Here is a 120,424-nt window from a genome sequence, read left to right as displayed (position 1 = left end):
GGTCAATTAGAGTTCAACACAAAGACAATATAACCAAAACAATAGCAATGATATAAATTACAATAAAAGTACAATGGAATAATTATTAAAATAATGGCAGTTAAATGAGATGATAATTTCAAATGAAAGAATCGAATCATATAAATAGTATTACAAAGATATACAAGATGCCGAGAATATTATAATACATACCTAAAGAAAAGGCATAAATTAATAATAACTGATATAAAACTCAAAAAGTATATACTACACATTAAATGGATCCAGACCGGAGAGAGAGATTTAGAATTTATATTATAAAAAAATTTATGAAATTATAAACCCTTAGCAGAAATACGAAGATGGATATTGCTTATGAATTATTCACAATCAATATCACCCTTAATGACTTTACAAAAAAATAAATAATCAAGATCTTGACGTCTGGCAAATAAACTACAGCAATTAAAATATTTGCAGTTAATCTCATATTTATAATCGTAATTTTGTAAAAATCTATAAGAACATAAGAACATATTTTTTTTTAATATTCTCCAATTTAGCCGAGTCAGTGGAAGTAATGGAGTTCCATACAACAGATGCATATTCAAGCTTGGATCTAATCAATGTATAGTATAAAATTAATAGACACATAGGAGTAGAAAAAGAATAAGTTCTAGATCTAATTACACCAAGCATTCTTAATGAATGTGTATAAATATATTGCACATGATCATGGAAATATAGTTTAGAATCAAGTAAGACACCAAGATCACTAATACAATCTTTCTTAGTAATTATGACATTACTAAGAGAATAATTAAATTTTAGAGAAGTAGTTCTCCGTAAGAAGGAAATGACAAAAGTTTTGGATTGATTAATTTTCATTCAATTTCCAACAAACCATCGTGAAATTGAATTAATGTCATTTTGTAGAATTAGATATTCAGCCAAACTATTAATTTTACGAAAGATTTTGAGGTCATCCGCAAATAAAAGGCAGCTAGAACTTATTCTTTTACTTACATAATTTATAAATAATAAAAATAAGAGAGGTCCCAATGTAGACCCCTGAGGAACTCCACATAAATTATTAAATGGAAGCGAGAGAGAATTACCTATTGAACACAAGATTTTCTATCTGTTAAATAATTTTCAAACTAATTAACGTAGTTAGTGAAGAGACCAAAATTACTTAATTTATTTAATAAAATTTTGTGAGGAACATCAAATGCTTTGCAAAAAATAAATAAATAATAATAATAATAATAATAATAATAATAATAATAATAATAATAACAGTAACAAATATAAATGACACTCGGGAGGAAATTAAGCGCAGAATAAATATGGGAAATGCGTGTTATTATTCAGTTGAGAAGCTCTTATCATCCAGTCTGCTGTCCAAAAATCTGAAAGTTAGAATTTATAAAATAGTTATATTACCGGTTCTTCTATATGGTTGTGAAACTTGGACTCTCACTCTGAGAGAGGAACATAGGTTAAGGGTGTTTGAGAATAAGGTGCTTAGGAAAATATTTGGGGCTAAGCGGGATGAAGTTACAGGAGAATGGAGAAAGTTACACAACACAGAACTGCACGCATTGTATTCTTCACCTGACATAATTAGGAACTTAAAATCCAGACGTTTGAGATGGGCAGGGCATGTAGCACGTATGGGCGAATCCAGAAATGCATATAGAGTGTTAGTTGGGAGACCGGAGGGAAAAAGACCTTTAGGGAGGCCGAGACGTAGATGGGAGGATAATATTAAAATGGATTTGAGGGAGGTGGGGTATGATGATAGAGACTGGATTAATCTTGCACAGGATAGGGACCGCTGGCGGGCTTATGTGAGGGCGGCAATGAACCTTCGGGTTCCTTAAAAGCCATTTGTAAGTAAGTAAGTAGTAATAATAATAATAATAATAATAATAATAATAATAATAATAATAATCATCATCATCATCATCATAATAATTTATTTATTTATTTATTTATCAAATTCCTGGATATCAACCAAAAAAGGCCTTTCCACCTCTCAATGGACTAACGCTATAAAAATGAATTGCAATGCCATCGCAGTACGTAGTGTCCCTGGTAGGAGCCAAGAATCCCGTTGCCGCCATTGCAACGAGTACGAAACCCTTCCTCATGTTCTTGGTGTCTGCAGAAAAGGGGAAGTGTTGCGGAACAATCGTCATCACCGGGTTAGAAGCCGAATTGCTGAATGTCTCAAGAAGTCTGGAAAGTTTGACATTTATGAAGTACATTGTATTTCATCCGCTGGCTCCACCGAACTTGCCGACATCATAGCAATTGATAACAATCAAAAGATTGGCTTCATCATCGATCCCACTATAAGATTTGAGGGTGCTGAATTACAACCACAAGAAGTAGATCTGGAAAAGAAAAGACATTATGAACCCTGCTTTCCTTATCTGGAAGAGAAATACCGCATACCCGTTTGTCGCTGGAAAGTAATTGGCTTGCTCTTTGGTGCAAGGGGCACTATATCAAGATTCTGTATCAATTTCTTTCATCGTTTCCATATCGATCTTTTGGAACTTCAAGATATAGCCATTAATGTTTTAAGACATTCCTTGTTAATTGTAAATAACCATAAATAAAATTTCAATTTAAAATAGAATATTGTTGATCTACAATTAATTTAGGTGCTGTTACCGCTCGGTACACCTTTTTTAAGGGCAGCTATTCTTTTTGGATTCTTCTCTCTTAATGTGCTGTACAACAGCCAGAGGCCAATTACAGTATAATAATAATAATAATAATAATAATAATAATAATAATAATAATAATAATAATAATGGGTCAGAATCACAAGTCTCTAAATATAATTTGTAACTGTTAACAGTGTCCTTCTTTGTAAGTTAAAATCAATAACGGCAGTCGTGACTATACAGTAAGCTTCTGTTATAGCCATTAATAAAATTAGTTGCACAAAGTTGCGATGATTATCGAAACAACGATAATCGAATCATTTAAACCCATGTTACAGAGATAATTAATCCTGAAAAATAAGATCAGTAATATATTAACATACGTTATTTATAAATTATTGTAACTTTGAACAGAATTGTACACTAATTATAAGAAATGTATTTCCTTAACACGATAACAATGATTTAATTTAAGGGAAGAGGATGGTATTTTTTGGTGAAAAATGAGTAAATTTTCAAAAAACAATTTTTTTCCTTAAAATACTCTGTGATATGTGTAGAATACATTGTATAATATTTTGTGGGTATTTGTTCCCTTATCAGTTGTTGAGACGCCATTTTTAAACTTCCTGCGCTCTGGATTTTTAAATCACACCGCCCTTTTGTTTGTTGTTTCCGGAACTTCATTTTTTTTTCAAAACCAAATTTTTCTTTAAAATACTCTGTGATGTGTGTGGAATACATTGTATAACATTGTATGGGTATCTGTGCCCTTATTGGATGTTGAGACGCCATTTTTTAAGTTCCTGCGCTCTGGATTATTAAATCACACCCCCTTTTGATTGCTGTTTCTGGAACTTGACTTTTTTCGCTACATAGCCAGACAAAAATCGATATAATTTTTGAACTATTAAAGATATATGAATGAAATTTAGAATACACATTCTCTAGACTACTAGGAAACTTTTCTCTGTAACGGAATTTCCCTAATTGATTTCATTTTAAAAATAAGTCTCTCTGTTTGCAAGAAAGAAAATAAAAAAAAAAATGTTATTAAATTTTAATTGTTTATTTTACAAATGTAGGAACTAATATCAAATTTCTGTTACAGACAGTTTGTAAAGCGTGCTTTTACAAATAAATTGTAACATAGTGTTTGAATTTATCTTTAAAAATGGCTTAGATATATCGAGTTTAGTAAAATCCTGCATTGGGTACATTTTTTTTTCAAATCTGCCTCCCAAATAATTTATTCAAAATATTTATATTTTGTTGAGTTGCTATAGCCATGAGCTCTCTACATACAAAAAATTAATATTTTACACCAAATAAGAAAAAAGTTTTAAAAATTACTATCCTCTCCCCTTAATGGAAAATGAATAAATCCATTTCATTTGTCATAGGGTTGTAACGTAAAAGCAAAATGAATGCGACGAAACTCAATTAGCACTTAATTCCGTGTTTGAATATAACGTCGTGTTTGTTTACCAATTACGACATTGAAAGCTGGAACGTCACAAGGACAGCGACCACGTGCTATGCAGTGCAGTGATCAAGTGCAGATACAAAATACATTCAACCAAACAAAACATTTACATTACGGTGGCTGCAGAATTAATGTGGAATGAACATGATTGAAATCCGCCCCTGTTAAATGAATGGCCAAATTTCTGCAATAGCTGGATCAACTTTTTTAATACCTATCAAGATTTGGTTGTTTTATGACCTTTATTTGATCGTACTGGATGTTCGAGATTCTGCGAATGTTATTCACCTAGGAAAAATGTACACCACATGATCTGGCAAAAGTGACGATTAGTAAAATTTAGACGACAGTAGAATTAATTGGTATTTGTTACCAGTCGACTGTTGGGCCTAGTAGAAAAGACGATAATCAGAACTCCACTGTATAACAAAGTGTTTTTTAGTGAGTTATTTTACGACGCTGTATCAGCATCTAGGTTATTTAGCGTCTAAATGAGATGAAGGTGATAATGCCGGTGAAATGAGTCAGGAGTCCAGCACCGAAAATTACCCAGAATTTGCTCATATTGAGTTGAGGGAAAACCCCAAAAAAACTCAACGAGGTAATTTGCCCCGACCGGGAATCGAACCCGGGCCACCTGGTTTCACGGCCAGACGCGCTAACCGTTACTCCACTCCTGATAACTTTATTAGTTTTGTATTTATAAAACATTGAAAGTGTCCATTTTTTATACTAATCCGGTACGCTTCAGTAATAGGTGTATAAGATCAATAAAAGAATAGCAATTTTAGTAAAGATAACTCACAAAAGAATATCAAGTCACAGACTACTGTGTTTCGGGTGTTATGTTCCAGACAATATTCTTCCACTTTCACTTTCTCATCAGAGAAAAAGGTACAGAAATATAGCGTCCTGGGTTCTGAAGTATAGTATACTATACTTCATACTTGCATTTAATTTCAAATTTGCTACTAGTGGAATCGTTATGGATCACTTCTTTCCTGTGCTTGTCAAACTCCTGACATCTCTTGAGGCTTGCAGAATTTTTTCATTATTTTTCCTCATTTCAGTGACTTCTTTGAAGTGTAGAATAATATTGAACTTTAAAAGTGATACAAAGTTGTCTCATGACTCAAGAGGATAGAGGTGTTTATGGGGCGGAATATGGAGTATCCTTAAGCACTTCACCCAAAATAGACTTTTTGTACACCCGTGATGGAATGAGATACGTGTCGATTGTGTTACCGGCCAACAAATTCGTATACCATACCTCTGGTGGTAGTTTATCATATATTATAGGTCTATATTAGTAGTCATATCTCCATCAAGCAAGTGGGAACCTGGAACTAAAGGTGTCTTTCAAATCTATGGGCCATCTATAATCCACAACCACTGCAATCTACAAATTTCTGGACAAATCACGAGGAATTATGTAGAGTTGATAAACTAAGGCGAGAAAACCGGAGAAATTCGAGAAAATTCTTCACAATCTTGGTTTTTCCACCGGAAGTACAATTTCACATTCGCTGAAATTTTAACTTGGGTCCTCGTAAAACATACCTCTGCGGAATGGACTACCAAAGCTGCTATTATCTTGTTGCAAAACTTATATTTAGAATTTTCCTAGTAATGAACGTTTACAGCGTCCCTGATACTATAAAAAGTGATTTTAGATCTACCATCTGTTGTAGCTTAATTTGTACATTATAATGTTGATGTGTTGCAGTCTACTCTTCAATTTTCAAAATTGAGTTCAGTTTAATAAAAATATTGCGCTTGCAGATTGAAAGTCTATGAGACTTCTTCAAACCGTATAGACATTGCATGCTACTTTACACATCTCTATTACGACCTCTACTGCTTTATGCCTGTCCTGTCTGGGGAGGAGCTGCAATAAGTGAAATTAAACACATCCAGTCATTTTAAAATAAAGTCCTACGAATTTCACTCAATTATCCTTGGTTTGTCCGTAACATCCAACTACACAGAGAAACTGGTATTGACACAATCAAACAGTTTATTCATTCACAAGCTAAGAAGTTCTATAACAACCTAGAAAATGTTCCAGGCGCCATCCACTGCTCTCTCGGAAGGAAGTCCACATTTCCTACCAGAATTAAGAGCCGACTTCCAATGGACCTCATATTATAATCAAAATTTATCATCACACCAACCTATGTCAATAATTATTTATTAACAATTATTTTTGTTCATTGAGGAACCCAATCTAGGCTGCCCTCAATTCAGTGTCATATATTGTATTTATATTTTTTAGAAATGATCTATATAGCGCTAAATGCGCTGATCGATCAATAAATTGTTAAAAAAAAAACCGTATAGACATCCCAGTGTCGATAGTACCTACCTTTTGTCAACAATCGATCAGTAATGCAATATAAATGATAAGAGAAATTCATGTACTCGATAGAGATCTCTTCCGCATCATTTATTCAATTAAACATATCAAAGTGTCTGTTTGGGATTGAATTCTATCATTCTTGGTGGGGCACCGTTATCGGGTTGATGAACTTACACAGGTTTGTGGATAGAGAATAACATGATATGATACTGCTTATTGATTAGTAGTATTTCTATGACTATGAGGGCAACGGTAGGTAAATATTATCAGTACGCTTAAAATACACCTTATTAGAAGATTTCGCTTATAATAAATAATTGATGGAGTATACTTTACATTTATACAGGGAGTTCCAATGCTGACCGATTTTTTTTTAATTTTAGTAGGTTATTTTACGACGCTTTATCAACATCTTAGGTTATTTAGCGTCTGAATGAGATGAAGGTGATAATGCCGGAGAAATGAGTCCGGTGTCAAGCACCGAAAGTTACCCAGGATTTCCTTTTACTGGGTTGAGGGAAAACCCGGGAAAAATCTCAACTAGGTAACTTGCCCCGGCTGGGAATAGAGTTGGGCAACACGATTCTTTTTCAGAAGTCGATTCCAACGATTCAGTCATACATTACGAATCGATTCTAACGATTCGTTCACGATTCTTCTCAATCTGCGATTCCAACTATTCTTTTGAATCGTCAACGAGTTCACGATTCTTCCCAGTCTGCGATTCCAACTATTCTTTTGAATCGTCAACGAGTTCATGATTCTTCCCAGTCTGCGATTCCAACTATTCTTTTGAATCGTCAACGAGTTCACGATTCTTCTCAATCTGCGATTCCAACTATTCTTTTGAATCGTCAACGAGTTCACGATTCTTCTCAATCTGAGATTCCAACTATTCTTTTGAATCGTCAACGAGTTCACGATTCTTCCCAGTCTGCGATTCCAACTATTCTTTTGAATCGTCAACGAACGACTCGCAGGACACTTTCCTTTGCAAACTACGCGTAGAACAAAAACATTCTACATCTCTCGCATAGAGTCATTGGGTTATTTTACGGCACTGTATCAACATCTAAGTTATTTAGCGGTGAAATGAGTCCGGGGTCCAGCACCGAAAGTTACCCAGTATTTGCTCGTATTGGGTTGAGGGGAAACCCGGAAAAAACCTCAACCAGATAACTTGCCCCGACCGGGATTCGAACCCGGGCCACCTGGTTTCGCTGCCAGACGCGCTGACCGTTATTCCATAGGTGTGGACTCTCGCATAGATGGCATGAGAGGCGAGACATTGGATTGTCTCTTTCTCATTGGCTGGAACCATTCAGTATGACCTCCATTAGTCTACAAAATTACCCAAGATAATATCTCTAAATTATAATTTATCAACTGAGCTTTATTATGAAGTACATTTTTTGCATTACATCTCTATTTAACTATGCAAATTTCAGGTTTGCGTTCATTATTTTCCATACTTAACAAATGCAGTATTTTGATTTCATTCTCGCTCGGGAGCATTCGGCACGGTTCGGAAATGTCCGCTGACAGGTTACATCAAACAAGTAAATAGAATCGTGGGTTACGATACCATGTCAATTCGTTACTATTCTTTTGAACGACGATTCGTTACGATTCTTTTGAACGATGATTCGTTGATACCACGAATCGATTCTTACGATTCTTTATTATTAGTCGGTCGAATGAACGATTCATTCACGAATCGACCCAACTCTAGCCAGGAATCGAACCCGGGCCACGTGGTTTCGCGGCCAGACGCACTAACCGTTACTCCACAGGTGTGGACATGCTGACCGATCCCAGCTAGTAATGTTCCGTCAGCTTCATAACCGTAGTGAGGAGCGCCCGTCCAGAGGAAACTAAGCGGTAAAGAGCGGAATGGGACCGGTCTGCGTAGGCAGCGTGTATGGCCTTGTTCGTATGCCGTCGTACGGCCACTCGCTGCCCGCCAACTGATTTTTTTAGGTAGAGACTAAAGTGGGACCGGTCTGCATAAGAACTCTGTATTTCCTGAACGACAGCTCTCACCACTAAGGTTAGGTTAGTTTAGGTAACGGTGGATTAGGTACGACCCTTTGCACGTCGGCCATTCTGAGGCCTATTGTGCACCCCGAATTTATGGGATGAATGAGATGAGGTTTACGAGCCCACCGGACGCGTATGACCCCTCACCCGCTCACCCAATGCGGGCTCCCTACCCCCCGCCCTAAGTTCTGAATTCGCCCATACGTGCTACATGCCCTGCCTATCTCAAACGTTTGACTTAAATTGATGACTGTACATAAAAAAGCTGTAATTGCCAATATCTTTGAAATTAGTTTAATAATAATAATAATAATAATAATAATAATAATAATAATAATACTTACTTACTTACTGGCTTTTAAGGAACCCGGAGGTTCATTGCCGCCCTCACATAAGCCCGCCATTGGTCTCTATCCTGAGCAAGATAATTCCATTCTCTATCATCATATCCCACCTCTCTCAAATCCATTTTAATATTATCTTTCCATCTACGTTCTCGGCCTCCCTAAAGGTCTTTTTCCCTCCGGCCTCCCAACTAACACTCTATATGCATTTCTGGATTCGCCCATACGTGCTACATGCCCTGCCCATCTCAAAGTCTGGATTTAATTATGTCAGGTGAAGAATACAGTGCGTGCAGTTCTGTGTTGTGTAACTTTTTCCATTCTCCTGTAACTTCATCCCTCTTAGCCCCAAATATTTTCCTAAGCACTTTATTCTGAAATACCTTTAACCTATATTCCTCTCTCAAAGTGAGAGTCCAAGTTTCACAATCATATAGAACAACCGGTAATGTGACTGTTTTGTAAATTCTAACTTTCACATCTTTTGACAACAGACTGGATGATAAAAGCTTCTCAAGCGAATAATAACAGGCATTTCCCATATTTATTCTGTTTTTAATTTCCTCCCGAGTATAATTTATATTTGTTACTGTTGCTCCAAGATATTTGAACTTCTCCAAAAGATAAATTTCCAATTTTTATATTTCCATTTCGTACAATATTCTGGTCACGAGACATAATCATATACTTTGTCTTTTCGGGATTTACTTCCAAACCTATCTCTTTACTTGCTTCCAGTAAGATTTCCGTGTTTTCCCTAATCGTTTGTGGATTTTCTCCTAACATATTCACATCATCCGCATAGACAAGCAGCTGATGTAACCCATTCAATTCCAAACCCTCTCTGTTATCCTGGACTTTCCTAATGGCATGCTCTAGAGCAAAGTTAAAAAGTAAAGGTGATAGTGCATCTCCTTGCTTTAGCCAACAGTGAATTGGAAACGCATCTGACAGAAACTGACCTATACGAACTCTGCTGTACGTTTCACTGAGACACATAATAATAATAATAATAATAATAATAATAATAATAATAATAATAATAAAAATAATAAATAAAGAGTCAAGGTAAATGTTCAAGTACTTAGACTATTTATTATTATTATTAATATTATTATTATTTTATCATTATTATTATTATTATTATTATTATTAACTAATTTCAAAGATATTGGCATTTACAGACTTTTTTATGTCCAGTCTTCAGCTTAAGCGAAAGCTTCGAGAGCTGTAGGCACTACAAAAATAGTTTAGTGAAAACTTTGTTATTCTGTAACTTTGTCCCAATTGTAACTCTATCCACGAGCAGATGCTGCGTTAGCCTTCACCTCCCGTACAAAAATAATGCGATAAGGTCAGCTTGTTAGCTTGTAGCAGAATGGAGCCAAAGATTTATAGTCCTGACAGGCGTAATGAGGAGTGTCAGTTTGCGGGCGCCGCACGGATCAGTAGTAAATGCGGAGGTTTTATGGCACACTGTTATCATAAATTAAGCAGAATTGCCCATTCTCCTGCATATTTTTCGTAACTTGTAATGTGTACATTCGTAAATTGTCAAATATAAAGCTGTTCGATTGTCGCTGAAATAATGTTTACACTAAGAAAATATTCTTTCGACATCACACGATGTTAGTGGTGCAAATTTGAAATATTTTGTATTTATTATAATGTTGTTGTGTATTGTTTTTATATCTGTTCATTATTTAATTCATATTCCACTTCACACACAGTGTTTCGAATTTGCAGGATTTTTTTTTCAATAACCCCCTCCACTTTTGTTTAATCTTTTTATTGTTATCAACAGCCGATCTAGAATTTAAAATTCTTCCATAAGACGAGAATAAGTACTGTATACCCATGCCTGTTGAAGTTTGAAATTTTCCAGAAATATACTTTTCAGGCGTCAGTTTCTGTCAGATGCGTTTTCAATTCACTGTGGGCTAAAGCAAGGAGATGCACTATCACTTTTACTTTTTAACTTTGCTTTAGAGCAGACGTGGGCATTTAAAGAGATGCTCCGTACTACTCTGATTGCTGCAAGACGCATCACCTGTTAACGTAATACTCAGCGGTGGATCGCGTGAAGTATTCAAACACGGAACGTTAAGTAATTACGCAGGACAAAAACATACACAGTTTTCTACAAATGTTATTTTTATGAATAATGACAATGAAAGAAAACAAATTTTGCAAAATAAATACAAACTATTTTACAAAAATCTGAAACATAACTTATTTCTAATTTAAACAATTATTGTAAAATCCTTATAAAATGATATAAAACGTACAATTCCACTACAGTTAAAAAGTAATGCCATAATGTGAACCTATTTATTTTGAAAGGGCATCAGAACTAATTTGCATCCTTTGAAAATAAAATTAAGAAACTAAGGAAAAATAGAGTCTTAACAAAATATCAAGCACATTACTAAGAAACAGAAAAACAACAATTAGGCTATTTTTTAAACTTCTTACTGTAGTTCTTTGTTGTTTTTGTCAATTTACGTCAATTGACTCATGCCCTTAAAAGAAAGGATTCGTTTATTCTTCTTCGTCACGTAAATCAGCAAGTGTTTCAAAATTGGGAGTTATGTCAGACATTGCAATTGTGAGCTGATAGAATAAATTTTCGTCTGAAATGCGTGATCTTGATTTGGATTTTACAATGACCAACTGAGAAAAAAAAAAACTGTTCACAAATAAAGGTTGAGCCAAACATAGAAGCAATTTTCATAACAAAACTCCGAAGATGTGAATATTTTACTTTGCAAAGTTGTTTAAACTTGTATACATCTAAACCAGCCATATTTGTGCACTTGCACTTGGGGTTTCGCGGCCAGACGCGCTAACCGTTACTCCACAGGTGTGGACTACTATTATTATAAAAAATAAAATAAAAAAATTTGTTCCATTAAAACGAGTCTTTTCATAATGTAGCTCAACGTGGTAATAAAATTTTGTAGCATAATAAGCACCTAACACTTTCCCCTTCTTCGCAACAAAAGAATTCATTTTCCCATTCTTTGTGGAAATAATATTTTTGGACTTTTTTACTTCAGGAGCTTCCTTAGAGAGCGACATTTTTTTTTAGTGAAATCCACCTCTGACTGCCAATAGGCCTACTTCAACCGGTCGGACAGGTACCCCAGCTAGGGGTGTGGAGGGAGTGAGATCACGTCCTTGCGTTCGACTCCGTTCGACATGTACTACTGATGCCCACGTCTGCTCTAGAGTATGCCATTAGGAAAGTCCAAGATAACAGAGAAGGTTTGGAATTGAACGGGTTACATCAGCTGCTTGCCTATGCGGATGACGTGAATATGTTAGGAGAAAATTCACAAACGATTAGAGAAAATATGGGAATTTCATTTGAAGCAAGTAAAGAAATAGGTTTGGAAATGAATCCCGAAAAGACAAAGTATATGATTATGTCTCGTGACCAGAATATTGTACGAAATGGAAATATAAAAATTGGAAATCTATCATTTGAAGAGGTGGAAAAATTCAAAACCTTGGGAGCAACAGTAACAAATATAAATTATACTCGGGAGGAAATTAAAAACAGAATAAATATGGGAAATGCCTGTTATTATTCGCTTGAGAAGTTTTTATCATCCAGTCTGTTGTCAAAAGATGTGAAAGTTAGACTTTACAAAACAGTTATATTACCGGTTGTTCTATATGATTGTGAAACTTGGACTCTCACTTTGAGAGAGGAACATAGGTTAAGGGTGTTTGAGAATAAGGTGCTTAGGAAAATATTTGCGGCTAAGAGGGATGAAGTTACAGGAGAATGGAGAAAGTTACACAACACAGAACTGCACGCATTGCATTCTACACTTGACATAGTTAGGAACATTAAATCCAGACGTTTGATATGGGCAGGGCATGTATCACATATGGGCGACTCCAGAAATGCATATAGAGCGTTAGTTGGGAGGCTGGAGGGAAAAAGACCTTTGGGGAGGCCGAGACATAGATGGGAAGATAATATTAAAATGGAGTTGAGGGAGGTGGGATATGATGATAGAGACTGGATTAATCTTACTCAGGATAGGGATCAATGGCGGGCTTATGTGAGGGCGGCAATGAACCTCCGGGTTCCTTAAAAGCCAGTAAGTAAGTAGGTAGGTAAGTAAGTAAGTATTCTCTATTCCCCACGAGGTCAAAACATGCAAGCGAACCCCTATACTGACTTAGCATCGAGGGTGGTAGATATTTTCTCCGGATATGTTCCGTTTCGACACATTGTAATAAAATGTGTCTCAAGGAGTCCTTTTCCCCACACAAAGGAGAGAAGCGCTCTCCTTCGGTGACAATTTTATTACTTTTCCATGCCACCAATCTTAGCCACGCTAAACCTGGTCTACTGTCTTTGTTACAAGAATTTATGTAGTCACACCTCTCCCAGTTAAGTATGATTCTGATTGTAAATGTGGTGAGGACTTTTCCGAACATCGGAGCTCAATGTCAATTAAACGCATCTTCACATTACGCCATACACACATATTACATAATGTACTTTGTAACTGTTAAATATCAGCTTTACGCTACGGTCATGAACTCATGGGTTCCATGTCCTTCGTCCCTTGAAGGACATGGATGCCAGCCCGCTGTTAACGTGCATACAAGAGAGAGGAGATGAGCTGCCATTCTCCATGAATCCTATCACATTACGTGTACGATATAGGGTTAGCAGTATCTATCTATTCTAGCTTCAATGTTCTTATATGCAACCATTACTTTCGCAACCGTACAGTTGGCTTGGCTGTTTGAAGGATGGACCAAGAACCCATGTAATACATAGGCTCTCTTTGGTCTGTTGTGAGCCCTATACGGGGTGTCTCAGGGGGAAAGTGAAATACTTCAGAATAATGTAGTTTGGGTTAATCTAAATCGATTTAACTTGATATAACTCTGTTCAAAGTGTAAAGTTTGGGTAGTTATTGATGAGCGAATTTTTAAATGGAGAGAAACATTATATAGACGTATTTAAAATGTTAAATGTTATGTTTTATCCTAGATCATATATGTAACAGATATGTCGGGGTTATAGGCTTTGAGGTTAACAACTTTTGTCAGGTTTACTACGCTGCCATGTAGTTGTTACATAAGGAGTCACGTCATAATACCCATTTGAATTGCATTAGCGAGTGTGCTGCCATCTCGTATTCGTTTACGGCGGACGGGTGGCGGTCCTGGCGGTTGTTATCTTCAAAGTGCTGCCGATTTTAATGTAGCGATGAGTTATCTGTTACATATATGATCTAGGGTTTTATTTAACGACGCTCGCAACTGCAGAGGTTATATCAGTGTTGCCGGATGTGCAGGAATTTTGTCCCGCAGGAGTTCTTTTACATGCCAGTAAATCTACTGACATGAGCCTGTCGCATTTAAGCACACTTAAATGGCATCGACCTGGCCTGGGATCGAACCCGCAACCTCGGGCATAGAATGCCAGCGCTATACCAACTCGCCAACCAGGTCGACAGCATTGTTGAAGAAATGAAAGAAACAAGGAAAGTAAAAATAATAGAATCGCCTAGAATCAAACTGCACTTTATCCAAAAATCTGATTGTCAGCAAAGACAATAACCTAGTAGGCTACAGTTACACTCCAAATGGTGATTTTACTAGTAAAGTTATTGGAGGTAAATTCCATTTTAACCCCAAAGGAGCAGTTTATCACATTCCCTGAATGCACAGAAACATACCTTATGTCTATATTTAATATTTTGGAGAAATCACAGAAACCTGCAGAAAAGTATATTCTATTATTCATGTGCTAAAAAGGATAAATGTTCATCTTCCTTCTTGCTTAAAAAAGTCCCTTGTGCAGACGCTTGTATTTCCCTATTGTGACTATGCTGACATTTTACTGACTGACCTCTCCAGCGACAACAAAACGAAACTTCAACGTGCTCATAATTTGTGTGTACGTTTTGTAAGCAATGTTCGTAAATATGATCATATTATTCCATTCCTGGAAATAATAGGTTGCTTAAACTAGATCAGAAAAGAAATTTACATTCACTTCTCCTTCTCTTCGAAATCTTGAACTCTTCTATTCCTTCGTACCTGTCGTCTCGCTTCACTTACCTTTCTTCCCACCACAATCTGAACACACGCTCTCGCCATGAAACAATACTAACAATACCATCCCATCGCACCTCCTCTTACTCATACTCTTTCACAATAGCCCTGCCAAGACTCTGGAATTCGCTACCTGCTAGCATCAGGGACTGTCGAAATAAAATTGAATTCAAACGCAAACTTACTAGGCAGTTGGTCAGTAATTGAGACTCGTTCAGACATGGTTTCTTGTGAATAGTTCTCTTAATCTGTCACAAAATATCTTAATATCCGGTAATTTCATCACTATAGAATTTTGTTATTCTAGGTTTAATTTGTAATTCAGTAAATACAAAAATATTCTTTGTTCTTAACTCCCATGATAAAATGTCTAGCTTTTATTAATCAGGTAATCTTGTCGTACTTTAATTTTTATTGTAATTGTGATTGTAAATTTAATATTAATTGTAATTTTATTCTTCATACTAGCCGTACCCGTGCGCTCCGCTGCACCCGTTAGAAATAAATACAAAGTAATTACATAATTAAAATAGGACGTTTGATCCAGGGAACATTCGTGTTTGATAGAAGGATAAATCGTTTAATATGTTACTTAATTTAAATTGTATTTAAAATATTAAAATGCGATCATTTTGATCCAGAGACCACTCATATGGTGCAATGACAGTTCCTTTAACATGTTATTAATTGTTATTACCAATTATTTTTGGAAAAGCGAAAATTAACAGAAAAATTTTGGCTACAGATTTATTATTATATTATATTATATTATATTATATTATATTATATTATATTATATTATATTATATTATATTATATTAACTTATATTATGTAAAAAGTGTGTTGATAACGGATGTACTCGAATTAGAAAGTTTTTAATTTGTTGTGGGAGCTCTTGAATCTCAGGAGGAACAACTTTTACAACAGCGCAACATAATCTGCTTGGCTCATTACCCAATTTTTTCCCATTGCATTTATTGCATATATATTTTATGTATTTTAACAAGATTCAATTGAGCATAGTTAAAATTTGAATTACACAATAATGGATTGCTAAGCTAACGTACTATTACTGCATACTAAATCAATACACTCTCGTTGTTCGTTAATTCTCTGAGAAAAAAAATGAATATGTTCATAAACATTATTTTAAGAAATACAGGAAATGAATATACAGAATAACCTATCAAGTTTTCTGTGCATAAGAAGCTATTTTAATCTTACCTGTCCTCAATTCACTCACAAGTTACTGTAATAACATTATAGCATTATGTCTATCCAGAGAAACTACACTTTCCAATGATGAAATAATAATTAATTATACACATCGGTTAATTTAGCTTCCGATATTACTTCATACAAACACAGAAACATTGTCTGTAGGCTTTGTTTCATAGCTTTCGATTGTTGTGTCCAAGGCCCCTTATAGACGAAGTCATTTGTTTTTTATTTCAATACACCGCCTTAGATGGCAGTTATTTTAATTTTAAAACTCATTTATCTCGTTAAATATCAGTCCTATCAAAATTTTTAAAGGAATAAAAACTTATCAGAAATCATTTTTAAAGAAACTTTAGTTATGTAACATATTTCACAAAAATCAATAATAAGCGAGATATTTCGATTTATTTAATTCAGGCCCTCTTATAACCCCCCTTTTAAATAACGTATTTTGAATGCCATATAGCCTATAATCTAAGTTACAACGAACTTAATTTATATTCCAATTTTCATCGAAATCCGTTCAGCCATTATCGCGTGAAAAGGTAACAAACATACAGACAAACAGATGGACAGACAGACAGACATACAAACAAAAATTAAAAAAAAAGAAGCGAGTTTCGGTTTCAGGATGGTTAATTATACATGTTAACACCAATTATTTTTTGGAAAATCGAAAATTACCAGAAAAATTTTGGCTATAGATTTATTATTAGTATAGATTATAGTTGTAATCCCCTAGTAGAGGGGCAGAGAAGGCCTGATGGCCTTACCTCTACCAGGTTAAATAAATAAATACTACTACTAAAGTGCAGTTTATTTCTAGGCGACTCAGTCTATTGAAACAACAAAACAAGACACATAACATTTTACGTTTCATACTCGGAAATGGACTTGGATTTATTGAAGTATCGAACAACACATTAAAACAAATACGATATCTATAGAGAAGGAAAGCTGCTATAACATATTGCATATGAAAAATTTGTCATTGCGTACTCCTGCCCAAAAGCTTATATTTATCAGTCGGTAACCTTGTTCTGTATGATGAGGAACATATGCGTAATGAAGTTTTGGCAGATGTCGCAGTTTGATTGACAGTACTGCGTCGTACTTCACATCGTAATTAAAAACTTACAGTTCATCAGTTATACAATTCGTCTGTTATCGGACATTTGCGAAGCTAAACACAATGCTTCGAACGCCATTCTTTCGGGGTCATAGTCGCACCGAAGACTTTCAAATAATATAACGAAAAACAACTGAACTGAGTATGAATATACAGTTAGCGCAATCAGTTATTTAACGATACTGTATCAACTGCATGATTATCAAGCACCAATGGGATTGGTGATAGATGAGTCCAAGGTTTCGTCATGCGATTAACCTTACAATTGGGAGAAAACCTAGGAAAACTCAACTAGACAATCAGTCCACGAGGGAAGCACAGCTCTGGACCAGCAGGCTCTCCTAACGCCTGAGCTAGACCGCTGTCCTGGCCAGGGGCGGTCCAAAGATATACCTCCCCTATGCCACATTGTATTGTAATACCTATTAAAAGGACGAGTTAAACAGACTAAGAAGTAAATATAATACCAACATTATACAGATTGTCCTGCAGCGGAATGTCCATATCTTACCTACGTGTTCTTGAGATTATTTTGAGTAAAAAAGTTCTAATCAACATGGGTCCGAATTGTATGTATGTATGTATGTATGTATGTATGTATGTATGTATGTATGTATGTATGTATGTATGTATGTATGTATGTATGTATGTATGTATGTATGTATGTATGTAAGTAAGTAAGTAAGTATGTATGTATGTATGTACCGTATGTATGTATGTATAAATGTATGTACAGTAGATAGATAGATAGATAGATAGATAGATAGATAGATAGATAGATAGATAGATAGATAGATAGATAGATAGATAGATAGATAGATAGATAGATAGATAGATGGATGGATGGATGGATGGATGGATGGATGGATGGATGGATGGATGGATGGATGGATGGATGGATGGATGGATGGATGGATGGATGGATGGATGGATGGATGGATGGATGGATGGATGGATGGATGGATGGATGGATGGATGGATGGATGGATAGATAGATAGATAGATAGATAGATAGATAGATAGATAGATAGATAGATAGATAGATAGATAGATAGATAGATAGATAGATAGATAGATAGATAGATAGATAGATAGATAGATAGATAGATAGATAGATAGATAGATAGATAGATAGATAGATAGATAGATAGATTTATTAAGTAATATTATATATACAAATTTTAAATTATCACAATTTTGTCTAAAATCCAATGCACGGGTCTTCTGACCGTACGTGCTTTGTACACGAACAAGTCCTCCTTTGTAGGTTCCCCCCCCCCATCTAAGATTACATCCAACTACTCTCTAAAAGAACACACATATTAAAAATGGAAATGGCACAATAAAACACATTATATAATATATCCTAACCTAAAAGACCTAAAAGTGTGTGTGTGTATGTATGTATGTATGTATGTATGTATGTACCCGTATGTATTAACACTACAATTTGGTATACAGTGATATATAATACACAATAATAACATTGCAATAAATATTAATAAAATTTGCAATAATTACAGCAATAAAAATAAAATAAATGTACATTTAATTCTAATTATAATTAAATAGATACAATAAATCTAGGACTATAAATAAAAACTATTCTATAATAAAGCCTACAATAAGCAATAGTAAACCTAACTTATAAATATTTCTATTAAGCTCAACTACGACCAACTTAAGTAATTACATATCACCTTAATTAATTACATATCATCTTAATTAATTACATATCAACTTAATTAATTACATGACACAACTTCATGGTGCCATCTAATATTTTCCTCCAACAATTATGTACATATTACACATCTCCTGAATTTCTTTGAGCCGTTCTTTCTAATGGCACCGGTATGAATTTCGTAATACTTATAGTTATAAAATTATAGCAGCTTATAATCACGGAATGTTTCTGTGTACGCAGTAAAGTTTAGGACAGTCGATTTTATTTATGCATTTCTCTTGACTGGTACTTGAAGGCAATAATGTACCACGAGAACGTTGGGCAGATCTCATCGAAACCGGAACAGGCCATGAGGCCTAATCCGTGAAGTGATTGATGACGAGGAAATAATTTACAATCGACAATGTCATACGCATGTGACAAAATATCTAAACTGTTGACAAACCCATAAACTGTCCGTGCCATTTTCAGGACACTGTTAGTTGTGAAAGTTCTCTTCTGATTAGTGTATTTCGAAAAGACATATGTCAGATAATTCTGAAGTATGTTACACATGTCTAGTCAGTAATCAGTGGTGTGACTTTTGTGTGGCGTTGCGAATGCATTGCATGCATTTTGTAAGCTCTTCTATTTATGGAACTGCAATATCTATTACAGGGCACACATCATATCTTTTCCTTGTTGCTAAGTCAGTTTATAGTTTATTGGATAACACGGCACTATCTGTACTTATTACTTCATTCCAAAGTGCCATGATTTGCTTGTTGATAATACGCTTGTCTTAAAGCTAATACCAGTTATTGCTTCCAGTTTTATTTCCACATATTCTTCTTGAAATATAGCCTGACATTATTATTATTATTATTATTATTATTATTATTATTATTATTATTATTATTATTATTATTATTATTATTTACAAATGGCTTTTAGAGAACCCGGAGGTTCAATGCCGCCCTCACATAAGTCCGCTATCGGTCCCTATCCTGAACTAGAGTAATCCAGCCCCTACCATCACATCCCACCTCCCCCAAATCCATTTTAATATTATCATTAAGGAGCGGATTCCTATGTAATTAATAGTAATATGCGATACAAGAGCGATATGTTAAAGTTTTCATGTTCGAGGAAAAGATTGAGAAATTGAAACGTAGTTGAGCTTTTTAATTTCCAAGAACATGAAAACAAACATACCGCTCGTGTATCGTACATTATTTTGTGCGAAGATCGTTTATTACATACCTGAAAGAGGAATTTCTATTAGTTGCAATGAAATCTCCATCTTGGTTTCTGTTCAATGACGGCAACTTTGGAAAACAAATATATCTATCTTCAACATTGTTCCTATAAAATGTTTTCTGTGTTTACTATACTCCAGCAGGCCGTGATATACGTCTGTCTTTTTTTCCCCCAGTCTATAAATGCGAACTTAAAACAAACGGTAAGATTATGTAATGATTTATTTTTTCATTTTAATACTTTAAGAAAATTATTTATATAACATATTGCAGTAATAACATCGGCATCTGGACTCTTGTTGATTTTTTCACGGCTTCCTTCATGTTACTTGCATCACGAATGCAATAACTTTAGTGGAGTAGTAGAGTATACTTAATTTTTTCAAATATTTAAAAACAATAATTAACAGTGCAATTTAGGTGAAATTGCAGTGGTAAGTTTCCAATTTATAATTATTACTATGTTAAACGTCTCTAAAAATAATATGTTAAAAGCCTAAAGCAGTAAAATGAATGTCGCGCTTAAGCGGTAAGAAGAGGGAAATTATGTTGTTACGTTGGGAATACTGAATGTGGTAGGCCTATTTCACACTTACCGCGTATTGGTTTTGTGCGGAAAGCAAGCAAATACGCACGATCTCGCACAAATATTCTTCTTGCGTGTGATAAAACACAATTAACAAAGTTAAAAATTCCGAACATGAAGTTTCAAGTTTAAAACCCGAATTTTATTTCACATAAAAACACATAATTTCACAAAAAATTATGTAAATACATAGTTTCAGGAAACCTATTATAAACACATAAATCTTGGAGTTTTTTTACTTAATATTTTTTTTACAAGAACTTTTAAATATTTTAAAACTAAATCAATTATATCACTCAGAAGTACATTATCTTTTTAAGAATTCTTGGTTCCTTCGTGTTTCTAAGCGCTGTGTGGTGTATCCGTGATCCATTTTCATAATAGTATCGCCCCAAGTTCAGAGAACTGCTAGGCAGCATATCAGTGTTATTATTAGAGAATAAATTAACATGGACAAGGAGAGATCTTGTAACACAAAATTAGGAATGTTTATTGTTGCTAAAGATGATTTCATTCCACGCTTTGTTTGTGAAACACAACAGATAAGAGCTGGGTATGAACATTATTTAATTTAAACAAATCTCTCTCCTCTCGCTCATGTCTATTAAGTAAGGCAATATATCTTGTTGTGATTCCGTGTTATCGGGCTACGTCAATCGATATCCTTCAAGATACACTGAAAGGTGGTTATTTAAAAAACGATTTGGCTTTCCTATTAGCAAATTTAAGTTTTTTGTGTGACACCATAAAAAAACTCGAAACATCAAAAAACCTGTTTTCTGAAACACGTAGGTGCGTGCCGTGGAAATTAAACTAGACTCGCTACCAGGTTCAGAAGTACAAGTACTAAGGGACAAATTCCAGACTGTGTTTGGGAAAAACAGTAGTTATAAAAAAATGTGTAAAGTTGCTCAAGTATTGGAGAGTGTGCCTGTGGGTGAAATTGACGGTGTATGTGTTTCTGATATTCCTCTCTTTAAATATGCACGTCTGACGTCCTGTGATGTGGATAGATAGTTTTCACAGTATAAGTCGTTGTTCAGAGATAATCGGCATGCATTTGTGATGGAGAATTTGGAGATGTCCTTTGTTGTTCACAGCAATTCTCGGCCAACTACTAGCACTCAATTGTGATTGGTGAGTACCTAGTAACATTTTTTTTTTCAAGCTAAGTAAGATATTTCTGTCATATTTAAATATATATATATATATATATATATATATATATATATATATATTTTATTTTTAGAAAATATTTTCGTACTTTTCAGCACATAAAAAATAAATATATTTAAATTTTTTAGCACATAAAAATCCGCTCCTTAATTATCATCTCATCTACGTCTCGGCCTTCCCGAAGGTCTCTTCCCCCTCAGGTCTCCCAACTAACACTCTGTACGCATTTCTGGATTCACCCATACGTGCTACATGCCCTGTCCATTTCAAACGTCTGGATTTCATGTTTCTAATTATGTTAAGTGAAGAATACAATACGTGCAGTTCTGCGTTGTGTAACTTTCTCCATTTTCCTTTAACTTCATCCTTGTTAGTCCCAAATATTTTTCTAGACACCTTACTCTCGAACATCCTTAATCTCTGTATGACTTGAGGTCTAAGCTTAGACCACCAGCACACGGCAGACAGTCGGGACCACCAAGTAGCTGCTGATTGGCTACCGCTTCCACCAACCAGAATGCGCCTGGCGGTCGGGACTAGGAACTAGCTCCTGATTGGCCCGCAGCGGGAAGCCCTACTTTTGCATATATACCGGCTAGACATGGTCCCACATCACTTCAATTCCCTGAAGAAGATGACAGAGCTAGCCGTCGAAAGCTTGGAAGCAAATTCCAACTCACCTGGCTGAGAACCCGAGAAGAGTTATTCTACCCTTAATCTCTGTTATTATTATTATTATTATTATTATTATTATTATTATTATTATTATTATTATTATTATTATTATTATTATTATTATTATTACTTGCTTACTTATCTACATACAAATGGCTTTTAGAGAACCCGGAGGTTCATTGCCGCCCTCACATAAGTCCGCCATCAGTCCCTATCCTGAACTAGAGTAATCCAGCCCCTACCATCACATCCCACTTCCCCCAAATCCATTTTAATATTATCATCGCATCTACGTCTCGGCCTTCCCAAAGGTCTTTTCCTCCTCAGGTCTCCAAACTAACACTCTGTACGCATTTCTGGATTCACCCAAATGTGGTATATTCCCTGTCCATTTCAAACGTCTGGATTTCATGTTTCTAATTATTTATGAAGAATACAATACGTGCAGTTCTCCATTCTCCTTTAACTTCGTCCTTGTTAGTCCCAAATATTTCTCTAGACACCTTATTCTCGAACACCCTTAATGTCTGCACTTTTGTAATTTGTTGAGAGTAGAGTGGAAAGTCAGTAGAAGGATAGGGGAATAAATTTCATAAAATGTCAGTACTGAGAGAAAAAGTGAAAGGATATTTCCATGTGTCATTTCCAAACTCTGAGATTTTCAGCTGTAGAATAATACACAATTCGTTTGAATTTTATTTTTTCTTCTGCCTTTTTTTGAAGAACCACAAGGGCAGATTTCGAGGACCATAGGTGGTCCGCGGACCATAGTTTGAGAAACGCTGGTCAATACAAATACATTACATAACGTTATTCATGGTATATAACCTCGGAACCTAGGTCCCTCTGTTAATGTTTCATTCGTATTTACATGTACCTTATCATCGGTCACATATCGTGTATTGTGTTCATATTAGCCAACGATAAGGCGTCAATAACACTTGATATCTCCATAACTATTTGCACAACAAACATGAAAAAATACGTCTTTGTCATTATAATTTCATCCGCTTCAACTTTTCTTCTTTAAAAATAAATTTGTTTTTATAATTCTCACAAACCTTGCCTGCACTAAATTTCTTGAGCCTCTGCCTAGCCTTTAATTTCAGAAAACTGCACACAAGTGCAGTACTCTTTAGAATATATTTAGGCTGGTAGTGTTGGGCGTCTCACTCAGTATATTTACGGGGTGCTCTGTCAGGTGCTCATATAAATATGTAAAAAATGTTGTTCTAAGAGAGAAGTAAAATTTTCTAAGCAACTGACAGACATTCAAAACCACTGCTTTCTGAAGAGCTGAAAGTAAGCCTATTTGGAGTATTTCTAATCTGAATATATTATACTTTGCATACATTTTATCTTTCCACGCTCGCATATGGACAGCTGCTGTGTATTGCCGCTTCCGCTCTACCTGCGCGAGCGTGGAAAGATAAAATGTATGCATTATACTGTACTTGTTGAAGAGAGTGTAATCGTCGCTGTTGGCTCCTTGTAATGATAGGATCGGAAGATGAGGATTTTCCAAGGTTCTGCTTCTCTCAACATAAAAAAATTAATTCCATAATATTCTCCATTCTGAAGCCTGATTAGTGTAATATGTTACTGATTAACGATGTATATAATGGAGGGGGAAAGAAACTGGCCACCCCACCCCATTATCTCCTGGCTTAGTTGTCTAATGAGTGATGCCTTATTGGTTTCATTTATGAGGTTCAAACCCGTCCTCTGACAGTTGATTTAATATCAAACAATACTCTTCATTTTATTCCATTCTTCTTCATTTCACATCACCAGAAATTATGATTTCAGTGTAAGGTGTACGCATTTATTTCTTCTATGTACGAGTAAAACGTTTGCAGTGCCAGAGAGAGAAGCTCAATTGGCAATGCACAATGACATTTCGGACATATGTTCCCGCTGCTGGACGACGGACATTTTAAAACGGTTCTTACTAACACAGAGAGATATTCATGCCAGTCTGGGCCACCCAATTGACATCCTACTTGTGTTCGGTCACTGTCTTTTTGATATGGTGACCGTTATTGATCTACTTGCGTCATATTTACGATATATCTGGAGCAAAAAACCGCCTTCGATTTGTCATTCATCTTACCCCTACCATTGTTGGATCCATCGCTGTGGACCAACTGTTAGCACGCCTGACTATGGAAAGAGCGGGCTCGGGTTCAAATCTTGGTTGGGGCAAGTTACCTGGTTTTCGGGATTTTCCCTCAACCCATTAAGAGCGAATGCTGGATAGCTTTCGGCGATGAACCTTGGACTCATTTCGTTGACATCACCTTCATCTCATTCAGACGCTAGATAACCATAATAGTTGATAAAGCGTCGTAAAATAAGCAATTAGAAAACCAAAATATAACCAACAAATACATGTTTCACTTTCTATCACTTCTTTATTTTTAAGATAATTGTGTGTAGGGTTATTTGTTAATTTTTTTATGTGACGTTTATGTCAATGCTTATCGGTATTTGTACATCAAGTAATAGATTTATCTATGTACAGTAGTTCATCAATAGTAATCTCACTAGAGGTTTTGATTTATCTAGAGAAAATCAAAACACGAGTGGGATTTAATTGACTATTACACGATTAGAAGAAAGTATATAAAGATTAGAAGAAATAAAGTACTCTAATACAATAAAACATTAATTAACTTACTAAAATTCTATTTCACTAATGTTACTTCCACCAAAATGTTTGAACGGAGCCGCCATTTTCAGTCGACTATCTATGCGGGAAACAAATTACGATCGCAAAGCATGTTTTATAGTACCGTAAACAAATTGCAGTTTGAAATGTTGGCAAACAAAAAAACAAATGCTAGGGTAGTGATAAAAACAAACAAATGCTAAGGAAGCGATAAAATTGTGCGATAAGCAGCCATGATTGGTTGAAAGACGTCCTTTCGTACCGTTTTATTGGTCAAAAATAGTATGACGTAGTAAAAATTACATCAGTTCTGTTGACTAAATTGGTTTCTCCTGTAAAAACTGTTATATGTAAGTAAATCTTGTGTTGTTGTTGTATAGTCAACTGTCCGAAGACAGACCTGAACCTCAAAAGTGATACCATAAGGCACCACTTATGAGGTAACTAAGCCAGGAAATAATAGGATAGGGTGGCCAGTTCCTTTCCCCCTCCATTGTATACATTGGTGACTACAGTAGTTACATATTACACCAGTCACACTTCAGTTGTATAGGCCTACAAACAATATTGTTCTTCCTCTGACACATATCGTCAAGTGAGATACTCTGCCTGACAATAGATCCTCTGATAAAAGAACTAATGAAGATAATAGTGAAGTGCTTTGTGTGGAGTGTAGCATTGTATAAGGCAGAAACTTGGACATTACGACGAAATGGTCGACCTGGTTGGCGAGTTGGTATAGCGCTGGTCTTCTATGCCCAAGGTTACGGGTTCGATCCCGGGCCAGGTCGATGGCATTTAAGTGTGCTTAAATGCGACAGGCTCATGTCAGTAGATTTACTGGCATGTAAAAGAACTCCTGCGGGACAAAATTCCGGCACATCCGGCGACGCTGATATAACCTCTGCAGTTGCGAGCGTCGTTAAATAAACCATAACATTTTTAACGACGAAATGAAGAGAAACGAAATGAAATGTGAATATGGAGAAGTATGGAGCGTGTGAAGTAGACAGACAGAATAAGAAATAAAGTTGTGTTGGAAAGAGTGAGTGAAGCAAGAATGATGCTGAAACTGACCAGAAAGAAAAAAAGGAATTGGTTCGGCCACTAGCTGAAAAGAAACTGTCTACTGAAGGATGCACTGGAAGGATTGGTGAACGGGAGAAGAGTTCGGGGCAGAAGAAGACATGAGATGATAGACGACATTATGATACGTGGATCATATATGGAGACTAAAGGCTGGTTCACAATAAACCGGAAACGACAATGAGAACGGAAATAATTAAAAAATAAATGTATTTAAATGTGAGCATTCACAATAAGTTAGTTAATTGTGAATACTCACATTTATTTTAACAATATTTCCGTTCTCGTTCTCGTTGTCGTTTCCGTTCCCGGTTTATTGTGGACCAGCCGTAAGAGGAAGGCAGAAAATAGGAAAGATTGGAGAAAGCTGGGTTTTCAACGAAAGACCTGCCCGTGGACAGAACACTTATGTATGTATGTATGTATGTATGTATGTATGTATGTATGTATGTATGTATGTATTATGTATGTATGTATTTATTTATTTTATTTTAGTAGGTTATTTTACGACGCTTAGGTTATTTAGCGTCTGAATGAGATGAAGGTGATAATGCCGGTGAAATGAGTCCGGGGTCCAGCACCGAAAGTAACCCAGCATTTGCTCATATTGGGTCGAGGGAAAAGCCTGGAAAAAACCTCAACCAGGTAACTTGTCCCGACCGGGAATCGAACCCGGGCCACCTGATTTCGCGGCCAGAAGCGCTAACCGTTACTCCACAGGTGTGGACTGTATGTATGTATGTATGTATGTATGTATGTATGTATGTATGTATGTATGTATGTATGTATGTATGTATGTATGTAGATACATATCAGCAGAATCTCAATCAGAGGTAAATGTTGTGTTATTATTATTATTATTATTATTACTACTACTATTACTATTACTATTACTACTACTACTACTACTACTACTACTACTACTACTACTACTACTACTTTCATTGAGATATTTGTAGAGAAGTATCCTTTAGTTGCAACTTTGAACTTAGAAGTCACGGTATGAATTCGAATTTCAATGTTGTGTTAATGTGGGCATCCGGTGTCATGCCGACTCTACATCATGGGGGTTCAGAGTATATCAAGTTGAAAAATGTTCAAAGTTGAGCTGAGATTAGACCCCGACATCTGTGCGGAAACTCTCAACGTTGAGATTTATCACGTCTGACTCTCCAATTTATCAGATCACACAATGCCACCGTAACCTTTGAAATGAAAGACCGGGAAATAACGAGGCTTTCGCCGACAAAAATAGATCCTCTTTGTTTCCTAGGATTGCCACCAGATTCGCGTCTTCCCACCAGTTAGTAAAGTCCTTAACATATTCAGTTCTAAAATACAATCTTCGCAGCAGTTTCTTACTGTGTAATAATGGAAGTAAAAGATGGACTGAAAGCTAAAACAAGTTTTACACATGGTTAAGTTTTACAGAGTATCTTTGCGCAGCAAGGCGTTTATAAAAGGAGAAGAAACTAAGATGTGGTCTCGTTATAACACTCCTAAGAGTTGTCTGTGCCCTTGTGATTAATAAATTGTTCAAAATGATGTTGTTCAACAATTGCAATAAGGTTATTTTATGATTTTGGTATAAATACATATAGTTAAATATGTTTATGCTCGACCATGCCGAAACGTAGTAATTATACACCTGGTAGCAGACCTTTAATGCATGTCATTAAAGTACACCTACTCATTAAAGGTCAGGTCTTTCAGCCAATGACGACTCAGGTTACAACTGTTCAGCCAATGACAGGTCAGCTTTCTACCGTTATAAAACCGCAAGTATCGATTATTCTCGGATATGCAATCGAAAGAGAATTAGCGAAACGTCACGGAGGCTGGAAATCCAATACTGTCGCAGAAGGTTATGTTCTGTTACTATAATAATTAGCGTTAATTGTAAATAATATTCAAATAAATTCAATTTGTCATCTCGTTTTTCAATGTCTAATTTAATTTCAATGTTATCTCTGTAGGTTCTTATGGCCTAGCAAGGTCAATGTGGATATCTGTTCCTCGGAAAAAATCAATACTTTCGCGTCTGCGCACATCTCACAACATACGGAACATTGCTGAAGATCAGATACAATTAAAATTAATAATATCAAGTTAGAAATATGGTCGAGCATAAGAAGTCGTATGAAACTTGCCTATAATGGTAATTAAGAAGCTCGTATGAAAATTATGAAACTCGCTTGCGCTCGTTTCATAAATATCCATACTCGATTCTTAATTACTATCATTATAGGCTCGTTGCATAATGTACTATTATGTGTCAGTAATCTAATAATTATGATGCAGGATTGAAGTTAATTTGCAGAACAATTTAAGTCCTGGAGATAATTTAATTTTTTACTACCTGGAGAAGAGTACAAAAGTGTGAATTTTTATAATAAAACTATTTTTCTTACATATAAAAAATTATCTTGTAATAATATATGGTTCAGCGGGGCCAAAATCTGTTTTTTTTTTTTATTTTCTCAAAACCACTTCTAGAGACTTAAGTCGTTTTGCAAATTCACCATTTTATGTTCTAGGTACCATAAAACGTTTATAAAGTCAAAGGCTCTCTATTGTCTATAGTTGCTACATTAATCTCGAATAATTACAAGATTTGGCTTTATAGGCGATAGAAGCAACACAAAGTCAAGATAAGGCTCTTCATAGTCTATATGGTCCACAGAAGGTCTAAAAAATCAAAGTATGGCTCCTCTTAGGGTTCAGAGTTCACAGGAAATATCGAAAATGTTAATATATGGGTTACAGTCACATATCTGCAGTCCTTCTTAGACTAGAGAAAGATCATGGAATTCACTGAAGTGTATAATCACAGTCTACTATATACAGTCGCGAAGCTCAATATGTAGTAAAAATGCAAACATGGGTAGTTGCCCACCACTAGGATCGCTACTATCGCCTCATCATCACAGATCTCTCCTAGCAGATGACAAAATATGTTTCACTTTCGTTGTCGTGTTCTTTTCGAAAAATTAACACCTTCCTTCCATTATTGAAATATTAAATGGTTAAAGTTCATTTATTATTTTAATGAAATATGTTAAATTCCACCATAAACTCGAAGATGCCTGCAAGAAATAGGTTAATATTACTTTTGTTTGTGCAAAACGAACTGAAATTTACTATAATCGCTTCACTCATTCTAGATTATAGCGATAATGAACTATGAAACCAATAAATATTAATTTGTATTTCCCTTTACAACAATAATATAATAACAATAATAATGGAAATATGAATTAATGGGAGTAACTTACGTGTACCGGTACTTGTAGTGTAGGGTTACGTAGTTAACAAATTGGGATGAGGTTAAGCAATAATAATCACACCAGAATTGGAAATAAAACGTGATCAATAAATTTTATTGTAACAGACTTTTTCTACGTCTCTGGTAAAGTAAAAAATAAAAATAGCAACAAAATTAACAGCTAAAATTAAAAAACATCCTTTGAAAAAAAAAGTAGGCCTAAGTTGTCTGAAAATGTACAATTATTCAAGGAATCAGCTGATACAGACGTAGAATTAGTGCAAAGCTTTTGTTTCTCAGCTGCAGGTAATAACAGAACAGGTTTATTTGAAACATCAAATAAAGTTGGAACTCCATTCCAGATTAATTTATTTTTATTTTCATTCATAAATTGTGTGTTTTCGAAATGAAGAGAGCAAAACTTTTGTATTATTATAAAGATATGCTTCATTCTTTGTCATTAGATCTTCCCTCCTGCTGTTTATTAACCACTTTTTGCATCTACTGTAGAAGTAAAATAAGAAATAGATGTTAGGATTTTTCTTCACGAGCATCAATGCGAAATATGCAACGACCTAGCACTCGATGGAAATACGACTCAGTCCACTCTAAATCCAAAGTCGACCGTGGACAGTCTATTGTTTCTAGTTGCTAACCGCTTGGAGCGCTTTATCGCGAGATTTGCAAAAAAACACCTCAAGCTTCGCGACTGTATATAGTAGACTGTGGTATAATTAAGAACAGGAAGACGAATAATTGCTTCACGAATAGACTGACAAATCGATTTATCTGCCGAAGCAACCAAAAGCATCTAATATTGCAACTTCCTTGGTATTGACGAGTGACGAGAAATACTTCCACAGTGGAAGCTAAGAAACACGAGCTAATCGTTAGCACAATATTATTGAGCAACATCTTCCTGTCTAATATAGATGAGCAGTGTGGTTAATGTGGCGGTGTAATAAACGCGACGCAAAATGTTTACATTCACACTGTCACCACAAGCTGTTAAGTGTAAGTAATACCTTTGTTATTGCCAAACTGCTAATTCAAGGCTAACGCTGCCGCATTCCACAACCGCTAATGTGGGAGTGTGTGCGCATTTTCACTTCTGTTTTGTATGCACAACATGGCCATATTAGGAATTTGACAAAACTTGCAAATTGCACTCCGCTTCAATGATTATCTATCTATCTATCTATCTATCTATCTATCTATCTATCTATCTATCTATCTATCTATCTATCTATCTATCTATCTATCTAGATCCCTTCGTTCGTCCCTCTGTCCATCTCTCTGTTCCCCCGTCCTTGCGTCCGTCTGTCTCTGTGTCTGTCTAATGCAGACTTCTCAATAGGGCCTCCTCGGAGCACTTCCTCCTCTCTCTATTTTTTTAATGTAAAAGTGGAACAAAATGCGGGAGCAGTTCGTGTATCTCCGGATGACGTCATTGACCGCGACGTTTGAATAAACATCTGCAGCCGCTACGATGTTGTCTCCATCTCCGAGGAAAGGATGTCCTTATTACCGCAAATGTATGAAGAAATAAAAGCTTTCATAGGGAAAGTGAAATTGTGGGAGTCGCAAGTTTTAGTGGGTAACTGTTACCACTTTATTAATCGAATCTAATTTGAATCAAGACTAGTGTAACAAATATAATGAAGTACTGAAGGACTTGAGAAAAGAATTTGAGACCAGATTTAAGATTTTTTGTGAATTTCTAAGATGTTTTGGTTATTTTTAATTATTGAAAACATCACGAACTATATTATTTAACTATTATTGTAATTAATATATTAATACTGGAGGCGTCTAGAATCAAAACCCTCCAAGTCCATAAAACAAAATTTGTGGTTAAAATGGAAAAAACTGTTTCCATATAAATAAACATTCTTGGGATATAAACAATGCTTTTATCAAGTATTTTATTATCATTAGATACGTTCAAACAAATTACAGGATTGCCCCTTCATTGAAACTAACAAATTCGTGAGGTTAAATTAGCACCTAACTGATTTTGAAACTGAAAAGTGTATTTGGAGGCTTTTGAAAGTAAGAGAATTATTTCTAAGCATAAAAATGAGTCAAAAAGGAAAACATTTTAACTTAAACCTTACAAATTATGTAGGCAATGAAATCCAGACATGAAGTATGATTATGCACATGCTTTAAACATAACAGCAGTATAAATTTGAATATATGTTGCACTTTTTAAGTTCATACAAATTTTACACAATACTGTCACATTCCTCTTCCTCCAGATTAACAGTTTCTTCTTCGTCTTCTTATTCTTCACGTTCAATTCTATTGTTTTTTTCTTGTTACTACCTTTGCAACAACGGTGTCAGTTCTATAGTTAAACTCATTTTGCACTGTTATCTGTTCTTTCAATGCAGATCGTCTTAAAATAAATCTTTTACAGGGACTGAACTTAAAATAGCAGGAGATCTTAAAATTATGTCTGGAACGGAATGGAACTTCTTTATGTCCAACAAACTTAAACTGTTGGATTTCCATTTACTGCCAACAGCATTATTACAAGCTGGTATAGCAGGAGGGCACAAGAGGAGTACCGACAAAATTATGTAATTAATTATTAATTGGTAAGAACATTTTTGTAACTCACTACTCACTCTATCCACCATTTCACTGAATATTATTATAGTAGAAATTAAACTTAACAAGGTTTAACAAGAGCTTAACCACACAAATAATAAATCAACATCGCACAGCTGAGGAATGCTGGGTAAAGCAGTCCCACAACCTGATTGGCAGAAAGGGACTTGGAGGTTTTTGAAACTAACAATGGCCGAAATTCAGTTGGATCTAGCGGATATTGAAACTAACCCTAACTTTTGTCCACCATTTTCAGAGGAATCCAGCGGATATTGCAGAAAAATAATGCCAGCATCGGATTGCCCATGCGAAGATACACAGAAAAATAACTTTATCTCATTTTTTTTCTTCGAAGGACTTGGCGGGTTTTGATTCTAGACGCCTCATTGACGTATCATAAAAATACATACTTTAACAACCAAAAAGTTTAATTGTAATGTTATTATTATTTAATTGAATTTTATTTCATTAAATGTAGTGTAAACTTAAAAAAGAGAGATACCAAAAACCATTTACTACAAATGAAGTATTGTTGTTGTTTAGTCAACTGTCCGAAGACAGGTCTGAACGTCACAAGTGATACCAACAAGGCACCACTTATGAGGCAACTAGGCCAGGAGATAATGTGGTAGGGTGGCCAGTTCCTTGTGCTTAAATAATTACGTAACATGTATGGTTCTTCATGCTTCAGATGTCCTATTTTTACTCATTGATATATCATTAGAAAATAAATTTATTATTATTATTATTATTATTATTATTATTATTATTATTGTTATTGCAAACTACTTAAGAAATTTTATTCCTTCCGAAAATAACCGTCTATTGTGACAGCACAACTCAAAAGTGCAGCTTTGTGGCATTTCTCCCGCGACAGTTACAACTTAGCTCACTCATGCGTGTAACATTAATCAGCGATCGGCTATCTTAGGGTACTGCGCTTATCTCTTCTTCTGTCTATGCTATCTGCACTTGCTCTCTGTAACAACTTTCACGCATTGGCCTTGAGAAGCCTGGTCTAATGTACCTCTCGTCCGTCCTTCTTTCTGTTTGCCTGTCCTCCGTCCGTCCGTCCGTCCGTCCGTCTTCCATTCATTCCTCCGTTTGCTTGCCTGTCTCGCTGGCTCATCTCCTTTCGTATCGTCCCGTCACGATCTGTCGTTCGATCCGTCTCTCCACATATCTGTCTGTCTCAGTCTGCCTGACCATCCATCCATCCATCCATCCATTTATCGATCACTCCATCTTTATCTGCCTGTCTATCTGTCTCTGTATCTGCCTGTGGCTTATGTCTGTCTCTCTGTCTGTGTCTATCTGTCTTTGGCTGCCTGTGTCTGTTCGCCTGTCTGCTTGCCTGTCCTTTACTGTTCCTGTAGTCTAGAACATAAACAAATAAAATTCTACTTCCTTGTGGACAAAAAGATTCGAATTCAAGTAATAATTTGTAACTTGAGGTTTATCATTTAGTATTTGCGTGTCTTCTGTAATTGAGTTGTCTCTACTGCACCGGTGGCGAAAATGAAATCGTGCGCCGAGCCACTGTGTAACCTGCAACGTGCATAGCACCTCTGGAGGGAGGCGGACACCCGAAGGGGAAGTGAAGCAACTGTGTGACTTATTAACGGATTTTCATTTTCCTTACGTCAAGCACTTAAATATAATTTTATACAGTACAAAGCTACAAACTAATGTTTAGTACGTGTAACGAAGAAAGAAATGAACAATATCACAACCTAAAATTAACGTGTCTTCAGAATGTCTCTGCGACAAAGTTTCAAAATCAGGAATTATGTCACTTACTGCCAGTCGTAGTTGATCACAAAGTCGTCGTGATCGAAATATGGTTTTTACTATTTTAATTGTTGAAAATAATTTTTCACAAATGTAAGTTGTAGCGAACATGGCTTCAACAGAGCAAGCGAAATTCCGAAACTTCGGATATTTATTTTTTGGCAAAGATTTGAAAGTTCAGCATTTGTCAAGTCCTTACATCTAGCTTTCATTTGACATCACATAGTAAATCAGAGAGTTCAAATGGAAGAGCTAACCGCATTATTCGTACATCTGCTGAAAAAGGGTCGACATACAGAGATGATGGTGATGATGATAATAGTAGTAAAGATAAAGGTATCTCCGTAACATGCCATGAAGGCACTTGGAGGGAATGGAGGTAGAGCCCCATGCTTTCCATGACCTCGGCACTGATAATAATAATAATAATAATAATAATAATAATAATAATAATAATAATAATAATAATAACACTTAACCGTTTAATGTTTCATGAGTAACGTAGTATAATGCCGTTCTGTTATACAACCGTTTTCCTCGTAATACTTGTGAACAAATCATACATTTAATATTCTCATCATATTGGCAGCAAAAAAATGCGTCCTCCCATCCTACTTGGAACTTTCGTACATGGTTTCGAGAGAGACATATGCCACTCGCAGGTCAGAGACAAATACAAATGGAACGGAGTTTGACTCCAGTGAGTGAGAGGGTGGGGGTTAGGGGAGGTAGGAAGCAAGACAAATGCACAGCTATCATTGCGAGCCACAGTGTGCTCGTGAGTCACATTTTCGCCACGGCTGCAGTCTACTCCATCGGGCAACAAGTTTCGCTTGTTTTACCAACTGAGCTACCAAGGCCACAAGAGACGCTATGGATGAAAAATTCCAGGCCTGACTGGGACTCGAACCCGGACCGTCTGCGTAACTCTAGTCTAGAACACACAGGCACTCCAGGGGAGAGGAAATGAAAAACGCGGCCTTGACTGTAATTGGATTGTTCTGCGTTATTACAAATATTGTGAGTGTAAATTGAGTCAAGGTCGGGGGATTTGTATTAGCTTCAACTGTTTAATTCGTGACAGGATAATTGGGCTATTTAAAGGAAGATCAGTGCTATCATGGCAACCCACTCTGGTAAACAGTTGAAGTTCCAAGGCGAGGCCTCCGGGTTCAGCACGCAATGACTGAATTAGTCAAAACCTCTTGAGTCCATCAAATATAACTACAATTCTTTTTTTCAAGGACGGACACAAGGGCCAATCCAACTACGCATACGATAAGCACATTGTTCATAGCAAACAGGTCCTTCGGCATACAGTTTATTCATTCCTTCCACTCAATAATCTTTTATACGCGTGTTGTTGCCCGAAGAAATGAAGTTCTGTTCGAAAGAGTGGGTGAAGGAAGAATGATGTTGAACCTGATCAGAAAGAGAAAAAGGAATTGTCTGGGTCACTGGTGAGAAGAAACTACCTACTGAAGGATGCACTGGAAGGATGGTGAACGAGAGAAGAGTTCTGGGCAGAAGAAGATATCAAATGATAGAGTAGGTTATTTTACGACGCTTTATCAACATCTAGATTATTTAGCGTCTGAATGAGATGAAGGTGACAATGCTGGTGAAATGAATACGAGGTCCAACACTTAAAGTTACCCAGCATTTGCTCATATTAGGTTGAGGGAAAACCCCCCAAAAAAGCCTCAACCACTTACGATGAAAGAGTAATGGAACGGAGAAAAATTCTCTCCGGAGCCGGGATTTGAACCCGGGTTTTCAGCACGTAGAGCTGAAAACCGGGTTCAAATCCCGGCGCCGGAGAGAATTTTTCTCCGTTCCATTACTCTTTCATCGTATGATGACGCAGAATATCTGCATGGAAATATCATATTTACTTCGGTATATTAAAATAATATATACTCAACAACTTAACTTGCTCCGACCAGGAATCGAACCCGGGCCATCTGGTTTCACGGCCAGACGCGCTAGCCGTTTCTCCACAGGTGTGGACTCAAATGATCGATGATATTAAGATTAGTATATTGATCATAAGTGGAGGTGAAAGAGGAAGGCAGAAAATAGGAAAGACTGGAGAATGTTGGGTTTGCAGTGAAAGACCTATCCTTGGGCAGAAAACTATGAATGAATGAATGAATTGTTGTCGTGGTTGGATGAGAAGTTTCCGGGACGTTGGCTGGGGCGAAGCGAACCACATAAATGGCGTGCAAGAAGCCCTGACTTGACACCCTGTGACTTTTTTTATGGAGCTGGGCAAAAGATGAGATGTCCGAATGAAACCTTCGCACACTGAAAGAATTGGAAGCAATGTTTCACGCAACTTCAGAATACTGTGGATTCCATTCCCGACCGCTTGAGGATATCGGTCAACGCCACAGGTGGCTATGTTGAATTTTTAGATATGCATCCGTATTCCCATTTAGTAATGTACACACAAAATTAATTTCAATAACTTAGAGTTGTAAATGTAGATTTTATACTCCTTTTTAATACCTAGTTACTCAGGAGGCTATAAATGCCTAAAAAACTGTCTTTGGTCTTAAAAAGCGCCTGTTTAGTATTTTGAGTATATTTGAAATAAAAATATCGCTACTAAAAGCGCAGAAGTGTACACAAAAAGCTACAAACAAGCCGTTTAAAATGTAAAATATTCCCTTACAAAAGAACACTAGTGTCGCAAGTTCGTTGTATATATCTCTTAGAAGGAGGGGGAAGATGATTTTATTTAATTTCCTTTTGTCAACGAAGTTTTTTGAAACGAAGTTTGTTTAGAAAAGTCAATTCTATCATAAAAGGAGTTGTAGCACAGTCTACTATATACAGTCACGAAGCTTGACTTTTGAGGGTGCTAGAAACAATAGACTGTGCAGGCAATATTTTGCATTGTCTGTAATGAGGCGATATTAGCGATCCTAGTGATGAGCAACTATCTAATGTATGCATATTTACTACGTATTGAGCTTCGTGATTGTATATACTAGACTGTGGTGGTAGGCTGTTCAGTTTAGGCTAGAGCTTACAAATTAGTTTTCGCTTCAATCCACCCCCGTCATGCGAAATGTAACTGACAAATTCAATTCAATTTATTAAGCCATTAAACATACAGTGATAGGCTTCGTCACAATACAGAAGGGAGGAAACAAACGTACATTTGAAAATACACATATAATTGAAAACAGTCAAGTTTAATTAGAATGAATACAGAAAATATTTTGAAACTCTAAAATTAATGAAAACACTTCACTCTTAATGTAATAATTGAGGGGTTTGCCGGAAAAAGGGCGTATACGTCAATATGACGAATTGAGATACATGCAATCTAAGATTTTAAAACGCACCTGAATAAAATGTTATACACGCACGCAGCCCTGTCCTGCAGGTATGTACAGTACAATCAAAACAACATTTCGCTACTATAATTATTCACTACATTTTAAACCGTTTTCCCGTATAGGTCTATCCGCCTTTCTTCCGGCAAAGCCCTCAATTGTAACTAAATGTAAATAACTTTATTTATTAAAAAACAATTTCGTATGAATTTATGTTAAGAAACTCATCTACAGAGTACAAAGGATTAATTAAAAGCCAATTATAAAATCTAGCTTTCAAACTACTGGTTGGTAACTTATAATATTGACTGGGAAGCTTATTATATAATTTCATCCCGATGACAGCAATCAGTCTCTTTCTCTGACAGAATATGAGTCTTCAGTTCAGTAGCACTCATTGTCAGCGCCAGTTCTTTGTACATAAATTCCACCTAAAATGAAATATTTACTAAAATTAAAATTATTATTAATAGCTTATTTTATATAAACTCCTAAAAGTCCTAAATTGGATCTTATAAAGTCCTAAATCTTTCTTTTTCAGCACCTGGAAATTCGTTCCTTACTAATAAATTAAGAGACGAAATGAAAAGCTTAGTTGTAGCAGCACAAGATGGAACACTGAACACAGAACATTACAGTAAGCCTTTTATGAGCATTGTAAACACTACAAGAACGCAAGAGATACCGGCTAGAAACCCACCTTAGCATGTGCGATACAACTTTCTCACCACCAATTACAAAAGTTCTTCTGAAGCAATGTTGCATAAAGGAATTTCACATATTTATTACAGGTGTATTTAAGACCTTGTAGAAATAACAGTATTTAGTAACAGTTTCCTATTTATTCTTTTGCAGCCAAATTTGTAACTTTTAAAAGTATAGTTATCATGTTGAAGTGTATGTGTTGTAGAGGATGCTTGATTTGTTGTGTATGTGAGTCATAGTTGTGGGATGCTTGATTGTGTTTGTGTGACTATTGTGTATTAATTTATGATGTATGTTAGGGAAAGTTGCTTAATTGTGTTATAGAGTACTGCCATAAGAAATGTTTTGTTTATGTGTTGTAACTGTTTTCTGTATGTCTCAATTGATGACTGATGTTTGATTTGCAATCGCAATGTTTAAATTACGGATTGTTTAGGTTTCATTTCCATTGTGTAAGCTAATTTATTTTTCTTTTCAATTTGTTTTATGCTTAGGCCTATTTTTTGTGTAAAACTATAGCCCTAGCATACATATGTAAAATAGGGCTACCGCCCCCATTGGAGATACAATAATAATAATAAACATTTTCTTGAGTAAGATGTACACGATAATATAAAATGTCCCTCCGACTTTCCCTCAGTCATGTACAGGACTTTCTGCAGAGCCGTAAGTAAACGGCAAAGAACCTTCGGCTTCTGAAATAAATCATGATAAAGATTTTTATCTCTCCTAAAATAAATTGGCCTCGACCTAGTTTGAAACCGTAAACTTTGAAAGTCATGTGAGTATATGAATAACTGTAGTTATGCAAGAACAGATAAAATGCGAACTTCTTTCCTGGAATTGAAGAATATTACATTCTTAAACAGGAATTCTTGTCGTGTGATGTCCTTGCAATGTCAGAAAGTGTTATAAATATCATCTCTAAATTCGATTATCAGAACAATGCCTTGGAAGATAGACTAATAATTTGGGAGATACTTTTTTAAAGTTTTCCCTACAACTAGCGAATTTGGCCTATAGCGGTATTTTAGACCTCCGTTAAATCCATATGAAGAGGTGGATTCCAAGTGAAAACATATGAGAAAATGACAATAACTGATAGTTAAATTTGACTCTCTTAGATCAGTAGTTCAGGACTATCAGCCTGATATCACATTCGGCGAAGATTCTTCTGCGAATACTAAATCGACGTTTATATTCTAAGATAGAAGAACAGTTGGAAGAAGAGCAATTTGGCTTCAGGAAGGGAAAAGGTGCGAGAGATGCAATTGGACTGCTACGAACAATAAGCGAAAGATATCTAGAGGAGAATAAAGAAGTGTATGTAGTATTTGTGGATTTAGAAAAGGCGTTTGACAGAGTGGATTGGAATAAATTGATGAGGATCCTGAAGAAAATTGGCGTGGATTGGAAAGAGAGGAGACTGTTCAGTAACCTTTATATGAAACAATGAGTCAAAGTCAGGATAGGAGAAGAAATGCCAGAAGGAAGTGAATGTCCTTTATCACCTATCCTGTTCAACATCTACTTGGACTATTTAATGAAAAACTATTTTCAGAACATGGGAGGAGTGATAGTAGGAGGAAGAAGAATAAAGTGTGTAAGATTTGCTGATGATATGGCGTTGTTAGTAGAAGAGGAGATGATACTAAGGGCTATGCTACTAAAGCTAAATGACAGCTGTGAGCAGTATGGAATGAAGATAAATGCCAACAAGACGAAGACCATGGTCATATGAAGAAAAGTAAAGAAGGTAAACTTGCGAATTCTAAATGAGGCAGTAGAGTAAGTGGACAGCTTCAGATACTTGCTGTGTACTTTAAGCAGTAACATGAGCTGCAACCGGGAAGTAAAAAGGAGGATAGCAATGGCAAAGGAAGTTTTTAATAGAGAAAGGAACATCTTCTGCGGACCTCTGGAGAAAGAACTAAGGAAGAGACTAGTGATGTGCTTTGTGTGGAGCGTAGCATTGTAGGGATAGAAACATGGACATTACGACGAAATGAAGAGAAGCGACTAGAAGCATTTGAAATGAGGATATGGATAAGGATGGAGTATGTGAAATGGACGGACAGAATAAGAAACGAAGCTGTGTTGGAAAGAGTGGGTGAAGAAAAAGTGATGCTGAAACTGATCAGGAAGAGGAAAGGGGAGCAACTGGGTCAATGGTTGAGAAGAAACTGCCTTCTGAAGGATGCACTGGAAGGAAAGGTGAACGGGAGAAGAGAGCAAAATATATTAACGAAAAAATCAATTATTTAATTATACAGGCTAATTACAGTATACATTCATATGAAAATACAGAAAAAGCTCAGAAAATTTTGCAAGAAACAGAATATACTTGCTATCAATTTTTTTTATTTAATGCCATTTTTTATATAAAACCCGTAACAAAGACCCACTTCTATTATTTCTCTGCTTTGTAATAGGCTTGAAATTATTGTTGAGCTGGCAATTTTATTCCTTGTCTTTGTTTTCATATTGTTTACAGATGAGAAATCCCTGTTCACAGAAGCAGTAGCTAATATCAACATGTATGCTGTAGGCTACAGGATTAATAAGGAGTGAAAATGCCACCATAATGTCATTTTCATTATCTGCGCAATTTACTCTCAAAAACCTTCCACATACATATATTTATCTGCATTAGGAATAGTAGTATTGTGCAATAATCGCCATTTCTTATCAATGTCATTTATCTGATTTTGTTTTATACATACAAGAAAAAAATTCATTTGCTAATGAAGCAATTGGCATACCTGTTTTGCCAAGAACAGAATGTGGAGTAATTATGCCAAGTTTTTCAAATCAACTTCATTCAAATGAAAATTTTTAGAATATTTGGTATACACTTTCAGTTAGGATACGAGTGTTTTGAGCGAGAAAATCTGAAAACACGATCCAAAAAAATTTCCCTAGAATCAAGCCTAGTTTCCCTATATATTGCGTAGGTTTTCCCTAAATCTAGGGAAATTTCCATAGGGTTGGCAACTGGTTAGTTCCAGTATTTTGTGGCTCGGGAAAGTCGTTAGCCACGGGGAAAGTGCTATGACGTCATTCGTGGTTTTCACACGTGGACAAACTATTTGAAATAATTTCACTAATACCAATCGCATAATCATGGCATGAACTATCACAGCTATGGGGACTATAAGCAAAGTAGGGAGGGAACGTTCCTACTCACCCCACATTCGTTTGATTGACAAGCGAGGGGTAAAACAGTTGTTTTGCTAAGTCAAGTGCAGTGGTGGACTCGACACACCTTGCGCGTCAGTAATTTCTCCGCTCTTATTTCTTGTTTCAAAATCTTTACAATATTTTGTTTATAGGAAGTACACGTATCATACAATAATTATGACGGCCACCTACTGTCATTAGGCAAATTATATATTTTTCAATTGTATAACTACTCCTTTATCATGTGCACAAAAAATTCTTGAACTGTCTTGTAATCGACATAATAAAGTATTTCTTTTTTTAAAACAATAAAGAAGAAAGCAAAGCTCCATTGTCATTTAACTGCACAATATATTAAAAGATACAATGCTCAACATAATTAATTGTTTATTTTTAAAACCAATAAAGTAACTAAGCTCCATTGTCATTTAACTTGAAAACATATTAAACACAATATAATGATCAACAAAATCAATTGTTTCTTTTTATAAATACTAATCCCCCCTTATTATAAACGACGCATGCCCTAGTTCAGATACTATAAATTGTCTATTAAATATACGAGGTCACTCAATTAATCGCAAATTGAAAGGACAGGGACCTCTCAAATTGCAGATTTAGATTTCACTGCGCTTCTTCCGACGGCCTTCACATGCTTTGTCATCGAACAACAGATGACGGCGTCTTGCCATCCTAACGGCAAACACCAGCCAACTCCTCCTCGCCCCGTTCCGTGATCACTTGATCAAATCTCAGTCCCCCTCGCGTATGTGGTACCTAAGAGGTTACGTCCAATTTCGCCTTCCCCTTCAAGATTTTCTAGGCTCCTTCAGGGGAGCAGCGTAACCCGGAGTGAGACTAGTGGCTAACAGGCTTGGAGCTCACATATTTAATTTTGTACAGCCCCCAACCCCTTGCAAGGACGCGTTTTGCGTACCTTTTAAATTTGTCCTCCCAATTCTCTTTCGATTTTTCGATTTTTTCGATAAATACTAAAGAAAGTAAAACTAAGCTCCACTGTCATTTAACATTAAAACATATTAAACAACATATATGAGATACGAATGAAACGAAATACTACTGTAGGCCTATACTGCTGGTTTTCATTTTTTTTTGTTGTTGATTGCCCTCGAAATTTCTTGTTATTAACTAAAAAGGATATATTTGGCTCTAAAATAGAACAACTCAACCGTAATACTGAAACTAAATTCATGTCTGTGATCCTAGACCTGGAGATACTTTTGGTCATATTCATTTTGAAAAGAAAAAATGCTCACAACAGTAAGTTGAGCCAAACATAGATACCATACGCATTGCAAACGTGCGCAGATTAGGGAATTGCTCCTCTGGTAGGTATTTAAAGAGATCTAATCCATTTTTTTCCTAAACACTTTAGTGGCGTGCTCTTTTGCATCTCTATAGTGGCTCTGATGCTTGAGTAACATCAAATACAAATGGATTATTGAACAGATATCTCCATGTCCATTGCAGTTACTTCTGAAAATCTTTCTTGGAAAGAGAACGCATCATGTAGGCCCTTATATGCACTCAAAGTTTTAAATAAGTTCAGTTCCACATACTTAATAAAATAACAAATATCTAAATCCTGAAAATACCATAAACATATCTTGTTTTGTATCTTTTCACAAATATTACGAAAATAGCTTTTAAAATTGTAAATAAATACTTGTAAGATCACCGAAGTCCGCTTTATGCTTCCGACCAAAGTGGCGTTTAATATTGAAGCGTTTTATATGCGCAATTTTAAACCCACATATTAAGCAGCAGACTTTCTTCTTTTTGTAAGTAACAAAAAATTATTTCTGCCACTCTTCCTGAAACTGACGTCCCGAGATCGAAGCCATACCCGCCACTGAATGAAGCGTGTCTAGAGAAGCACTAGGCGGAGGAGAGGGTCGGCGGAGTGAGGTAAGGCGGCTTTGAGTGCAGTGGTCCTTCGGAGCCATTTTTCCCCATGGTTGCACTATCATCAAATGGAACCCCAGCATTCATTCTCGGACACCCTGTATAAGTTTAGGTTATGTTCCGACAGAATTGAGAGTAGGCTATTGAGTTGTTAAATTTTTGATTACATAATATCTGAAAACGATAGAATTATTTTATCTCTTCGATTTCCTCCCTCCAAATTTCAAATATTTGGTTAAGGTTGGTCCAGATAAACATAAGAAAGCCCTTTAATATACTGTATTATATTGACATACGAGTTCTCAATGTTTGTGTTATATAACGTCTGATAGTTACGTGTACAAATTTCTTATCTCATCTGGCCCACTACTGACTTTCTTCAGAATGTCATAAGGCTAACGCCCCGCGGTGCCCTAGTTGATAACCTATTCTTCATCCGGACTTCGATATTTTTGTAGTGACTGATCTCTTGTCAGACGACGTGAATTTGCCCTTGACCGGTGATTGATAGTCGCAACTTTGTATACAATGCTCCGCTATCACTCAGTTCTTTCAATTAATTATGCCCAACGAAGGAAACTCCTTAAAATTTGTGTGATAATTACATACATATTCTACAGCTCCTGTAATATCTGGCAGACTATTAAATGCCTAATTGATTACCTAATTACCCGAAACGTCATTCTACAAATTGTGGTTCATCCAAACATATCCTTACAGAACGTTATTCTCCTCTCTTTCTTCAGTCGTATGTCATTTTAATAGCCGGGTTAACCAGTCATAATCAGAGCATTTAAGAAATGGCCGACTACCACCAAATGTCAAATAACATTTTTGCGCGATAGTGTGTTTTCTCGTCGTTACAGCAAACTGCCGCCAACGACTGAAAGTTGATTTCATTGGATTCAGAGTTGCCGACCTAGAAATATTACATGTCGCGACGCTGTTATTCCCGGCGTGACTCCTCCTCTTTGCTTACGTCTTACGAAGTGAAGGCTCTATAAAGTCTAGGTAGGTAGTATCGTTCGCCATTTTTGTTCTTTCGTTGCCGAACTACCAGACGAGGGATCTATTTGCCGCACCGTTAAACATTATCATGTCGTTGCTCCTATGATAATAAATCAAATGCACTGTAATTGAGCAAATAATTGAGCGGCAAATAACGTCTTCGTGTGATTTCTGCGAACGCCAACGAAAGAGCTAAAATGGCGGGCGATTATATTAAGTATTTATCGAGCCTTAGGAAATGCATCAGCGAATCACAAGACGCACACGTTTGAATGTAGCCGACCGGCAACGTGATTGGCTGCCGGAAATTAGAGTGACAGGAATATAACTGCTCTAGAGTTGTAATGAAAACCACTGCCTTCTATGTATGCTACAATCCTACAATGCATGTAAAATTCATACTCAAAAGGCAGTGTTAATTAATATACTCGTACGTTATATGAAACAAATCATTGCATTTGAAATGTACTTAACTTTATTTAAACAATTCAAACTTCACTTAACAAAAAGGAATAAAAATTATTCCAATTGAACACGAAATATTACAAGTACCTCAATCATTTTTACTCCTTCGCATTGAAGTTGATGGTGAAGTTCGTACGTTGACCAGACTGTTAACATCAGTCAGCTGTTCATAGTGTAACGTACGTACTATATAGCAAGATTTTTAAAAATATTATTTAAAAACTTACACACACACATATATATACAATCGTGCAAAAGATACTGTACAATACAATTTTGTGAAGTGCATTACAAAAGCTCGTTTTTCAATCTTTTCCCCGGTGGTGGGTGTTACAGTGGTTCTGCGTCTGTAACTACCGTAATATGTTTTGTATGTAGCTAATATAAAAGTTATTCTTCACTTAACATAATTAGGAACATTAAATTCAGACGTTTCAGATAAGGAGGGCATATAGCACGTATGGGCGAATCCAAAAATTCGTGTAGGGTGTTATTGTTGGACCATCGGATCTGTGCCCCTTCAGCGCTGTCGTCGTTCTTGGAAAAGTTAACGCCTGTACTCACTCCATTCCACCCGTTTTCCTCCCACCACGTTAAACAGCAGGCCACGAACCTTGCCGAATAGGGATGTTGCCAAACTTCCGTCAAACGGTGTCATAAATAACTGGTCCTCCATGCTACAATATTATTTCTTTCAATCAAAATACATCTTGTATCTCTACATTTTTTAAACCTAAATCCCATGTCTCCAATCACTTTCCGTAGTTTTTCTCTCCAACCTTGGAAATTATTACTTTTCAGTAATTTATTCAATGTTGAAACTTCTTTCTGAACGGCATAAAATTCTTGTATCTTTCTTCTTAAAATACATCTGTTCATATCATCTACAATAATTAAAAGTTCCCTTGGTCTGTTCTTCTCTGGTGATTCTAGCTTTTCATCTCCTGTAAAGACTCCCTCTCTCCTGATTTTCTTTATTAGGAGTTCTGACCTGTCTATATAAATTACATAAAATGTTGTATTATTAGTATTAGTAAAGTAAATAATTTAAATACATAATCAATTGAAATAAAGTAAGCCTCACCTGTGATATCAGCTGCTCTTTTCGTTGCCTGATTTATAGGAAACAGATATTGACCTGTTTGTTTCTCTTCATCGCAAAATGCTATTATGTACTTAATAATATTTCTTTCGCCACTCCGTGCTACAATATTCATGTTAAGTTGACAACACTGGACTGCAAGTGCAAATATTGTAAACTGTCCCGCAAGAAGGCCAAAATTGTGAGTAGTGGGGACAGAAAGGGAGAGAGATAGAAAAGAGAGAGATAGGAATGCAGGGAGAGAAATGAATTACCGAGGCTGAGAAGGAATTAGAGTTCAGTTCGCATATCTTACGGGGGGCACAGATCCGATGGTCCGACTATAGTTAGGAGACCTGAAGGAAAAAGACCTTTCGGGAGGCCGAAACGTAGATGGGAGGATAATATCAAAATGGATTTGAGGAGTTGGGAGTCCTGTTAGGGACTGGATTATTCTTGCTCAGGATATGGACCAATGGCGGGCTTATGTAAGGACGGCAATGAACCTCCGGGTTCTCTAAAAGCCATTTGTAGCTAAGTAAGTAAATACAAAAGTTATTCAGATTCCTTCCCAGGTAAATCCGGTTGATGGAGTGTCTTCTTTTACATGTGTTGGTTTTAACCTCGTAATAATGATTTCACCTACTTTGTAGGTGTCACTGCAAACATTTTTATTTTTTAGATCTAATTTTATTCTCTGTAAGACACTTACAATGGCAGATGACAGTCTATTTCTTTGCTCCATTTGGGAAAGCTGTGACATTTTACTTTCAACCTCTGATTACAAACATTAGCGCTATCTCTTAGAAAACATTAGAGTTACGCTAAATCTTATAGCAAAACGAGTAAAATTTATTTGAGAAGTTTCAGAGAAAATATACAAATTTAATCTTCTAACATGATTTTTTAAAATTCCGCTACATTTCGGGAGGATTTCGATTATCGCGTAGCTGAATTCCGCTACAGTTGGGCACTTTGTAAAATAACTCAGCTCCAGTGAACTTATCGGTAAAATACTAATTTTTACTCCATATGTGCTGTATTTTTGGTCCAGTAAAAATACTCATCTTTACGACAAAACTCTTAAAAATACTGTTATGTTCTGTGGACAAAAAGAAACCAAATTCTATAACATTAGAGTATTTTATGTGGACAAAATAAAGTTTAATTACACTTTTAAATAGTGAAATAATTATCCAAATCGGTTAAACATTATCTGTATATTAATATTGATAAACATTTATACATTTATGTATTCCCATCATAGAATACAATCATATCCGTATAAAAATAGTGTTAAATGAATAATATTCATAGTCGAGATAAGTCATGCTTATATTTAAGTCGAACTTAAATCTCGTCTCAATTGCAGATTTCGGTCCAAATAAGTCGTACTTAATTATTATTTTATAAGATTTACTTTACAAGGTTTGATTTAATGAAGTTGAACTTAATGCAATTCATAGTGACTCAAGTACGACTTATGTTATGAAATAAGTTAAACTTTATCAAGTCAAGGAGATTCGTGACTTATGTCAGTTTTAACCTAAAAATTAATAACGTTTATGAAGAACTGGCTAAAGAAGATAGCTTATCGAAATACAGGGAATTTGCACCCAAAAGCGTTACTTGCGAAACGCCATGGGTCGCTTCGAATTTTATAATGATCTTGAATTATTTTCCCAAAAGGAAGATTTTGGAATCAATACTTCCGAAAGTGGAAAGACCTCTTGCAAAACCGGAACAGCGAAATTTGCCAGTCCTAGTATTACCACAGTCCAGTATATATAATCACGAATCTATCAGATCTCATGCTTAACTAGAGGGAGGGTGACTACATAAACTCTTGTAACAAAGACAGCAAAGCAGGTTTAGCGTGGGGCATGGAAGGGTAATAAGATTGTTAACAAAGAAGGGGAGCGTCTTTGTCCGCTTTGCAAAGAAAAGGACTCCTATAAGCATATTTTATTACAGTGTGTCGAATTGGAACATGTATGGAGAAAATATCTACCACCCTCGATGCTAAGTCAGAGTAGGAGTTCGCTTGCATGTCTTGACCTCATGGGGAATAGAGAATGGGAACAAAAGACTGGAATGTTCCTCTTGAAGGCGAGAAAGAGTAGAGCTTCAGCTGTTGAAGTTTGTGACGCGAACTGAGGGAGGGATAATAGTATCTACCCAACTGTACACTTTTATGTATTTTAAGTTAGGATATATTATATAATGTTTTTTATTGTGCCATTTCCATTTTAATATGTGTTCTTTTAGAGAATGGAGAAAGTTACACAACACAGAACTGCACGCATTGTATTGTTCACCTGACATAATTAGAAACATTAAATCCAGGCGTTTGAGATGGGCAGGGCATGTAGCACGTATGGACGAATCCAGAAATACATATAGAGTGTTAGTTGGGACACCGGAGGGAAAAAGACCTTTAGGGAGGCCGAGACGTAGATGGAAGATAATATTAAAATGGATTTGAGGGAGGTGGGTTATGATGATAGAGACTGGATTAATCTTGCACAGGATAGGGACCAATGGCGGGCTTATGTGAGGGCGGCAATGAACCTTTGGGTTCCTTAAAAGCCATTTGTAAGTAAGTAAGTAAGTTCTTTTAGAGAGTAGTTTGATGTAATAATAGGTGGGGGGGGGGAAACCTACAAAGGAGGACTTGGATTTTAGAGAAAATTATGATAATATAAAATCTGTATGTATAATATTACTCAATAAATCCATCTATCTATCTATCTATCTACTAGTCACGAAGCTTGAGTTGATGAGATTACTAGGAACAATAGACTGTGCCTGTACTATTTCGCATTGTCTGTGATGAGGCGATAGTAGCGATCCTAGTGGTTAGCAACTATCTATGGATGCATATTCCCTATGTATTGAGCTTCGCTTGAGATTTTATGCCACTGACTGATGGGATTGAAGCAGTAATTGTGTCTATAGTGTGAATATTATAACAACGAAAGCGAGAGGTTAAATATTAAGCCGTGTTTGTTTGAACTCTGACCTTGACATTTTACAATAACAGTCTATAAAACAAGTCGTTCACTAATCTCTTAAGCTATCTTTTCTGCTTTAATTTGTAAGTTCGTAACGCATTGCTCTAAAATTTAACTCTCATGAAGATTAGCAAGGTCATGTATAATCTTGAAATACTACCAACAGACAGACAACATGTTTTCTAGAATTCCTTTCCATGTCGTAATTGAACTCTTGTTCTATAATAAAAAATAATTTAGCGAGTCTTCATAGTAGGGCTATGTCTCCTCCTCCCGTTCTTGACCGTCCTTCTTTTCTTCTTCTTATTGCTTTCAAGTGAAACGTCAATTTAGGTAGATTTTGTTATTCTAGATAGATGCATATTTATTCAGCAACTAGCCACATCCGTGCGCTTCGTTATTCGTGTTAGAAATAAATATAAAGTAATTAAATAAATAAAACAGGACATTTGGTCTAGGGAACATGTTTGGTAGAAGGATAAATTCTTTAATATGTTACTTAATTCAAATTGTATTTAAATAATTAAGATGTGATAATTTTGGTTAAGAGAGCATATTCATTTGGTGCAAGGATAATTCCTTTAACATGATTCTGAATTGTTATTATATGCAAATAATTAAAATAGAATAGGCCGTTTTTGCTCTTGTTGAGTTCCTGTTTCTATTATGTGTTGTAGATGGCTTGTGTTCATGTAACTGATTATAGACTTTGATTTTTCGTATTGGTAATTGAGGCGTGATGAAGCAAGGCATGTAAATTTCCAATCTGGCATTTGTCTTTATGACTAATAGAAACCATGAAAAACCCCAGTCAGATTGGTCGGCCAGAGAGTTTGAACCGATGACCTCCCGAACGCGAGTCTCAAACTCTACCGTCTGAGCCAACTCGCTCGGTTGTGCGTCATTGTTTATGTAAATAAAACAATGAAAATGAATGTGGTGCATATATATTATTTTAAGAAACACAGGAAAGAATATGGGTAAATTATGAGCGCAGGAATGCCATTTCGTGACACTTTGTAAAATAACTCAACTTCAGTGAGATCAAAGGTAAAATACTAATTTTTAATCCATATGTGCTGTATTTTTGGTCCAGTAAAATACTCATCTTTACAACAAAACTCTAAAAATTCTGTTATGTTCTGTGGACTAAAAGAAACTGAATTGTATAAAATTAGAGTATTTTATGTGGACCAAATAAAGTTTAACTACACTTTTAAATAATGAATCCATTAAGTAGTTTCTGAGATTGCTTCATACAAACACACAAACATTCTCTGCATATTAATATTGATAAACATTTATACATTTATGTATTGCTATCATAGAATACAGTCACATTCGTATAAAAATAGTGTTAAATGAATAATATTCTCCGTTTGTTGTGTGCAAGGCCACCTTAAATAGAAGGAGTCATTTGTTTTTATTTCATAGGAAAAACATACCTTCCGAATACATCAACGGAACGCACCACGCTCAGCATTCAAAAGGAAGGCGTTAAAAGGAGATGAGTATGCTTCCCCTTACTACAGTATTTAATGTGCAGCGTCGGACTGTAAACTCAGAAGTACAACGTTGAACACCGCGGTTATTGTTAATATAATATATAATATTTTCATTTATTTTCTTGATCACTTCTCACACATTCCGTAAAACAATATGGCCTATAAGCTAAAATAACACAAAACAGGAACAGTAATTACAAGAAAAATGGTATTTGAGTAACTGATTAAAAGCAGGAGCAAAATTATATATGGCTAATTTTAACTGTAAAATGAAATGCTCATCTGTAATACGGGCTAATCTTTTTGATTTTCAATGTTCACTTGTATAGGGACATAATTTTATTTTTACTTGCATTTTTATTGTACCTGCATTTCTGAATGTACTTCACTCTCACCCCTTCACTAATGTCCTTGCTCCCGTCAGACACAAAAACTTACGGCCGCTGTTGCATTCGAAGTCTTCAAGCAGTGAAGTAAACACTGCAGTGTATAGTGTGTTTCATAAATATGGTTGAGTTTTCTATAGAAGAAAGAACCTATATTAATAATATCGTACTAAAAAATTATATTCAAGAAACGATAAATTCAATTTCATAGCATATGCTTCAAAATGTTTTTAATAATATGCGTAGACTACTGAATTGAAGCCTGCATTGTAATGAACGGCAACCATTTTCAGCAACTTGTTTAAAAATTCAGATTAGCTTATTTTGAAATGAGGTGGCTAGAAGCAAAGGAATGCTAGTGACATTTGTAATTACATGAGTTAAGTGCATCCAGTGTAAGCAAAAGTATCTAAAATTTTAGTGGCAAAGGGATATTTTAATCGCATCACACATTAAAATTTAAATAAAAATTTCACCGATCTTACGAAAGCTTAAATATTTAGACCCCATTTTCTCAAAAGTAACTTAAGTGCACTTACAGTCCTTTACTTATGACCCCCTCAATTTAAATGCACTCTCTATATTGTATTTTTTTATTATTTTATTGGGTTATTTTACGATGCTGTATCAACATCTAGGTTATTTAGCGTCTGAATGAAATGAAGGTGAAATGAGTCCAGCACCGAAAGTTACCCAGCATTTGCTCGTATTGGGTTGAGGGAAAACCCCGGAAAAAAACCTCAACCAGGTAACTTGCCCCGACCGGGAATCGAACCCGGGCCACCTGGTTTCGTGGCCAGACGCGCTGACCGTTACTCAACAGGTGTGGACTCTCTATATTGTATGTTAACACCAATAATTAATATGCTAAATAAAGTGGACATTACATAACGAACATAGCCGCCTGAAAAGTTGAATTTTTGAAAAAAAAAAAATGTTACTACTCTACTGTATTTTGATAAATTACGTAAAAGTGATGATCAAACTGAAAATCCTAATATCGTATTTCCCTACTACATAAATGGATACACTACTTTTCTCTCCTCCTATACCTAGTAGAATGATTTGTTTACATATTGCACTAGTAACATCAAACTCCTGTAATGGAAGGGGGCAACAGTGTTTCCGAGTATAGCCAGGTTAATGTTAAAAATGTAGGTAAAAATAAAGTGATGTCCCTGTATAAAAAAAACAATGTATCATATATAAAATAATATGGAGCTGCACATGGCTATGATTTTGGCTGCATAAGACCTTACATTATCGCATTTTAATTTGTTCAGCAATTTGAAAATATTAACACCTTCCAAAAGAATAAAGTGTCTAAAATTTACTGACAACATGGCGTTGTTAGCAGAAAAAGGACATGACTCTAAGGGATATACTACTGGAGCTAAATGACAGCTGTGAGAAGTATGGAATGAAGATAAATGCCAACAAGACGAAGACCATGGTCATAGGAAGAAAAGTAGAGAAGGTACACTTGCGAATTCTGAATGAGGCAATAGAGCAAGTGGACAGCTTCAAATACTTGGGGTGAACTATAAGCAGTAACATGAGCTGCTGTCAAGAAGTCAAAAGAAGAATAGCAATGGCAAAAGAAGTTTTTAATAGAAAAAGGAGCGTCTTCTGCGGACCTCTGGACAAAGAACTAAGGAAGAGACTAGTGAAGTGCTTTGTGTGGAGTGTGGCATTGTATAGGGCAGAAACATGGACATTACGAAGAAGTGAAGAGAAGCAAATAGAAGCATTTGAAATGTGGATATGGATGGAGCGTGTGAAATGGACAGACAGAGTAAGAAACGAAGCTGTGTTGGAAAGACTACATGAAGAAAGAATGACGCTGAAACTGATCAGAAAAAGGAAAATGAATTGGCTGGGTCACTGATTGAGAAGAAATTGCCTACTGAAGGATGCACTGGAAAGAATGGTGAACGGGAGATTTCGTGGAAGAAGAAGGTGTCAGATGATAGATGACATTAAAATAAATGGATCATATGCGGAGACAAAGAGGAAGGCAAAAAAATAGGAAAGACTTGAGAATGCTGGATTTGTAGCATTCTACAATCTTTCCTATTTTCTGTCTTTCTCTTAACACGTCTTACCAATCCCTACAAAATTTCAGGTCTAGCGGCATAGGCCTATATAAAAAAGCCTTCAAAGCAAATAAAAGAATGACTGAACTCTCTGTCTTGAAGCTCGACCATTGTCTGTCTCATCCACTCCACGATGTGTCGTCAGTTGACCTTTCAGTAGAAACACTGTGACAAGATTAATGCCCGGTGTCTCGAATGCGTGATGTCGATCCTGTAACGCATTTTATACCTTCAGCCGCTCTACAGTAATCACAGCAAACCTACCTAGTTCATTCATCTCGTATTCACCGACCCTGCAGGTACAGGTGAACTAGAGGTTGGAGGTTGAGAAGTCAGGTTCTACAAGTACAAAATGTACTACATTTTCTGCACAGAGTTACGATTAAAGTTCAGTGTTTGGTCACATTTAATGCAATTTAAGTAAATAGTGACTATGTGCTCAAAACTGAGGAAAGAGAGGGCGGTACGTCTAGGTACTTCGTATATCTTGACCGACACATACACAAATACAGGGACATCATTTTATTTTACCAACATTTTTAACATTAACCTGGCTATACTCCGAAACACTGTTGCCCCCTTCCATTATAGGAGTTTGATGTTACTAGTGCAATATGTAAACAAATCATTTTACTAGGTATAGGAGGAGAGAAAAGTAGTGTATCCATTTATGTTGTAGGGAAATACGATATTACGATTTTCAATTTGATGATCACTTTTACAGAATTTATCAGAATACAGTAGAGTAGTAACATTTTTTTTTTCAAAAACTCAACTTTTCAGGCGGCTATGTTCGTTATGTAATGTCTACTTTATTTAGCATATTAATTATTGATGTTAACATACAATATAGAGATGCATTTAAATTGAGGGGGTCATAAGTAAAGGGCTGTAAGTGCACTTAAGTTACTTTTGAGAAAATGGGGTCTAAATATTTAAGCTTTCGTAAAATCGGTGAAATTTTTATTTAAATTTTAATGTGTGATGCGATTAAAAATCCCTTTGCCACTAAAATTTTAGATACTTTTGCTTACACTGGATGCACTTAATTCATGTTATTACAAATGTCACTAGCATTCCTTTGCTTCTAGCCACCTCATTTCAAAATAAGCTAATCTGAATTTTTAAACAAGTTGCTGAAAATGGTTGCCGTTCATTACAATGCAGGCTTCAATTCTTTACGCATATTATTAAAAACATTTTGAATCATATCCTCTGAAATTGATTTTATCGTTTCTTCAATATAATTTTAGTACAATATTATTAATATAGGTTATAGAAAACGCAACCATATTTCTGAAACACACTATACACTGCAGTGTTTACTTCACTGCTTGAAGACTTCGAATGCAACAGCGGCCGTAAGTTTGTGTGTCTGACGGGAGCAAGGACATTAGTGAAGGGGCGGGAATGAAGTACATTCAGAAATGCAGGTACAATAAAAATGCAAGTAAAAATAAAATGATGTCCCTGTACAATCGGACAAATTATTATGGAATTAAAGGCGTTGCTCGGCCTAGCTACATATATTGCTAAATCTCCACTAATACGGGGTATATATGATGGAAGAGGACTGTCTTGCCAGCTGCTTTGTAAACACTACTTTACCCTATGTGCACTTAACTTCAGAGTTTATGTGCCCCAACTTCGTAGACAGGATATGACAAATGTTCCGTGAACTGAGGAATAGTTGTCAGTAGGCTACGCGGTCTGATTGCAAGTTGTTTTTTTATTGGGTTATTTTACGACGCTGTATCAACATTTAGGTTATTTAGCGTCTAAATGAAATGAAGGTGATAACGCCGGTGAAATGAGTCCGGGGTCCAGCACCGAAAGTTACCCAGCACTTGCCCGTATTAGGTTGAGGGAAAACCCCGGAAAAAACCTCAACCAGGTAACTTGCCCCGACCGGAATTCAAACCCGGGCCATCTGGTTTCGCGGCCAGACGCGCTGACCGTTACTCCACAGGTGTGGACTGCAAGTTGTTGCGAAGTTTAAAATTATGACAATGTTATTTAGACAAGTGTTCGAAGACAGGTTTGAACCTCATAAGTGACGCCAATATGGCATCAATAACTATTTAACTAAATTGTAGACATCTATTATTCTGACCAGCCCTTACCTGACCACGTCAAAATTTCACAGTCACTATGAATACAATTTAACATCAAATTACGCCATTTTGTTTTCCTATAGACAGCCACTAGCACTTAGAAAAAGAACGACTGATACAGGGGGTACGCAAGGTGGAGTTAAGGGATTAACCCCCCCCTCCCTTGAACTTTGAAAAAAAATGACATATTTAGATTTGAGTATTTTTTTATTCACAATCGTTTTCCCTTTTCTAATTTTTCACTATCAGAGTAACAAAATCTACATCGACATACGTCACAGTCCTATCTTTCCTTCAATATAATCCCTATGTTTGGTGCTGCGGAATGTTCGTATTATAATAATGCTTATAATAAAATGAAGCCAACACAATATTGACTTTAACTTGTTGTTTGTTAAAAATTGGGTGGCTGTAAAAAAATATTTTTCAAAGATTTCATAAGGATATTCATGAAAACAACATAGTATAATATTAATAAATATATCGTAACATAATAATAACAATACTTACTTACAAATGGCTTTTAGAGAACACAGAGTTTCATTGCCACCCTTACAATATAAGCTCGCCATCAATACCTATCCTGAGCAAGATTAATCCAGTCCCTACCATCATATCCCACCTCCCTCAGATCCATTTTAATATTATCCTCCCATCTAGGTCTCGACCTTCCAAAGGTCTTCTTCCCTTCAGCCTTCCAACTAACACTCTATGTACATTTCTGGATTCAATCATACGTGCTACATTCCCTGCCCATCTCAAACGTCTGGATTTAATGTTCCTAATTATTGTGAAGAAACGAAGAGGAAGGCAGAAAATAAGAAAGATTGGAGAAAGCTGGGTTTGCAGTGAAAGACCTGCCCTTGGGCAGAATATTAAATGAATAATAATAATAATAATAATAATAATAATAATAATAATAATAATCATCATCATCATCATCATCCTTGCATGTATTGGGCCTGGTGGCCCGTTACGGTCTCTTGCCAACGCCAAGGATCTCTTGCCCACAGGATGGTACAGTAATTTAAAATTTGGCGTGGAATTCTAGAACGAGGCATTCTGATCAGATGTGATCTCCAGTTTTGTCTGTATTTCTGTAGGTATTCCGTAATCGGTTCAATCTGCAGTTCTTTCATAATGTCAAAATTTTTAATGTGATCCATTCTCGTGTATCCCGCTGTACGACGCATGAATCTCATTTCTGCCGCCGTTAATCTTTGTGAATCAATATTACGAATCGTCCAAGCTTCACTACCAATACAGAGTATAGGTCTGGCCAATGTTTTATAAATTCTGGTGCGCGTGTGTTTTTGTACTAAGGTTGGTTTGAATATCTGATTAATTATCCCCATTGCTGTGTTGAATTTAATAATTTTCTCATTCAAATCTTTTTCTTCTTCATATGAAATTTGGTAACCGTGATAACTAAAATTTTGAACTTGTTCGATGATCTTATTATTGATGCAAATTTTGCTACGGACTGGTTCCTTTCCTAAAAAAGCCATCACTTTAGATTTGTCAGTTGAAATTTCCATATTGAAACTTTCTGCCATTTGATTAAAGTTGTAAACCAAACGTTGTAAATTATCTTCTGAAATTGCCATAAATACAATATCATCAGCAAATAATAAAGTATCTATTTGGGAGAAACGACTTATCGGTATACTTCCAATCTCCATTCCTTAATAATGTGATTCATGTATATTATAAATAATAGAGGAGATAAGCTACAACCCTGTCTCACTCCTTGATTTATTCGTTTCCATTCTAAATATTTGTTTTCAATCCTAACCTGTTTATAGTTATTATTATAAACTAGCCGTACCCGTGAGCTCCGCTGCACCTGTTAGAAATAAATATAAAGTAATTACATAATTAAAATAGGACGTTTGATCCAGGGAACAACTTTTACAACAGCGCAACATAATCTGCTTCGCTCATTACCCATTTTTTTTGCATTGCATTTATTGCATATATATATATTATGTATTTTAACACGATTCAATTGAGCATAGTTAAAATTTGAATTATAAAATAATGGATTGCTAAGCTAACGTACTATTACTGCATACTAAATCAATACACTCTCGTTGTTCGTTAATTCTCGGAGATTAAAATGAGTGTACATAAATATTATTTTAAGAAATACAGAAAACGAATGTACAAAATAGCCTATCAAATTTTCTGTGCATAAGAAGCTATTTTAATCTTACCTGTCCTCGATTTACTCAGACGTTACTGTAATAACATTATAGCATTATGTCCATCTAGAGAAACTACACTTTCCAATGGTGAAATAATAATTAATTATACAAATCGGTTAATTTAGCTTCTGATATTACTTCATACAAACACAGAAACATTCTCTGTACGCTATGTTTAATAGATTTCGATTGTTGATGTCCAAGGCCCCTGTTTCGGTTGTTGTTGTCCAAGGCCCCTTATAGACGAAGTCATTTCTTCTTAATTCATTGCACCGTCTTAGATGGCGTTATTTTAATTTTAAAACTCATTTATCTCATTAAATATCAATCCTATCAAAATTTTGTAAAAAATAAAACTTATCGGAAATCGTTTTTAAAGAAACTTTTGTTATGTAACATTTTTCACAAAAATCAATAATAAGCGAGATATTTCGATTTATTTAATTCAGGCCTCCTTATAACCCCCCTTTTAAGTAAAGTATTTTGAATTCCATATAGCCTAAAATCTAAGTTACAACGAACTTAATTCATATTCCAATTTTCATATAAATCGGTTCAGCCATTATCGCGTGAAAAGGTAACAAACATCCAGACAGACATACAAACAAAAATTAAAAAAATGCGACTTTCGGTTTCAGGGTGGTTAATTATATATGTTAGGACCAATTATTTTTGGAAAATCGAAAATTACCAGAAAAATTTCGGCTACAGATTTATTATTAGTATAGATATTGTAATAGCTGTTATTAATTGATTTGGAATACCATCATGTACTAAAATATTCAATAATTTGTTTCTACCTACTCTGTCGAAGGCTTAATAATAATAATAATAATAATAATAATAATAATAATAATAATAATAATAATAATAATAATAATAATAAAAATAATAATAATAATAATAATATTAATAATAATAACAATAATAATAATAATAATACACAAAATTTAAAGTACCGATAATGTAAATTTTAAACAATTATTATAGTAATGATCCCACTTTGACAAAATTCTGCGTACACCACTGGACTGATATGCATTTCCAATAATGTTAATATACGTGGGTCATTCGATTGGCAACATTTGAATTTAAGTATTCTGAGAGGCATTCTTGCTTCGTGCAATCTGAATTTTAATGAAGTATCTTTGTTCATATTTGCTAAACATTTTAGAGCGCTACAGATTACACTCACTACAAATATCTTATAGTAAATGATATTATTGGCTCCAAACTCACAGATAACACACCTCAGATGCTCCTCTTTCTCATTGTTATCAGCTTACATTATTTACCGCTGATAGCGCCACATACAGACGTTATTGCCACTAATTATCGAATGACCCATGTACACGAGTAGAAAAGTATGTATAAATGTTGATTTAATAGTTCTTGCTGAAATAAAACAAACATTATTACAGGAAGAGCTTGTTTATTCCATGTCGTTATGCTAACAGATCATGGTGTTCATCTAATTTGGCTCAACGGTTCCAATTAATACATTAACAGTGTTCTGTAAATTACGCCAATGCACATTGATGGATAGTGTGAGCACCACGCCCCTGCTACGCTTTATTTGGCTTGTTTGTCTTCACTAATTAATGTATCTGTAGGGTGGGGCTCTTATGAGGACGTCTTAAGACAGCTTCTCACATTCGAACGACTCCATAATTTTCTTATTGGGATGGCCGAAAACATCAGTGGCATAGCGTTTATACAACTTGTACCTGAAATAATGATAACAACAATTAATAGTATAATAATGACAATAATAATAATAATAATAATAATAATAATAATAATAATAATAATAATAATAATAATAATCATAATATAGTACATTATGCAACGAGCCTATAATGAAGGTAATTAAGAAGTGAATATGGATATTTATGAAACGAGCGCAAGCGAGTTTCATAATTTCGTACGAGCTTCTTAATTACCATTATAGGCGAGTTTCATACGACTTTTTATGCTCGACCATATTTCTAACTTGATATTATTAATTTTATTTGTATTTGACATTGAGCAATGTTCCGTATGTTGTGAGATGTGCGCAGACGCGGAAGTATTGATTTTTTCCGAGGAACAGATGTCTACATTCACCTTGCTAGGCCATACGAACCTACAGAGATAACATTGAAATTAAATTGGACATTGAAAAACGAGATGACAAATTGAATTTATTTGAATATTATTTACAATTAATGCTAATTATTATAGTAACAGAACATAAACTTCTGCGACAGTATTGGATTTCCAGCCTCCGTGACTTTTCGCTAATTCTCTTTCGATTGCATATCCGAGAATAATCGATACTTGCGGTTTTATAACGGTAGAAAGCTGACCTGTCATTGGCTGAACAGTTGTAACCTGAGTCGTCATTGGCTGAAAGACCTGATCTTTAATGAGTAGGTGTACTTTAATGACATGCATTAAAGGTCTGCTACCAGGTGTGTAATTACTACATTTCGGCAGGGTCGAGCATAAATAATAATAAAATACACAAATAAGGGTCCCAATATGTGTACAGGAATAATGAACTGTGAATACAAAGATGCACAAATACATACTCAAATATGGACTATATATATACTAGTGGCTTGTGCAGCAAATGCTGCAAACTAAGTTCATTAGGCTTTCAGATAAACATTTTTCAGATTTATTTTCATTGAAGAATGTCAGACATTCTGAAAGTTATTTGCTTCCATAATAATGAAAGATACTCTCTCTCTCGAGCCAATACTGAAGAGAACCACGCATTTAAATATCTACACCACACCGCCATTAAATATATGAAAAAGACCCAACCCTGCTAGATTAATAACTATAAAAATATTTGATTTTTAATAATATTATTATCTTACGTAAGTTTTATAGCTTTTAGTAACATATAAGTTACTATATATACTATATAGCCGCCACTCAGTAAAATATAGAAATCAGAATCTAATTTAAGTTATTCTCGACATCTACTTATATAACCCCAAAACGTTTCACTTTCATATCATGAATATAGCATTAATGTGTATAATTAATGACAAATAGTCACATCATGGCATTAACTACAATAATATTTCATTTCTAATGGTAATAATGTCATCAAACCACCTCAAGTTTTGTAGTTTTTAATATCCAATACACAGCTGTATCCAGAAAATTACACACTACAGAATCGAACCTGTAAATTATTTTTAGTAAGTTAAGTTTTTAATAACCAATTTAATTTTAGCTCTAAATATGTCAGCATTCTTGCAGATCATGGTCTTCGTGTAATATTGGTTACTGTAGTGTGTGTTTTGTTTTATTCTGAAATGCAATTAGCTAGTTCTCAAAACTGACGACAGATGGATTTTGGAAAATAGGAAAATTATGTTGAAAAATTAACATTTCACTGAAAACTACTGTTTTTCTGAAAAACTTTGAGATCCAAGCTTCAAAATGAGGCGTCATTTATTAAAATCCGTTCAGCCGTTTTCCCGTAATTTCAATTACCAGCTCAAATTATATGTATAAATATATAATAAATACAGTTATTGTACGATATAGCGACCTGTATAAATATGTATATACAGGGTGATTCACGAGGATTTACCGTCACTTACGCAGCTTATTTCCGAAGACATTCTGAGCAAAAAATGTCATACAAACATGTATCCTATTCTCAATATTTTCAGAGTTAAATTAATTTCAAGATATTTGTAAAATACCGTTATTCTTTAGTTTTTAGGGTAAAATAATGTTACAGGAAAAGAATGAATTATTCAGGGGTGTCATTTGTTTAATTAGCTAGTATTCTAAAGCTTAAAATGTGTTGTGAATTCCATAGTTGCTTCGTACATAATTTCTTTTTCATTTTTAACCACAAAATTGCATTTTTCTTACCCATTTATCACACAATTGTTACAAATCACGCCACTCTTGTAATTTCTTCAAGACTGTACATTAGGATACATAATTAAACTGTAAAGACTCAAGTTCCTAAAGTTATATGATTTGGAACAATTTTTGTGATAAGTGCATAAGAATAATGTAATATTTAGTTAAAAATTGAAACACAAAATCTGTACAAAGCAATTAATAACACATATTTACCTTCACAATATTAGCCAATTAAAGAAATGATACTTCTGAATAGTTCATTCTCTATTCTTTTACTCTTAAAACTAAAGAAAAAAGGTATTTTACTAACAACTTCAAATCAGTGTAACTCTCTGAAAATATTGAGATTAAGACACATATTTATATGACATGTTTTGCTCAGAATGTCTTCGGAAATAAGCTCCATAAGTGACGCTAAATCCTCGTGAATCACCCTGTATATATAATATATAGGAAAACAATAAAATTTCATACAATTTTGCTCTTTTTTGCTTCATTTTCGAGATAAAAATTGTTCTACATGAAACGTTTCATTGCATATTTTGGGAAAGCCATCGATTTAATTCCCAATGTGCTCAGTCAATTTAATAGAGTATTGTAATATGATATTCAATGAATGGAAGAATTTTAGTCTTGTTCTTTAAATGTGCAGAAATTTGATCCGAATAAATGTAACATTGCAAAATTCTTTTGCAGAACGAATAGTTTAACGGAAATTTAATACTGAATATAACGATTAAAAAATATATATATATTTCTTGAAGGAATAGGTAAAAGATCCTAAACTATGTTGTTGATGTAAATCTTTAAAACATTCCAGTAAAATAATCATGCAGATATGTGAGATTGAAACCCTACCACATGTGTTTGGCTTCTGTAGAAAGGGATAACTTTTTAGGATAAATCGCCACAAGAAGAAAGGTATTTTTTAATAACTTCAAATTAGTGTAACTCTACAAATATTGAGAATAGAACACATGTTTATGTGGCAGTTTTTGCTCAGAATGTCTTCAGAAATAAGCTCCGTAAGTGACGGTAACTCCTCGTGAATCACCCTGTATACATTTTACGGACCATTAGACCTACAGAGAAGACGAGGATAATGATAATGTTATTACAGTAATAAATATATACCAAAATAGGGGTGCAAAGTATTTGCACAGTACCAGCCGCCACTGTTAATAGTACAACAGCTCTGTTTACGTTCACCTTACGTTGAGTCAATGCAAGGGACATGAAGCCACCCCCTCCGTATTCGTTCGCGCCTTGAGAGCAAAAGTTTGACAGGCATATTCTAAGGCAGAGGTCTCCAAAAAGCGTATCGTCATTCGTGCTCTCGATGCTGCCCACCGAACACAGTGTGCTGTTGTAAGACTAGAGAAGTGGGAGAGACTCGTACCTCAACAGATGGGAGCGGTCAGTGGGGGATCGCGGCAACGGTCTGCTTATGTTTACAAATAATAACATCAAAAGAATAAGAAATATCATACGATTGTAGATTATTTTTAAATACTATGAAGCTGGAGCCCCGTCGTTGCTATTGGCACAAGCCATTGCAAATTCATCCTCTTCTGTTCTATGGTGCCTTTCAGTGCCTGGAAAAGATCTTCTCCAGTTGTATTTTGTAATTACATCTAGAAGACATTCAGACACAGTAAAATGTTCATTAACTCCTCGGATGAAAATGGCTAGGTGAGCTTTGTCATTTCTGTCTGTGCTTTTGTCCAATGCAAGTGAGTAAGCTACAAACTGGTTAATTGTGGTTTCGACTTCAGATTCAATTACATTTACAATCTTGAAATTCCTTCTCTGAACTCTAATTAGAAACAATTTAATTTTCTTAAACTTTGACTTTGTTCTGGACACAGTATTTTAGTAACGTTCTGTATGCACGATTTTACAAATGATGCTTCTGTAAAGGGCTTCATTGATTTTCCAATATTCCAAGCTAGAACATAGCTAGCAAGAAGCTTTTTTTTTGTTTAACACTGAGGACACGTGTGTGATTTGTGTTTGTATTTTCTTGTTTTATATTAATCAAAATATTTGTAGGCCTAAGCACTTCACCTAAAATTAAACAAAAGACTATAAGTATGTCATGCGGAACTGAGTGTAAACGTAGTGCAATATACTGATTATTATGTATAACCAACAGTTATACAGATAACCCCAAAATAAATTATTTTCACATGTCCAACATGCCTGTAATTATATGATATTCTTTGTGAAGAGTCGAGTATTGTCGTCGCATGTTGAATTTTAACACACCCTTAAGAATTTTCGAACAAATTAAGCATTTCACATTCTCCCCACTAATACAAAAATGTTCTCCTCTTATTCATCCTTGAATGTACTACGTCCATGATTAGAAGACATTGTGTTGTTATGTTTTATTTAACGACGCTTGCAACTGCAGTGGTTATATCAGCGTCGCCGGATGTGCCGGAATTTTGTCCCGCAGGAGTTCTTTTACATGCCAGTAAATCTACTGACATGAGCCTGTCACATTTAAGCACACTTAAATGCCATCGACCTGGCCCGGGATCGAACCCGCAACTTGGGCATAGAAGGCCAGCGCTATACCAACTTGCCAACCAGGTCGACAGAAGACATTGTGAAACGGTCGAACACTCCGACCAACACAATGATAATGGCAATCCGCCACTGCTTTTCGTTTGCTCATAAACATTGAGTAAAGTACAGGTGGGGATGGGTGAGGCGGAACGCGCTTATTACGTACTGGCTTCGGTTCCGTTCAGGGGCTTACTCGTGAGTACGGTTTTGGAGACGTCTGTTCTAAGGGCTTGGAACTTCAGACTCTGAGATGATGGGGACCTCACCTGCAGGCCGAGGATGGATGGCCCACCTGTCAGCGTCGGGTTCACGAATGTCGCCCCGGGCCATCCGTATGACTTAGAGAATCATCGCATATGGGTCGTACAATGAGCTTAAACGGCTTAGTGCGAGGTTCCATAACGGATCCAGTCATCGAGAAATCAATCAATATGTACCATGTACTTCGGCTGAGAATTACTTCTACGTCTATGAAATAATGTACGACGTTCCAGTTTTACACAGTGCAGGAATCTGCCTAGCACTGGTCTAATTACTGATAGTGGTAAACGTGAAGTAAATTTATTGTCTGTATGTCTTCATCCTTATCTAGAGTCCCTATAGCTTAGACTAATTTATATTATTTTCAATTTCTATTTGTATGTTCAGTTGTTTTTTTACGTTATATCAAGGCTAACGTTATATTGATTCTGTTACTCATTATTAGGCCCGGATTTTTATGTAATATGAAAGTGCGAAATATGTACATAAAAATGTAGTAAGTATCGGGGAAATATGTAATTAAATATGCAGTATTAATAAAATATGTAATTTAAAGTCACTATTTATTAATGCATTAAATTCACAAAAATGTCTTCACAATTTAACTGGTCAGTTGAAGTGGAAGGATATGGCCTGGAAAGTGACTTGCCATTTCCACCTCATTGTATAGTTTGCAAATGCAACTTGTCTCTGCCACAATTTATGCTTTTTTTTTTCTTGTGCCTTAAGATTTCCTGAAAAATATTTTTCTTTGACACACAAAAAGGTATTTTGATTTATCTGACACCCGACGCAAACTCCCCGCTAATAGCCTACTTTCAATTTGTAACAAAGTTAAATGACCGGCACACTTGACTATCCCAGATTCTGAGAAAGCTTTAGAGCAAATGTATAGAGTTGAGGCACTCCGAACTATTATGTTTTACATACAAAGAGTTGGAATCCCTAGTTTTATGTTTGTTCTTTTATTTATAAAAGAACTATTGTCTTAAGCCAGCTTTAGAAATTGAAGTATTTTCTATAGTTGTGAACAAAACATAATGACGTCAGTTTCCGAGCCCTCCCTCTTTACCAGCATCGTGTACTATAGTGAGAACAAAAAGCGGCCCTTCAATCGGAGTAATGGGACAGGGACGTTAAGACATATGTCCAAGTATATATGAAAAAAAAAATCAATAATTTACTCTGAAAAATAAAAAGAATTTAATAAAAAAGTTCTAAACTCAATAATTGCCTAGATATGTATAAAATGTTACATTCTTTGCATAATATGTAAAATATGTAATATTACTAAGAATATGTAAAAATATGTAAAATGAAACTCATCTATAACCATTTCAGAACCACAAATCGCCGACATTTCTCATTTTCAGTAGTCTACAAGTAAAGGCATACAATATGTAATTACATAAGAATCCGGTCTCTACTCATTACCTGGGTATTACTGTAGATTAATGACTAGTACTAAGAATTGTATGCCGTTACATTGCGCTTCATGCACCTCTCACTTCAGGTACCAGTACGTAATTGCGTTGGGGTGGGGGATTTCAGTGTGTTTCGTTCAGCAGTGAACTTCAGTTGATCGGTTACATTACGACCGAATACTGCTATTCGTAACAGGCGACATTCAACGTCTGTAAAGAAGAATAATAGCAAGATGCCGAGGACGAAATCTGTGACTTAATTTCAAATGAGAAAATTTGTATTTGAGAGAAATAATGCTTGTGTAAAATATTTAAAATATTCCCTCATTGCTTCTGCAGAGTGGAACGAAGTTTCTCTAGATATAAGGCTGTGTTTTCTAGCAACGGACAATCATTCTCCTTTGAAAATTTGAAAATGTGGTTATTCACTGCAACAATATACGAAATGAAAAATTATGTAAAACAAAAACGTAATACACTATCATATTTATTCTGAATTTTATCCAGCTTCCTCCAAGTGAAGGTTGCCTAGAAGACAAAGCTTACCAAAAAATTGTTGTTTTTTTTTTTTAGTAAATGGTAGGTACACAGTTATAATGAAAAAAAAAACATTAGAGAAGGAAAAGAAAAAGAAATAATACAATTATAAATAATTGAAGACGACTAAACAAAAGATCATTAATTCCAGAAGAAACGTAAAATTTGCTATCAGGTGATCACAGTCGTCTATTTAGCACTAGTTGCAAGACCCAACTTAAGTGAGCAGATCGCCATAGGAAAGAGATCAATCTATTTACGTGTAGAGATGGTTTCTTAGCATTTTGATAGATCCCTTTACTGCAGACAGAGATACTTCAGTGACAAGAGTTTGTCCCAGACCAAATTGCTTGCAAAAATGCGCGAATCTTTTTGTGATGGTCCCTCTAGCCCCAATCAGTAATCCAATAACTTCGATCGATGTTAGATGATATTTTTCCTTATAATATGGCACAGTGGGGTCGTATATGTCGCATTTTTCCTGATGTACCTCAGTAGGTTGATTTTCGCATGTTTCCATCCATAGTGGAATAATAAGGCTGATACTTGTCAATGTCATATTAGGTTATTTTCTACAGACATAAAATAAAAATGTCTTTAAAATAGTGCAATTTTTCTTTAACAAAGAACATGATGTCCTTAAATTTTTCTTTAGCAGATAGTTGTGTTTCGAAGTCAAAGGAGTGGCTTTCAACCGCCCAAATGCTGAGGACTATCTTACCGTGATGATAAAAATGAGTTCAAACGAACGAAAGACACTGCGTTAACTCACCTCAACTCTGAGACGCTCTCAAAGTTAGAGGCGCACGAAGCGCACTGGTAGCATAACGGCATATATTTCTCAGGTCTATTAATTACATTGATGTACAGGGACATCATTTTATTTTTACTTCAATTTTTATTGTACCTGAGTTTTTGAATGTACTTCACTCCCACCCCTTCTAGTAAGGAAGTTCCAACTCCACACAGAACCAAGACCGCAGATAGTAAGCAGTACTGAGTTACTGAGTATAGTACGTTCCAGAAATATGTTCGCGTTTTCCAGTGACGAAAGAGCTTTCAATATTGAATCATATTTTCGCAAAGGTACTGTCCGTTTGCCTACATCGCATCCCGATTTCCCCCACCTGCTTCTGCTCGCCCCTCTGTAAAAGCTGGGCTGTCTTAGCTCTTTTCTGAAAACATTAATTTCTCTTAGGAATTGGAAGTTTACGTAATATTATACAGCTGTTTAATTTAACTTAAATAAAAGGGCCTCGTTAAGTAATTAACTGTCACGTAATTTCCTCCCTTTCTACAATCCTGCGGCATAACCACGTGGACGGACAGTAGATAGCATGTCTGAGTAATTTTATATTTTCGGGTCGGGCAGAAGTGAAGATTGAATTTACAGTACTTAGAGTAGGTACAGAATTATTTCAACATGAGTTACTAGTACGAAGGACGAAACTGGCAATTGGAATTAGATGCAATAGTCTAGCCTGTATCGAAATGAACGGCCACCATTTTCAAAATTGTGTTTAAATATTCATATTATGATTATTTTTCAATTTAACTTCTTTCTCTATATTGTACGCTAATATGCTGTAGACAGTATAATATACACTGCATAATGAATACGTTAGCATGGATAACTCACTTCGTGAGTAAAAACACTTATTCTTAATACAGTACTGTACTTTGATTAAAGAAAAACCTAATGAAAATTATCAAACTCAAAATCGCGATATTTCCTAGTTTACGTAAATGGATTAACTACTTTTCTTCCTTCCTATACCTAGTAGAGTAATTTGTGTTTTACGCCAGTATCATCGAACACAAGTCTTGGAGGGGGGAGCAAGCGGTGTTTCCGGTTCTCTAAAGGTATAGACAGGTTAATATTAAAAATGTTAGTAACAATAAAATGATGTCCCTGTATAATTTTTATTGTAGTTGTATTGAATTTCTGATGATGTGGAAGAGAAGGCCTGATGGCCTTAACTCCACCAGAGTAAATAAATAAATAAATAAATAATACTAAATTTCAACCACTGACGTAGCTCAGTTGTCAGAGACGCTTGCCTATTAATCCGAAGCTGCGCTCGGACATGGGTTCGATTCTTGCTTGGAACAATTACCTGGTTGGGTTTTTTCCGGGGTTTTCCACAACCGTAAGGCGAATGTCAGGTAGTTTATGGCGAATCTCGCCAAATACCATCTCTCCATCGCCAATTCCATCGACGCTAAATAACGTGGCAGTTGATATAGCATCGTTGAATAACTAAAAATACTAAATTTCGTATCGTAATTAATTAAAAATAGTATTGTGTAGAAGTACACTAACTTTACTCTAATTTTTCTGCAGTGGCATGATAAGTTTGGAGTAGCAGTGTCGCGATGGTATTTCAGCGCAGTACAGTTTGCTGTCCTCCACAATCCATACCGAGCCTGACGGAGCGCACTTCGTAATGTACACAACTGCTTGTCCAAGGACGTCAGTACTGAAACACACAAGAAACATGTTTTTTGTTAGTGCGCCAGAGATAGTTATTTTCCCCACCGTAGCACAGTGTGTAAAAATGCAAATCTAGCTGGACAAAATTAATAACTTCCCCCCTTTCAAACAAATTTATATGAAATTTTGTACAGTTCCAGATAGCATAAATTTTTGTGTACAAACTCTGATTTTTGTGTAAGGGAAACTATACTTCTATATAGGGAGTGCATTTAGACGAAATTAATAACTTCTCTCCTACATAACAGATTTTTACGAAACTCTGTCCAGGAGTTTAAAGTAGCATATATTTTTTCTGTACAAACTCTGATTAGGCCTACGAGGAACTACTTCTTTATAGGGAGTGCATTTAGAAAAAATGATATATCTCTCTTCTTTATAGCAGATTTCTACGGAACTTTGGACAGGTAGTACAGGTAGAATACTGTATATTTTTGTGTATGAACTATGATTACGTTTGTATAATATGTACTACCCCTTTATAGGGGGCATATTTAGATAAAATTGATAACTTGTCTCCTATATAACAAATTTTTACCAGACTTTATAAACAAATATTATTATTATTATTATTATTATTATTATTATTATTATTATTATTATTATTACAATGCAAAGAAGACTGGAAAGAACATATTGAACATATGAATGAAGACAGGTTCCCAAAATTACTTTTGAACTATACCCCAGTTGGACGACGGAGTATAGGTAGACCAGCGTTGTCAGACACAGCCTAAACGGAGCGGAGCGCTCCACTATAACTCGTTGCGTGCTCCGGTGCTTCCACAGACATAAGCAAGTTCACGCTCCGACTGGACGTCTCTAGCACCACAACCGGTTTCGGAGCTTACAACTCTGACACTACTGAGGTAGACCTTATAATAGATGGGAAGATCAATTTCTCTGAGAAGGAACGGACCAAATGGCTCAAACCTTGATGATGATGATGATGATGATGATGATTATTGTTATTATTATTATTAGTATTATTATTATTATTATTATTATTATTATTATTATTATTGCTATTAAGAATATGTATGTAGTATTTGTGGACTTACAAAAGGCTTTGACAGAGTGGATTGGAATAAACTGATGGGAATCCTAAAGAAAATTGGCGTGGATTGGAACGAGAGAAGACTGTTCAATGAGTAAAAGTCAGAATAGGAGAAGAAATGCCAGAAAGAAGTGAAATTGGGGGAGGAGTACGTCGGGATGTCCTTTGTCACCTAGCCTGTTCAACATCTACTTGGAAGATTTAGTAAAGAACTGTTTTCAGAACATAGGAGGAGTGATAGTAGGAGAAAGAAGAATTCAAATTCAAATTTATTTACAATTTACATTTGAATTTACATTTGGATAGATACCCGAAATGAGCATATGCTCGTGCTCGGGTACAGTCCAGTAGTCTACATAAATTTTACAGGGTTCAAATAATAATGCTGATGATAGAAATAATAGTAACAATAATAATAATAACAATAATAATAATAATAATAATAATAATAATAGAATAGTCGTGACAGAGATGATACAAAGATTGTAATACAAAATAATTCATTAATAATAATAATAATAATAATAATAATAATAATAATAATAATAAAATAATAATAATAATATAATAATCGTGACAGAAATGATACAAAGATTGTAATACAAAATAATTCATTAATAATAATAATAATAATAATAGTGATAAAACAAAAATATTTACAATAATAAAATAAATACTAAGACGGATAAAATAAAATATAAAACCACTAGCGAGAGTTAACACAACTTAAATAAGCATATAATAACGGGAAAAAAATGAACTCGAAAATCAACAGAAAAGTTCATTGTATCGCAGACGACAGCAACCGCCGTATTGACATTGTGTTGTGCATTATTGGTAGTAGGGGGGAGCTGAATGTCTACGTTACTGCCGTTCTCTTCGAATCTTCTCGTACAATCATGGGAAGTTAATGCTGAAAAACAAAATGTCTACGAGTCAAACTGTTCATTATTACCAGGATAAATACAAATAATACTGAAATATATTAATCGAGTTTCAGTTATAGATCTCCTTTTTTTGCAAGAGGTATCATATCAAAATATTTTATGAATGGCGGGGAAAATATAAATTTCAATAACTTTCTAGTGACAGGATATAGTGACAAGTACAATCAAGTGTATCTGTGGCGATGCTAAGGAATCATTTATTGGAGATATACACTGTTATTAATTAAGAAAATGATCTATTTATATTTATTACAATGTTTTATCTTGTAGGTTACATGCATCAGATAAATACAATAAAAATTAGTACCATATAATGCTAGTAACACTTAAAAAAATTATAATAAAATTTATCAAATATCATACAAACATTTTCACTTTATTTTTAAACTTAAGAATGTGTAAATTGCTTAGGTCTGGATTATTTTTCAATACTGAATTGTATAGTCTTGGTCCATAATTCCTACTGTGTCTTAATCAAGCTGTAGTGTGGCATTTAGGTTCTGCCAAAAGAGTTGGGACATTTCTTCTGGTGTTGTGTATATGTTTTTCAGTTATAAAATTCATTCGATTTTTGTGAAAATAAGTTAGTAATGTATGTTTATATATTTGCTCAATTTTTTGTACTTGGAATTCAGAATAAATAAATTGTGTCGGATAATCAAGTGGTTTATGCAGACAAATTTTGATGATACGTTTTTGTAGTAATATTAATGGAGTTAAGATAGTCTTTGTCATTCCGCCCCATCCTATTATTCCGTATTGAATGACTGATTGAAACAAGGCTAGATAAACAAAACGGAGAACAATAAAGTGCATAAGATTTGCTGATAATATGGCATTGTTAGCAGAAGAGGAAATGATACAAAGGATACGCTACTGGAGCTAAATGACAGCTGTGAGCAGTATGGATGAAGATAAATGCAAGTAGGACGAAGACCATGGTCATAGAAAGAAAAATACAGAAGATAAACTTGCGAATTCTAAATGAAGCAGTAGAGCAAGTGGACAGCTTCAAATACTTGGGGTGTACTATAAGCAGTAACATGAGCTGCTGCCAAGAAGTCAAAAGGAGGATAGCAATGGCCAAGGAAGCTTTTAATAGAAAAAGGAGTATCTTCTGCGTACCACTGGAAAAATAACTAAGGAAGAGACTAGTGAAGTGCTTTGTGTGGAGTGTGGCATTGTATAGGGCAGAAACATGGACAGTACGACAAAGTGAAGAGAAGCGAATGGGAACATTTGAAATGTGGATATGGAGAAGAATGGAACGTGTGAAGTGGACAGACAGAATAAGAAATGAAGCTGTGTTGGAAAGAGTGGATGAAGAAAGAATGATGCTGAAACTGATCAGGAAGAAGAAAAGGAATTGGTTGGATCACTGGCTGAGAAGAAACTGCCTACTGAAGGATGCATTGGAAGGAATGGTGAATCGGAGAAGAGTTCGGGGTAGAAGAACATAGCAGATATATGGATCATATGAGGAAACCAAGAGGAAGTCAGAAAATAAGAAAGACTGGAGACAGCTGGGTTTGCAATGAAAGACCTGCTCTTGGGCAGAAAATAAATGAATGAATTATTATTATTATTATTATTATTATTATTATTATTATTATTATTATTATTATTATTATTACTTACTTACTGGCTTTTAAGGAACCCAGAATTTCATTGCCGCCCTCACATAAGCCCGCCATTCGTCCCTATCCTGAGCAAGATTAATCCAGTCTCTACCACTTCCCTCAAATCCATTTTAATATTATCTTCCCATCTACATCTCGGCTTCCCCAAAGGTCTTTTTCTCTCCGGCCTCCCAACTAACACTCTATATGCATTTCTGGATTCGCCCATACGTGCTACTTGTCCTGCCCATCTCATACGCCTGGATTATTATTATTATTATTATTATTATTATTATTATTATTATTATTATTATTATTATTATTACGTTTGATATGGGCAGGGCATGTAGCGCGTATGGACGAATCCAGAAATGCATATAGAGTGTTAGTTGGGAGGCTGGAGGGAAAAAGACCTTTAGGGAGGCCGAGACGTAGATGGGAAGATAATATCAAAATGGATTTGAGGGAGGTGGGATATGATGGTAGAGACTGGATTAATCTTGCTCAGGATAGGGACCAATGGCGGGCTTATGTGAGGGCGGCAATGAACTTCCGGGTTCCTTAAAAGCCAGTAAGTAAGTAAGTAAGTAAGTATTATTATTATTATTATTATTATTATTATTATTATTATTACTAGCCGTACCCGTGCGCTCCGCTGCACCCGTTAGAAATAAATATAAAGTAATTATATAATTAAAATAGGACATTTGATCCAGGGAACATTCGTGTTTGATAGAAGGATAAATCGTTTATTATGTTACTTAATTTAAATTTAATTAAAAAATTAAAATGCGATCATTTTGATGCAGAGACCACTCATTTGGTCATAAAAATTAGTTTAGGAAATACAGGAAACGAATATACAGAATAGCCTATCAAGTTTTCTGTGCATTAGAATCTATTTTAATCTTACCTGTCCTCGATTCACTCAGGAGTTACTGTGATAACATTATAGCATTATGTCCATCTAGAGAAACTACACTTTCCAATGGTGAATTAATAATTAATTATACAAATCGGTTAATTAAGCTTCTGATATTACTTCATAGAAACGCAGAAACATTATCTGTAGGCTATCTTTCATAGCGTTCGGATTGTTGCTGTCCAAGGCCCCTTATAGACGAAGTCATTTGTTTTTTAATTCATTACACGGCCTTAGATGGCAGTTATTTTAATTTTAAAACTCATTTATCTCATTAAATATCAGTCCTATCAAAATTTTGCAAAGAATAAAACTTATCGGAAATTATTTTTAAAGAAATTTTTATTATGTAACATTTTTCATAAAAATCGATAATAAGCGAGATATTTCGATTTATTTAATTCAGGTCCCCTTATAACCCCCCTTTTAAATAATGTATTTTGAATGCCATATAGCCTATAATCTAAGTTACGACGAACTTAATTTATATTCCAATTTTCATCGAAATCCGTTCATCCATTATCGCGTGAAAAGGTAACAAACATACAGACAGACAGACAGACATACAAACAAAATTTTCAAAAAAGCTATTTTCGGTTTCAGGGTGGTTAATTATATATGTTAGGACCAATTATTTTTGGAAAATCGAAAATTACCAGAAAAATTTCGGCTACAGATTTATTATTAGTATAGATTATTATTATTATTACAGTTAACTCATCATCATCATGATCATGATCATCATCATCATCATCATCATCATCGTAAACTTCATTGTCTAGTTTTGATTAAAGAGCTCAGCATTGTTATTATTATCACAATTACAGCGATGGTCGCTATTTCGTCTCGTTTACTCACGATTGCGCAGGAAGGCTTTGTAGTTGCTGGTAAGCATGTTTTCCCCACTCAGGTGTGTACTGCCTGTCCTCCGCTCCGTGTACAAGGTCCGTTCCGGTCACGCCTGGACACACTGCCACAACTCGGATATTTGTTCGATCGTAGTGGAACTTGTCCTGTCAAAATATGTTAAAATTAATTCAAATCAAGGTTACAGAATTGATGCCCATAGGCACAAGCACATTCTCATGGAGGCAGATAGAAAAGTTCCTGTGTTTAATTCTGTGTTTAATTTCCTCCCGAGTATCATTTATATTTGTTACTGTTGCTCCAAGATATTTCAACTTCTCCACCTCTTCAAAAGATAAATTTCCAATTTTTATATTTCCATTTCGTACAATATTCTGGTCACGAGACATAATCATATACTTAGTCTTTTCGGGATTTACTTCCAAACTTATCTCTTTACTTGCTTCCAGTAAAATTCCCGTGTCTGCTTTTAATGGAATAACAGTAAATGTTCACACCTGTGCAGTAACGGTTAGCGCGTCTGGCGCGAAACCAGGTGACCTGAGTTCGAATCCTAGTCGGGGAAGTTACCTGATTGAGGTATTTTTTCGGGGTTTTCCCTCAACCCAATATGAGCAAATTCATAACCTGAGATGTTGATACAGCGTCGTAAAATAACCTACTAAAAATACCAATACATAGTGGTGATTATGAATAACCGTCCAAGATAATATTTCAAGATTACTTTGTGAATCGCATGACAGAAGCCAGTAGCGCAGCTACGGCCAGTTAAAAGTGCCATTTGTCGGTGAGGTTTTAAATCGAGCGCAATGTGCTATTAGAACTATCATATTCTAAATAGCGCTATCTGCGTACCAGTTGCAGTTAAAATTACTTACTTATTTACTTACTTACTTACTTACTTACTTACTTACTTACTTACTTACTTACTTACTTACTTACTTACTTACTTACTTACTTACTTACTTACTTACTTACTTACTGGCTTTTAAGGAACCCAGAGGTTCATTGCCGCCCTCACATAAGCCCGCCATTGGTCCCTTTCATGAGCAAGATTAATCCAGTCTCTATCATCATATCTCACCTCCCTCAAATCCATTTTAATATTATTTTCCCATCTACGTCTCGGCCTCCCCAAAGGTCTTTTTCCCTCTGGCCCCCCAACTAACACTCTATATGCATTTCTGGATTTCCCCATACGTGCTACATGCCCTGCCCATCCCAAAGGTCTGGATTTTATGTTCCTAATTATGTCAGGTGAAGAATACAATGCGTGTAGTTCTGTGTTGTGTAACTTTCTCCATTTTCCTGTAACTTCATCCCTCTTAGCCCTAAATATTTTAAGCACCTTATTCTCAGACACCCTTAACTTATGTTCCTCTCTCAAAGTGACAGTCCAATTTTCACAATCATAAAGAACAACCGGTAATATAACTGTTTTATAAATTCTAACTTTCAGATTTTTTGACAGCAGATTAGATGATAAAAGCTTCTCAACCGAATAATAACAGGCATTTCCCATATTTATTCTGTGTTTAATTTCCTCCCGAGTATCATTTATATTTGTTACTTTTGCTCCAAGATATTTCAACTTCTCCACCTCTTCAAAAGATAAATTTCCAATTTTTATATTTCAATTTCGAACAATATTCTGGTCGCGAGACATAATCATATACTTTATCTTTTCGGGATTTACTTCCAAACCTATCTCTTTACTTGCTTCCAGTAAAATTCCCGTGTCTGCTTTTAATGGAATAACAGTAAATGTTCACACCTGTGCAGTAACGGTTAGCGCGTCTGGCGCGAAACCAGGTGACCTGAGTTCGAATCCTAGTCGGGGAAGTTATCTGATTGAGGTTTTTTTCGGGGTTTTCCCTCAACCCAATATGAGCAAATTCATAACCTGAGATGTTGATACAGCGTCGTAAAATAACCTACTAAAAATACCAATACATATTGGTGATTATGAATAACCGTCCAAGATAATATTTCAAGATTACTTTGTGAATCGCATGACAGAAGCCAGTAGCGCAGCTGCGGCCAGTTAAAGATGCCATTTGTCAGTGAGGTTTTAAATCGAGCGCAATGTGCTATTAGAACTGTCATATTCTAAATAGCGCTATCTGCGTAATAGTTGCATTTAAAAATTACTCATATAAATTATAAATGTACTTACACCAAAATTCTTGACTGTGCCGATCACAGCATACTTAGATATCGAGTATATAGGAGCCCCAGGCAAGGGCTGAAGACCTACAATAGATGCGCAGTTTATCACAAGACCTCCTTTTCCGTGGTTATCCTTCCCCATATACTTGAACGCAAGAAGAGTTCCTCTGATTACACCTTTCTGTAAGCAATAAGAATAATTTCGATGAAAGAGTAATGGAACGGAGAAAAATTCTGTCCGGCGCCGGGATTTGAACCCGGGTTTTCAGCTCTACATGCTGATGCTTTATCCACTAAGCCACACCGGATACAACTCCGACGCCGGTTAGAATCGTCTCAGATTAAGCTCCAACTCTTGGGTTCCCTCTAGTGGCCGCCCTCTGCACTACGTCATAGATGTCTATGAACGCAGGACCGAAGTCCACACATGTGCTGAGGTGCACTCGATATGAGTGACTAGTTGGCCGGGATGGAATAAGCGCCGTCTTAAATCACGAAGTGATTTACGCATATCATATATATTATTTTAATGTACCGAAGTACATATGATATTTCCATGCAGATATTCTGCGTCATCATACGATGAAAGAGTAATGGAACGGAGAAAAATTCTCTCCGGCGCCAGGATTTGAACCCGGGTTTTCAGCTCTACGTGCTGATGCTTTATCCACTAAGCCACACCGGATACAACTCCGACGCCGGTTAGAATCGTCTCAGATTAAGCTCCAACTCTTGGGTTCCCTCTAGTGGCCGCCCTCTGCACTACGTCATAGATGTCTATGAACGCAGGACCGAAGTCCACATATGTGCTGAGGTGCACTCGATATGAGTGACTAGTTGGCCACTAGAGGGAACCCAAGAGTTGGAGCTTAATCTGAGACGATTCTAACCGGCGTCGGAGTTGTATCCGGTGTGGCTTAGTGGATAAAGATAAAGCATCAGCACGTAGAGCTGAAAACCCGGGTTCAAATCCCGACGCCGGAGAGAATTTTTCTCCGTTCCATTACTCTTTCATCGTATGATGACGCAGAATATCTGCAAGGAAATATCATATGTACTTCGGTACATTAAAATAATATAAAGAATAATTTCATTAAGATTCTATCTTTGTAAAATGATAAAATAGTAATATGCTTTACAAGAGCGGTATGTTTAAGTTTTCATGTTCGAGGAAAAGTTTGAAAAAGCGAAACGTAGTTGAGCTTTTTTAATTTCAGAGAATTGAAAGAAAACATACCTCTCGTGTATCGTACATTATATTGTGCGAAGATCGTTCATTACATACCTGAAAGAGGAATTTCTAATTAGTTGCAATGAAATCTCCATCTTGGTTTCTGTTCAATGACGGCAAATTTGCAAAACAAAAATATCTATCTTCAACATTGTTGCTTTAAAATGTTTTCTGTGTTTACTATACTCCAGCAGGCCGTGATATACGTCTGTCTTTTTTTCCCTCAGTCTATAAATGCGAACTTAAAACAAACGGCTTCCTTAATGTTACATGCATCACGAATGCAGTAACTTTAGTGGAGTTGTAGAGTTTACTTAATTATTGCAAATATTTAAAAACAATAATTAACAGTGCAATTTAGGTGAAATTGCAGTGGTAAGTTTCCAATTTATAATTATTACTATATTGAACGTCTCTAAAAAAGCAATAAAATCAATATGTCACTTAAGCGGTAAGAAGAGGGAAATTGGTATGTGTGTTAGGTTGGGAATAATAAATGTGGAATTTTAGACTTACCGCGGATTGGTTTTGTGCGGAAACCAAGCAAATACGCACGATCTCGCACAAAAATCTTTTTCTACTACATCCAACCATTTCCCGTCCTCAAATTCATAAATACAGGAGAACCGGAAGTAATGTCATTAATTTTAGGGGGTTGTTCTTTGAGGTATTTCAAACAAAACGGTTTATAGGTACTCGTATATGTACGTGAACGACCACAACTAATATTAGAAAATGCATGATCTTGATTTCTAAAATTGTACAAGAAAATGAACTCCCAATATACTCAGTCAATTTAAGAGAGTAGTGTATTATGATAATAAATTTAACAATATTTTCTTTTAAGTCCGTCATAAACTTATCTTATATAATAATGTGATATTTGTATTTCATTCTACTTGATGAACTTTTTCGGTTTTTTAAACCATCTTCAGATCACTGTTACCTCTATTGAACTGTTATACTGATGTGCAATGGGTTACATTAACCATATTGTATTAAAATATAAAATGTAAAATGTGAGATAAAACGTTAATGAATGTACATATTTAAAAATAGTAACATATTGAATTAAATTAGTCTAAAATGAAGGTTTTGCAGCGTATACAGTCCCTTCAGATATGAAACAATTATTTTCTTATGACCTTTTACATAATAACTATCATGTAAATGTAGTCTCATGATAGTTATTATGTAAAAGGTCATAAGAAAATAATTGTTTCATATCTGAAAGGACTGTGTACGCTGTAAATGCAGTCTCATGATAGTTATTATGTAAAAGGTCATAAGAAAATAATTGTTTCATATCTGAAAGGACTGTGTACGCTGTAAATGCAGTCTCATGATAGTTATTATGTAAAAGGTCATAAGAAAATAATTGTTTCATATCTGAAAGGACTGTGTACGCTGTAAATGCAGTCTCATGATAATTATTATGTAAAAGGTCATAAGAAAATAATTGTTTCATATCTGAAAGGACTGTGTACGCTGTAAATGTAGTCTCATGATAGTTATTATGTAAAAGGTCATAAGAAAATAATTGTTTCATATCTGAAAGGACTGTATACGCTGTAAATGCAGTCTCATGATAGTTATTATGTAAAAGGTCATAATAAAATAATTGTTTCATTTCTGAAAGGACTGTATACGCTGTAAATGCAGTCTCATGATAGTTATTATGTAAAAGGTCATAAGAAAATAATTGTTTCATATCTGAAAGGACTGTATACGCTGTAAATGCAGTCTCATGATAGTTATTATGTAAAAGGTCATAAGAAAATAATTGTTTCATATCTGAAAGGACTGTATATGCTGCAAAACCTTCATTTTAGACTAATTTAATTTAATATGTTACCATTTTTGAATATTTATATTCATTAACGTTTCATCTCACATTTTATATTTTAATACAATATGGTTAATGTAGCCCATTGCACATCGGTATAACAGTTCAATAGAAGTAACAGTGATATGAAGATGGTTTACAAAACCGAAAACGTTCGTAAGTAGAATGAAATAAAAATACCACATTATTATATAAGATTAAAAATACCACATTATTATATAAGATACGTTTATGACGGACTTAAAGAAAATATTGTTAGATTAACAAAATTTATGGGAACAAAAATGGGCATTAAAAATGATAATAAATGATTGAAAGAATTTTAGTTTTGAACTTTAAATGTGCAGAAATTTGATTCGAAGAAATGCAATGTTGTAAAATTCCTTTGCAGAACGAAAAGTCACATTTGTTTGGAACAAATTTCTGCACATTTAAAAGACAAAATTCAGTGGAATGTGAAGTGAGAATTTTTACAGTATATGTGAGTATTGTGTACTGTACTTCTCATTTTATAATTGGACCTCTTATACTTAATTTCTAAGAAAATATGAAATGTATGTAAATGTTAAAATTAGCAAATGAAACTTACGATATTTGTGTCTACTGTCAGTTCCCACTTCTTGTCATGTAATATTCCGGCGTTGTTAAACAGTATGTCCACACCGTTGAATTTCTCCATACAGTATTCGAATAAACCTGTTCATTAAAAAAATACAGTATTAACTCATATTTCTTGTATTGCAAAAATTGTTACAAAGTTCCATGAGTTACAAAGAGTACGGAGTGACGTGTCATCGGACCGTTGCTGTTGTTGGTGTGAGTCTCGTATCTCATTGGCTGCCAGGTGGCACACACACAGAGCGGTATTGTCGATATACAGGGTGGAAGTGAAATAATCCGGCAGATTGAAAGGGACGATGCGGTAAACTTAAGTGAACAGAAAACCTGTATTACATTTCGTAATTAAATTTATATATATATATATATATATATATATATATATATATATGGTTAATTATAAAATTAAGTTGAAAGTTTCCAATTCACTGTGGGCTAAAGCAAGGAGATGCACTATCACCTTTACTTTTTAACTTTGCTCTAGAATATGACATTAGGAAAGTCCAGGATAACAGAGAGGGCTTGGAATTGAACGGGTTACATCACCTGCTTGTCTATGCGGATGACGTGAATATTTTAGGAGAAAATCCACAAACGATTAGGGAAAATACGGAAATTTTACTTGAAGCAAGTAAAGAAATAGGTTTGGAAGTAAATCCCGAAAAGACAAAGTATATGATTATGTCTCGTGACGAGAATATTGTACGAAATGGAAATATAAAAATTTGAAATTTATCCTTTGAAGAAGTGGAACAATTCAAATATCTTGGAGCAACAGTAACAAATATAAATGATATCGGGAGGAAATTAAACACAGAATAAATATGGGAAATGCCTGTTATTATTCGGTTGGAAAGCTTTTGTCATCCAGTCTGCTCTCAAAAAAGCTGAAAATTATAATTTATAAAACAGTTATATTACCGGTTGTTCTGTATGATATTGAAGCTTGGACTATCAGTTTGAGAGAGGAACAGAGGTTAAGGGTGTTCGAGAATAAGGTGCTTAGGAAAATATTTGGGGCTAAGAGGGATGAAGTTACAGGAGAATGGAGAAAGTTACACAACACAGAACTGCACGCATTGTGTTCTTCACCTGACATAATTAGGAACATTAAATCCAGACGTTTTAGATGGGCAGGACATGTAGCACGTATGAGCGAATCCAGAAATGCATATAGAGTGTTAGTTGGGAGGCCTGGGGGGAAAAATACCTTTGGGGAGGCCGAGACGTAGATGGGAGGATAATATTAAAATGGATTTGAGGGAGGTGGGATATGATGATAGAGACTGGATTAATCTTGCTCAGGATAGGGACCAATGGTGGGCTTATGTGAGGGCAGCAATGAACCTCCGAGTTCCTTAAAAGCCAGTAAGTAAGTAAAGTTCCAGCAGTCTGGCAACATCACCGCTAACACAGTGCTCTTTATTCTCGTAATACAGATGTAAGAGGTCAACGAACTCAGGTCTATCTCCCTACGCGACCTACCTCCACTTCCCTCTCTGTCTACAGCATTGCAATCTGGTGGCATGTTCAGTGGCTTGAAATTAGTGGTTTTTAAATTAGATTTACACGAAAACCATCCATGCTATTGAATTACAACGGAGGGATAAATGATTCTTTATTAGATTTTCTATCGATATGAACAAAATTCGCTATGCTACTCGCAATAGTTATCGAATAAGAGGGTGTTAAAGATTTTGAAAAAAAAATTGTGTATGTATGTATGTATGTATGTATGTATGTATGTATGTATGTATGTATGGGAGAGTCGGGTAGTATCGGACATTACGTTTCTTTCATCTACCACCATATGTTAGTACCTGAATGACATGGTTACGTTTCTCTATGCGACATCACAGAAACGTAACCATATCAATCAGGTACTATCATCGTGTGGTAGATGAAAGAAACTCACTGTCCGATATTACCCGATGTCCGATACTACCCGACTGTCCCCTATGTATGTATTTATGTATGTATGTAGGGAAGAGTCGGGTAGTATCGGACAGTACGTTTCTTTCATCTACCACCATATGGTAGTACCTGAATGACATGGTTACGTTTCTCTATGCGACATTACTGAAACGTAACCATGTCAATCAGGTACTATCATCGTGTGGTAGATGAAAGAAACTCACTGTCCGATATTACCCGATGTCCGATACTACCCGACTCTCCCCTATGTATGTATGTATGTATGTATGTATGTATGTATGTATGTATGTATGTATGTAGGGGAGAGTCGGGTAGTATCGGACAGTACGTTTCTTTCATCTATCACCATATGTTAGTACCTGAATGACATGGTTACGTTTCTCTATGCGACATCACAGAAACGAAACCATGTCAATCAGGTACTATCATCGTGTGGTAGATGAAAGAAACTCACTGTCCGATATTACCCGATGTCCGATACTACCCGACTGTCCCCTATGTATGTATTTATGTATGTATGTAGGGAAGAGTCGGGTAGTATCGGACAGTACGTTTCTTTCATCTACCACCATATGGTAGTACCTGAATGACATGGTTACGTTTCTCTATGCGACATTACTGAAACGTAACCATGTCAATCAGGTACTATCATCGTGTGGTAGATGAAAGAAACTCACTGTCCGATATTACCCGATGTCCGATACTACCCGACTCTCCCCTATGTATGTATGTATGTATGTATGTATGTATGTATGTATGTATGTATGTATGTATGTATGTAGGGGAGAGTCGGGTAGTATCGGACAGTACGTTTCTTTCATCTATCACCATATGTTAGTACCTGAATGACATGGTTACGTTTCTCTATGCGACATCACAGAAACGAAACCATGTCAATCAGGTACTATCATCGTGTGGTAGATGAAAGAAACTCACTGTCCGATATTACCCGATGTCCGATACTACCCGACTCTCCCCTATGTATGTATGTATGTATGAAAATTTTCACCATCACTGTCTCTGTGCAACATAATACGAACATAATTCCACCAGAATTTGCAGTGGACCTTGAGCGCGGAAAACGTGCTGATGTCAGACATTTGACTAGTAATGAATTCCTTCATCTCGCTTCCGAAATGCTTAAAACTCAAGACTCCATCACTATTGACACTCTGGGCATATTTTATTTTACACTAGTTGCATATGGTAGAGTGCAATTTAAAGTGAAGCATGTTCTTCAGAATTCCACCGACTTACTTTCAAAGTGTTCCGCATCGTTCACGTCCCCGTGGCAATAAGTCACTTTATCTTCTCCAAATTCGCTCGCCAGTCCTTCTTCTGTCGCCTCGCCTTCCTGTCTGTTTGGTCCATTTATGACAACATGCTTCCGATAGAAAAAGAAATGCAGTAAGCTGTAGAGTTCGTGTAATATCTTACAAGTAAGCAATGAAGATTTACATTTGAACTGTGATGTGAGAAACTGTTGAGAGTTTCCGCGATACTGAATTAAATATTTATTTGCAACCCTTGTGCTTACTTATACTTTCTTACACAATTTGGGGGGTTATTGACGAAGGAAGGTCGGAAATTTTAGGATAGGCCCTACTATAAAGGTGCATTCAGCCAAGATGCTCATATGAACTTGAATTCGCTTTGGAAGGGTTACAGAATCACCGGTATACCTGATTCTGTCGCATGGCCCGCCTATTCGCCGAACATAAAATCCCTTGATTTTTAGTTGTGAGGATATATGAAAACTGTCGTATACGCTTAAGGCTGGTTCACAATAAACCGGGAACGATAGCCAGAATATAAACGAGAAGCAGAGGACGTGAATACGAAAATTGTTTATTCACAATAAACCGAGAACGTAGACGACTATGCATATCGATATGCATGTCAATAACGATATGTAAAGTCGATATTACGCATTTTGATGTTATTTGTATATAATTGACCAATGGCGTTCTCTCATGAGTACAAGGCAGCCAACATAAACAAAGGTTAACCAACTTCGAAATTTAACCTGAAACATTTCATTAGGTACGGTACTATAAATATGCCCATGCATCTTTATTATCACAACCTATTTTAAGTCTACCATAACGTAAAATAATTAGAGAAGAAACATTTGTAACAGAACAAAAATGAACACAACAGTAGTTATTGAATTGAAGCATGAATATGTTGTGTGTAATAAAACCAATACAGTAATAAAATATGAAATGCTTCCGATCGGTGTTCAAAGATGCAGCTATTGAAAGCCACGTATTCTCCTCCATTTTCTCATCTTTATACGAGGCGCGCCGCTTATCGTAAACGTGAGGATTTTCCTCAAAACTCAATATTAGAATCTCGAATCTCTTCAAATAAAACTTGCTCCATGATGCACAGCACAGAACAAAATAATGCATAAGTTATGTCACGGTCTTCTTGCTACAAAATATATGACAAAATAGCTTTTAGATGGCAATAGAATGAATCTAATGGGCTGTGATCGGAAACGTGAGCGCCAAAGTTGAAACTTGGCCAACTCACCGTTCCCGATCTCGGGCTCCGGCAAGCTTTTCGTTAATTGTGAATGCTCACATTTAAATGTACACATTTTAACAATTTTACCGTTTTCGTTCCGACTCTCGTTTCCGGTTTATTGTGAACCAGCCTTTGCCCGGTGCTTGATCTTCCGACTCTAGAACAAAGCTTGCATGCCGCAGTAACGCAGTTCGGGTACAGACCGAAACAAGAGCGTGTCAGTCCAGAATGCAGAGTGAGATCGTTTGCATTGAGACCTGTGTGTGACACTTCGAGCAACTACTGCAGGGGCGTCCAATTTGTTTTATTTGGAGGGCCAGTAACAACAAGGATGATCGGTCGTGGACTACATATCATGTTATACTAAATATAATTCTTCCAAGTACAAAAAATAAATAAATAAAATTATGCGAATATAAATTAGTAGTTGATACAGAGTCTTTAAAAAACAACTAATATATATATATATATATACATATATACATATATATACAGACGTGGACAAATTATTAGCAAAATTGAAGATTTTTATTATATATTTTTACAAAATATGATTCTTCAATTTAGACTACAGTTGAAATTTTTGTGTATTTCCAAATTATTAGCAAAATTGAAGATTTTTATTGTATATTTTTCAAAATTTAACTCCTCAATTTGGACTACATTTGATATTTGTGGATATTTACAAATTATTAGCAAAACTGAAGGTTTTTATTGTATATTTTTACAAAATTCGATTCTTCAATTTGGACTACAGTTGACATTTTGGATATTTCCAAATTATTAGCAAAACTGAAGATTTTTGTTTTATATTTTTACAAAATTTGTCTCTTCAATGCAGTTGACATTTTTGCTAATTTACAAATTGTTAGCAAAATTGAAGATTTTTATTATATATTTTTACAAAACTTGACTCTTCAATTTAAACTACAGTTGACGTTTTTGCATATTTCTGTCTACTGTAATGATGGAAATATGCAAAATTGTCAACTGTAGTCTAAATTGAAAAGTCAAATTTTGTAAACAAAATTATCATAAAAATCGTCAATTTTGTTAATAATTTGTCCACGTCTGTATATATATATATATATATATATATATATACACATACATATATATACACATACACACATACACACACACATATATATATATATATATACCAAAGACCACTAACGTAGTTTTAATCTTTTACCTTTGCTCCATGTTTTAACAGGTGGCATGCTGCAGCCAGGCCTATACCCGTTGCACCTCCTGTTATAATAGCCACTTTACATTTAGGATCCATGATAACGTCATCAGATGCATTACTGTAATACAGAACCAAACATACTGTCAAAATCACAATAATTCGAATATTTCCTCCCCTATGTTCTAAAGGCAATATTAGAGTGCCTCCTTAGAATAAGCTTCAGTCTCATTCCTCTTTCGTAACTTGTTTTGAGGTCAAGTGCCTAAACGACGCCTTAGTTCTTATTTTCCACCATGTCTCTGTATTTTTAAGCAAGTTCTTTGATTAGGCCTACACTAGAGATGAACAACGATCGAGAAAGCGAGACTAACAGCGCCCGCAAAGCCGAAAACCCGCACGACAATGTTGTATTACGTCGCGTCCTTGACGTAAAGACTGCTTGTGAGTGTTCCGAGACTCGATATTGATGAGTCCCGAAGTCAGGCAGCCTTGAATCGCCACAGTTGTTTATACCTGACTGAACTTTTATCTACGTTGGCAACTGTTATATATGTATGAACAATCAAGTAACCTATTTAAAACATCATCTCTACCTTTCAGTGTATAATAATCCGTTCCCCAGTCTTTATTTAATTACTAGGCCCTTATTAAAAGGTTAGAAATTTTCTTTTCATATGTTTGAGATCAAGTGTGCAATCTCAAGTAAAAGGATATTAATGTTATGTTTTGTTTCTTTGATATGCAATTTTTTTTAGAATTATTTTTTTTTCTATTTATATAACTATAGTTAATATAATATAATATACCAGAACATTTTGATAACTAATAATAATAATAATTGAATCATCCTCAACTTGATGAGGTTGCCAAAGACAAAGAATGTTAAACAGTAGCATTTAAAACGACATTAAAAATGTCTTACAAGAAATTTGTTTACAAGAAACTAAAATTTGCAGTAGATAATATTTCACATAATGAAAATTTATAAAAAAAAATACAGGTAAAAATACAGACTGAGAAAATTCAGCTGTAATTTGAATTGAAGTACAAATGTCGCCGTAAAATCTGCAGAGAACCCTTCAAAGCTATAATAGAAATTTCCTTAATTGTTGTTGTTGGGACTCCAAATTTATGACAGAACGACACAAATTGTTTTGTTATGGTCCCTCTAGCGCCCACCATTAATCCGATGACTTCTATATCCCTGAGTTTATATGATGTTTTGTAATAAGGGATAGTGGGTTCATAAATTCTGTTCTGTTTTGTCTTTTTGTCTCATTTAAACATTTATAATGTTATTTATTTCAATGATGTATGTTATTCAAAGTTACGAAATCTTTCCACGCCGACCAAATGCTATTTCGAGAATGATGAGCGAGACTCGAAGCGCACGAGAATTACGAGACGAGACTCGAAAGACAAATGCAACGAACACAGCGAGCGAGAGCGGCAGTTAGTTTTGTTCATCTCTAGCCTACACCATAAACGGTTTCTTCCATTTCAGTATATAGGCTAATCGATACTATGGAATACTCGGAGTGAGTCGTATAATGCATCTGTTCCAAAAAATTACTGAATTTCAGTCTCAGTTTATAAAATTGTATAAAACGATGGTGCTGGATTTTTGGGTTTTGTGCACCGTGTTACAGATGCAGAAATAGCCACGTATCGGAGTTATGTATTTACTTCAACATCAGAGATAGTAAAAAGGGAAGGGATCTGTTACCATTCTCGGTTCTCTTGGTTCTTGTTCTGGGGGACATTCGAGCCCAAAAATTTATAGTGAAGAAAATAAACATTTGCCAGAAGTCTTATCAGTGCCGTAAAGAGGTGACGGCAGAATATTTTTGTGAAATTAAAGTGGAACGTAAATTGCCCTAATACTGTCTTTGTCCAACACAAATTGAACATGCACTCACCGGGATTTAACCTCTTCCCTTACTATATATTTTACCAGTTTTGTGAAAAAAAAAGTGTCATATTTTTTTATTTTCGTAAAGAGGTCATTTAATATTGCAGAATCACTGTACATCACTAATTTTCTTACATTCCTAAAAATCACTATGAAATAAACATACATTCATACCTGAATTATTATCCCGTGTTATCTCGTGCACTTGATTCCAGCTCTGGTAGTTGTCCCACTTTGATTTTCTCCTGAACTATTTACCAACTCATGTTTTTTAATGGATTAATTTATGAGGTGCAATACCAGTGCTGTTATCAAGGCGTTAAATGTTGCTTGTCGTGTGATAGACTCGAAAGCAGGGTATTACGCACAGTGGCACATTGCATTCCGGACAGTAGTATCTGCTCTCCTATATGAGAGCGTTTTGGGAAGAATGGTGTAGCAGTCATTGAATATTTGTACCAGTACATCTGTTCTTCAGGTCTGTGAATAATGTTCTTCAGTATCACTATGCCCAAAAGTACACGTATTTCAGAGTCTGTAGTAGGCCGCCACGAATTATTTTCAGCATTCTGTGAACACTTATTAGCATGCCGAATCGTCTCCTCGAATATAATGTTGATGAGGTCATTATTAAAAAATAATTAAAAAAAAATGAGAATTATCGTTATCAGAAACAATGTTAAATTTTCAGGGAATGGGGACCTCGGAGGTGCAGAAGAAATGGTGCCAGATGTCTTCTATTCAAACCACTGTCGAAAAGACGCGACATCAACTGGTCTGAATTTGTTTGTTGGTCTATAACTTCGTCTTCTGATACCGATGTTTCATTTCCTAATCTTCTACAGGAATATATTCCTGATCAAAAGTTTCGGAATCACTAACTTGATCCATCTTTACACAAAGCAGCACAAAAAACACTAAACACAAACAGAAACCGCCAAAACTAACTAGCATCTACTCACTACTGTGTGTGAATGCTATATGAGCATAGAATTCCACTCGCAAGGAAGAAGTACAAAAAACACCACCTGATATAGCAATATCACTAACTTCTGTAGCCATCTAGTGAGGAAAAGGTTAATGAAAGAATGGAAACGTATATATTCGGGATATAATCCTTAGCAGCGAAAATGGGACTCAAACGAGTTAACTCGGGTTAATAAATTTTGACACAAGTTAGCAACCTGAGTTAACTCGGGTTAATCAGGGAAGTGGTTAAACCTGAGTTTTCAGTGTTGAAAGCTGAAGCTTCAATATTCCACTAACCTTTCTCTACAAATACATAGGTCATATTAGCTAACGTAATGTGTTTTGTTATGCTGTGTACAGATACGGAAAAAATTTGGAGCGAGTCTTGATGGGAGTCCACCTGTAGGTAAGCAACAATTTCGCACGACTGTCCACAAGTAGCATAATATACAGGGGCTCTTGATTACTGCACATGCACAGTGTGTTGTAAGCGTAAGAATAAGAGAGCTGCAAATTTTATTTTCGTAGCTGTACATTCATAAATAGATTATAATTACCGTTTTGTGTCTCTGTGCTTGTGTTGCTTTAAGCTATAACATGAGAATGCATTAGTCATAATTCTTTGTGGACTTCTGACATCGTAGATGGCACCACTTAAACGATGAGGACTGGAAATTTAAAAGTGAAATCATTAGATTACAGTGACACAAGATATAAGTATATTGCCAGGTAGTATGTTTTGCTTTAAGTTTCACATTTTCTCGTGGATATAACAGCTTACATTTTCATTTTGATCGTAAAACAAAGCCATATACAATCGAATATTTTGTTTTAAACTTAGCGTTGAAAGAAATTTAGAAATCGTCTCACTATTCGTGAGCTGCCACAAGGGACAAAGAGTACTTAACCATATAAATGTTTACAAGTTCAGTGAACCATTAATTTTGTTTTGACAATGAAACTCCTACAAGTACATAGCTGCAAATACATTTTGTGACCGGTGGAAATATACCTAGTTTTAGAGAGGCAAGTGTTACAAAAAAAGTAACTAGGCTTCATTTCGAATATAGGTGACGCTTCAGGAGAGCAATTGATCCTTTCAATGCAGCTAAAGTTACAATCGGAATAATAGATGTAGGTATTCCAAGCCTCTTAAACACATCTTTCATGAAGAGAGTAGCGGTACCGCTTGCAGAAGTCCGATTACTTCAAGCTCTACTGTCGACTTACAGATGTTCGTAGATTGTTTACGTTTTTTATTCCATTAAGAACTGAATTTGTCTGTTAATTTTGTCGATCTTACTCAAATACACACGGTTCTATCTCGAAAAACACTTCATTGAAAATAATGTGTATCCCCAGCTACATAGCTTCTGTTTAGAAGAGACGTAGACTGGAATTTTATAATTGGATACTTAACAGCAGAAAGGTGCAACGTGTCAGATTTGTTGTTGTTTAGTCAACTGTCCGAAGACAGGTTTGAACCTCTTAAATAACACCAATAAGTCATCACTCATGAGACAATTAAGCCAGGAGATAATGGGTAGGGTGGCCAGTTCTTTTATCCCTCCAATACATACATCGCCGTTTAGTTACATATTCCACTAATCAGACTTCAGATGATACAAACAGTTGTTCTTTCTCTGACACATATCGTCAAGTGAGATGTAATGTCTGATAATGGATGTATATATCAGACAGAATCTCAATCAGAGGCAGTGCCAAATTTATAAATAGTATTTTATTAATAAATAAATTTCGCTCTTGAAGAACTTTAAGAATATACAGGGACATCATTTTATTTTTACTTCAATTTTCATTGTACCTGAGTTTTTGAATGTACTTCACTCCCACGCCCTCTACTAGTGAACTTCCAACTGTTCTCCTCACAGAACCAAGCGTATACAGTCAAAGTCGCCTTAAGGTCGTAGTAAACACAAACAGTATTGAGTTAGTGAGTATAGTACGTTCCAGAAATATGTTTGCGTTTTCCAGTGACGAAAGATCTTTCAATATTGAATCATATTTTCGCACAGGTACTATCGTCCGTTTGCCTACGTCGCATCCCGATTTCCCTCGGCCGCAACTGTTTAAAATAACTTAAATGAAAGTAATTAACTGTCACGTGATTTCCCCCCTTTCTACGATCATGCGACATAACCACTTGGACGGACGGTACATAGCATGTCTGAGTAACGTTATCTGTGCGGGTCGGGCAGAAGTGAAGATTGAATTTACAGTACGTAAGATACTCTTTTATATAATAGGTATAGAATTATTTCAACATGAGTTACTAGTACGAAGAACGAAACTGGTAATTGGAATTAGATGCAATAGTCTATAGTCCGATAATATGCACAAAAGAACTGAAGCCTGTATCTAAATGAACGGCCACCATTTAAAAAAATGTGTTTAAATATCCATGTTATGATTATTTTTCAATTTAACTTCATTCTCTATATTGTACGCTAATGTGCTGTAGACAGTATAATATACACTGCATAATGAATACGTCCGCATGGACAGCTCAGTTCGTGAGTAAAAACACTTATTGTTAATACTGTACTGTATTTTGATTAAACAAAAACCTAATGAAAATTATCAAATTCAAAATTACAATATCTCCTAGTTTACGTAAATGGATGAACTACTTTTCTTCCCTCCCATACTTAGTAAAGTGATTTGTTTGTATTTTACGCCAGAATCATCGAACTCCAGTCGTGGAAGGGGGTAGTAAACGGTGTTTCCGGCTCTGAACCATTAATCCAAAGGCATAGCCAGGTTAATATTAAAAATATTAGTAAAAATAAAATGATGTCCCTGTATTTTTTTAGAATTGAATTGATAGTACTTACGATAACTTTTCACTAATCTTCGTCAATAGTTTGATGATAATAGCCTACTAAAATTAAGACACTAAGGGACAAACAAACTTCACAATATGAAAGGTGTTGAGTCCTATAAACATTTCATAGGTACTATGATCCATCTATTATCCACAGATCTATTAATTTCTGCAAAACTTCCATTAAAATGTTCGACGGTCCAGTTCAAAAGGAAAACAACTCAAAATTTAAAGTTTTGAGAAACCTGCATTTTAAAGCTTTATGTTGCTGTGAAAAATCAAAGAATCGTTGCAATTACTCCAAATTCAGTTAATGACGTTTTATAAGTTTCAAATTAGAGTGTAGGCTAGTGATTGGATTATTTTCCCAGCAACATGCAGCTTTAAAATTCAGTTTTCTCAAAACTTTAAATTTTGAATCCATCTTGAATCTTGCGTACACTAATTTAAATTTTCAGTTGTTTCTTTTTTTAATTTGCCCGTCGTTTAATAGGTATGATCAATTGATAGTTGATCGATTTTCAGATTATAAAGCGATAGGGTTGGAAGTAAATCCCGAAAAGACTAAGTATACGATTATGTCTCGTGACCAGAATATTGTACGAAATGGAACTATAAAAATTGGAGATTTATCCTTCGAAGAGGTGGAGAAGTTCAAATATCTTGGAACAACAGTAACAAATATGACACTCGGGAGGAAATTAAACGCAGAATAAATATGGGGAATGCCTGTTATTATTCGGTTGAGAAGTTTTTGTCATCTAGTCTGCTGTCAAAAAATCTGAAAGTTATAATTTATAAAACAGTTATATTACCGGTTGTTCTGTATGGCTGTGAAACTTGGACTCTCACTTTGAGAGAGGAACAGAGATTAAGGGTGTTTGAGAATAAGGATTTTAGGAAAATATTTGGGGCTAAGAGGGATGAAGTTACAGGAGAATGGAGAAAGTTATATAACGCAGAACTGCACGCATTGTATACTTCACCTGATATAATTAGGAACATTAAATCCAGACGTTTGAGATGGGCAGGGCATGTAGCACATATGGGCGAATCCAGAAATGCATATAGAGTGTTAGTTGGGAGGCCGGAGGGGAAAAGACCTTTGGGGAGGCCGAGACGTAGATGGGAAGATAATATTAAAATGGATTTGAGGGAGGTGGGATATGATGGTAGAGACTGGATTAATCTTGCTCAGGATAGGGACCGATGGCGGGCTTATGTGAGGGCGGCAATGAACCTCCGGGTTCCTTAAAAGCCAGTAAGTAAGTAAGTAAGTTTCTACTTGCTACACATTTCACAGAACAGAACTTGTACAAACAGGCATGTTGAAATTCAACATGTGCAAGAAATGACACAAATTTTTCTTGAAACCTCTCAAAATTCAAGATAAGCGTTAAGAAATTAGGCTACGGAAAATACTCGAACAAATACGGTGTCTCTTATGAAAAACAAATGGCCAAATACCAGGAGTTACCAAACAGATCAAAGCCGTGTTACAAATACGCAGTTCAGAATTTCTCTATCTTGGAAGATATGTTATGAATATTTAAATAAGATTATTACTGTGTTAAGCTGCTAAATCGGAGTAAAAATATTAATAGATCAAACTATAACGTAGGTCTAACTTGGCCGTGTAAATTATTAAAAAAGTGTTTGTTTTGTTAATTTACACAAATTATTGTTAATATTTTGGTATGAAAATTTTCCATTATTCTGATGTCAATCAATGCATAAAACCTGGCAAATCTACTTATAAAATATGCTTGCATTTGCATAAATTTTTCACCGTTGATTAGGATAATTATATAATACGTTACTAACAATGAATCTTAAAGTATCCTTTGAAAATATGAATACGTACTTTAAAAATGATCGATGTAATGAAGATGAGATAAAATATCTGAAAAGCGACATTGTAAAATATTCTTATTAGTACATTAATTTCGAAATATTTTCTCTTCAATTACAGAACTTCCATGGAAACAATTTTATTTTACTACTCACAACAATACCTAATATTATTATTATAAACGTCCTTTATTTAAAGGCTTCCAGGACTGACAAAATGTACCAGACATTCATGAATATAATGAGGGGCATCGTATCAAAATTCACTTAGTCCAAATAAAAATATCTTTCAAAAGAGAGCAATATTTAATTAATCAGTGCCTTTGAAGCAGACAGCGTATTATAAGGCTCTTGTAGACAAGCAGGAAGCACTTTTTAAAGCAAACTAACAACACATATTGAATTATAGCCGTAAAAAGAGGGGAAATCTGTAAGAAAGTGAAATGGACTTTGCGCATTTTGATTCTGACACTCTTCATATACAGTATAGACATAAATAAGAAACATGTAATTTGAAAAAAAAAATAATAAAAGACGAAAGAAAGAAACCTATGTCATAGGTATAATGCAATAAATAAGTACGATAGAGTAAAAATACAAAAAATTAGGAAAATATGAATAAATATCAAACATTGTTACTATACTGGTGATTTCGTAAGATCCAAATGGTTCCCTTTAAAGCAATAATTTATCTGCTGTCTTCTATGTATACCTATCGGTTGAGCTGGTAGGTATTCTATGATCAGAATCTCTAACCCTATGGTAGACGTAATATACTGGTACACTTATCTATAATTAGGGCCTACTGGTACTGTGCTCCAACCACGAGAAAGTCTTTCCGGAATGACACGCAGCGGGGTGATGCTGTGAATGAATGTTGATGTCATAAGATGTCATAAGGTTACACACGTGGGTACTCGTTTCTCTATTGGCTAGCTCTCACAGCACAAACAATAACATTGATACACACATATTTATACTACCCTAGTTACAAAATTAGATCACTGTTAATCTCCTGGTCGTTTAATCTCTCCATACATATGCAGGAGAGCGCATGGTTTTTAAACTGACGTTATAACGATAATATTGTCTATCTGCTTCGCTCCAATAGATGACGCAATAGTAAGCACATTCCTTTCACGATTGATCTCCTGGTTGAAGAACAGGTAGGCTAGTAAGAAGAAAAATATTAATTATACATATAGCAAAATAATGAAAGCGGAAATGTTTCTTCCACGTTATGCTTAAAACAGTCACAAACACATCCATTAAAAAAATTGACAAGATAATTGATGATGATGTTGATTATTGTTATTATAATTATCATTATTATTATTATTATTATTATTATTATTATTATTATTATTATTATTAATTTTTATATGAACTGAATGACTAAAATTAAACCAATTAATATTAGAGGAGAAAAATTCCTTGCGGCGCCGGGGATCGAACCCTGGTCTTTGGTTCTACGTACCAAGCGCTCTCACCATTGAGCTACGCCGAAGTCCAATCCATAGCAGCGGATCGAACCCCTCTCCTCCAATGTTTTTTTCCCTTTTGTTACCATAACAGATATATTCTGTAGGAACAAAAAAATAATCTTTACATAAAATTAAACCAGTCAACTTTCTGGAATTTTAATGTTTCTCTGTATAAATTGTTTTTCTACATGAACTCCTTTGCAGTTAACACACTTTTTGCCAAAATTCTACTAGTTTTGTGACTTAATCACGATAGAATTGTGCATCTTGATGACGAAACCAGAAACCACCACCGTCTTAACAGCATGATCCGACTTCAAGTGATGTCATGAAAAATGTTCCTTAAGCTTAGATACGAGATGAAACTCCGACGGATCCAAGTAGGGGCTGTATTATGGATGATCCAAGACTGTGAAATCATGACGTTAAATCTCTGCAGTTCTTGCTCTAGTGTGAGGTCGTGCATTTTAATGTTGAAGAATTGACTATTCCATGTGAGGATGAACTCTTCCAAGTCGTATTTTTTATTTTCTCGGCGTTTCACAGTACCTTCCAGAACTAATGATTGCCAATAGGCATGATTTCTGGAGAAACTTCACCTATAAGATCCTAGAAGATCGTGAGCATTACTGTTCCCGCTGATGATGCAGTGATCTCTGGTGATGGCACTTCATGGACATTCTCTTGTTCTCTAGCTCAAAATGATGGACGTAGCTTCTATCTCCCTTGACGATATTGTACAGGAATCCATTGCCTTCATGTTCATAGCGCAGCAACAACAGAACTGTTGACAGATTTAATGTTCTCTCACTTCTGTTTCATTTTTGGAATCAGCGTGCAAGGTAGCGTATCGCGCTCGAATCTTACAATAGCTTAGATCTCCATTTATTGTCTGCACTCGCCAGCGCGAAATTCCATTTCTTTTCTACTAGATCTTCCGGAAAAACAAAGCAGTTCTGTTTTCGTTAATACAATGCCAATGAGCGTTTCAAGGCCTTCCACTCCATTGTTTGTCACTTAGATTGAGTCCCTTCCAACTCTCCTACGCCGAACTGAACTGATGTCTAAACATTCCTCTCCATAAACAACTTTTATTCGCCTATGAATATCAATTGGAGACACGTTTTCTGGAGTCAAGACCTTGAACACTGCATGCTATTTTCATTCACAGTGACATACCATCAACATATTTATGAACGTATTTCAGAGCGTTCAGAAGTTTGAAACTTGGCCCCGTGACGCAGGGAAATCTAAGCGATTTGAATGCAAAACAGTTAGTTGTACTGCTGTTTGTGTTTTGTTGAAATACATTTAATAGAGGCATTCCTTTTCAACAGGCTCTCGCGAGTGAGCAGCAGTTTCACTTTTTACGTTTTACATATATGTGTGCAAAGTTCGGTTTACTTCCAAATACACTAAAACCTTCCTAAAACGTAACGCGATCGTTCCAGATTTTTTTTCACAGCTTTTCGTTTTACAAAGGGTTGAGTTTTGGCAAAACTAAGAATAGACAACTGCAATATGCTCACTGTAGGAAGAACACAATGAAGAAATAATTTGAAATAAAATTCACTACATTACATGCAAAGTGAATTTTAGCCTCTCTCTGCGTCATAGCTCCATGGCTCCCACATTTCTTTTAAAGTGTATTGCCGCGACTTTTTTTTGAAGGGAACGTTGTGGGATTTCCTTCGCGTCCTGCATCAATTCAGAGTGTAAATTGCGCCCTGATCCATCGGTTGTGCAACTGAAGTTTTGTTTGATGGAAAATAGATTAACTTCACGTTAGACAAATCAATCCTTGGATGGCAGGTAGCATTGTCTAAAAACAGTATGACCTTACGACTTTGACGCTTCATTGCTCCTTTAGAATTTTATTATGAAGACACTCTTCCATGATAGAACTGGTCATCTAGGCTTTTTATTAAATCGGACAGTTTTACTTTATTCGCACTGTATTGGCATATAAATACAAAACTCAGAATAAATAAACGGTAATGTGAAACTAAATTGACACTACACTACAGTTATTCACAGTTCTATTCTACTCGCACTGTCCTTTATCACTGTATTGGCTTGTTAGCACAAAACTGAATACAGTATAAAAATGAAATGAAAGAAAATTCAAGAGGGTTGGAAGAAGTAACGGTACAGGAGGTCAGTAACCTGCCGGGTCCTTGACAATAAGCACAGAATACAGCGTATTCCGAATCTCACCGGTCCGGTGGCATCAATGACGTCACGTTGCAGCGAAATAAGGAACAAAACTGGTGGAAGGATCGATGGCTGTCATGGCGACTGTATAAGTTGTTGTCTGTGCTACGCTAGCAAAATTTTGCGAAATTTCCGTACTGCCATCTCGTTCAATGAAAAGAGATCATAAACAACTTATTTCTTGAACCGGTAGTAATAACTGGTCCGTTGACATGTTCGCTTATAAGCCATTAACATATTGTTTTTACGCTGTGCTCATTACAAACAATGCAGCAGAACACACCGCCATGACACAACAGTGCACGATGTCATTCGTCTGCTAATTCCTGCCCTATACCAAGCCCCTACAGTCTCGGCTGCGCGGAACGAGGAAACCGGGGCAAATTGAACGCTGCGCTTGCCGCCATGATGTTGGACAGCAGACGCATCATAGCAGTACGTAAATCGCGCAATTTAACGCTGTGATGATCTAAAATTGACAGATTATGTCCATTTTCGACGTTTAACGTAAAATTATGACGAAATTAATATATTCAAAGTTTCATTGATATGGGTCAGAGCATTAAAGGAAAGAAAATACGTACGCAGCAATTGATAGAAAACATGCTTATACATCCATAAATAGGCCTACGCAATACTCATTATAGAATGTATAATTTTACGTTAATCAGCATATTCTTAGGTTTCAGAGAATGGAAAATTATATTAACATACATTACTCTTAGATCACAAGACGTAAATACATGCACCTTGATTACACAAGTTCTTATTATAATCAAATTCTTAAGTGAAATAAATATGTGATGTTGTTAAGTTTTTAGAAAATCGAAAATTATATTACCGGTACTTTTAGACCACAGGACATAAGTAACCACGCAAAATGTAATGCGCAAAGGTAGCAAAATTACATCGCATTTATAAGTAATTCTTCAATTAATAAAGGGAATGCTATCAATTATAAAAAAAATAGCCTAACTGTATCTAATACATTGCAAATAATAGGTAACATGAGGACCTAAAAAGTAAACATAATCACATTATGTAAAAAAAAACATACTTTTTATGAGTGGATTTCTTTACATCATAGATTGTTATTTTAAATAAATATATATCATTGCTTGCGGAGTGATAGTACGTAATTTTATGCACATATGTTCTATCAATAAGATAATATTCCTTGCTTTTTTAATAATATATATCCGGCAAAATATAAGCGGATTATTTGTATGTGAACTATATGCATTTATAGCCCCCCAGTGAAAAATAATGCACTAGGAATATCTGCAAAAACAAAACAGCAACAAAAATTGCTGTGCAAATGACAGCATAGACCTCTCTCACAAATATAAAGTAATTTTGAATAAGCACTTTAACCCAATTTGAAAAGACAACATACCTCTTGATTCTTGAAAGGGGGGGGGGTAGGTAAATGCTGCGGCAGATGATGACTTTAAAATTGACACATTAAAATGTAAGATATTATAATAGGCCTTCAGATAAATTAGGTAACTATTTACATTTATAACCACAATGAAAGATAATATTGGGAATGCCTGCAAATCAAATTCATGTGCAATTGGCAATATAGATACCCCCGAAAAAACATTTTAAATGAAAAGATAACAACACAGGGCTACCTCTAAATTCTTGCAAGGATGGTTTCTAATAGATGCTGCCAGATGACGTAGAGATTAACAATTACATTACAATTTAATTTATGTTATAATACTCATAGGTTTTTATTTACATTTACAATCCGAATGAAAAATAGAACTGGGAACCCCTGAAAAGAGTGGAATAAATAAAAACTACATAGAAAAAAATGAACGGTAACTAATAAGTAGCACAAAAAATGCACATGATAATATAGTTACATACCTATCGATTCATGAAGAGGATGGATTATGTTAGATGCTGCCTGACATGTTCTATGTAAATTAACGTTGTAAGATCTTGCTGTGTGATGGCATCTAATTTTAGTGTACATTTCAACTGTTAAAGATACAATTCTTACGATGTGATTGTCAGGAAACTCGTTTTTTAATACATGTTACTGCAGTTCAGGGAATATTTAATTTAGGCCTATGTTATCTGTTCTAGAATAGTTATCTTTATCTTTAGACCTACAGGACCTTTAAGTGGCATGCCATTTGTTTCCTTAACAACTGTCTAATGCAACATTCACATAATCTACAAATCTTTACGATGTCTGCTGATGGAATTGCCAAACCCCCATTGTCTTTTCTCAATAAAAACGCTATGTGTTTGAGGGATTTGTTGCCATACAGTGATTCCTCACATTGATGACAATGCTGTTTCTACCTATTTCATGGCGGCGTGAACATGCGCAGACAGGTTTCAATTTTGGACAGCACACCAGCGCTCCGTGTGAGTCTAGTATACTATATAACGTCTTTGCCCTATACAAGAACCAATCAGATTCACTGATGGCGGCTGATGGAGATTGCCACCATCTCTGCAAGCTGATGGCAACGGTGTGACACCGGTGGAGCATCAATGACGTCATCGGTGGAATTCGGAACACTGTGATGCCATCGGATTGCTCACCGGTGAGAATCGGAATATGCTCATAGTGACATGGTTAGAGAACAACGAGTTAGAAAGAGAAAGATAAAGAGTGGTCATTGTGCCGCCATGTTTGAAGAAAATTGAACGACTGTCGGTAATGAACTTATGCGCCCAAAACAAAGTGGGCGTGGTGATAACTGACATTAGAATCGTCAGCTGTCTTAATTTCGTTTGCATAAATCAGTTAAACTGAAGTGGAAAAACCTAGTATTTCGTCAAATACGTGCTAGGAACTTAATCTAAACTTATGTACGCTAAATTTAAAACACTTGAGCTATTCCTAGTAGGAATGCTTAAAAGAATAACCTAAGCAAAATTGTCATGTAGTATGACAAGAAGTCCTAGCAAATATACTGAAGAAAATGTTAATATTCCTAGGTTCTTTTAAATGCGACCTGCAAGATTGCCTATAAAATGAACGAGTATGATTCGGATGATTTTATTAAATTGTTTTCCCAGTCTCTACACGTTGCAAAACTATTTACTATCCCATAAGATATAGAATGAAAGTAGGCCCTATCTGTAGTAAACAACCTTTACCTCCAAGCTCGTAACGTGGGTGAAACATGACAAAACACGCTTTCAGTTTTTTTTTGTTACAGTAAAGTATAATTATTATCGAAATGTGAACGTGAGGCCAACAGCCGGCTGGTCTGTCTGAGCCTTTCAAGGGCTGTGGCACCACAGATAATTATTAGTGTATAATTGGGCACCCACGTACAATAATGGGGTAAGTAGTTACGAAATATATTCATACTTACCCCATTATTGCACCTGGGTGATCAATTATGTTCTTTCATGTCCTTCCAGTCAAAATACTAACAACAATACGACCTACCCCAGAGTTTTGCGTTATTTTGGATGCGAGTGTCGAAATACAGTTTTAATATTTGATTGCTATTACTAGGTTTGAAACGGAATTGTAGCGGTTTTATCCGTATTTAGTTTAACTTTATTACTAGTGAACCATTTATTTGATTAATCGTTTGTCTTCGAAATAGGCCTACTTCTTATAAGCTACAGCTCATCGTCTTCTTGTATAAGCAGTAAGGACAGAAGAAGCAGAAATAAAGGATGCCGGTGTCGAAATACAGTTTTAATATTGTATTGCTATTTGTTTTTCACTGGGTCTGAAACGGAATTGTATTGGTTTTATCCGTATTTAGTTTAAGTACATTACCAGTGAACCATTTATTTTGTTTATGCCGGGCGTTGTTACACATTTATGCATGAAAAAAAAATGCTGCTAATTAACAAAACTATGGACTTAACTTCATAAAATTTACATGAAATATGATATATCAGTTGTCTTTTTCCTTTTGACATTGCAGTTATATGCAGCACACACAACAGGCATGTTTTTTCTTCGTTTTTTTATACTTCTTACCTCCGTTATACAACATTGTAAGCAGACGAATTTTTACAAAGGTGGGCGCTTAGCCCAGATCTGCCGTGTTTCGCGGTGGCACCGCAAAGAGCGCTGTATAGGACAACATGGCCACTCTATAGTCTTCTCTTTCTAACTCGTTGTTAGAGAAGCTTCACCCCCAACGCCTGACAAAGAATAGCGAAAGTCTTCTAGATCATTGCATGCACAGTCACACAAAAAAATTATGTCATGCTTCGTACAGTATTAGTCTATCGCAAAATAAAAAATGGTTTGAAAGAATTTAGCAACAGTTACGCTTAAAATTATCCGTTATAGTCAGGTTTTTTACCTAAATGGAGCTCAAAAATGATTCCGTTTTCGCGTTAGGCAGTTTTTCGTTTTAAAGTATTATTTTACATAGGAAGTCATTCCGTTCCAAAATTTATTTTTCGTTTGTGCAGGTTTCCTTTTTTATAGAGGGTACGTTTTAGCAAGGTTTTACTGTATTATATAATAAGAACAACGTTATCATGGTTATTGTTATCAAAAGAGGAAGAAGTCATTAGGAGATTAATGTTTTACAAGCACAGGCAAAGTTGCAGATTTTATTGGCTGCATTTTAGTACACCTTCGCTAAATCACAACTGAACTTCTTACGAAAGATTTACTTTTTAACCAGAAAATACTCATGCAAGTAAACAATACAAAACCCGCATCCATTAAACTTCGAATGAACAGAGCTTCCTTCATCCCACGTCTTTCATTTTGCATACGAACCTGAAGGTACATCAGTAAAGTAAACAATACATGTTATCCTATAGCCAGTGTTCCTTAAACATGTAGCCGCCTCTAGGCAATGTTTTGGTGTCCAGCCTTCATTCCCTAGTCATGATGAGAAAAGAACTTTTGGGTTCCAATGCCTCATTGCATAAATGAGTCGTCGAGAATCCTCCATCACTGTCCTTTACCAATCTTTGGACAAACCGCGAGATACTCCCGTTTCCCCCTTTATTCCATCATCCGTCATTTCATCTACCATCTCAATAGTAAAAATTCGCAGGGGTGAAGTCTTAAGGATAGTACGGGTTTCCGATGCTAATATAAAAAGGCCTTGGGGCTCCGGGTTCCGGGGCGGCTCTATTAGGAACTGAGGCAGGATTGTCCATCTGTCAGCGTCGGATACACGAATACCACAAGGCCATCGATCGAAGTAGAACAATCATCGCATAGGCCTATACAGGGTGATTCACGAGAATTTACCATCACTTACGGAGCTTATTTCCGAAGACATTCTGAGCAAAAAGTATCATATAAACATTTGTCCTAATCTCAATATTTTCAGAGTTACACTAATTTGAAGTTGTTAGTAAAATCCTTTTTTTTTCTTTAGTTTTAAAGGTAAAAGAATATTACAAATAGAGAATGAATTATTCAGAAGTATCATTTCTTTAATTGGCTAGTGTTGTGAAGTTAAAAATGTGTTATTAATTGGTTTGTACAGATTTTATGTTTCAATTTTTAACTGAAAATAATATCATTCTTACGCACTTATCATAAAAATTGTTACAAATCATATGACTTTAGGAACATGAGTCTGCTTCCTAATGTACAGTCTTGAAGAAGTTACAAGAGTGGCGTGATTTGTAACAATTGTTGTGATAAATGCATAAGAAAAATGCAATTTTGTGGTTAAAAATGAAAAAAAAAATATATATATATATATGTGTACGAAGCAACTATAGAATTCACAACACATTTTTAGCTTCAAAATACTAGCTAATTAAAGAAATGATACTCCTGAATAGTTCATTCTTTTCCTGTAATATTCTTTTACCCTTAAAACTAAAGAATAATGATATTTTACAAATATTTTCAAATTAATGTAACTCTGAAAATATTGAGTTTAGGATACATGTTTGTATGACTCTTTTGCTCAGAATGTCTTCGAAAATAAGCTCCGTAAGTGACGGTAAATCCTCGTGAATCACCCTGTATAGGGTGTACAATGACCCAAATTATGCCTATGCGTAGCCTAAGTACTCATTTCTAACTCACTTGATTTTCCATTAAAAATTTCAACAGGCCTAACAAAAATATCTTCTGCCGGTTAAGTCGCGATCGTTTCATAATAAAATAACTGAACCTTCCGTCACTCTGATAAACAGAAAGTTATTTTTTTTTTTCTCAATATAGGACTCATAAAACTTTATATATCCTCTTACATGCCGTTCCGTGTAATTTTTCGATGCATTTGAAAAATACTGGCAATGTAACAAACTCCAGCCTTCTACGCAAACATTGCCATTTTAGGCCATGGTCTACGACGATCCGTGCGTAAATATGGTCATGCTGCAGGAACGTCTTTGAATATGTCTGAAAACAGATTGAACACCGGAGGCGAAATAATATAGGCTAGGCCTAGACTTGTCGTATACCTCAGTATATTTTCATTTCCTCTAATCATATGTTTTATTAATACCGTATTATAAATAATATTCTTGAATCACTAGAATTAAACTTTCATGTTTCTATTTTCTTCGTCATGTCTTGTTCATAAGACTCCAAGGCTTGAAGTCATCTCCGTATAAGCTCTCAATTCATTACCATTTGCAGAGATTCGCGATCGTTAGTTGGTGTAACAGGAAACTCAGCATGTTATTTTATTTCGACGCGGTGACGTTTATGTCTCCCTGGCGGTTTCAAAGAGATCTCTTGGAAGTCAAACTGTGGTTCAGTCAATTAGTTCACATTTTCTAAACCAAAGAGATCACAGATCGATCTCGAATAAATTCTGTGTGATTGTAATTATACAAAGCAGCTATGGAACAGATTTTCTTCGAATATCTGTAATTCTCATTTCCTCCATGCTCCAGTATTATTGTAGCATAACCTTACAGGGCGATTCTAAAGTCTTTATCAATTTTCGGAGGTCGATAGAACAGTAACTATACAACCGCATATTTAGTAAGTATTGAGCTTCGTGACTGTATATACTAGACTGTGATACAACCATGACAGATATAACGGAAACGCTTATGATCAGTGGATAGAGTACCGGTATCTTTTCAAGTTTACAAATGTCCCATATGTTCACCGTTGGTGACGCGGCAGACATCAACCCTATAGCTCCAATACTTGACAGTCGATACTAGCGACTGCATATTGTGTGATTCTCTGTCGCAGCTGTGTTATACTTGTTTTTTTTTTTTTTTTTTTTTTTTAATGGGGCACGACAGTTAAGCGGCTGAGCTTGGAACTACAGCGCTATGTTGCCAATATGGACTACCATGCTGCCAGCTGATGGAAGCTAGCAATTGAGTGACGATGGCTGACGTTAAAACATTCATTGACAATTGACGCGAAGGTAAGAAAACAATACAAAAATGACAGAGAATCAAACACGAAACGTACCAATGCTAACATTGTGTGCACAATAAATGTCGCCAAGAGAACTATTAAGCACTTGCCACATGGGAACGGTACGTTTGGCAACTCAACCGTTGTTACCATAGCAACAGGCCTACCACGCTATGACACATTCAGTTGTTTTTCCGATCGCAACGCTCCTGTCATGTCCCGTCTTAAAAAAAAAGTATAAATCACGTGCCAAGGGGACGAACACATGATCTTTGACATAACCCCATAAGAAAAAAAATCACATGAGGTTAGGTTAGGTTAGGTTAGGTTAGGTTAGGTTAGGTAATCGTGATGGTCACGGAAGAAGACGAGAGTCATCTCGAGAAACACATCCAATCCAAGAATGTGGAATTTCATCGAGGTAATGACGGACAGCATGATGAAAATGAGGTGAGGCCCCATCTTACTGATAAATGAAGCCCTGGCTATCTGGCTGTAATTGTGGCATTAACAATTGTTGAAGCATGTCCGGCAACAGCTTGCTCCACAAAGAAAAATGGGTCGTAGGCCTAAACTTTTGAAGAAGAAATAGCAAAAAACACACTTACCTTAAGGGAATCATGGGTGTCTTCCATCACAACACCAGAATTTTCCGTGCCCCAAGTGCGAATATTGTAACGGTTCACGTAAGCAGCCAGTCTCTTTAAACTTGTTGTAGCATGCACGAATTGCATTGAATGCAAGTGGTTCTTGATTATATTTCGTGCGAAATAGTCGTTGTACCACAGTCTAGTATATACAGTCACGAAGCTTAGAGTTGTGAGGGTGCTAGGAACAATAGACTGTGCCGGTACTATTTCGCATTGTCTCTAATGATGCGACATTAGCGATCCTAGTTGTTAGCAACTATCTATGGATGAATATTTGCTACGCATTGAGCTTCGTGACTGTATATACTAGATTGTGGTTGTACCGTCACAACTGCCACACATTTAGCAAATTCTAATATGCAGAAAGCTTTGTTGTTTTCACCAGTGAACGCTATGTCTTCGTTATGACTGCCCCCCCCCCCCCAGCGGCTAAGTCTACAAGTACGCCATGGCGTCTATTAGGTACGAATGCAAACTTGAAGAGATACTCTATCCACTGATATAAGCGTTATCGCTATGTCTGTCATGGTTAAGTCTTACTGTTCTTTCGACCTCCAAAACCAGGTAAAAACTTTAGAATCACTCTGTATTATCTCTATAATAAATTGAAAACAGACATTAAATATACCGTACATATAAACGCAATTACCTGGTACAAGGCTACATTCATTCATTCATTCATTCATTCATGCATACATTCATTCAGTGTTCTGCCCAAGAACTGATCCTTCACTACAAACCCAGCTTTCTCCAATCTCTCCTATTTTCTGCCTTCCTCTTTGTCTCCTCATATGACCCATATAATATCTTAATGTCATCATCTCTACATCAAAAATGAAAACGATGCTATTTTTTTAAGTAGGTTATTTTACGACGCTTTTTCAACATCTTAGGTTATTTAGCGTCTGAATGAGATGAAGGTGATAATGCCGGTGAAATGAGTCCAAGGTCCAGCACTGAAAGTTACCCAGCATTTGCTCATATTTGGTTGAGGGAAAACCCCGGAAAAACTTCAACCAGGTAACTTGCCCCGACCGGGAATTGAACCTGAGCCACCTGGTTTCGCGGCCAGACGCGCTAACCGTTACTCCACAGGTGTGGACAACGATGCTATTATAAAGAATCGTCATTTCCAGTACTTACCCTGCTGGAGTAATTTACTATGTTATTAACTGACCGAAACTTAAATACATCATTCTCTCGTTCTTTCATATTAGCCTAACTATCTACTTTTCTATTACATGATTTCTGACTGAATTTATAATAGTACTGAAATAAGGGAACAGTAAAGTTCATGGTACAAACACTGTTGTAACACCTAATTACTGTATTTCTACAAATCCAAATAAGAGTACATTGTATCGTGAAATATAATAGTACATTATGCAACGAGCCTATAATGATAGTAATTAAGAATCGAGTATGGATATTTATGAAACGAGCGCAAGCGAGTTTCATAATTTTCATACGAGCTTCTTAATTACCATTATAGGCGAGTTTCATACGACTTTTTATGCTCGACCATATTTCTAACTTGAAATTACCGGTATTCAGATGTATACATTTTATTTGTATCTGGCAAGATCGGAAGTGACCTTGTTCTAGGTCGTGAATTGTGAGATGTGCGCAGACGCGAAAGTATTGATTTTTTTCCGAGGAACAATAATGTCATTGACCTTGACGTAGTCCCGTTAAACTTGATAATATTATAATATTATAACCTTGATTATTGAATTCGACATTGGAAAAGAGATGATAAATTGAATTTATTTGAATATTATTTACAATTAACGCTAATTATTATAGTAACAGAACATAACCTTCTGCGACAGTATTGGATTTCCAGCCTCCGTGACTTTTCGCTGATTCTCTTTCGATTGAATATCCGAGAATAATCGATACTTGCGGTTTTATAACGGTAGGAAGCTGACCTGTCATTGGCTGAACAGTTGTAACCTGAGTCGTCATTGGCTGAAAGACCTCACCTTTAATGAGTAGGTGTACTTTAATGACATGCATTAAAGGTCTGCTACCAGGTGTATAATTACTACATTTCGGCATGGTCGAGCATAAATAAATATATCTATACCATACTGTAAGTTTTCCAGATTTCGTAGTAACTGTGAGACCATCAAAATTCATCAAATTTTACTACTTTTCTTATGTGCTAATTATATCCTATATTTCAAAATAATATGTTCAGCTTTTTAGTTCGTCAACTACATTAAACATTTGCATAACTTCTCAAGATAAATATTTTGCACAATAACAGAATAAAGTAATGTATTTTATTACATGTTAATTATCAGACAAATAACAATTGCAAATGTGCTTTTACTTCAATTTATTAAAATTTTTCACAAGTTTCAAATATTGCTTGCTGGGAGGAATATGAATCTGAGACAGAACAGTGTTTTCAAGAGACCATAGCGTTCCCGAAGGTGCAGAACGAATTAAATGCACTACTGCTCTTCCAATAGTGCCTGGAGACCTGGAAGAAAATGGAGAGGATAAAAACCAGGACTAGAAATGACTTATTAATCATGCTGAGATAGGAAGAAAATTCTACTATACCGCAAATGCTGTTACTAGTTAAAATTCAATTAAGCAACTCTGTTGTGAAAGAAAGATTTCTTATGTAGTCTATTGTAAATGCTTAGTAAGCCTATTAGTATTTTACCGATATTAATTAATATGGAATTGCAGTATGTCTCTGAATATGTGTATTTGGGTCAACTGGTTACCTTCTCACAAAGAAACCAGAAAGAGATCAATAGAAGAATTTCATCGGCATGGAAGGCGTTCTGGAGCCTGAAGTTCATATGGACCGACAAGACAATTAACCGCAATCTCAAGTTCGAGGCACTAGAGGCATGTATAATTCCAGTTTTGCTATACGGCTGCCAAACTTGGACACTGACCGAGAGACAACGCTCAAGTATACAAACATGCCAGAGGAAGATGCAAAGGAAAATACTGGGCACCAAGCTACGAGACAGAATGACTAACGAAACACTACAAAGACTGACGAACACTACTGACGCAGCAGAACGAGCAACGGCAACGAAGTGGACCTGGGGGGACATGTGGCGAGACTACATCAGACAAGATGGACCCATGCAGTCACGATGTGGGACCCCTACGTCGGAAGGAGAGGACAGGGAAGACCACGGCTCAGATGGTCTGACATGTTTACCAGAGAGGCGTGGAAACAATGGTCGAGGACAGCAAAGAACAGAGTTTTGTGGAAAGAACTAGGGAAGGTCATTGTAAATAGGTGACGTAATCAGTGTTAAGATATTGTAAATAGTAAATTCAGTATTAGTGAAAGTGTGAGATAAGTTTTGTAAATAGTAAAGTCAGTGTTGAAAAAGTGTCAGTTAAATAGTGTAAATAGAATCAGTGTTGTCAAAGTGCCAGTGTCAGTATAATGTGTGTAGTGCAAGAAAAAAAAATGAACAAAGAACAGTGCGGAGGCTAGTTAAAGTTGAACAGGATTATTAACCATGTCACGACAAGCTCGCCTGGATTGGCTCACCAAGCGAGTACACTTGAGCCACCCCTGTCGAGGGGGTTCTAACCCCATCACAGGAGGCCTGTGCCCAACATGGGACATCATGGCTAATATTCATTCATTCATTCATTCAATTAATATGGCATTATTACATCAAATTGGTAAATTATAAGTAAAATGAAAAATAATGAAATTAATAGCAAAGCTTGAGTCTTCAAGTAGGCCTACACGAGTTTACTTTAAAAAATAACTGTAAAGGCTAATGATTATGCTACCACAGCGAACATTCATATTAAAAGGACATAAACTGAACATTGTTAATTTTATTATTGTGATACATATTTCGTCTATGATAATGTATGAATTGTGTTTAAATTAATTCATACAGATTTCTACCATAATTTACATGAAGATTGCTTTAAAATAAAACCCTTGAAATTGTTTGATCAGAGTACTTTCGTGCAATATTGAGATGACCATTTATGGATTGAATAGAAAATTATGATATTGATACAATAGTAATTTAATATATCATATGTAATTTTCATCTTACGATGTTTGGTGACGTATACACGTCCGTTGATGTGACATATTCTTCTTCTTCTTCTTCTTCTTCTTCTTCTTCTTCTTTCTTGGCGCTACAGCTCATTGTGAACCTTGGCCTCTTCCACGATTTTCCGCCAGTTGTCTCGATCCTGCGAAATTGCTTTCCAATTCCTATATCCCATCTTACATATGTCTTCCTCAACTCCATCCAGCCATCTTATTCTTGGTCGTCCACGGCTTCTTTGGCCCCCAGGATTTCCATTTAATATCCTTTTAGGAATGTCTACGTCATTCATCCGTGCCACGTGCCCAGCCCACCTTAATCTTGCTGTTTTTACTATTCTTCTAATAGGCGGATCTTTATAGATGCAATACAATTCATTATTATATCGCCTTCTCCATCTTCCTCTCTCGAATACTGGGCCAATTATTTTACGGAGTACCTTCCTCTCAAAGGCATCCAAATTTCCAGCGTCCTTTTTTGTTAGGGACCACGTCTCAGCAGCGTATGCTAGTACAGGTCTTGTAAGTGTTTTATAGATAGTTATCTTTGTGGTACGAGATAAAATTCTTGAACAAAGTAATTTTCTTAAGGCGAAGTAAGCTCTATTGGCAGCCATTAACCTCTGCTTTATTTCATATGAAATATCATTAGAATGAGTAACTGTTGATCCCAGGTATTTAAATTCATCCACTCTCTCGAAGTCATATCTGCCTATTGTTATTGAGGATGGCATATTCTTGAGGTTTGCCTTTCCACAAGCCATGCATTTAGTTTTCGATTGATTAATGGTCAATCCCATATTCCTTCCTGCCTTTTCTATATTCAAGAATGCATCTTCCATTGCCCTTCTAGATCTTGCCACTATATCTATATCATCGGCGTATGCGAGTATCTGCACTGATTTATAAAATATGGTCCCTCTGCTAAGTAGGTTTGCATCTCTTACTACCTTTGATGTGACATATTAATGAATTTAAATGCTATTATAGTCACAATCATGCCATGGTATGAAAGAAAAATTTCACAACCTCGAGCGGAAAACAGGAAGTCGCAGGTTCGATTCCCGCTCGAGGTTGTGAAATTTTTCTTTCATACCATGGCATGATTGTGACTATAATAGTATTTAAATTCATTAATATATCATAGTATAAGAGAATAAGACTTCCAGATTCTGAAAATTGTAACAAATATGAAAATATTGGAAGTACCTATATGCTAAAAACCAGGGGCGGCCTGTCCTTATGTGCTCATGTGCTACAGCACATAATAAAAGTAAGGGAGAAAAATATGTTTTGTTTTAAAAACCTCAAAAATATTTATTTAATTTAAATAGTTACCGGTACTTTATGTTTCCATTCTATATTGTTAAAGCATTTGAATCGTCTGCCTTGACATATTTCATCATTTACCCTCCACTGTAGTGCGAGATGTGCTAAGCACAGGAAAGATGTCGACATGGAGAAATACACGTGCTTCAGTTACCCTTTTCACTTCCCCGCAAGCGCCGGAAACCTCATCAAACTGCTGTCCCTTCTGTGCTCACCAAAGAGTAGCCAGAACAGAATAGCCAACTTACGTATTTAGTATCTAAAAATTAATTTATTAAAAATGTATTTAAATATGAAATATTTATTTTTTATATTATAAATGTAGTTTTTAGCCATCGTTTTCAATTCTTCTAGTTCATAAAATTAGACATACTATCCAGGTCGATGGCATTTAAGTGTGCTTAAATGCGACAGACTCATGTCAGTAGATTTACTGGCATGTAAAAGAACTCCTGTGGGACAAAATTCCGACACACCGGCGACGCTGATATAACCTCAGCAGCTGCGAGCGTCGTTAAATAAAACATAACATTTTTCAATACTAAGGTGACAGACAAGTTCGCCAACAGGAAGGAGAATGGACATCAATTTTAGTTATTAGGATGAGTGCTGTTGTTATTGTTATTATTATTATTATTATTATTATTATTATTATTATTATTATTATTATTATTATTACTCTTGTTGTAGTAGCACATACATTTAAACAGTCACGAGCCGCCACTGCTAAAAACTCAGAAAAGTTTCTTAAAGAAGTCCTGAAATTGAAAGAAACTCTAGGAATAGCTAAATAAAAGGAGAATTTTCTACCTATTCATAACCCGATTGATCATATAGCTATATAATACAATCTATACTTAAACAAAATCTTTAACAAGAAAGATATTTGTCTTCAAGAAGCAAAAATTCTAACATTGGAAACTCTACATGCAACATATCCATTAAGTAATTGGACATATATATATACACACAGATGCAGATGGCTCTCTCATGGATCCCGAGGGGGTCCACAACTCTGAAGTAACTGGGAACCACTGCTCTAGACGTCAATCCATAACACCGATGGAATTTCAATGCAGACCTACTTCTTTCAAATACATGTTAATTATAAGCTTGTAATTCTTACAGGCGTTAATCTAACATTATATAAGATTATTTAACAAAATATGATTACATACGATTCCATGAAATGTAAGTTGGAAAACTTCTTCATGGATTCTTTCTTCTGCTTCATTAGACGCCGTCCATATAGACTAGAAGTGTACACTGACTGTTTCACACCTGGACACAATGCCACTACTCGTAGTCCAGTTTGATTATAGTGATACTGTGCCTACAACAAAAGTTTCAATATGTACCTTAAATATAATTGTCTTTAAATAGTTTAGAAAATTATGAAAAAGTCGAGAGAATTGGTAGATCTGTTTTATTACAAATTATGTGCTGTAATTTATCCAAACTATTTTTTCACACTGTAGTGGAAATAATACATTGACATAGCCCCAACCATCCTCCTTCTAACGACACCCCGACTACTATAATTCCTATAGGTTAGGGTGACCAGACGTCCCGGGATTGTCCCTTTTTTCAGCCTCTTGTACTCTGTCCCGAGAAAAGTATGCTCGGGATGCCAAATGTCCCATTTTTTTTTAACAGCGTCCCATTTCCCTAAATTATTGTTAAAATATTTATTTTTCTTTTATTTTATTAAGTAAGATAAATAAATTAGTTTTACAACGTAATTCAAATTGTAAGTTTTGTATTAGGAATACCTGGCACCAATGCACCATCAGAAAGAGTGTTTTCATTGTTGAATTCAATTTGATGTGACGAAAGGAATCAGTTTTCAGTTAAAACCATGAAGATATATTAATCACAAAATGTAATTTCAAAAATGAGTCTTGCATGGACTTCTATACCGGTAGTTTCCTAAAGGAAAGGCCAACACTTCTAGAGCAAATTCACTCATCAAAGAAATATGATGCTGATCGTACAGTTAATGAAAAAGGTAATATGAGGCAAAAAATGTTGTTATGAAATAAGTTCAGAATACAGTAATATGGATATGATGTAAAGTTCAATTAACCTGAAGTATTTTTAAACAGATAAGTTAACCTATTTAATCGAGACTAGTTGCAAAATAAAAAATTGTCAACAATGACTTAAGCAAAGTATCCATACTACTTCATTATATACTTGCATAATTATTATAGCCTAGTTATTTTAACCAGTGTAGTATTTATTACTTTAAAATAAATAAAACTGGATCTTATTGCTTACTGACATATAAACACAAGTAATAATGAATGTTTGGAATTCATGCCAACTTTAATAAGTGTCCCGCTTTTTTATTTTGGAAATCTGGTCACCCTACTATAGGTACATGTTCATTTTAATATAAACTATACATCGTGGTTTATTTCTAAACAAAAAAGTGTCCTGGCTCTATCGTTTTGGTAGTATCTACCAGTAGCAGTTGTCTTCTTCTTCATCATCATCATCATCATCATCATCATCATCATCATCATTATCTCCACAGGAATATTTATGGAATGTCAGTTGAAAATACATGGATTCGCATCTAGATGTAGAGGTTGTTAGATACCGTATGCGGAGTAGACCTCACTATGAAATTGTTTAAATATGAATATAATATGACTTTACAAATTCAAAATTTGACGGTATAGTAATGTAATCTGAGTACCAATTAATAGTCATAACCTCCTGAGTCTTGAGACATTTGTTGTTTTATTTTTAAAGTTCAGTGTAATTCTACACTTAAAAATAAAAGTCACTGATATGAGGAAAAATGCTGAAAAAATTCTGCAGGTTACAGTTAGGGCACAAATGCAGGTATATTATACTATACTTCGGGTCTCTGCACATACATCTTATATTATAATCGTGTATTAAGTATGGTACAGTATACTTTACTCTCAGAACTCTGGAGGTTAATAATATATATTTTAAAGGGGGTCCTGTAGTACATAATAATGTTGATAATAAACGTCCAACAATTATGTTGGCTGTATATGAAAATCATGAAAGTGTCCTGGCACTGCCCAGCCTCAAGAAATAGTACTCTGGCACAGCCAGGGCCTGCCAAGTCTGAAATACACCTCTGCCGGTACTGCTTTACTATTCAGTATGATGCAATTTTATTAAAATTACGTTATCTCGAGCCAGAAATCTTAAAACCTGCATTTATCACCATCCCACCAGCGGAAATCCCTCTTTAGTACAGGAAAATGTCTCAATTCAATGCTGGCACTGGTTTTAACATAAAAAAAAAGGCAAGAGACACGTTATATGGAGTACTTACACCCATGTTCCTTGTAAGTGACACAACAGCGTGCTTTGAGGCTGAATAAATAGGGGCATGAGGTAATGCTTCGAAACCAACAATTGACGCATTGTTAATTACAACACCTCCATTAGCTCCAGATCTCTTTCCCATATACTTGAAGGCCAGCAGTGTGCCACATAGCACTCCTTGCTGTGAAATGGAATAAAATTTTCCTTAATTAAAATCAATCTTATTAAAAGTGATACCGGTATTGAAAACAAACGCGATTTATTGTATACGAGTAGATAGATTATTCATTATATTTGAATATCATACCGGTACTTAACCTAAAATATTTATATTGTTGTATTTACAATGTTTTACATTTGAGCAGTCCTCACAGACTCAGTTTTTTTTTTATTTTTATTTTGTTACAGTATGGTACCAGTGTATTATTTCTGGATTTTAAACAAATTTTAATTCAAGACTTACAATATTTATATCAATCTCCTTTTCCCACTGTTCGTCGTCAGCAATCTCAGCATTATTGAAAAGAATATCAATCTTTTGACACTCTGAAATTACTTGCTTAAATATCCCTGCATCAAAAAAACAGATGATTCATAATTAAAATTACAGTAATAAGGTGCCTAATATTTAAAACTTACACACTACACGAAAAAGTATGCCTCTGAAATTATAATTTTAACATATTATCTTTTGTGACACACTTCATTTTCTGAACATTAAAACTAAAGTAATGTAGCAGAAGATTGATATTAATAACTGGAAACTTTATTACTATAAATGTAAGAATTTTATTTAATTTTTTTTCCGGAGGATCTAATATTCGACTAAAATTTTTATGTGCCGTGAAACATTGATTTCTCTTATAATTTTAGACCCCTTTTCGTGTCTCATGGAGTTATTATTATAAATTTCATGGCGCTTTTAGAATGTGTTTACAAACCTGAGCTATTTTAATAATTTCTCTAAAATCTCAAATATTTTTCATATAAGACCGTCATAAACTTATCTGATTTGATATAATAGTTCAATGTTTTATTTCATGATAAACGTTTTCGGTTTTTTAAAAACCATCATCAGATTATCATTAACCCTTAAAATGAACAGTTTTTAAGTTATAAACAATGAAAGACAATGGGTTACATGAAGGTAAATAATGTTAAAAGTATGAGATCACACAAAAGAATTATTGGGTCCAATATGATTGATTTTAATATTTTAACAATTTTAAATTTGTATATACATTAATGTTTTATGATATTCATTCTTTTGTATGATCTCCCACTTTTAACATGATATAGGCTACCTTTATGTCTTTCATTGTTTATAATGTAAAAACTGTTCATTTTAAGGGTTAATGATGATCTCATGATGGTTTTTAAAAAAACAGAAAACGATTATCATGAAATAAAACATTGAACTATTATATCAAATCAGATAAATTTATGACGGTCTCATATGAAAAATATTTGGTAATTCAATACAGCTTATCGGATCCAACATGGGTATTAAATTCTCTAAATCTGCTTCTTCGTTTTGGATCAATAGCATCAAAAGAATGAATTCTTAACTTAATACCTTTCACAACATTTATTAACCATACCTATTTCAAGTCTATTGATTCCTTCAGACTCATTATGATGAATAAATATTTATGATGACCAACTAATACAGTAAGTTTCTTAGTGTCTCTATCAAACTGTCCAATTTCCTCCCTGTTTAAACAGCTCTTCTGGATAATAATACCTTATATACTGCTATCATGTATAATAATAATAGAAACATTTTCGTTAAAATATGAAAACAGCAATATAAAACAAACAATATGAAAAGTCGAAACAAGACCGAGTTGTACAAAATTCTGTGTATAATCATCAAAAGTCAAAGCACTGTTGGAACACATCAAACATTATACTAGCATGGCATGCAAAACACTTTTCCACATTATTAGAGTTATTGGTAAGGTCGTATTCATTTCACCAAGTGTCAAAAGGATACAAAAGTAATCTTTTAAAATACAGTTCTGTTGTGTTTGGTCAAAGCATGATAACTCCAAAAAACCTGTTTTGAGATACAAGCATTTATATTTTCACTTTTTCTATACAAATCATAATTCCAGTTTTCATACAGATGTGAATGAAAATAACATAGGATTAGATGGAGATATCACAGCTATACCAAACGAAGGAGAACTGTTTTTTTTTTATATAGGGCTGCGCTTTCAGCTAAATAAGGCCATTTTTGGAGTTGTTATGTTCTAACCAAACACCACACAGTTTATGTTCCAATATCAGTAATATTCCCATTACATTCATAGCATTACATGTATAAAAATATTTCGTGGACTTACGCTGTTTTGCATGCCATAATTTCAATTATATTAGCTACCAAATTAAAATACCTAGTCGTCAGATAATAGACTATGTAATATTTTATCTCGTATGCAAAAGACTACCTTTTCTAACTATAGAATAATCGTCAGAATTTTCAGTTATAAATAAGAGCGAATTATAGCCAATTTACAGTTTCAAATTTAAATAAAAACCACTTTACTTTCAAATTCATATATATTGCTGACATCTCCAAGTAGAAACATTGCTTTTTGTTTGCCAAATTGGTTTGTCAACTTTTCTACAGCTTCTTTTCCCTCATCTCGGTTGACTCCTGTGAGTATAACTCTCTGGAGAGGAAAAAGAAAACAAAGCTTAATCTTTACCTACATATTTGAAGGATATTAGTTTCTTACTTACAAATGGCTTTTAAGGAACCTTCAGGTTCATTGCCGCCCTCACATAAGCCCGCCATCGGTCCCTATCCTAAGCAAGATTAATCTAGTCCCTAGCATCATATCCCACTTCCCTCAAATCCATTTTAATATTATCCTCCCATCTACGTCTCTGCTTCCCCAAAAGGTATTTTTCCCTTGGGTCTTTCAACTAACACTCTATATGCATTTCTGGATTCACCCTTACGTGCTACATGTCCTGTCCATCTCAAAACATCTGGATTTAATGTTTCTAATTATGTCAGGTAAAGAATACAATGCATGCAGTTCTGCATTGTGTAACTTTCTCCATTCTCCTGTAACTTCATCTCTCTTAGCCTCAAATATGTTCCTGAGCACCTTATTCTCGAATATCCTTAACCTCTGTTCCTCTCTCGAAGTGACAGTCCAAGCTTCAATATCATACAAAACAACCGGTAATGTAAAAAAAGGTAAAGGTATCCCCATAACATGCCATGAAGGCATTTGGGGGGCATGGAGGTAGAGCCCCATGCTTTCCATGACCTCGGCACTAGAATGAGGTGGTGTGGTCGGCACCATGCTCTGACCGCCTTTTACCCCCGGGAAAGACCCGGTACTCAATTTTATAGGAGGCTGAGTGAACCTCGGGGCCGTTCTGAAAGTTTGGCAACGAGAAAAAACCCTGTCACCACCTGGGATCGAACTCCGAACCCTGTTTTATAAATTGTAATTTTCAGCTTTTTTGAGAGCAGACTGGATGACAAAAGCTTTTTAACCGAATAATAACAGGCATTTCCCATATTTATTCTGCGTTTAATTTTCTCTCAAGTGTCATTTATATTTGTTACTGTTGCTCCAAGATACTTGAATTTTTCCACCTTTTCAAAGAATATTTCCAATTTTTATATTTCCATTTCGTACTGTGTTCTGGCCACGAGACATAATCATATACTTTGTTTTTTCGAGGTTTACTTCCGAACTTATCTCCTTACTTGCTTCAAGTAAAATTCCAGTGTTTTTCCTAATAGTCTGTGTATTTTCTCCTAATATATTTACATTTTAAGGTAGCTACTTTAAAATTAACTAAAAGCTTTGAATCTTATTAAGGGGAGAAGATGGTATTTTTTGGTGAAAAATGAGTAAATTTAAAAAAAAAAAATTCTTTAAAATACTCTGTGATATGTGTAGAATGCATAGCATAACATTTTGTGGGTATTTGTGCCCTTATCGGATGTTGAGTCGCCATTTTTAAACTTCCTGCGTTATGGATTTTTAAATCACTCGCCCACTTTTATTGTTGTTTCCGGTAAATTAAATTTTCAAAAAAAAAAAAAAATGCTTTTCTTTAAAATATCCTTTGATATGTGTAGAATGGAATGCATAACATTTTGTGGGTATTTGTGCCCTTATCGGATGTTGAGACATCATTTTAAACTTCCTGCACTATGGATTTTTAAATCTCACGCCCGCTTTTATCGGTTTCCAGTAACTTCATTTTTCTGCTACATTGGCAGACAAAAATGGATATAATTTCTGAACTATTAAAGATACATGCATGAAATTTAGAACACACTTTCTTTAGACTATTAGGACTTTTCTCTGTAACAGAATTTTGGTAATTGATTTCATTTTAAAAATATGTCCGTTTGTTTGCAAGAAAGGGAATCAGAAATTTGTTATTAAATTTTAATTGTTTATTTTACAAACGTAGGGACTAATACCAAAATTCTGTTACAGACAGTTTGTAGAACATGCTTTTGCAAATACAGTGCAAAAAACTGTTTGAATCTATTTTTAAAAACGGTTTAGATATATCGGTTTTAGTACAATCCTGCATTGGGTATATTTTTTTTCAATTTTGGGCCCCGAAATATTTTTTTTTTTTTTTTTTATATTTTTATTTGGTTGAGTTGCCACAGCTATGAGTTCTCTACATACAAAAAATTAATATTTTACACCAAATAGGAAAAAAAAATTTAAATACCATCCTCTCCCCTTAAATGTATCGATGGGTTAAATATTTATTCCAAATCTCAATCTCAACTCATAGTTATTGCAGTCATGCACCCACTATATTTTTTACTCTTAATTTTCACATGTACTATACCTATTTCAACAAACGTTTGCAAACTAAAATATAATACAAATAAAAGTATATCTTAAGACTAAACGTCTATTTATACGTGTCTGACTTATTTCCTTACATTAGCATGATTGGCAAGAAGTTCAGAAGCTGCTGCCATGCCTGGACCAGAAGTTCCACCAGTGATCAGTGCTATTTTACATTCTGGCGACATATACACATGTTGCTCACCATTTCCGAAGCTATAGTGATAAAAACAGTTACATTAAGTATTATTCGTGTAAATGAAACCAACCATTCACTGACCACAATCTAAACGTCAATGAAACTGTGCTACCAGTAGGAGTACATTTATTTATTCTCTCTAACAAACACTTTTGTTCATGTACCAATACCAGTTAAGTACTTTTATAAACACTAACTTACAAGACTTAACATAGGTCTACAGTAAGTAAATTATTGCTCTGTGAAAATTAGTTTATATACGAGTACATAACTCTTAAATGCAATTAAATAAATCATATTATTACTTTTAATTGTAATAAATTATTTAGCAGTTAGAGATGATTCAAAAGATTTAATTAGGAATATGGTTTTTAATTTTTGAACGGACAATATTTTTGGGTACAGTCCCGGAATCAAAATATCCTGGCCTACTTGGACATTTTGTTCCCATTTTTATCTTCAATTATTTATCAACATTTATTCTTTTTTTTTTTTGATTCTCATGTCGTGTAATTAAAAAAACTATAAGCCAAACGAAATTTTGTCTGTCCCAAGTTGATATAGCAAATGCTGGATAACTTTTGGCGCCAGTCTGGTTCATTTCACCATCATTATCACCTTCATCTTCATCCATCCTGCCTACTTCCATACTCATATCAATATAACATCCCATCATACATTAGTAAAAATATGTTCAAAACCAAGCTCTCAGGCTCATTACTGGTGGAATCAAAACAACTCCAATAGATTCTATGAGATTCCTCACTAATATTAACAGCATCAAAATGACAATAGAAGAAAAAGCACTGATTCAGTATGAAAAACTTATCAGATTACCAGGAAACAATTGGCATTCATACAGTCCTCTCTGTAGATTGAACACTCAAAAAAGTTTCATATCCATGGTTCAAGAATTAAAACAGAAAATCAATATCCCGAATTTAAAAGAAAACTTACAAATTAAACCAAACCCTTTAACTCCATTAAATATAGAATATAATCAAAATTTAATAGAAGAAATACTGAAATCAGAAGTAAACACTCAAATAATGAAACAATTGTCTTTAGAGACAATTAATATTAGATACCCTCCACAAAACTGGCTTCATTTATACACCAACAGATCCTTGATCTCCAGAGAACAAGGTGCCAGTGCAGGAGTTACGTGCTGTCTCTTCTCACTTTATAGATCTCTTGGATATGGAACAACAAGTTTTGATGGAAAAATTGTTGCGATAAGTGAAAGTCTCAGGAATCTTCTATGCCACATCAATAAATTTAAGAATGCAGTTATATTGTCAGACTCCAAAGCAGCTATTCTATCAATAGTCTCTAAACACACACCTTCATCTCAAACAGCAGAAATAACTAAAATGCTCTCTCAATTAATATCACTCAATAAAAGAATTGTATTCCAATGGATACCATCCCATTGTGGAATCCTGGGAAACGAGAATGCGGATGCTTTAGCAAAGAAGGGCAGCACTGCTACTTACAGACCTGTTACTAAATCTACATATTACTCTGTGAAAAGATTTATTAAATCTACATACTTAGACTTCAACAAACAAAATTTGATAACACAATCACAAGGGAAAAAATGGAACTCTCTGCATCTTAATCCACAGTTAATTCCCGATTTACCACGAAAATCGTCTGTAGCTGCATTTAGATTGGCAACAGGCCGTGACTGTTTGGCCAAACACCTGCATAGAATTGTAATGTATCAGTCCCCTAACTGCCCATTGTGCAACTCAAACCAAGAAATGGATTCGGAACACCTCAAAATCTGTGCTTCAGTGGCTGGCCATGATAATATCTTTGAAAAATATTGGAGTGCAAGAGGTCAAATGACTTTATTGTCAAACGCCTGGCATTAGAAAACAACAACAACATTAGTAAAAAAAACTTGAGCAGTTTGTGTATAGTTTCTACTAATGCATAGTTTAGAGATGATTCGAAATGTTTAATTAGTAGCCTAATATTTAATTTTTTAATGCATCATTTTTGTGAACAGTCCCAGAATCAAATCTCATGTCCTGGCCTATAATTTGTCCCCAGGTCCATTCCCAATTTATCGACATTCGTTTCATTTCATTTCATTTTAATTTAATTCTCATGTACTGTAATTAAAAACTGGAAGCAGAATGAAATTTGAAA

General features: G+C 35.3%; 2 protein-coding genes across 2 annotated transcripts; both read right to left on the bottom strand.

Moving 5' to 3' along the window:
* Positions 1-58,584: 58,584 nt before the first annotated feature.
* On the bottom strand, positions 58,585-88,895 carry LOC138703660 (15-hydroxyprostaglandin dehydrogenase [NAD(+)]-like). Its single transcript, XM_069831723.1, has 8 exons — positions 88,704-88,895; positions 85,269-85,383; positions 82,799-82,925; positions 79,578-79,684; positions 75,919-76,092; positions 73,734-73,888; positions 68,160-68,316; positions 58,585-58,885 (listed from the first exon to the last, which is right to left on the bottom strand). Exons 1-7 carry the CDS (start codon positions 88,760-88,762, stop codon positions 68,166-68,168), a joined length of 888 nt encoding a protein of 295 aa, XP_069687824.1. The 5' UTR covers positions 88,763-88,895; the 3' UTR covers positions 58,585-58,885; positions 68,160-68,165.
* Positions 88,896-106,817: 17,922 nt separating this feature from the next.
* Positions 106,818-118,199, bottom strand: LOC138702807 (15-hydroxyprostaglandin dehydrogenase [NAD(+)]-like). Its single transcript, XM_069830104.1, has 6 exons — positions 118,161-118,199; positions 115,764-115,890; positions 113,676-113,782; positions 113,220-113,393; positions 111,076-111,230; positions 106,818-106,996 (listed from the first exon to the last, which is right to left on the bottom strand). Exons 1-6 carry the CDS (start codon positions 118,197-118,199, stop codon positions 106,840-106,842), a joined length of 759 nt encoding a protein of 252 aa, XP_069686205.1. The 3' UTR covers positions 106,818-106,839.
* Positions 118,200-120,424: the final 2,225 nt, after the last annotated feature.

The sequence above is a fragment of the Periplaneta americana genome, chromosome 7 (genome assembly GCF_040183065.1).
Source record: "Periplaneta americana isolate PAMFEO1 chromosome 7, P.americana_PAMFEO1_priV1, whole genome shotgun sequence".
Taxonomy (NCBI): Eukaryota; Metazoa; Arthropoda; class Insecta; order Blattodea; family Blattidae; genus Periplaneta; species Periplaneta americana.
This window is presented reverse-complemented; position numbering and strand designations above follow the sequence as displayed.

What these genes read in the sequence shown, in the direction of transcription:
- LOC138702807 (XM_069830104.1), bottom strand. Translation starts at nt 118,199, where the DNA reads ATGGCAGCAGCTTCTGAACTTCTTGCCAATCATGCTAAT. An exon ending in CAATATATATGAATTTGAAA is followed by an intron (nt 113,783 to 115,763) that starts GTAAAGTGGTTT and finishes TTTTTGATGCAG; the next exon opens with GGATATTTAAGCAAGTAATT. An exon ending in AGGAGATTGATATAAATATT is followed by an intron (nt 113,394 to 113,675) that starts GTAAGTCTTGAA and finishes TCCATTTCACAG; the next exon opens with CAAGGAGTGCTATGTGGCAC.
- LOC138703660 (XM_069831723.1), bottom strand. Translation starts at nt 88,762, where the DNA reads ATGACTAATGCATTCTCATGTTATAGCTTAAAGCAACACAAGCACAGA. An exon ending in CGATGCGGAACACTTTGAAA is followed by an intron (nt 79,685 to 82,798) that starts GTAAGTCGGTGG and finishes TTTAATGAACAG; the next exon opens with GTTTATTCGAATACTGTATG. An exon ending in GCACAGTCAAGAATTTTGGT is followed by an intron (nt 73,889 to 75,918) that starts GTAAGTACATTT and finishes ATATTTTGACAG; the next exon opens with GACAAGTTCCACTACGATCG.